This window comes from Salvelinus namaycush, chromosome 34 (genome assembly GCF_016432855.1).
Source record: "Salvelinus namaycush isolate Seneca chromosome 34, SaNama_1.0, whole genome shotgun sequence".
Classification (NCBI taxonomy): domain Eukaryota; kingdom Metazoa; phylum Chordata; class Actinopteri; order Salmoniformes; family Salmonidae; genus Salvelinus; species Salvelinus namaycush.
In genome coordinates, this window is record NC_052340.1 from 27,980,629 (window position 1) to 28,112,263 (window position 131,635).

Below are 131,635 nucleotides of genomic sequence, written 5' to 3' on the forward strand. Positions count from 1 at the left end.
GCAAGAATTGAGTACGAGGCAGTTTAATTTGGCAACACCCAGAAAAAATAAATGCTAACTGCTCCCCCTATTGACAAAAGGTTAATAACGGAGAGATACGATAGAGTTGTGCCCATCGAAATGTTATTATTCTTATGGATTGACTGACATACGTTATAAATTTAGCGAGGTACATGGTGTTTTAAAAGTAGGAGTAGAGAAAGTTGGAAAGCGTGCGATAGATTTTAAAGGGACAGTGCACGTTTATCACAGTTATGTGTGTCTAAATGGCAGGGTATTCCTATCAAGCAAAATGGGGAGACTGTTTGAAGAGAGACTGAATGGGTTTTAGATATAACCATGAAGGAAATTTAAAACTAATGATTTGAGGGGGTACAATATAATTATTTTAAAAGTTTTTAGGTTTTGTTTGTAGTAAACGTTTGGGTTTGAGGGGATTTCCATGTTTCCCAGCGATAAGGTATCTTAAAGGAATACACTCACAAATGGAATATTAGAAGTTTTATTAAATATAGGTTTTATTTTGATAAAGGAAGGTTCTGGGAACCTGGATACAACATGCAGAAAATATTTGACTTTAAAAAAAAAATTTTTTTTATAATAATACAAAATATATATGTTTAAAATAGTAAGGAACACTTCTTTGAAGTGGTGGTATGACTTATGACTTCTATCATAGCTTTCCATTGTGGTCTGATCAGCCTCATTGGAAAGCAATTTGGATGGAGAATCTAAGGTCATTGGTAATACTGAGTTTAAGGTAATTTAATACAACAAGGCGGTGAAATTGATATTATAGTGTATTATATTTTCTTAGATGAATACGGTGAGAAAATTAGTTAGGATACGTTTTTAGAAAAGGTAGACTCATGTTAAGTATTTAGGACATATTTTAAACCAACAGGGCAGGAAAAAAGATGAAGGTAGGAACATAGTAATTTTATAAGCATTAAATTTAATTATGAAAAGAAAAATGTTGCAGTTCTTAGGGATGGTAATTACTGTAGATAATGGATCCCATACTATGCAATATTGATAGGATCGAGATAACCTTAATTAACCTATGTAAGGACTTTAGAAATTGCCACCATAGACATGTTTTTTTTTAAATTCCATCAGTTCAGATAAAGGCAAACAGTGAGACACTGAGTTAATGTTTGGAAACAACACATAGTTGTTACTGACTGTTATGAGACAGAGCTACAGACAGATAGGGGAAAGGGCAGACAGAGGGGCCCTCCCCACACTGCTGAGACCTTGAAGGTTTGAGAGCAGAGAGGAGAAAGTTTAGCACAACAGGTTGAAATAGTAGCATTGACTAGGGCCTGTGAAATAAAAAAGGAGACCATACAAAGCAGTACAGAACTCTTAAAAGTAGATAAGACACTTGACAGAGAATTGTTAGATTTGCACCAGTATTGATACAAGGGCGGAGCCATGTATCAAAAGGGGGATGGAATAGGGCACTTTGTGGTGTGGCCTATTAGTTAATAATAAATAAATAAATTAAAAAATATATCGCGTTCCCAACTTACTTGGCGGACACGAGTATGGTAACTGAAATATTAGGTCAAGATATTATCCCTAGAATTGGTTTACTAGGATAATAATGGAGGACATTCTAGCTAATCAGATAGAACAAATAGAATGACAGAGTTAGGGACCAGAACAAGTAGGCAAAGAAGAAGATATAATCAGATAGAATAAATGAGAAATTGTTTGTTAACCAAACCTGTATGTCCAAGATGTTATGCACTACAGGTGAATTACAGGAGAAGGTGATTCATGCAATCCAGTCCCTGAGGAGAATAGGTGGAATGCAGCCCTGTTGGGAGGCCATACCAAGTACTCCTGGTGACAGCCTTTGCGGTGAGAATAGCTGAAAGAGCTACCTGGGAGCATATCACACATTGTATTAGGGTAAGACACACTGACACTGTCGAACAATCACAGGGGTAGGAGCAGAACCAGAACCAACAGGGTACTGGGGGCCAACTCTCTACTGAAGATTCCCTTATACCCGACCTTTCCCCGCTGTGAGCGTTCATAGAAGTGAAAGTGGTTTGGCCTCTGGCTGATGATGTGTTCTCTGGGAGAGGGTGGGGCTTTACAGAACTGGTTGTTCTGAGCTGTCTGATTGTTGGAGACATATTCCTGATACACCATGAGCCCCCGAGAAGGCTAAAGAGGGTAACCTGACCCATAGTTTAGACGATGAGGATTTTGTATTAACCAAGCATGAAGGATCACTTAATCTGGATAAGCAGGGAAGAAATTGAGATATTTGTGGAACCAGAAGAATTGAGCCATAAAGTTTGGTTTTAACACCTGTGTATAGAAGGGTGCCAGTGTACCTGTGTAATGGGCATGGGTGTGCTTATTGGGATTACATGATTACAAATACGGGTCCTTATTGGGAATGGAGGAGGGGTTACCCGTACAGCATAGGGGACCCGACAAAAGTAGACAGGTTTTCCCTTATCTGGGGAAGGAGTGAGGGGCAGTCTGATGTTTGTAAAGGTGATGAAATCCTACAAACAATTAAGTCTGTCAAGCTCTCGGATACAGGAACATATACGCTGGGGATAGGGGTGTCGGGACACGACCTTATGGGATCAATTGCCCTGAAGGTACTGCCGAAACCACCACCAGTTCCAACCGGACAGAGACAGATCCAGTCGAACGGCTCCACCACTCCAGGTCCAACTCTAAATCCACCAACTAAAGTATTGAACCCGGTGCAGGTAATAAATGTTAAGGATATCACAGACAGTGACCAATTAGGCACTGAAACTGGTTATGAGGGGAGGAAAAATATGTGGTTAGCCTACATGAGGTATACAGCTAAAACACTCAACAGAAAAGACTGTGTTATCTGTGGGCATGCTAGACCTGTTCTGGCAACACACCCTTTTGCTCTAGGCACGAATTCCAGGCACTAAACCGGAATGATGGTCTGTGGCATTTGTTGCCCATTATTGGCCCAGCTATTGTTGATGCTAAGCATTATATTTATATTTACTATAATCAACAATGAGTTAACTACACCACACCGCACTTAAGGGGATGGCTGAACAATGGGAGGCTACCTCTAGAACTGCCAGACAGAATAGGCTAGCTTTGGACATGCTCCTTGCCAGTCAGGGAGGGGTCTGTAAAATGTTTGGGGAACAATGCTGTACTTTCATCCCTAATAACACCAGCCCTGATGGGAGAATTTCAAAAGCTCTAAGTAGTCTAGATAAACTATCTGTGGAAATGAAGGGCTTGGCTGGAGTGGAGGAGGGGGGACTGTTCTCCTGGCTGGGTGGCTGGTTCGGTAAGTATACTGCATTGATGGTTACTGGATTTCTGACTCTCATTGTTGTATTCCTTATGCTGATGTGCTGTGCCGCTTGCATCATAGCCTGTTTGAAGAAATCTATTACAGATGTGGTGCGGGCTTCAGGTATGATGCCATTGCTTGAGACTCCGGAAGGGGACGCTGACACTGAGTCTAACTTCCGGAGAAAAATGGGGCTGACTGAGGATGATCCTTGGTTCGCTGTGGGTGAGGTTATGGAATGAAAAAGTTGATAATTAGTAGCTTAATGTAACTAACATACTTGTAAGAACTTGTCCTCCCTTATGTGAAGGTTTAAAGATTCTGGGTGGCAAGGAGCCCACCTGGTACAAGATAGGTGTAGTAGGGAGGACCAGATGGTTTTAATGTTTTCTACAAATATACTCTGTGTGTTTTCTAATATCAATAATGTTGTTTTTGCGCTTGCGGGTGTCAAAAGGGGGAATCAAAAAAGGGGGAATCATAAAAACACCAATAAAAAAGAGCTGTGTTCTGAATGGTCTTTAAATGTTAAGTTCCCGGGTTTAACTACAACCTAGTATGTGTGTCTCGATCATTGAACGTGATGGTATCTTTTTCTTAGTATTTACACCCGCGAGGGGTGTAAAAAGGGGGATTGTAAAGGATGGTTTTGTTCTCTTTTAACATAAATATATGCCTTATAGAAGTAGGACATGTTAATCACAAAACATAGTGTGACTGCAGAAAAGCTGTTGTTAATCTAGGGTGTCGACTGTGCAAACCACAAGGTTGAGACAAGATGGAAAAATGCTGAATAACAAGAAAACAGGAACTGAGGAATGTGTAGGGAAAATGCTGAATAACAAGAAAACAGGAACGGAGGAATGAGTAGAAACCAACAAATCAGCTCAATCTTCACAAGAACCATTCCGGACATTTCAATCCTGAGTGCTGTGACTGGACACCACCGATAGGCTAGCAAGTTTAAACCACGCTAAGCCTCTACTGTGACAGGCCAACTCTAAAGTTGGAACTAACTCTGGAACAGTATAAAAGAAGATGTCTGTACTATTTCAGTCAGTTCTCTGCTTTACCCTGCGTGGTGATACAGTGAACCCGTATATACGAAAATTGCATTTACCATTCTGAGCTTATGTTAAATAAAAATACTTAAAGTATATTCGGTGACTTTGAATCACATTTTATCCTGATACCAGATTTGATTGACGCAACCTTTCACAAAATTCAACCTTTATATCATCGCCAGTGGCATCTCCAAGAAATCTGAAAAAGTGAAATGTGCCACATTCCTGCACGTAGCCGGAGATGATGCAATCAAGGTATTCAATACTTTTGATTTTGATGATGATGTAGAGGACTTGGATGTATTAAAATAGCTTTTCCGAACGTATTGTGAGCCAAGAAAAACCACAAACGTACTATTAAGCTGGATACAGGAGCTGAGTGTAATGTCTCATCCATGAGAGACTTAAAAACGCTGACAGTGAATGTGAGTGGTGATTCCATGCAAAAATCCAACTGCTAGTGACGTATTCAGGCCACCAGATGGAGACAAAGGGCAAGAAAACACTCAAATGTCAATACAAAGAGAACGTGTTAGAACTGGAATTTCAAGTGATAGAATAAGATGCACCTGCAATACTTGGAAGATCAGCTTGTCTGCAAATGAGCTTAATACAGAGAATATTCAAGCTTGAACAAAGGACAGAGACTGACATTTTGAGTGAATATGAAGATTTATTCACAAGACCTGGATGTGTTCCATGAGTTCATCACATACAAATAGACCCAGAATTCACACCAGTGGTTCAGTCACCCAGAAAAGTGACTGGATGTCATGGATGTCGTCAGGCAAACTGAGTCTACTGAAAGGGTAAACAACTTGGTGACAATCGTGAAGCCAAACAAATTACAGGTATGCATGGACCCACAGGATCTAAACAAAGCCATCAAGAGAGAACATTATATTTTACGTACCATTTAAGAGGTAGTTGCTGAAATGCCAAGGATTCTGGCAAATCCAACTGGATGAAGAGAGCTCCCGACTCTGCACGTTCAATACGCCGTTTGGGAGGTATTCATTCAAGAGACTGCTGTTCGGTATCGCGTCCACTCCAGAGGTGTTCCAGAGGTGCCTCGCCCAGCATTTGGAAGGTGTCGTGAAAATCATGGATGACATTCTTGTCTGGGGTGATGACACCAAGCAGCACGACCGGAGACTGAGACAGCTACTAGACAGACTGAGAAGCATTAACTTGAACCTGAAAGTGCAAAATCAGAATGACAGAAATTCGCTAAATTGGACATGTGTTAAACAAAGGCCTGAAACCAGACTCCAAAAAGGTCAGAGAAAAACAAGAAATGCCAGAGCCAGAGGACAAAGCAGCACTTCAGCGGTTCATGGGAATGAAAAAAATCAAATCTCGAATCGGCTTCCTATTTCGCAACAAAGCATCCTTCACTCATGCTACCAAACATACATAACAAACTGACTATCCTACCGATCCTTGACTTCGGCGATGTCATATACAAAATAGCCTCCAACACTCTACTCAGCAAATTGGATGCAGTCTATCACAGTGCCATCCATTTTGTCACCAAAGCCCCATATACTACCCACCACTGCGACCTGTATGCTCTCAATGGCTGGACCTCGTTTCAAATTCGTCGCCAAATCCACTGGCTCCGGGTCATCTATAAGTCTTTGCTAGGTAAAGCCCCGCCTTATCTCAGCTCATTGGTCACCATAGCAGCACCCACCCGTAGCACGTCCTCCAGCAGGTATATTCCACTGGTCACCCCCAAAGCCTATTCCTCCTTTGGCCGCCTTTCCTTCCAGTTCTCTGCTGCCAATGACTGGAACTAATTTCTAAAATCACTGAAGCTGGAGACTCATATCTCCCTCATTAACTTTAAGCATTAGCTATCAGAGCAGCTCACAGATCATTGCACCTGTACATAGCCCATCTGTAAATAGCCCATCCAACTACCACATCCCCATATTGTTAATTTTTTGTTGTTGCTCCTTTCACCCCAGTATCTCTACTTGTACATTCATCTTCTGCACATCTATCACTCCAGTGTTTAATCACTAAATTGTAATTACTTCGCCACTACGGCCTATTTATTGCCTTACGTCCCTAATCTTACTTCATTTGCACACACTGTATATAGACTTTTCTATTGTGTTATTGACTGTACGTTTGTTTATTCCATGTTTAACTCTGTGTTGTTGTTTTTGTCACACTGCTTTGCTTTATCTTGGCCAGGTTGCAGTTGTAAATGAGAACTGTTCTCAACTGGCCTACCTGGTTAAATAAAGTTGAAATAAATTAAAAATTAGAAAGATAACAAGTTGATTTCAGTGTTTATATTGTTGCTTTCCGCTGTTTGTTTTGGTGTTGTTGGGGCTGGAGAACACACAGATGAGTAGTTTTCTTCCAGGCTGACACTTTTCACGTTCTCTTTCCACAGGATAAGGGAAGTCCATTTTGGTTTCGGAGTGTCTCTCTGGGTGTGTGGTTTCATGTGTTTTTAACAGGTGTCTCTGGTTCCTTCTGTAGATTCTCTCGTTTGGTGTTTGTACTATGTATGAGCTTGGCCGGTCATGTTTTCCAAGTACAATTGCTGGTTGCCATTTGTTGTCTTGTCTGATCCTGACTAATTTTCCTTACTTCATCACCAAAATCTTACGTGTGCCTTGGTCAAAATAGTGTTTTTATCTCTGTTGTCTGCTTGTGAGACAGCTCTTGACATGCTGATAGAGTCCTGGCTTTAATAATCTCTTTGATGTTGGAATCTTTGTCTTCGGCCTTCTTCCCATTAGTAGTTGTGCATGAGAGAGACCTACTCCATCCAGGGGTGTGTTTCTGTACTCAAGGAGAGCTATGTAAAGATCTCCGTTGCTGTCTTGTGCTTTTTTCAAAAGGTTCTTCACAGTCTGAACTGCTCTCTCAGCTTGGCCGTTTGACTGTGGAAATCTAGGGCTCGACGTGACATGTTTGAACTCCCAGCTGGTAGAGAACTTTGACATTTATTGACTCACCAACTGTCTTCCATTGTCGGATCACAAAACGTCAGGCACCCCATGCCTTGCTGAGATCAACTTTAGTGCTGTAATGATGTGTTTACTTGTTGTCCTACTGAGATTGGAGATTTCTGGGTATTTTGAATAGTAATCCACACATAGTAGATATTCTGTGTCATTGTAGTGGAAGAGGTCCACCCAACTTTGGCTCAAACTCGCTCTGGGACTGGATGAGACATGAGCGGCTCTCTTTGGTTGTTGTTTGTGTTTGTTGCAGACTGCACATTTTGTTACAACATCTTCAATCTATTTAGCCATGCCTGTCCAGAACTGAACGTCCCTTACATTTTACGATTCCCATTCCATTTTACGATTGTGCTTCATGGATTTTTTCCATAATTTCTTCTCTCATTTTCTGAGTAACGACAAGTTTTGAACTTTTGAACAGCAGTCCATCTGAGTATGTCAAATCCTCTTTGAAGGTCCATTAGTGCTGTATTTTCTTTGCAACTTTCCCTGTCGTGTCTGGCTAGGGTTGCACATTTTGGGGAATATTCAGAGGTGGAAACTTTCCGTGGGAATATATGGGAATTAACAGGAATATTGGTGAATTAACGGAAATATATGCAAATTAATATTAATACCATTAAATGTAGATGTTTTTTGCATTGGATATGTTTACCATATCATATGGAGACAGAAACATAAACATTTTACCTTGTCATAAGTACCTTGTCATTAATTAACCTTTAATTAAATGAGTTGACTATTCCCATGGGATGATTTCACTGAACAACAAAAGAAAGGGATTATTGAATGATCCCCAATGTTCCATCGCATCTCCCAAAAACGTTTTCAACATATCTGTAAAATGATAGTCTAGAAACTAAAGCTTAGGTTGACTTCCTCTCAGGCTTCCATGTATTGGCATTGGATGGCATTGTCTCCTTCAATCCGTGCAATGTCTACTCAGGAGTTTCAGGCTGCTTTACCACTCTCTCCCAAAATACATCATCCAGGAGGATCCTCTTGATGGGGCTGTCCATATCGGCAGACTGTGATATGGCCATTTCTTGGAGACTCCTTCCCCTCCAGGAGACTGTCAAACATGATGACAACACCACCCCAACGGGTGTTGCTGGGCAGCTTCAATGTGGTGCTCTTATTCTTCTCACTTTGCTTGGTGAGGTAGATTTCTGCTATAACTTGATGAGCCTGCCTACCTAACCATTTCCTTGGCTCTCTTGTAGAGTGTATCCATTGTTTTCAGTGCCATGATGTCCTTGAGGAGCAGATTCAATGCATGAGCAGCATAGCAATGGGTGTGATGTGAGGGTAGGACTCCTCCACTTTAGACCAAGCAGCCTTCATGTTCGCAGCATTGTCTGTCACAAGTACAAATATCTTCTGTGGTCCAAGGTCATTGATGACTGCCTTCAGCTCATTTGCAATGTAGTGACTGGTGTGTCTGTTGTCCCTTGTGTCTGTACTCTTGTAGAATACTGGTTGAGGGGTGGAGATGATGTAGTTAATTATTCCTTGCCCACGAACATTCTACCACCCATCAGAGATGATTGCAATACAGTCTGCTTTCTCTATGATTTTCTTGACCTTCACTTGAACTCTGTTGAACTCTGCATCCAGAAAATGAGTAGATAAAGCATGTCTGTCAATCAGCCCACACCACGGTGCACACACATTGTTACTATGACAACTAGCGTAGCCATGTCAGCAAATCACTGCTGTCTGAACACATACTGCAGTTCACTTTGTGAACAGGGTGTCACGTCTGCTCCCGCTCTTCCCTCCCCCTGGCGCTTGAGGGCGCCAGAATGCCTTGCATCGCTCACTCCTGCCATCCATCACGTACACCTGCCTTTCCTCGTCACGCGCATCAGCGTTATTGGACTCACCTGGACTCTCTTATTACGTGTTCATTTTCTCCCCTATATGTGTCAGTTCCCCAGCTCTGTTCCCCGCTTCTGCATTGATTGTTTTTTGTTTGCTAACGCTGTTTATGTCTCGTTCCATGTCCGTTATTTATTAAATGTTACTCCCCGTACCTGCTTCGTCTCTCCAGCGTCATCCTTGTGATAGATCGTGACAGAATGCAGAAGCCTTCACACGAAGCATCGGGGAGTACTGGCGTTCTGGTTGGTATAGTGGCATCGGCTCTGGGTCACCACCGATGGAACCGGGGGTGCCTAGCCTGCTCGTCGGGCTTCCACGCCCTAGCAGGCTCGAGAGGTTTCCTTGCCCCGGTTGGCTCGGATGGCGCCCATCCCACGTCGGGCCTCAGCTGGATCGTCAGTTCTTGTCTGCCCAGCCGGTCCAGGAGTTTTTTGTTTGTTTGTTTTTTGTTCTGTCGGTGACGTCGGGGGTGGATTCTGCCGCCGATGGAACCGGGGGTGCCTAAGCCAGCCCGTCGAGCTTTCATGCCCTGGCTGGCTCGAGAGGTTTCATTGCCTCGGTTGGCTCGGTGGCTTCCCATCCCACGTCACACTCCACCGGATCATCGGGTTTCCTCAGCCGGATCGTCAGGCTCCCATGCCTCAGCCGGCTCGCCAGGCTCTCACGCTCCTGCCGGTTCGTCGGGCTTCCACGCCTCAACCGGCTTGCCCAGCGCCCATGTCTCGGCCGGTTCGCCCAGGTGGGACGCCGGGTGGCGCCCCTAGAGGGGGGGTACTGTCACGTCTGCTCCCGCTCTTCCCTCCCCCTGGCGCTTGAGGGCGCCAGAATGCCTTGCATCGCTCACTCCTGCCATCCATCACGTACACCTGCCTTTCCTCGTCACGCGCATCAGCGTTATTGGACTCACCTGGACTCTCTTATTACGTGTTCATTTTCTCCCCTATATGTGTCAGTTCCCCAGCTCTGTTCCCCGCTTCTGCATTGATTGTTTTTTGTTTGCTAACGCTGTTTATGTCTCGTTCCATGTCCGTTATTTATTAAATGTTACTCCCCGTACCTGCTTCGTCTCTCCAGCGTCATCCTTGTGATAGATCGTGACACAGGGGCTTTGGCATAGCCAGTCTCACACTTAATACTGTAACTTAATGTTATAAAAAAAGAGTCTAGAGACCCCTGGTGATGAACTAGGCTACATATGGAATTACTAGGCATTGTCCTCAGGGTACTTCTCATGAGAGATAACGTCAGGTCTGGCATTCTATCACACAATGTGATATCTAATGGCTTTCTACCTCGATTTATAACAAACAGGAACATATTTCTCATCCTTGAATTCAATGGCAAGGCACTCACTAATAATACATGTGCAAATGGGGTAGTCTAATAGGCACTGCTAGCAGTAAGGAAACAAAGTGAATGTCATTTTTATTGCGGAAAGAACAGATCAAACAAATATGTGGTGGTTTGGGTCAGAGGTGACACAAAATTAAACAAGTGGCTGAGTCACAGTTGTGACCCACAGCCCTAAACCATCACAGAGGTCAAACTGAGGTCTCCATCCACCTCCAGGACGTTGACCTGCTGGAGGAGGGTGTGGCGGTGTTTGTAGGTGCTCGTCTGATTCCCGTTGACCACTATCTTGTAGCACTGAGCCTCACAGGAAATAGACAGCTGAAAATACAGCCTTATTAGTACTCAGTCTCTGATATAGAGAGAGAAACAGTCTGGAATCTTTAAAGTGGATCATCTCTCTAATCAGACTCATGCCAGTCTGAGTGACTAAACCATCAAGGAACTCTGTATAAGGAAAGGGCTTGAGTGGCATGCTTGGTGCTGAAACAATAAATAATTATTCATCCTTGAAACTAAGAAGGTGTACAAGCTGCTTCGTATTCATGGTGGGTAGTTACCGTGAAGGCTTGGCCCCTGTGGAAGGGCATTCCACCAGAGCGCTCCTCCTTTCCCCATTGGTCCCTCAGCTTGCTGTTGCGTACCACTAGGGTCTCGTCAAATCGGGGGTTGTAGTGCAGCACAATCTCAGAGTTGCAGAGTAGGTTAACATTAAACCTATTGTCAAGGAGAAAAGGATAAGATCAGTGTTGTGGAGAAACCATGACAGGAGAACTGCTATAGTTGCCCCCTCCAGGATGTTTTGTGAGCCTACCTCTTTCTAAGCCAAGGGGTCATTGACACACACTTTCAATAACATGCAAATGAGATGAACTAGAATTGCTAAAGTTCTTCTATACTTTTTTTTCTAAGGGGAACAACATTAAAAGATATCAAATCATAGTATAATTGTGCTTATAACTCCAGGGGAAGTGAATGTCTCACTGTGGTTCCCCTTTACTGTAAAGACAATAAGGCAGGATCAGACCTATTGGCATTGGGTTTAACCACTCCCTGGATGTTGATGGTGCGTCCAGGGTGGAGTCCACCATTGATCATGTTCTTGTATGGAACAGCCTGGATGAAAATTGAAGATTTGAATAAATCACTCATTATGACCAACAGACATTGATGTGATACAGTAAGTAGAAGGTCATTTGAATCCAAGATGGCGTAGCAGTGTAGGCGTGTTTTGTTTCGTCCTCTCGTGTACTTTTGTATTTTTCGTATTTTTATTTTTTTTAATTTCTATCTCTTTTCGATTTTTAATTCGATTATACCTTCCGGTAACCTACCTCACACAATGTGATACGGAATCGCTATTATTTTTTGTAACTTTTTTAACTTTGGAACACATTCAAGAACCCCCAGTAGCTAACCAGCTAATCAGCTACAAGCTATTTAGTCATTTTTAGCCACTGCTAGCAGCTTTTACCTTCTGCACAGACACCAGCCCTGTTATTAGCCTGGATATTACTCACCAATTTACCAGCATCGGACTGTCTCTCCACAACAACGCCGGATTCCTGCCGTAATCCCTGAGCCACTACTTCTGATCCTCACAGCTAGCTTGCAGCTAGCGCCACTGCCACGAAGCTAGCACCAGTTAGCAAACAAAATTCTACAATACCTCTTTCGCCATCTGGCTTGGATTCTCTGTCGACAAGGCGCCCCGCCGCACCACCACGTCTGGTCTGCCGACGAATACCCCATCCGCTGTGCCCTCAACCGGCCTCCGTCTGAGCAGACCCCCTCCGTCTGAGTAGACCACCCCCGGGCTACTAACTTTAAACGCCGCGTGCTAGCGTAGTGGCGGCTTCCCTGCTCCATCTACGGCTGCCCCCCGGTCACTATGATCACTTGGCTACACAGCTGATGCCTGCTGGACTGTCCATTAATTCACGGTACTCCATTCTGTTTATTCGGGCCGACTCTTTTCTCTGTATATATCAATGATGTTGCTCTTGCTGCGGGCGATTCCCTGATCCACCTCTACGCAGACGACACCATTCTGTATACTTCTGGCCCTTCCTTGGACACTGTGCTATCTAACCTCCAAATGAGCTTCAATGCCATACAACAATCCTTCCGTGGCCTCCAACTGCTCTTAAACGCTAGTAAAACCAAATGCATGCTTTTCAACCGTTCGCTGCCTGTACCCGCACGCCCGACTAGCATCACCACCCTGGACGGTTCCGACCTAGAATATGTGGACATCTATAAGTACCTAGGTGTCTGGCTAGACTGCAAACTCTCCTTCCAGACTCATATCAAACATCTCCAATCCAGCAGGTGTATCTCACTGATCATCCCTAAAGCCAAAACCTCATTTGGCCGCCTTTCCTTCCAGTTCTCTGCTGCCTGCGACTGGAACGAATTGCAAAAATCTCTGAAGTTGGAGACTTTTATCCCCCTCAACAACTTTAAACATCTGCTATCTGAGCAGCTAACCGATCGTTGCAGCTGTACATAGTCCATCGGTATATAGCCCACCCAATTTACCTACCTCACCCCCATACTGCTTTTATTTATTTACTTTTCTGCTCTTTTGCACACCAGTATCTCTACTTGCACATGATCATCTGATGATTTATCACTCCAGTGTTAATCTGCTAAATTGTAATTATTCGATTTATTGCCTACCTCCTCATGCCTTTTGCACACATTGTATATAGATTCTCTTTTTTTCTACCATGTTATTGACTTGTTTATTGTTTACTCCATGTGTAACTCTGTGTTGTTGTCTGTTCACACTGCTATGCTTTATCTTGGCCAGGTCGCAGTTGCAAATGAGAACTTGTTCTCAACTAGCCTACCTGGTTAAATAAAGGTGAAATAAAAATTATTATTTTTTTTTTTACAAAGAATGGTGGCTGGACATATGGAGGAGGAGCCTGTGAGGAGCAACAGGAGAGAGGGATCTTGACAGCATGTTGATTAATGTACTACACTTTCCTGTAAACAGGTTACTGTATATTTACTGTAGAAATCTGCCTAAAGACAATGACAGGGGTTATACTCACATAACGACACAGTCACTGTACTGAATGAGGAAGTAGATCACTCTAAACTAAATATGAACTTTAGTGATCTTAAAATTCCCCATCACAGGCAATATCAGTAGTACTGAACATAAAACCAACATATAGAGACTGAAAGACAATGAAAGGAATACAAATCACAGATCTGCCCCCAAAAAATTATTAATCCGATAACCAAGAAGTGGTTGGTCAATAAAGTATCATTATTGATACAGATGAACTTACTGGACATTCTGGTTGCGTGGGAAATCCCGGTTGAGCGGGAAATCCAGGGTGAGAAGGGAATCCCGGGTGAGAAGGGAATCCCGGTTGTGGCGGAAATCCTGGTTGCGGCGGAAATCCTGGTTGCGCCGGAAATCCTGGTTGCGGCGGAAATCCTGGTTGCGCCGGAAATCCCGGATAAGAAGGGAATCCAGGTTGTGCCGGAAATCCCAGTTGCGGCGGAAATCCCGGTTGCGCCGGAAATCCCGGATAAGAAGGGAGTCCAGGTTGTGCCGGAAATCCTGGCTGTGCAGGAAAGGTGGGCTAAAAGAGATGAAATCACTTTAAAATCAGTTGAACTACCTTCAAATTCTCTGTACATCTAATTAATGTGTTAGGTACTACTCACTGCAGGGTTCTGGAAGGCGATGGAGGTCACCTCCACTTTTCCCTCGACTGAGATGGTGTCCACTGCGTCAAACGGAATACGGTGCTTAAAGGTCATGAAATGGTTCCCATTCGCATTCAACTGAAGGCAGAGAACAGAGAACGACAATGAGCAGTCATTATGGACCTGAGGACAGTGAGTATTCCAAGTTAACCCATGAATTGAAATCCATTTTAACTCCTTAACAGATTAGCATAAATTGAGTCACACTGTAAAATAGATAAAAAGAGAATAAAGATAGAATAACATAACATACAATTTCAAGAAAACAAGAGTGAACCACCATGTTAGATCATGAGTCACTGACTTCATTAAAATCATGGGGGAGCTCTGTAAGCATAATCTTTTACAATCATTCACACAGACGGAAAAGGTTATTGTGTAGTCGGAATGTACAGATGTAGGATCTTAATCTGATCACTCCGTTGTTGCTGAAAATGTTCCTACACAGCAGGAAAAGCAAACTTTTAGTGTATTCAAGGTTTTAAAAGAATTTTAAAGTTTGTAATTTCCCTATTAAAAATGTCAGACTTGATTTGTCCTCACGAAAAATGTATTAACCCAATTAATTATAATCCACATAATAATTCACATTTCTTGTTGCTGCAGGATTATTTTGGTTTAAATTAAGATCCTACATCTCTATACTCCATATACTATAGTATGGGAGGGTTTGGGTGACCTGGAAGCCGTCCCTCTGGACGGTGATCACGAGGCTGAAGCCAGAGCCATGCTGAAAGGGGGAATGCTGCTTCCGCTCCTCTGTCCCCCATCTGGACTGCTGCAAGGTGTTGGCCACCACATATCCAGGGTGACTGTCATATCGTGGGTTCAAGTGAAGGGCAATGTCCGCCCCTGCCCTAGAACCACACTGCAAATTCACATGGAACCTGAGCGAGAGAGAGAGACCGAGAGAGAGAGACCGAGAGAGAGCGAGAGAGAGAGTGAGAGAGAGGGGGCGAGGGAGAGCATGTGGTTCCAGAGATGTTAATAACCTCTATGGGATTGGTGTCCCCCCGCGGGACGGTTGAGCTAACGTGTGCTAATGTGATTAGCATGACGTTGTAAGTAACAAGAACATTTCCCAGGACATAGACATGTCTTATATGGGTAGAAAGCTTAAATTCTTGTTCATCTAACTGCACTGTCCAATTTACAGTAGCTATTACAGTGAAAAAATACCATGCTATTGTTTGAGGAGAGTGCACAGTTATGTACTTGAAAATGTATCAATTGACCAATTAAGCACATGTGGGCAGACTTGATACAACATTTTGAACAGTAATGCAATGGTTCATTGGATCAGTCTAAAACTTTGCATATCCACTGCTGCCATCTAGTGGCCAAAATCTAAAATTGCACCTAGACTCCTAAGTTATTTATTGGCCTTTCTCTTCAAAGATGATGGAACAAAAAAAGAGAAAACGCATGTTTTTTTCATTGTATTATCTTTTACCAGATCTAATGTGTTATATTCTCCTATATTAAATGCACATTTCCACAATCTTTAAAGTGTTTCCTTTCAAATGGTATCAAGAATATGCATATGCTTGCTTCAGGTCCTGAGCTACAGGCAGTTAGATTTGGGTATGTCATTTTAGGTGAAAATTGAAAAAAAGTTTTAAATCGTTTTAAATCTGCACAAAAAATGTGCAGTATGCATTATCTGGACTAGAACGCAACCCCTGAATCTCTGGAAGACAAAGAATGAGGAAATGTGTTAACAAAGTTTATATCGGTGAGTGGTGACCCACCTGTCTGCCCCATGGTGAAGTTTCCCAGTAATAGTGATCGTCTTCCCCTCCTGCAGCCCACCTTGGATAGTGCCGGTGAAAGGGAGTCTCTGCGACAGATATTAAACAGAATCATTGATGATAAACTGAATAGAATAAATCAATTAAAAGAGCTATTACAGTGCATCCAGACCCCTTCCCTTTTTCCACATTTTGTTACGTTACAGCCTTATTCTAAAATGGATTCAATTAAATATTTTCCTCATCACTCTACACACAACACCCCATAATGAATAAGTGAAAACAGGTTTTAAGAAATGCTTGCAAATGTATTAAAAATACAACAGAAATATCTTATTTACATAAGTGTTCAGACCTTTTGCTATGAGACTCGAAATTAAGCTCAGGTTCATCCTGTTTCCATTGAGATGTGTTTCTACAAGTCCACCTGTGGCAAATTCAATTGATTGAACATGATTTGGAAAAGCACACAACTGTCTATATAAGTTCCGACAGTTGACAGTGCATGTCAGAGCAAAAACCAAGCCATGAGGTCGAAGGAATTGTCCGTAGAGCTCCGAGACAGGATTGTGCCGAGGCACAGATCTGGGGAAGGGTCCCAAAACATTACTGCAGCATTGAAGGTCCCCAAGAACACAGTGGCCTCCATCATTCTTAAAATGGAAGAAGTTTGGAACCACCAAGACTCCTAGAGCTGGCCGCCCAGCCAAACTGAGCAATCGAGGGAGAAGGGCCTTGGTCAGGGAGGTAACCAAAAACCCAATGGTCACTCTGACAGAGCTTGACAGTACCTCTGTGGAGATGGGAGAACCTACCAGAAGGACAACCATCTCTGCAGCACCACCAATCAGGCCTTTATGGTAGAGTGGCCAGACGGAAGCCACTCCTCAGTAAAAAAGGCACATGTCAGCCTGCTTGGAGTTTGCCAAAAGGCACCTAAAAAGGACTCTCAGACCATGAGAAACAAGATTCTCTGGTCTGATGAAGCCAAGATTGAACTCTTTGGCCTGAGCGTCATGCCAAGCGTCATGTCTGGAGGAAACCTGGCACCATCCCTACGGTGAAGCATGGTGGTGGCAGCCTCATGCTGTGGGGATGTTTTCAGTGGTAGGGACTGGGAGACTAGTCAAGATCGAAGGAAAGATGAACGGCGCAAAGTACAGAGAGATCGTGGCGGAGATCTTTGTAGGCTATACTCGGCCTTGTCTCAGGATGGTAGGTTGGTGGTTGAAGATATCCCTCTAGTGGTGTGGGGGCTGTGCTTTGGCAAAGTGGGTGGGGTTATATCCTTCCTGTTTGGCCCTGTCCGGGGGTATCATCGGATGGGGCCACAGTGTCTCCTGACCCCTCCTGTCTCAGCCTCCAGTATTTATGCTGCAGTAGTTTGTGTGGCAGGGGGCTAGGGTCAGTTTGTTATATCTGGAGTACTTCTCCTTCTTATCCGGTGTCCTGTGTGAATTTAAGTATGCTCTCTCTAATTCTCTCTTTCTCTCTTTCTTTCTCTCTCTCGGAGGATCTGAGCCCTAGGACCATGTCTCAGGACTACCTGGCATGATGACTCCTTGCTGTCCCCAGTCCCCCTGGCCATGCTGCTGCTCCAGTTTCAACTGTTCTGCCTGCGGCTATGGAACCCTGACCTGTTCACCGGACGTGCTACCTGTCCCAGACCTGCTGTTTTCAACTCTCTAGAGACCGCAGGAGCGGTAGAGATACTCTTAATGATCGGCTATGAAAAGCCAACTGACATTTACTCCTGAGGTGCTGACTTGCTGCACCCTCGACAACTACTGTGATTATTATTATTTGATCATGCTGGTCATTTATGAACATTTGAACATCTTGGTCATGTTCTGTTATAATCTCCACCCAGCACAGCCAGAAGAGAACTGGCCACCCCTCATAGCCTGGTTCCTCTCTAGGTTTCTTCCTAGGTTTTGGCCTTTCTAGGGAGTTTTTCCTAGCCACCGTGCTTCTACACTTGCATTGCTTGCTGTTTGGGGTTTTAGGCTGGGTTTCTGTACAGCACTTTGATATATCAGCTGATGTAAGAAGGGCTATATAAATACATTTTATTTGATTTGATCATTGATGAAAGCCTGCTCCAGAGCACTCAGGACCTCAGACTGGGGTGACGGTTCACCTTCTAACAGGACAATGAACCTAAGCACACAGCCAAGACAATGCAGGAGTGGCTTCGAGACAAGTCTCTGAATGTCCTTGAGTGGCCCAGCCAGAGCCCGGACTTGAACTCGATCTAACATCTCTAGAGAGACGTGAAAATAGCTGTGCAGCGACGCTCCCCATCCAACCTGACAGAGCTTGAGAGGCTTTGCAAAGAAGAATGGGGGAAACTCAAGGCTGTAATCGCCGCCGAAGGTGCTTCAACAAAGTACTGAGTAAAGGGTCTGGATACTTATCTAATTTTTTTGCAAAAATGTCTGAACCTGTTTTTGCTTCATCATGAGGTATTGTGTGTAGATTGCTGGCAAAAAACAACAATTTAATCAATCTTAGGATAAGGCTGTAATGTAACAAAATTAGGAAAAAGTAAAGGGGTATCAATACTGTATGTAGGCTAGAGGCCATTGACTCTTTCCTCTTTACTACATCTCTTACTACTACCTGTGTGATAATTATTAGTATTTTTGGGGGGGTGATTTAAATATTGACTGGGTGTCATCAAGCTGCCCACTCAGGAAAAAACATCAAACTGTAAACAGTGCCTGCAACCTGGATCCGGTTGTCAGTCAACTTACCAGGGTAGTTACAAACAGCACAGGAATTAAATGATCAACATGTATTGATCACATTTTTTACTAACGCTGCAGATATTTGCTTTAAAGCAGTATCCAAATCCATAGGATGTAGTGGTCACAATATAATAGCCATATCTAGGAAAACCAAAGTTCCAAAGGCTGGGCCTAATATAGTGTATAAGAGGTCATACAAGAGGTTTTGTAGTGATTCATATGTTGATGATGTAAAGAATATTTGCTGGTCTGTGGTGTGTAATGAGGAGCAACCAGACGCTGCACTTGATGCATTTATGAAACTACTTATTCCAGTTACTAATAAGGACGCACCCTTTAAGAAAATGACTGTAAAAACTGTTAAATCCCCTTGGATTGATGAGGAATTTAAAAATTGTAAGGTTGAGAGGGATGAGGCAAAAGGTATGGCAATTAAGTCTGACAGCCCAACTGATTTGCAAACATACTGCAAATGAAGAAATCACGTGACTAAACTAAATAAACTACACTATGAAACAAAGATAAATTATATAATGAATGATAGTAAAAAGCTTTGGGGAACCTTAAATGAAATTTTGGGGAAAATATCCAACTCCGCTCCTTCATTTATTGAATCAGATAGCTCATTCATCACAAAGCTCACTGATATTGCCAACTACTTTAATGACTTTTTCATTGGCAAGATCAGCAAACTTAGGGATGACATCCCAGCAACAAATGCTGACACTACACATTCAAGTATATCAGACCAAATTATGAAAGACAAGAATTGTACTTTTGAATTCCGTAAAGTCAGTGTGGAAGAGGTGAAAAAATTATTGTTTTCTATCAACAATGACAAGCCACCATGGTCTGACAATCTAGATGGAAAATTACTGAGGATAATAGCAGACGATACTGCCACTCGTATTTGCCACATCTTCAATTTAAGCCTACTAGAGAGTGTGTGCCCTCAAGCCTGGAGGGAAGGTAAAGTCATTCCGCTACCCAAGAATAGTAAAGTCCCCTTTACTGGCTCAAATAGCTGACCAATCAGCCTGTTAGCAACCCTTAGTCAACTTCTGGAAAAAATAGTGTTTGACCAGATACAATGCTATTTTACAGTAAAAAAATTGACAACAGAATTTCAGCGTGCTTATAGGGAAGGACACTCAAGCATAGCACTTACACAAATGACTGATGATTGGCTGAGAGAAATTGATAATAAAATGATGGTGGGGGCTGTCTTGTTAGACTTCAGTGCAGCTTTTAACATTATTGATCATAGTCTACTGCTGAAAAAACATATGTGTTATGGCTTTACACCCCCTGCTATAATGATATTATAATTATAATGTCTATTACTAAATCTTGTAATAAATAATGTGGAAAATGAGCAAGTTGAGATGACCAAACTGCTTGGAGTAACACTAGATTGTAAACTGCAATGGTCAAAACATATTGAGGCAGTAGTAGCTAAGATGGGGAGAAATCTGTCTATAATAAAGCGATGCTCTGCCTTCTTAACAACACTATCAACAAGGCAGGTCCCACAGGCCCTAGTTTTGTCGCGTCCTTGACTACTGTTCAGTCGTGTAGTCAGGTGCCACAAAAAAAGGACTTAGGAAAATTGTAATTGGCTCAGAACAGGGCAGCAGAGCTGGCCTTTGGATGTACACAGAGAGCTAATATTAATAATATGCGTGTCAATCTCTCCCGGCTGAAAGTGGAGGTATTGACATGTTGAATGCACCGAGCTGTCTGTCTAAACTACTGGCACACAGCTCGGACACCCATTCATACCCCACAAGACATGCCACAAGAGGTCTCTTCACAGTCCCCAAGTCCAGAACAGACTCAAACAAGGTCCAGAATGTCCACTGACTACCCTTCTATATTGCACACCCTTTAGTTTGTCAATTTTCATCTCACCCGTTTTTACATTAATTTTTCCAAATGTAAAATTTCAATAGCTCCTTGGTCATGTGACCTAGTGACCTCAAACAAGGTTCAGAATGTCCACTGACTATACCTTCATATCGCACACTCTGACTTTCATATCATGCTATTAGACTTAAATATGTAAGCTTTCCAGGCCTTCATTTCACATGGGTGTTAAAAAAAAAATTGGAACAAATGTTCCAGCCTTGCAATAACTATCTTTCACATGGACACTGAAAAGATCCGCAAATGGCTGTATGTGGAATGGATCAAGGACAGGAGAGGTGTTCAAACAGAGGTGCACTTCTTATGGCTGCAATCCCGGTAACGGGATGATATGACAACAGCCAGTGAAAGTGCAGGGCGCCAAATTCAAAACAACAGAAATCTCATAATTAAAATTCCTCAGACAGACTTATGTCTTATACCATTTTAAAGGTAATCTTGTTGTTAATCACACCAAGGTGTCCGATTTCAAATATGCTTTTCTGCGAAAGCACTACAAACGATTATGTTAGGTCACACCAAACCACAACCATTTTTCCAGCGAAAGATAGCAGTCACAAAAAGCACAAATAAAGATAAAATGAATCACTAACCTTTGATGATCTTCATCTGATGACACTCATAGGACTTCATGTTACACAATACATGTATGTTTTGTTTGATAAAGTTCATATTTATATAAAAAAATCTGAGTTTACATTGGCGCGTTACATTCACTAGTTCCAAAAACATCCAGTGATAGTGCATAGCCACATCGTTTCAACAGAAATACTCATCATAAATGTAGATGATAATACAAGTTATACACATGGAATTATAGATATACCTCTCCTTAATGCAACCGCTCTGTCAGATTTCAAAAAAACTTTACGGAAAAAGCAAACCATGCAATAATCTGAGACGGAGCTCAGAACAATTGTCAAATTAGCCGCCATGTTGGAGTCAACAGAAACCAGAAATTACATGATAAATATTCCCTTACCTTTGATGATCTTCATCAGAATAATAATTCGATAATGTCCGTTATTTATGTCCAATTAGCTACTTTGGTTAGTGCGTTTGGTAAACAATTCCAAAGTCACAAAGCGCGTTCACTAAAACGGGACAATGTCCAAAAGTTCCGTAACAGACAGCAGAAACATGTCAAACGATGTATTGAATCAATCTTTAGAATGTTGTTAAAATATATCTTGAATAACGTTCCAACCGGAGAATTACATTGACTTCAGATGAGCGATGGAACGGAGCTGCCTCTCATGTGAGCGCGCGTGGTCAAAGAATGTTCACCTCATGGCAGTGGTGACTCATTCCTGTCTCCTTCGGCCCCCCTTCCCAGTATAGTCATAAGACAAAGTTCTACAGACTGTTGACATCTAGTGGAAGCCGTAGGAAGTGAATACTCATTCATATCTCGCTGTGATTTCAATGGGATCTTGGTTGAAACTCGACCAGCCTCAGAATTTCCACTTCCTGTTTGGATTTTTTCTCTGGTTTTTGCCTGCCATATGAGTTCTGTTATACTCACAGACATAATTCAAACAGTTTTAGAAACTTCAGAGTGTTTTCTATCCAATACCAATAATAATATGCATATATTAGTAACTGGGACTGAGGAGCAGGCCGTTTACTTTGGGCACCTTTCATCCAAGCTACTCAATACTGCCCCTGCAGCCATAAGAAGTTAAAGGAAGGCACACAGGTCAGCCTCATGAAAAACACTGTTTCATATGCTCTTTTTAATCACAGTAATAGGCAGTGATTTGTCAGTCAGAGTGAACTTGATAAGGTGAAAGAATCCTTTTCATAGCATCACTTTCATTTACTGTACATTAAGACAAATCCTTCTACGTTGAGTATTAGAACGCAGTTTACATAACCTGATAATGACTTGATATTTGAGTGCATTCACAACAAGCCACCTGCAGACAACTTACAAACTGCAATACTGCATTTGAGGGTTAATTTTTCAGATGAAAATAGTTTTTTCATGCATGGCCTACTATTTCTAACTGGAAAAATACATTCCTACGTCTTTTGTAAGTAAAATCCTTTTTCCAAAATTGATTTAGGTACATTTTTGTGAAGAGGTATGAGGGCTGTGATATGGGTCATTTAATAGTAAAATCATTTAAGGGATCAATACATTTCTATATTGCTTCCCCAGTATCTGCATGAACCATCAGGCCAAGTGTTTTTGGTTGACCCTGCTGGACAGAAAGAGAAGAGGAATCGGAACACACTGCATTCAAATTCAGGTCTTAGTTATTCCATTGTACTGGATCTAATACATATTAGCATTTTACCTATATTCATAAGTGTAATAATTTTTTATGACATACTGTGAAAAACTCTTGGCTGCTGGCTCTGTCACTTTCAGACACGTGCAGAGCAGACAGAGGGGAAGGGTAGCTCTTGACTTGAACCACAGGGGTTCTCTGTAAAGAGAGTAATCCCAAAGGCACAGACACACCCCTTGACTTTCAGTTGGCACCGTTGACCTGTATGTATTCTCTCCTGATTGGCTCTGTGGTGCACAGAGGTATGAGGAGAGACATCCTCCTTTGTATTTATGGGAACAAATATTTCCTAACACTTTGGATCCTATTCTTGGACAGTTAGAAGACACAATGCATCAATGCAAAAAAACAAAAAAACAAATTACTGTTCATGAGTAACCTCAACCTTGTGGGTCTGTGGGTGTTTGGGCCAATAAAGTGCCAACTCAATTCTACCAGTGACGAGACTCTCATGCCCCTATGAACGGGGGCAATAGTTTTTCATCTAAACCAGCCCTTTTTTACTGGAGTATACTAACCAGCTCTTTTCTTGACACATAGTAGCAGTTTACAGAATAAGAAGTCAAGAAGATCAAACAGTAGATTGTTGTAAGGGTGTATTACATCCTGTGCTGGCCCCATTGTCATATCCATTCTGGATTCTGAGTGGTAAAATCACAGCTGAAAAATGCCTCTATGTATGTGTATACATTTTCCGCCAAGACAGAACTGCCAAAGGGGGTGGAGTTGCAATCTACTGCAGAGTTCTGCCATGCTATCCAGGTCTGTGCCCAAACAGTTCGAGCTTCGACTTTTAAAAATCCACCTTTCCAGAAATAAGTCTCTCACTGATGCCGCTTGTTACAGACCCCCCTCAGCCCCCTGGACACCATATGTGAATTGATTGCCTCTCATTTATCTTCAGAGTTTGTACTGTTAGGTGACCTAAACTGGGATATGCTTAACACCCCGGCCGTCCTACAATCTCAGCTAGATGCTCTCAATCTCACCCAAATTATCATGGAACCTACCAGGTACAACCCCAAATCCGTAAACTCAGGCACCCTCATAGATATCATCCTGACCAACCTGCCCTCTAAATACACCTCTGCTGTCTTCAACCAGGATCTCAGCGATCACTGCCTCATTCCCTGCGTCCGTAATGGGTCTGCGGTCAAACGACCACCCCTCATCACAGTCAAACGCTCCCTGAAACACTTCAGCGAGCAGGCCTTTCTAATTGACCTGGCCCAGGTATCCTGGAAAGATACTGACCTCATTCCGTCAGTTGAGGATGCCTGGTTATTCTTTAAAAGTGCTTTCCTCACCATCTTAAATAAGCATGCCCCATTCAAACAAATTAGAACCAGTAACAGATATAGCCCTTGGTTCACTCCAGACCTGACTGCCCTTGACCAGCACAAAAACATCCTGTGGCGTACTGCATTAGCATCGAATAGCCCCCGCGATATGCAACTTTTCAGGGAAGTTAGGAACTTATCGGCAGACTCAACAGCTTTGGTTTCTCAAATGACTGCCTCGCCTGGTTCACCAACTACTTCTCAGATAGAGTTCGGTGTGTCAAATCGGAGGGCCTGTTGTCCGGACCTCTGGCAGTCTCTATGGGGGTGCCACAGGGTTCAATTCTCGGGTCGACTCTTTTCTCTGTATACATCAATGATGTCTCTCTTGCGTCTGGTGATTCTCTGATCCACTTCTACGCAGACAACACCATTCGCAATACTTCTGGCCCTTCTTTGGACACTGTGTTAACTAACCATACAACTCTCCAACTGTGGCCTCCACCTGCTCTTAAATGCAAGTAAAAGTAAATGCATGCTCTTCAACCGATCGCTGCCCGCACCTGCCCGCCCGCCTAGCATCACTACTCTGGACGGTTCTGACTTAGAATATGTGGACAACTACAAATACCTAGGTGTCTGGCTAGACTGTAAACTCTCCTTCCAGACATATTAAGCATCTCCAATCCAAAATTAAATCTAGAATTGGCTTCCTATTTCGCAACAAAGCATCCTTCACTCATGCTGCCAAACATACCCTCGTAAAACTGACTATCCTACCGATCCCTGACTTCGGCAATGTCATTTACAAAATAGCCTCCAACACTCTACTCAGCAAATTGGATGCAGTCTATCACAGTGCCATTCGTTTCGTAACCAAAGCCCCATATACTACCCACCACTGCGACCTGTATGCTCTCGTTGGCTGGCCCTCGCTTCATGTTCGTCGCCAAACCCACTGGCTCCCGGTCATCTGTAAGTCCTTGCTAGGTAAAGCCCCGCTTTATCTCAGCTCACTGGTCACCATAGCAGCGCCCACCCTTAGCACGCGCTCCAGCAGATATATTTCACTGGTCACCCCCAAAGCCAATTCCTCATTTGGCCACCTTTCCTTCCAGTTCTCTGCTGCCAATGACTGGAACAAATTGCAAAAATCACTGAAGCTGGAGACTCATATCTCCCTCACTATCTTTAAGCATCAGCTATCAGAGCAGCTTACAGATCATTGCCCCTGTACATAGCCCATCTGTAAATAGCCCATCCAACTACCACATCCCCATATTATTTATTTATTTTTTGCTCCTTTGCACCCCAGTATCTCTACTTGCACATTCATCTTCTGCACATCTATCACTCCAGTGTTTATTTGCGAAATTGTAATTATTTCGCCACTACGGCCTGTTTATTACCATACCTCCCTAATCTTACTTCATTTGCACACACTGTATATAGACTTTTCTATTGTGTTATTGACTGTACGTTTGTTTATTCCATGTGTAATTCTGTGTTGTTGTTTGTGTCACACTGCTTTGCTTTATCTTGGCCAGGTCACAGTTGTAAAAGAGAACTAGTTCTCAACTGGCCTACCTGGTTAAATAAAATATATAAGAAATAAAAAAAATACTGAATGTCTTATGTCCGTTCTACATGTAGTGTTGGTACATGGAATATTCCTCAACTGCATATATCATAAATTGCTATTGCAAATAGAAGTATTATGTTCAACAACTTACATTTTCAGATATTATTTTGACAAACACACTTTGGTGCTTACAATTCATTCTCTATTGTCATAGATTTGGTGGGCACTGTCATCTGTGATCTTTGTGATATGACTTTCTTTAAGCACGTACTGATGAAACTGTCACTTAATATTTTTTTCTTAAAGTCTACAAACGCTCTACATTTATTTACTCTGTGATAGGGTTGGATCCTATATGCTACTTTTATTATTGTCCTGTAAATGGTTCAGTGCCTATAATTTAGACTGTGTGTGTAGAATGGGGCATAAAGGAAATTACCTCTACTACTAAATTACTACTAGATTATAGTGATAAGGAAAACAGCATACAAATTTGTCTTGTGCATTTGCCTATAACTAATCAGAATTCCATTGTTTACATAAAAAAAGAGAATACTTCAAAATGAGGAGATCCTGCCACGGAAAAGACGACTGGGTGGACATAAAGTGGAAAGAGGGTAAATAATTCACACCATGCAGCAGGACACCTTCAGCTGCTGGGTCTTTGTAATGCAGGTTTGATAGTTATATTTTCAATAATGAATGGTTAGCTGTTATGTGACAATTAGGTCAAAAGCTCTATTTTATTTTTTGGTGTAGATGGCCAAGGAAGTTGCACAGAACTTCCCCAACATCCCCTCCCAAATTCATATGGAACCTTCAAAAACACATGGAGCAACTGCGAAAAGAAATGGCTGAGGATATACTAAAAATGTCTGGTATGTAATGACATTTAATTCAAAGTAAATGTAAATTCTTTATTTTCATGTAGTTGTGTGGGACAGCCATATGTTCAGTTCATGCCTATGATTTCAGAGTTCAACAACTGCTTCATGTGTGCCACTGATAAAGAACCTGGATGTGACCCAAAAACTGACTGGGTTAGTAACTTTATTTAACATGTTTATATCTTTTGACAACAGTGACGGCATTTAAGACAATTTATGATATAACACAATGGATGGCTAATTTGTCATACTGCATTGATATTATTTATAACGTGTTACGCTTTGTTTTGTTTTAGATTGAATGTTTTGCATGCCAACGGTGGTTCCATGTGCTGTAACTAGGAATGAAGACAAAAGAGTTCAACAGAGTAAAGAACACAAACCGGAAGTGCAGTCTTTGTTGTTGAAAATGTATGCTATACCCCATCCACACTGAAGAGGCTCTGACATGTACATCAACCAGGGATAAGAGAAAGTTAACACTGAAATGTTTAGTACTTATTTGAAGTTGTGTCTGTTGACATGTTGGAAAAGATTAAAGGTCTACAATTTCTGTTTAATTTGTCAATATTCAATTTGTATTCATTGATTTACTGGCCACATGTTCAGTATATTGTTTGACCAGCAAACCCACTGCAGCCTACCTTACCATCTCACTCTCCATCCCTGCTTTGGACAATTAATAGCATGACTCTCGTACTTTGCCCTTTTTCTTTATGGTTGATATTAATGACGAAAGGAGATATTATCTGTCCCTCTCCTATTGTACCACTGTTAAATACTGTGGAAAAATAAAAAAAAACAGGGAAAATAAGTACTTAGAACTACCAATTATTATTAGATAAATATTAAAGAAAAGGGTAAACACAACACTGGACTGAACCCCCTAATGGTCAAACTAATACTAATGTACAACAATATTGACGAGACATACCTAGAGGTTATGCAATATTGGTGTATATCCACTGCACACTTCTTAGGCGTGTAATTGACATAAACGAGAAGCTATTGAAATGTAAAACTATGAAAAATGTACGTTACACCGCGTGATTTTACAGTACACAAACAAGAGTGTGCAATATAGAAGGGTACATTCTGCACCATGTTTGAAGTCAGGAGCTATTGAAATTTTACATTTAGAAAAATTCATGTAAAAACATGTGAGATGAAAATGGGCAAACTAAAGGGTGTGCAATGTGTAGGCCCACTCAGTGTACATTCGGAACCTTGTTTGAAGTCATTAGATCACATGACCAAGGAGCTATTGAAATTCAAAAATGTAAATAAATAATTTAAAATAGTGCGAGATGTAAATTGACAAAAAATAAATGTGTGCAATGTGTGTATGCCATCGGGTTAGCTAGAACCAGTTTTGAAAGTTTTAGGAGTAATGGTTAAATAGCTATTGAAATTTGAAAATGTTGATTTGTCACTATGTTGACGGTCCCTAACTGCTACTGGTGGACGTAAGTAAGACTACAGGCGTATATCCGTCGAATATCCAACCTGAAACTGTTTTTACCTCGGTGAGGGCACACAGTGTGTTGTGAACGTTTTAGTTTGTATAAACTGCCTTAAATTTGGCTGGACCCCCAGGAAGAGTAGCCTAATGGGGATCCATAATAAATACAAATAAATAGGAGTAAGTCTACATAACGGTATACGCGAGACATTCACTGTCGCCTCATAAGATACATATTACATTTGCACAATAGCATGAATTGATACTATGAATGTCTAGCTATGCATCTATTGATTTTAGCATTACATCTGAACGGAACAAGTCAGACTAAAACTGGCTAAATAACGTATATTACTGAGCGGAGGGAGCACATTATGATTACCAGATGTGACCGTACGCACACGCCCAACTCTCACAAAGTTAAACATTAAGCACATCTACATTTTAAATACACAACAAATCACATAGATGCTTATAATAAACATACCGGATTATGAAAAGGTTCTTGGTTATAAAATGACATTTCTCCAAATCTCACTGTCAGTCGAAGCGTCTTTCTTATCAGTTGCTCAACGCTCTCCTCTCAGTGATGATAGAATTTCAGAGATGTTCTGTTTCGTTTTTTCATGCGTTGAAGGGGGCGGAGGAGGAAGTAAGTAACAATGTGGCCTAGTTTACAATGCCCTCGTTACATTTAGGGGTTTTAACCTAAGGAGTACATCTGTCGAACACATGTATATATGCTGCAGTTGAGCGTTATCGGATTTACCTTACTTGGTAGGCCTACACAGACTAGTCAAGAGACGATGCGCGCCGATATATTCTTATGCTTTTTTTAATCATTAACCAGCAATCACTCACAGTCAGGTGATGAGCCAAAGATGGACAAAGTTTGCTGTGTGTAGAGGTCAGTTTGTCTCCATGCACATACACATGCATTCTAACATCACCATGGAAAATGTAATCCTAATGGAACCTTTTTAATTTAAAATAATTTCTTATTCCATATCCTAATTAATTGCCCTATTGACACCTCAAACCGAGAAAACGAACTGTAGGTTACAACTGTTCTTTAGCCTACTGAGGAAGGCAGGGGTACAGAACAATGGTGTTTGTTTTTATGCTGCTTTTGTAATCAATTGGGAAGTGGAATTTACCAGTTGTGCAGTCATAAATACTAGTCGGATGCGTTCAAGTGCTTTGAACTAGTTGAGAAACGCTGATTGGCTAATGGCCAACAAGCTGGGTAAACCAAAAACCAAAAATACAGCTATCATGCTTGCAAACAAATGATAGTGATCAAAACCCATATTCAAAGATTGCTTTTTATAAATAATGTTTTGTTGTTGCATTTAACTGTCGAAAATGCTGTTATCGAGGTAATTTCCTTAGTATGTGACATCAGAGGCCACCATGTGGGAGAAGTGGGAGCTGATAAATGAGTTTGCCACTAGTAATTAACAGTTGGAGGGAGAGTTGTTCAAGTGGATTTTTCCCAGTCGTATGTGGTCATTTCCCACTTCCCACTTGGATACGAATGCAGCATGAGTGCTTTCAATGACTGGAACCACATGATCAATTTCCAAACAGGATGATGACTAAGGGGCCCCACATCCAAGTTAGATGTTACAGTAAACCCTTACTCTGGCTGGGAGAGCCAGTGAGGGTGGAGGCTTTTGCTCTAGCCAAGCAGTAAGACACCTTTTAAAACATGGTCTTCTACCATATCATAGATTTTATGTCAGCTTTTTCCTTTGGGGAAAGGACAAAAACTGAACACCATTTGAAGCAAAAGTTGCTTGTTTACTGTCAGTGTGGCCACCTTAAGTGTGTACAAACACCAGTGTCCTGATAAAATGTTGCATACTGCACAGGTTAACAATGTCATAGGTCATGCCCTAAAATTGACGTTACAAATCATTATCACTGGTGTTGCAAAATCTTCAACAAACCAAGGGAATATGACTTGCAGATGATATCTCTAGCAGAACTTCCCCAAATTTATATTTACACTGAACAAAAATAAAAACGTTGGTCCCATGTTTCATGAGCTGAAATTAAAGATCCCATAAATGTTCCATATGCACAAAATGCTTATTTCTCTCAAACTTTGTGCACAAATTTGTTAGTGAGCATTTCTCCTTTGCCAAGATAATCCATCCACAGGACAGGTGTGGCATATCAAGAAGCTGATTAAACCGCATGATCGTTACACAGGTGCATCTTTTGCTGGGGACAATAAAAAAGGCCACTCTAAAATGTGTAGTTTTGTCACATAACACAGTGCAACAGATGTCTCAAGTTTTGAGGGAGTGTGCAATTGGCATGCTGACTGCAGGAAGGTCCACCAGAGCTGTTGCCAGATAATTGAATGTAATTTCTCTACCATAATTTGAATGTAATTTCTCTACCATAAGCCACTTCCAATGTCACTTCCAATGAGAATTTGGCAGTAAGTCCAACCGGCCTCACAACCGCAGATCACGTGTAACCACGCCAGCCCAGGACCTTCACATCCTGCTTCTTCACCTGCAGGGTCATCTGAGACCAGCCACCTGGACAGATTATGAAACGGAGGAGTATTTCTGTCAGTAATAAAGCCCTTTTGTGGGGGGAAATCCAATTCTGATTGGCTGGGCCAGCTCCCCGGTGGGTGGGTGGGCCTATGCCCTCCCAGGCCCACACATGGCTGCACCCATAGCTCCCAGTCATGTGAAATCCATAGATTATTTAATTGACTGATTTCCTTATATAAACTCTAACTCAGTAAAATCATTTACATTTTTGCATGTTGCGTTTATATTTTTGTTCAGTATATATGGACGTTTTGAGTGAGAAGAAATCTGAACTTTCTGATAAGGAGGCACTTCCATTTGTCTCTCCTGGATTCGGTGACAATCTTTATAATTTTGGTATTTTAGTAATAATGCCACAAATAGCCTCACATTTATTTTTATTTGTCTCAAAATGTTCTAGAAGAGAAATAACCATGTACTACTTTGTACTGACATTTTGCACATACTGTATATTTTACAACACACTTTTTGATGTAATCCTGCATATCAGTAGCAGAAGTGTATTGGGACCACCATTGTCTCGGTCATCATGAACATGTCTGTTCTCTGCACCCTCCTCTCTCTCCTGGGAACTGGTGAGTCAGTGACACCCATATTTAAGGTCAATCAAAGTTTTGAATCCCGGATTGCCCCTTTAAATCAAATCAAACACTTGGGAGATAAATCAACTGTATAAATGGTGTCTAGTGGAAAGTGTGCTTGTAATTTAGCTGCTTAAATCCTTAATGTAAAGTGATACCTTTTTTATCCAACTGATCATACATTCAAACTGTTGTCAGCATTCCACAAGACACAGAACCAAATGATGTGAGTTTAGTTTTATCGTCTTTCACTGAAGAAACCAGAAACACCTTGAGTGTAGCCACAATCTGTACAAAATATACATTCTTGTGACATAAAAAACAACAACCCATCTTTAAGTAATGTACAATTTGTTTACACAGTGTTTTGAGGGAAAAATGTTTTAAAGCTCTACATAATTAGATGTGAAGTACCTATAATGTAATGTAAAAACTTTGTACACATAAAATAAATGTTATCTGTACATTAAATAAAACAATTCTATCTATATTTATATATCGGATACATTTATCTTTGTGTTATCACTGCTAACATTCAATCACTGCAGTCTTTCACGGGGTTAATCTGTGGTTGTCCAGCACATTACATTCAGCAACCAACCAAACAAGCATGCTGACACAGGCACACAAAGAGTGCACAAGAGGCAAGTCAACATCTTACATTATTACTTCGTCTTGCATACTGAAGGCTACAACCTAAGTTGTAGGATGAGAGAGAGCGAGAAATAGAGAGGAAAAAAGAGGAGAGAGGAAAATTGAAAGAAAGCAAGTGGTTAGACTTGACTGTTTGCATTAGCCACTACTAGCACCAAAATGTCAATACACAAACTGAAGTTAGGCAAAGAACAACAAACTAACAAACAACTCAGGCAGTGCATTATGGTACATTTAGCAAGTTGACAAAGATACATGACTATATATTGGTGGCACTATTGGCTGTGATACCAGTCATTCTGTTGGGTTGTCCATTCCTCTGAATTCCTCTGAATCTAATACCAAACAGGCTATTCCTATGGATTGATCAGCACCGGTTGTCACTGAGATATATGTTATTTGTATATGTAGGGGCAGTGAGACTGCAGACCCTGACTGCAATGGTCCCGCAGGCAATGATGATGAACCCAGGGCCTTCACACAGAGAGCAAGGAGAGAAGAAGAAAGATAATGGGATAGATCAAGGAGAGGAGTGGAGGAGGGAAAAAATAATATGGGGAAACAAGAGTTGATGTTTGAGGGGGGTGGAAGTAAAGAGGAGGTGGAGGAGGAGGGGTCCAAGGGAGACAGGGAGGGTGAAGTGGAGCAGGAACAGGTGGAGTCAGTCAGTGGTCATCCAGGAGAGAGCAGCGGCGCCCAGAGAGGAAGAGCGAGAGGGAGGGAGTGAGACCCAAACAGAGATGACAAGAGAGGTATGACAGAAATATTCACAGAAGGGGGGACACAGGAGAGGTGGGACACTCAAGCCTCCAATCACTGCCCACAGAGATGGACAGCATGGAGACAGGGAGAGGGGTAGGGGGTGGTGCTATTATAAAGTATACTCTCTTTTAAAACATGGACAGATTTAGGCATTCAAAACTATCAGCTCTGAAATGAACAGTCACAAACCAAACAGTTTCAACAGGCTATTAAACCTTTTGTCCTGTTCAACTTTTACTTAAAAATAATTTTTTAGCAAGAATTCCCTATTAAAGACAACATTTCTTCTCACTGTATAAAGCTGGTAATTTGCATCACATTCATCCATTTTAGTTATTTAAATCAAAGGTCCTACAAAAAAAACATACAGTAGGCCCAGGTTTGTCGGATGGCTACACCCCTCCACCATAAACACATTCTTATTCACACAGTCATATCAACACCTGCTGTTCTCCCAGCTCCATCTAATGTGACATCACTGGAGGGACAGGGATCAACAGGTACATCCAGCCATGAGAGAGCCCAAAACCATCAGAGTGGCATCCCCATAGACGTAGGAGAAGTAGTATATATATATATATATATATATATATATATATATATATATATATATATATATATATATATATATATATATATATATATATAGTGAGTACATTCAGTATATCTCAAATGGAATCCTGGTCTTTAGGATACATACTCGGCTGACTTCCAGAAGTGTCCTGGGTGGGAAAGCCTGCGGTTGAGCTTCGGCAGCTTCTCCAGCATGTCAGTCAGCTGGGTGAAGGAGGGACGCTCTTCCAGCTTGAAGGACCAACAGGCAGACAGTATCTCCTACAGGACAGGAGGGGGGGGGGGGGGTATTTATCTAATCCCACATCCATCCTTATGGCTATAAACACAATGTACAGTAGATGATAATCCATCCAAACGTTTTGGCTCTGGTAGTACAATGTCAGTCTGTTTTATATCACTCGCACACTGAGAATAATATTGTTTGGTTTATTATCATGTCAATACAGTACACTAAGCTTCCCAGAGGACATCACACTGCTCTTTGACCTTACCGTAACCTCCTTGCCCAGGCTGACCTTTGCCAGGACCTTCTTGATGCCCTCTCCACTGCCCACCTGCCAGATGGTGGCCTCTGCCGGCTGGTTGGTGAGTGGCCAGCCACGGGCCTGCAGCTCATACCAAATGGTGCTGGGGATTAAAATATAATGTATGGTTAGCACCTGAGTCCTAGCCCTGTATACAAACAGCATACACCTACTCACACATTAATTTTATGGGGAGCCACATTTCAGCCTATTTATGTATGTATCGCCCACATTTTCTTTTTAAAACATTCAGATGTCCTATATTTAAGTATACTGTACAAAAATATAAATGCAACATGCAACAATTTCAATGATACAGACAGAAATACTCCTCAGCAGCCCCCCCCCCCCCCCCCCCCCCCCATCAGATGATCCCACAGGTGAAGGAGACGGATGTGGAGGTCCTGGGCTGGCGTGGTTACAGTTCCGCGGCTGTGAGGCCGGTTGGATGCACTGCCAAATTCTCTAAAATTACGTTGGAGGCGGCTTATGGTACAGAAAAGAACATTCCATTCTCTGGCAACAGCTCTGTTGGACATTCCTGCAGTCAGCATGCCAATGGCACGCTCACTCAAAACTTCAGGCATCTGTGGCATTGGGTTGTGTGACAAAACTGCACATTTTAGAGTGGCATTTTATTGTCCCCGGCACAAGGTGCACCTGTGTAATGATCATGCTGTTTAATCAGCTTCTCGATATGCCACACCTGTCAGGTGGATGGATTATCTTGGCAGAGAAAGGCTCACTAACAGAGATGTAAACACATTTGTGCACAAAATTTGAGAGAAATAAGCTTTTTGTGGGTATGAAAAATGTCTGGGATCTTTTATTTCAGCTCATGAAACATGGGACCAACATGTTGCATCTATATTTTTGTTCAGTATAAATGCAGTATTATTATTATGACAGGATGTAAGATGAGATGAAGTTGTGTGTACCCAAAGGCATAGACGTCTGCAGCATTGGAGAAAGGCAGGCGGTCCTCATGGTTCCCAGTGCCCATCCTGCGGACGATCTCAGGGGCCAGGTAGTAGATCCAGCCATGAGGGAGCCTCAGCTCATTCTCTTGCCTAGACACACACACAGACAACCACAGATGGACAAACATACATTTTTGATCCTTCATCTGGACTGAAAAGGTGTAGAAGTATACTCCTCAGTGTGTTTAACAATTTTTTTTATATTATTTTTTATATAGAGATTTTTTTTGTACCCCCTTTTCTCCCCAATTTTGTCATATCCAATTGGTAGTTACAGTCTTGTCACATCGCTGCAACTCCCGTATGGACTAAGGAGAGGCGAAGGTCGAGAGCCATGCGTCCTCCGAAACACAACCCAACCAAGCCGCACTACTTCTTGACACAAGGCCCGTTTAACCCGGAAGCCAGCCACACCAATGTGTCGGAGGAAACAAAGTACACCTGGTAACCGCATCAGCGTGCATGAGCCCGGCCCGCCACAGGAGTCGCTAGAGCGCGATGCCCTAACCCGGTTGTGGCTGGCTGCAACACAGCCCGGTATTGAACCAGGATCTGTAGTAACACAGCTAGCACTGCGATGCAGCGCCTTAGACAGCTGCGCCACTTGGGAGGCTAGTGTGTTTAACTTTTGACAACGTTTTTTTTTGCTTACCTCTTGTGGTACTCTTGTACCACTCCGGACATTCCAAAAAGGCCAAAGTCTGTGATTACCACTTTGTTTGTGTCATAGAACACATTCTTGGACTTCAGGTCCTTGTGAACGATTCCTTTAGCGTGAAGGTAGCCCATACCCTGAGGAAGAGGTCAGAGTTTAGTCACTTTCAGTGAAAGGAAGAGTAAGCTGCTTACAATGTACATACAATTCAAGAGAACTTGAGTAGTACCACACCTTAACAATTTCCTGAGCGATCTGCCTTGTCTTGTTGATGTCTAGCGTGTTCTTGGCATCTCTTACAACAGAGAATAGTGTCCGACCTTTGCAGAAACTGAGAGAAAACAAGAGGAAATGTCAAAACAAAGCCTTTCCTGATTTCCTCATTTGTTAAACCAAGACACATTTAATACCTCTCATAGATTGATTCAAGGGTTCCAGCTTTTCCCTGCTCAACTCCCCTAAACATCCCCACCTCCCTTTCCCGCTTCCCTCCCCCTAACCTGGTGATGATGGCGAGGTGTGGCGGGGCCATGCAGGCCCCCATGAAGAGGACCACGTTCTCGTGGCGGGTCTGTCTGTAGTTCATCACTTCCTTCTTAAACAGCTTCAGGTGGTCCTGGTTATTACCATCTATCTCCAGCAGCCGAATGGCCACCTCTCCATGCCAGCGCCCCTTATGAACCTTCCCCCAACGGCCCTGGAATAGGGAAGTATGTATGGGTACTTGTGTTATTAGCAATTTTTTTCAGTTCCTATTCAAGGAACTCTAATTTAGTCCATTGGCCTTTTTTTTAAAGGAGACATGCAGATACCAATTGACTTTGACTATGAGCCCTACTACCCCACCTCTGTGTAGATACAGCTGTTGTCATATACACATATACACAGTTTATTAGGTACATCCATCTAGCACCGGGTCAGACACCTCTGTAGCCATGAAGGGATGCCACAATGTTCAGACGCTGTGGTGTTCCAACATTGCAAAATTGGTAGCATAGGACCTAACGTGCGCCGGGAAAACATTCCCCACACCATTACACCACCGCCATCAGCCTGTACTGTTGACACCAGGCAGGATGGGGCCTTGGACTCAGCATGACACAACAGGAACCGGGATTCGTCGGACCAGGCAATGTTTTTCTACTCCTCAATTGTCCAGTGTTGGTGATCATGTGCACACTGTAACCTCTTCTTCTTTTTAGCTGATAGGACAGGAATCCGGTGTGGTCGTCTGCTGCAATAGCCCATCCATGACAAGGACCAATGAGTTGTGCTTTCCGAGATGCTGTTCTGCACACCACTGTTGTACAGCACCGTTATTTATTTGCCTGTTTGTGGCCTGCCTGTTAGCTTGCACGATTCTTGCCATTCTCCTTCGTCCTCTCTCATCAACAAGCTGTTTTCATCCACAGGACTGCCACTGACTGGATGTTTTTTGTTTGTCCCACCATTCTTGGTAAACCCTAGACACTGTTTTACGTGAAAACCCCAGGAGGCCGGCCATTTCTGAGATATTGGAACCAACGCGCCTGGCACCGATGGTCATACCACGCTCAAAGACACTTTAGTCACTCGGTTTGCCCATTCTAACTTTCAATCGAACAGTAACCTAATGCCTCAATGCCTGTCTGCCTGTATTATATAGCAAGCCATGGCAACATGACTCACTGTCTGTAGGAGCGAACCATTTTCGTGAACGGGTAGGTGTACCTAATAAACTGACCACCGAGTGCATAATTACCACTATGTAAAGCTGGAGTCATTCACCTTGCCAATGAGCTCCCCCAGCTCCAGCTGCTCATAGGGGATGTCCCACTCCTGCAGATATACGCTGGTCTGGCTGGCCTTACGGGAGATGGGCCCCCTCCATTGGCCACCGGCCAGTCGGCCCCGGTAGCTGGGCAGGTCCTCTATCTCGTCCCCACCACACTCTCCGTTTGAGTGGCCCTTCTCTCTGTCCTCCCTGCTACCGTTTCCCTCATCCTCCTCTCCTGGGTATTCCTCCTCTTCCTGAATACACAGAGACAAAGCAGGCACAAATTGTGTCATGTCAACTCAAACAAAACATACAATCAGGGGGATATTCAATCAATTGCAGATTGAGATTTCTGGAAATCACTTTCAGAAGTCTGTTAGATTTTTTTGCTGGTTTATTTGCTCACAATAGCACAGTTAGAGAGATTGGAATAAAAACTGAAATCCAACTAAAATAAAATAACATTTGTATTTGTCACAGTGAAATGCTCACTCACAAGCCCTTAACCAACAATGCAGTTCTAAGAAAAATACGTGTTAAATAAAAAATAAAAGTTACAAATAATTAAAGAGCAGCAGTAAAATAACAATAGCGAAGCTATATACAGTGGGTACCGGTACAGAGCGTAAAAGAGGGGAGTGGGGGGAGGGCAATGCAAGAAGTCTGGGTAGCCATTTGATTAGCTGTTCAGTAGTCTTATTGCTTGAGGTAGAAGCTGTTAAGTCTTTTGGATCTAGACTTGGTGCTCCGATACCGCTTGCCGTATGGTAGCAGAGAGAACAGTCTATGACTAGGGTGGCTGGAGTCTTTGACAATTTTTAGGGCCTTCCTCTGACACCGCCTGGTATAGAGGTCCTGGATGGCAGGAAGCTTGGCCCCAGTAATGTACTGGGCCTTACGCACTACCCTTTGTAGTGCCTTGCGGTCGGAGGTCGAGCAGTTGCCATAACAGGCAGTGATGCAACCAGTCAGAATGCTCTCGATGGTGCAGCTGTAGAAGCTTTTGAGGATCTGAGGACCCATGCCAAATCTTTTCAGAATCTTGAGGGGGAATAGGTTTTGTCGTGCCCTCTTCGTGACTGTCTTGGTGTGCTTGGACCATGATAGTTTGTTGGTGATGTGGACACCAAGGAACTTGAAGCGCTCAACCTGCTCCACTACAGCCCCGTCGATGAGAATGGGGGCGTGCTTGGTTCTCCTATTCCTGTAGTCCACAATCATCTCCTTTGTCTTGATCACGTTGAGGGAGAGGTTGTTGTCCAGGTCTCTGACCTCCTCCCTATAGGCTGTCTCATCCTTGCCGGTGATCAAACCTACCACTGTTGTGTCATCAGCAAACTTAATGATGGTGTTGGAGTCGTGCCTGGCCATGCATTCATGAGTGAACAGGGAGTACAGGAGGGGACTGAGCATGCACCCCTGAGGGGCCCTCGTGTTGAGGATCAGCGTGGCGGATGTATTGTTACCTACACTTACCACCTGGGGTTACCACCTGGGGGCGGCCCGTGAGGAAGTCCAGGATCCAGTTGCAGAGGGAGGTGTTTAGTCCCAGGGTCCTTAGCTTAGTGGAGCTTGAAGGGCACTATGGTGTTGAACGCTGAGATTTAGTCAATGAATAGCATTCTCATAGGTGTTCCTTTTGTTCAGGTGGGAAAGCCAGTGTGGAGTGCAATAGAGATTGCATTATCTGTGGATCTGTTGAGGTGGTATGCAAATTGGAGTGGGTCTAGGGTTTTGGGATAATAGTGTTGATGTGAGCCATGACCAGCCTTTTAAAGCACTTCATGGCCATAGACGTGAGTGCTACGGGTCGGTAGTCATTTAGGCAGGTTACCTTAGTGTTCTTGGGCACAGGGACTATAGTGGTCTGCTTGAAACATGTTAGTATTACAGACTCAGACAGGGAGAGGTTGAAAATGTCAGTGAAGACACTTGCCAGTTGGTCAGCGCATGCTCGGAGTACACGTCCTGGTAATCCGTCTGGCTCTGCGGCCTTGTGAATGTTGACCTGTTTAAAGGTCTTACTCACATCGGCTACGGGGAGCGTGATCACACAGTCGTCCGGAATAGCTGATGCTCTCATGAATGTTTCAGTGTTGCTTGCCTCGAAGCGATCATAGAAGTAGTTTAGCTCGTCTGGTAGGCTCGTGTCACTGGGCAGCTCGCGGCTGTGCGTCCCTTTGTAGTCTGTAATAGTTTGCAAGCCCTGCCACATCCGACGAGCATCGGAGCCGGTGTAGTACGATTCAATCTTAGTCCTGTATTGACGCTTTGATTGTTTGATGGTTTGTCGGAAGGCATAGCGGGATTTCTTATAAGCTTCCGGGTTAGAGTCCCACTCCTTGAAAATGGTAGCTGTACACTTTAGCTCAGTGAGGATGTTGCCTGTAATCCATGGCTTCTGGGTGGGGTATGTACGTACAGTCACTGTGGGGACGACATCATCGAAGCACTTATTGATAAAGCCTGTGACTGATGTGGTGTATTCCTCAATGCCATTGGAAGAATCCAGGAACATATTCCAGTCTGTGCTAGCAAAACAGTCCTGTAGCTTAGCATCTGCTTCATCTGACCACTTTTTTATTGACCGAGTCACTGGTGCTTCCTGCTTTAGTTTTTGCTTATCAGCAGGAATGTGGTGGATAGCGAGGCGAGTGAGAGCTTTGTATGCGTCTATGTGTGGAGTAAAGGTGGTCTAGAGTTTTTTTTCCCTCCGTTTTTTTCCCATTTACCATGCTAGTAGAAATGAGGGGAAACGGATTTAAGTTTCCCTGCATTAAAGTCTGCTTATGGCCGTATACAGCTCATTGGGTGCAGTCTTAGTGCCAGTATGTGGTGGTAAATAGACAGCTACGAAGAATATAGATGAAAACTCTCTTGGTAGGGGAGGTCTACAGCTTGTCATGAGATACTCTACCTCAGGTGTGCAAAACCTCGATTTCCTTAGATTTCGTGCACCAGCTGTTGTTTACAAATATACATAGACCGCACCCCGAAAAAACGTAAAAACCACCAGCTGTATGTTACTCATGTCGTCGTTCAGCCACCACTCGGTGAAAAATAAGATATTACAGTTTTTAATGTTCCGTTGGTAGGATATACGTGCTCATAGTTTGTCTATCATTTTATCTAATGATTGTACGTTGCCTAATAGGACCGATAGTAAAGGCAGATTACCCACTCGCTGTCGGATCCTTACAAGCACCCAGACCTACGTCCCCGATATCTCCGTCTCTTTCTCCTGCAAATGACGAGGATGAGGGCCTTGTCGGGTGTCTGGAGAAAATCCTTTGCGACCGACTCATTAAAGAAAAAATCTTCTTCCAGTACGAGGTGAGTAATCGCTGTCCTGATATCTAGATGCTCTTTTCGGGTTATAAGAGATGGTGGCAGAAACATTATGTACAAAACAAGTTACAAATAACGCGAAAAAACACACACAATAGCACAACTGGTTAGGGGACTGTAAAAAAACGGCAGCCATCTCCTCCAGCGCCATCTCCTTAGAGAAATAGAGAACCAGCCTTTTATTAAGTTTTCTATATGGTAAAATGATCGTATCAGTATCATTGCACCACATAATTAACTCGACTAGAGAACTCTCACTTGATCAGGTAAATGCTGCTGGGTGATTTCCCCATTGCAAAACATGGAACCGTCTTCTATTTCACTTCCTCAGCAACTACCGAACAATGCAACCAATTTGTTGAGTTCTTCAAGGCTAAAATCAACACCATTGGACACAACATTGTATCCTCCAACCTTAACCCCACTCTAGCTCCTACCCCACCACACATATCTAAAAAGTGAAGACTACCGGTGGCCCCCATGACCCTATTGTAACATCAATGTTCAAAACATGCTCAGCTGCTTTCAACCTGTTCAACAATTCTCTCCACACTGGGCAGGTGCCGTCACTGTTCAACATCGCTGCCATCACCCCCTTGCTCAAGAAACCAAGACCTCATCTCAAACTACAGGCCTATTTCCAACCTCCCATTTTTATCTAAAGTCCTGGAAAAGATAGTGGCAACTCAGCTTCACTCACACATCAGTGCTAACCAGCTTTATGAAGCTCACCAGTCTGGCTTTAGGTCCTTGCACAGTACTGAGACAGCCCTGGTGAAGGTTATAAATGACCTGCTCATGGCTGCAGATACAGGATCCCCCATCATCTTGATTCTTCTGGACCTCAGTGCTGCTTTTGACACAGTAGATCACACCATTCTACTGGAGCGCCGCAGAGAGCACACTTGGCCCCAGTGGGACTGCACTAAACTGGTTTAACTCCTACCTCTCTAACCGCAAGCAGAATGTCACCCTCAGTGAGGCAAGATCAGAGGAGTCCGCCATAGCCTGCGGTGTCCCACAAGGGTCGGTGTTAGCACCTACCCTCTTCCTGCTCTACATGCTCCCACTTGGCCAGATCTTCAGACAGCAGTGTCCAATTGCACTGCTATGCAGACGACACACAGATGTACATTAAAACAAAGCCTGACTCAACATCTGCTCTGTCAACTTTGTCCAACTGTCTGGAAGAGGTCAAATCTTAAAAGCAGAACAACTTCTTCCAACTCAACAGCAGCAAGACAAAGGCAATGCTGATAGACAGCCCCCAGCAGATCAACTCCTGCAGCATCCACCCTACAGCATTCGCCATGCAGCATCCGCCCTGCCATAGACAGCCACATCATCCCACTCTCATCAGTCATCACTCATTTGGGTGTGAAATTTGACCCTGCTCTCTCCTTCAATGCCCACATTAGTCTGTTAAACGCCATTCTTTCACCTGAAGAACATCTCCCGCCTAAGACCCTCTCTCACAACATCTGATGCAGAAAAGCTAATCCATGTATTCATTTTCTCCAGAATTGATAATGGGAACGCAGCTCTTGACAAACTAAAAAGTCTGCCCACACCCCCCCATCCTTGCTGAGCTTCATTGGCTACCTGTTCCTCAAATAATTGACTATAACATTCTCCACCTCGTCTGAAAAACCTTGAATGGCATCTGACCCACCTACCTGTCAGACCTTATTTTCCACCATAATTTGCAAATAAATTCATTAAAAATCCTACAATGTGATTTTCTGGATTTTTTTTCCTCATTTTGTCTGTCATAGTTGAAGTGTACCTATGATGAAAATTACAGGCCTCTCTCATCTTTTTAAGTGGGAGAACTTGCACAATTGGTGGCTGACTAAATACTTTTTTGCCCCACTGTATTTGTTTTTAAACTAGTTTATTTCTATTTAATCTTATGCACTTTGAGATTATTATTGTATAATGAAAAGTGCTTTTCAAATGTAATTAATAAATTGTTATTATTATTATTATTTTTCTGCCACCAGGGATTTTGGGTACTTACCGCTCCACATTCCTGTCCTTGACATGGAGGTTCTGATTGTGCCAGTTGCTGTGTGTCTCTGTGGGGACAAACATCACCATAAACAGCAGTTCCTAATTTTAACGTAACCCTGTCTAGTAGAAACTATGGTAAACTATGGTGGGACTTACAGTAGACAATGTGGGTGAAAAACCACAGCATTTTAAATGGTCTTTACTCGGACTCTAAGCTGTTGCCTCTTACCCAGTGTCATGGTGGCCTTCAGAGTGTAGTCCAACAGGATATGGTGAAGAGGAAACATCTGTGTGTGGGACAATGAGGATGTTGAGCAAAATAACACATATCTGACTCATAGTAAAACTATTATTTAACTAACCCTATCTGTCTTCACTTCACTTCAGAGCATGCATCCTCTAAATTGTGATGGCTGCCTCTAACTCTGTCAGACCATACACAGCGCCAAGCAGTATTCAGTCAGTTCACCTTTTTGTCCACTAGAGAGAAGCCATGCACTGTAAAAGCAAAAGCTATCAGCATGTAATATTATTGCTTTGCTAAAAGCTTGTCATAAAGGACAGTGGCAGATGACAACACATGAAAAGGGGATGGTATTTTACTAGTTGGGCGGGACTACAGGACGCACAGGGAGGGAGCGCTATTAACTCAGTGTTAACTCACCAGGGAAAATAAACTGTTGTCTAGGTTGTAAATAACAGCCAGCTAAAGGACAAGAGGAGAAACAACCACCAGAGGAAAATGGAGAGGAGAGAGCGATATGATTGGGTTAGACAAGGTTAGATAAGCCACAAGCAGTTAAGGAGATGTTATAATAGGATATGATTAGTGATAATAGAGCAGATGAAGTGTGATCAGGAATTGGAGTATGATTAGAGATGTGCTATTACTGCCTTAGGGTGGATTTGGAGTTCAGTGTTGTGAGTTAGAAGAACAGCGTATAAATCTAGAGTGTTTGGGGTGGGGGCCTGTGAGAGATACTGGAGTACTGTAGCTTTGGAGTTACATGTTTGTGGAACAGAGTAGGAATCTAGAGCGTGCTTGGGCCTGTCAATGTGAGGGCCCGACCTGGGAAGTGGAAGCGGCTGTCTCGGGGCCCTTGGGGGCCGGGCGAGGAGTTGGGGGGCGGCGTGGCGGTGACGCTGGGGGGGTTGCTCTGCTGGAAGGGGGTGGGCGAGGAGGGCGTAGAGGAAGTGGTGGAGGAGGGGTTACTGCTGGAATCCATCTGGCCCAGCATGGGAGGGTAGTCCTGAGAGAGAGGGGTTTCAACAGAAAGGTTTCATAAATTAAGGTTCAGGACAAATTAGAGATTCCATGTATGGTGACATTACTATTAATACACATACACACGTATGCTAAAAAAAAAAATCTACCTTTTTGGTTAGCACCTTAGGTAAAGTGCCAAACTGGATTGGTAACTCTGCCGTACGGTCAATTTGATTATTGATATCTGACGGTACGGATTCTGCCCGGCGGATTTGCGGGACTGAAATATAGGGAACAATGACTCAGCACTAAATTTACATTCTTGGGATGTACCGGGAAAAGGATCATTACAGTGTGCATTTTTTGCCGTTTTGTATGCAGGAATGGACCAGGTCTTACGTGGGAGAAAAGATATCCTGCAGGGAAGGGCTTCTTTGGTACATTTGTTATGGCACTTTAACCTGGAAGCAGAGGAGACAGTAGTTCGCAGAGGAGCAAAGAATGATTTGTGAACAAATGAAAGCGGCGATGTGTAGAAGGCTTCTTCTTACTTGCAGTGTTTGCATTTAACACCAAACATCATGTTCTTTTGACACACCTGGCATGTCTGTGAGAGCCAGGATTTGGTTGAAAACCTTAGAAGGAGAGAGAGCAAAGCATGAATATATTTCAGTTATATCACAGCTTCTAATGTTGGAGTTGCCTACTGGGTAGTGGACAAACTAGGATGTTCAAGAGAAGTGTGTTGGAATTCTGTCATATCCCAAATGGTTTTCATTGGAATCTGTTATTTATTTTCCCAAAACTTTCACGCAATATCAAAATGAATTAATACACACTTTCCAGTCAGATAAACACTGGTCTGGCTGAGTGTCTGCATAACTCAAATTCTACGATTCTTGAGACGCCATTCTCACCAGACCGATGCAAGAAATGTTCGTGGTCTGTGCCAAGGTGGAACGCTGAGCTCAAAACCGGGATGTATTTTTTTCACAGTCCCATCACAAACGCCACTAAGACCCTGAGGGCCTCTAGGGCTTAAACGATAGATACGTAAGTATGGTGTGACACAGGTCTTGATGATGTGTCCTACCTGTGTGTTACAGAGAGGCCGATATCCCTCCTCATCATCTGTGGAGACCCCCGATGCAATGCTAGGTTATCTGGAAGGGAATGAGAGAGAGAGGGAGTGTGAGAGGAACTAGACAGAAAGGGGAACAGAGGACAGGAGCTAGAAAGTGGGAGGCGGAGGAAGAGAGATAGAGAAACAAAGAGTGGGAGAAAGAAAAAGGAGAAAAGTGATGTAGTTCCAATCAAGTAGAGAGGGAAACAGAAAGGCAGAGTTCCCAGGTTCCACTGGGGCATCAGGACTCACGCTCCAGCAGCGTAGGGGTTCCTGGGAGGGTGTAGGGGGCGGTGGCTGGGCCAGGGGTCCGGGTGGAGTCTTCACACCCGTTCCCACTGCTACTGTTAATGTGCATATTCAGGAGCAGCTTGTTCTTCTTCCCACCCCTGCAGAACAAAGAGAGGGCTAGCTGTGTGGGTCACTCAGAGAACAGACACATCATTCACAGAGAAACCAACTCATTCCATAGGTTTTAACTCAAACACCTACACTTGCTATGAAAATTGCCACTCATATTCAATAGAGAAAACACAAAATAGCTAGGTCAATCAACAAAGGAAAACAAAAATGGCTGCCTCAATTTAATTAAAGACGACAGAATAGAGAAACACCCACTTGTTGTTGGGCACTGGCTCTTCTATGCGGTTGGCCAGCTGTGACTCGTGGCTCTTGCTGCGTGTGAGGGTGATATTGAAGGGGAGTTGCAGCAATTTTCGGGAGGGGGACATGCGTGGAGGGTGCTTGGCGCGTCTCTTGGAGGGAGGGGAATTGGAGAGGAGCAGCGGCGAGGAGGGGAAAGCGTCCGACATGCCTCCTGTGTAGACTTGATGCCCCTTATCGTCCACACAGGGTACGACAGTCACAGAGACAGAACGGGCGTGGGTATGTGGACTGAGGATGGAGCCACGGGGTAGGGTGGTGGGGGTGGAGGGGCGACGGTCCGGAGGAGGTAAGGTGTTACTGTCACGGCGGGGCGGCTCTGATATCCAGGTTCCTGGGTCTTCCCTGATGTCCCCACCTAAAGCAGAAGTCAGAGGTTAGAGTTACAAACAGTACTAAACTACAGAGCACACAGCATCAATAAGCAGAGGTCAGAGGCTAGAGTTACAAACAGTACTAAACTACAGAGCACACAGCATCAATAAGCAGAGGTCAGAGGTTAGAGTTACAAACAGTACTAAACTACAGAGCACACAGCATCAATAAGCAGAGGTCAGAGGTTAGAGTTACAAACAGTACTAAACTACAGAGCACAAAGCATCAATAAGCAGAGGTCAGAGGTTAGAGTTACAAACAGTACTAAACTACAGAGCACACAGCATCAATAAGCAGAGGTCAGAGGTTAGAGTTACAAACAGTACTAAACTACAGAGCACACAGCATCAATAAGCAGAGGTTAGAGTTACAAACAGTACTAAACTACAGAGCACACAGCATCAATATGCACTGTTATTAATGACAGAAAACATGTCTCACTTGCACTCTTTAGGCAGGAGAGGGCAGCAGTGAGTCGGGAGCACTCCTCTGGTTCAGAGCCCAGCTGTCTCATGGTGTCCTGCACCTGACAACTGGACATCTGCAGCAAAGCATCCAGGGACAGCTTCACTGGTACAGCCTGGACACAGAGAGAGAGAGAGATGGAGAGAGGATGAGAATGAGAAAGAGGATGGAAGGAGACCTGAAACAGATGGGTAGAAGACTGAGACAGGGAGGTGTGTGTGCCAGAGATAAAGTAAGGAGAGAAGGACGAGAGAGAGAGAAATGTAGGAAATGTGTGTGTGGTTGTCCCAAACAAGTTGCTATGACATTCTACACAGACGTGCTGTGACACACTATCAACCCAACCCTTAGACAGGACAGTGTCAACTCTGTGTCACTTCAGGGCAGGCAGGGAGTGGGGGGACATTGTGTAATATGTGACATTTGGTCACTCTGGAGGCTACTTGGTGGCTATTTCAAGTCCAATGAAAAACACTATCCTTAAAGAGATGGCTACACTGAACAAAAATATAAATGCAACATGTAAAGTGTTGGTCCCATGTTTCATGAGCTGAAATAAACTATCCTAGAAATGTTCCATATGCACAAAAAGCTTATTTCTCTCAAATGTTGTGCACAAATTTGTTTACGTCCCAGTTATTGAGCATTTCTCCTTTGCCAAGATAATCCACCTGAGATGTGTGGCATATCAATAAGCTGATTAAACAGCATGATCATTACACAGGTGCACCTTGTGCTGGGGACAATAAAAGGCATTTGTGGCCACAATGCCACAGATGTCTCAAGTTTTGAGGGAACTTGCAATTGGCATGCTGACTACAGGAATGTCCACCAGAGCTGTTGCCAGGGAACTGAATTAATTTCTCTACCATAAGCCACCTCCAACATCGTTTTAGAGAATTTGACAGTACATCCAACCGGCCTCATAACCGCAGACCACGTGTATGGCGTCATGTGGGGGAGCGATTTGCTAATCTCAATGTTGTGAACAGAGTTCCCCAGGGTGGCGTTGGGGTTATGATATGGGCAGGCATAAGCTACTGACATTTTATTGATGGCAATTTTAATGCACAGAAATACCGGCTGCGATCCTCAGGCCTATTTTGAGACCCATTTTTTAAAACTTCTTGTCAATAGGGGGGCGCTGTTTTCACTTTGGAAAAAATCGTGCCCAATTTAAATGGCGTCGTACTCTGTTCTAGATCATACAATATGCATATTATTATTACTATTGGATAGAAAACACTCTGAAGTTTCTAAAACTGTTTGAATTATATCTGTGAGTAAAACAGAACTCATTTGGCAGCAAACTTTCATACAGGAAGTGAAAAATCTGAAAACGAGGCTCTGTTTCAGGGCCTGCCTATTCAACTGGCTTTTATTTATCGATATGTATGCACTTCATACGCCTTCCACTAGATGTCAACAGGCAGTGGAAGGTGGAATGGGGTGTCTAGCTTGATCTTGATCTTGATCCGGTATTTTCTGTGTCTTCGACGGCGCGCGAGGGACCTCGACATTGTCTTCTGAAAAGCGTTCGCTATACACGGCGAATATCTCCGGCTCTGATTTTATTTGATACATATGATAATAACATCATAAAGTAGGTTTTTTCAACCGAGTTTTATCAGTTTATTCAACGTTTATTGGGACTTTTGGAGTTTTTCGTTCTTTGCGCCAAGAGAGGATGGGAATGTTAGCAACCTTGGCTAGCATTGTGGCGTGAATTCGACAGAAGAAATGGACATTCTAAAACCAAACAACGATTTATTCTGGAAATAGGACTCCTTGTACAACATTCTGATGGAAGTTCAGCAAAAGTAAGACAACATTTATGATGTTATTTCGTATTTCTGTGTAATATGTTGATGCCTATTCTCCGCCGTGTTGGTGAGCGCTGTCTCACAATAACCCAAGCTGTATGTTGTGGTAAAGTTATTTTTAAAAATCTAACACAGCGGTTGCATTAAGAACCAGTGTATCTTTCATTTGCCATACAACAAGTATTTTTATGTAAAGTTTATGATGAGTTCTTTGGTCAGATTAGGTGACTGTCCAAAATATCTCCGGACATTCTGGGGAAATGTTGCTACGTATTCACAATGTATAACCACGATTTGCAGCTCTAAATATGCACATTTTCGAACAAAACATAAATGTATTGTATAACATGATGTTATAAGACTGTCATCTGATGAAGTTGTCCAAAGGTTAGTGAATAATTTTATATCTATTGCTGGTTTTTGCGAAAGCTACCTTTGCGGTGAATAAATGCGTTTGTGTGTTTGGCTATTGTGGTAAGCTAATATAATTCTATATTGTGTTTTCGCTGTAAAACACTTAAAAAATCAGAAATATTGGCTGGATTCACAAGATGTTTATCTTTCATTTGCTGTACACCATGTATTTTTCATAAATGTTTTATGATGAGTATTTATGTATTTCACGTTGCTCTCTGTAATTATTCTGGCTGCTTTGGTGCTATTTTTGATGGTGGCTGCAATGTAAAACTATGATTTATACCTCAAATATGCACATTTTCGAACAAAACATAAATGTATTGTATAACATGTTATAAGACTGTCATCTGATGAAGTTGTTTCTTGGTTAGTGACTAATTTTATCTCTATTTTGTCGGTTTTGTGAAAGCTACCTATGAGGTGGAAACATGGTGAAAATATGCGGTTGTGTGTTTGGCTATTGTGGTTAGCTAATAGAAATACATATTGTGTTTTCGCTGTAAAACATTTTAAAAATCGGAAATGATGGCTGGATTCACAAGATGTTTATCTTTCATTTGCTGTATTGGACTTGTGATTTCATGAAAATTATATTATATGATATCCCTGTCCCGTTAGGCTAGGCTATGCTAGTCAGCTTTTTTGATGAGGAGGATCCCGGATCCGGGAGGGTGATGAAGTAGAGGTTTTAAGGTATCTTTGACCTACATATGCATATCTGTATTCCCAGTCATGTGAAATCCATATATTAGGGCCTAATGAATATATTTCAGTTGACTGATTTCCTCATATGAACTGTAACAGAGTAAAACATTAGAAATGGTTGTATGTGGCCTCCCGAGTGACGCAGTGGTCTAAGGCACTGCATCGCAGTCCTAGCTGTGCGACTAGAGATCCTGGTTTGAGTCCAGTCTCTGTCGCAGCCGGCCACGACCGTGAGACCCATGGGGTGGCGTACAATTGGCCCAGGGTCGTCCGGGTTAGGGGAGGGTTTGGCTGTCAGGCATGTTCCTGTCCCATCGTGCACTAGCGACTCCTGTGGTGGGCCGGGTGCAATGCACACTGACACGGTCGGCAGGTGTACGGTGTTTCCTCCGACACATTGGTGCGGCTGGCTTCAGGGTTAAGCGGGTGTTGTGTCAAGAAGCAGTGTGGCTTGGCGGAGTTTGTTTTGGAGGACGCACGGCTCTCGACCTTTGCCTCTCCCGAGTCCGTACAGGAGTTGCAGCGATGGGACAGGACTGTAACTACCAATTGGATATCACGAAATTGGGGAGAAAATGTTCAAATTGTTCACTCAGAGATTTCTGAGATGAGGTACCCCAGTGTTGGACTGGTGAATTCCGGAATCTACTGGCAAGCCATGAAAAGAAGGTTTAACCCATACACCACCATCAACCCCTGTTATTTTACCACAATGAATTTTCCCACCTCTGGTCTCCCTGGTGACAGTCCTCAGCCCAGTGGTCCATGCTAACCAGAGTAGCGGGGTAGCAGGGTTTCTGTGATGGAGTCTTAATTACCTGGCAACCATGTGGTTCCTGCATTGTCTCCATAGTAAACGGATAAAAGAGGTCGGATGAAATGGACAAAAGGGCGCATGAAGTGGTGTTTGGCCCAGTGTGTCACACCCTGATCAGTTTCACCTGTCCTCGTTATTGTCTCCACCCCCTCCAGATGTCGCTTGTTTTCCCAGTGTATTTATCCCTGTGTTTCCTGTCTCTCTGTGCCAGTTCATCTTGTATTTTAAGTTAAGTCAACCAGTGTTTTTCCAGTTCTCCTGCTTTTTGCATTCTCCTTTTTCTAGTCCTCCCGGTTTTGACCCTTGCCTGTTTCTGGACCTTGTACCCGACCATTCTGCCTGCCTTGACCACGAGCCTGTCTGCCATTCTGTACCTCCTGGACTCTGATCTGGTTTTGACCTTTTTGCCTGTCCACGACCGTTCTCTTGCCAAACCCTTTGGATTAATAAACATTGTTAGACTCCAACCATCTGCCTCCTGTGTCTGCATCTGGGTCTTGCCTTGTGGCATGATACAGTGAGGGAGGCAGGAGTTGGATATTATCTAGGTCTATTAGTTATTGTCACGATCTAGAGAGCCACTGAGTATACGTTTCTACAGTTGGGAAAACTGGGGCTTGAATCAACTTCAAAGTCCCTTTGCCTAGTTTCTTACATTTACATTTTAGTCATTTAGCAGACGCTCTTATCCAGAGCGACTTACAGTAGAGTGCATACATTTTATTACATACTGAGACAAGGATATCCCTACCGGCCAAACCCTCCCTAACCCGGACGACGCTATGCCAATTGTGCGTCGCCCCACGGACCTCCCGGTTGCGGCCGGCTGCGACAGAGCCTGGGCGTGAACCCAGAGACTCTGGTGGCGCAGCTAGCACTGCGATGCAGTGCCCTAGACCACTGCGCCACCCGGGAGGCTCTTACTGTGGCATGTTCATTTTACTGTAGTACCTCACAATACTCATGGAAATAAAAAGGTATTTCTTTCCCTGCTTCACTGAAATGATGAGACCTGGTTATCAGAATTCTACTTCATAAAGCCTATTCCCAATAACCTAGCTGACCATAACGTTACTATGTCCACAAAACAATGGACCTCAATGCATTTAACATTGAGTCAGCAGCTGAGAAAAGCACTGAGACTAATGAGTCGGAAGAGAGGGATTTTCTCCAGACCCCCGACGAGGCCCTCATCCCCGTCAGACGGCGATATCGCAGGAGATCAGGGTGCCTTGTAAGGATCCGGCGACGAGTGGCTAATCTGCCTTTGCCATCAGTACTATTGGCCAACATACAATCGCTGGATAATAAAGTGGACGAACTACAACCACGTATATCCTACCAACGGGACATTAAAAACTGTAATATCTTATGTTTCACCGAGTCGTGGCTGTACCACGACATTAATAACATACAGCTGGCGGGTTACACACTGTATCGGAAGGATAGAACAGCAGCCTCTGGTAAGACAAGGGGTGACGATCTATGTATATTTGTAAATAACAGCTGGTGCACGATATCTAAGGAAGTCTTGAGGTTTTGCTCGCCTGAGGTAGAGTATCTCATGACAAGCTGTGGACAACACTATCTACCAAGAGAGTTTTCATCTATATTCTTTGTACCACCACAAACCGATTCTGGCACTTAGACAGCACTCAATGAGCTGTATAAGGCCATAAGCAAAAACCCTCATCCAGAGGCGGCACTCCTAGTGGCCGGGAACTTTAATGCAGGGAAACTTAAATCCGTTTTACCTCATTTCTACCAGGATGTTAAATGTGCAACCAAAGGGAAAAAAACTCTCGAACATATTTACTCCACACACAGAGACACATACAAAGCTCTCCCTCGCCCTCCATTTGGCATATTTTACCAAAATTATATACTCCTGATTCCTGCTTGCAAGCAAAAATTAAAGCAGGAAGTACTAATGACTCAGTCAATAAAAAAGGGGTCAGATGAAGCAGATGCTAAGCTACAGGACTGTTTTGCTAGCATAGACTGGAATATGTTCCGGGATTCATCCAATGGCATTGAGGAGTACACCACATCAGTCACTGGCTTCATCAATAAGTGCATCGATGACGTCGTCCCCACAGTGACTGTACGTACATACCCCAACCAGAAGCCATGGATTACAGGCAACATCCACACTGAGCTAGAGGGAGCTTTCAAGGAGCGGGACTCTAACCTGGAAGTTTATAAGAAATCCTGCTATGCCCTCCGACGAACCATCAAACAGGCAAAGTGTTAATACAGGACTAAGATCGAATCATACTACACAGGCTCCGACGCTCATCGGATGTGGCAGAGCATGCAAACTATTACAGACTACAAAGGGAAACACAGCCGCGAGCTGCCCAGTGACACAAGCCTACCAGATGAGCTAAATTACTTCTATGCTGGCTTTGAGGCAGGTAAAACTGAAACATGCATGAGAGCATCAGCTGTTCCAGACGACTGTGTGATCACACTCTCTGTAGCATTCTGTGTGATCACAGTCTCTGTAACATTCACAAGGCCGCAGGGCCAGACGGATTACCAGGACGTGTACTCCGAGCATGCGCTGACCAACTGGCAAGTGTCTTCTGACATTATCAACCTCTCCCTGTCTGAGTCTGTAATACTAACATGTTTCAAGCAGGCCACTATAGTCCCTGTGCCCAATAACACTATGATAAACTGCCTAAATGACTACCGACCCGTAGCACTCACGTCTGTAGCCATGAAGTGCTTTGAAAGGCTGGTCATGGCTCACATCAACACTATTATCCCAAAACCCTAGACCCACTCCAATTTGCATACCGCCCCAACAGATCCACATATGATGCGATCTCTATTGCACTCCACACTGCCCTTTCACACCTGGACAAAAGGAACACCTATGTGAGAATGCTATTCATTGACTACAGCTCAGCGTTCAACACCATAGTGCCCTCAAAGCTCATCACTAAGCTAAGGACCCTGGGACCAAACACCTCTCTCTGCAACTGGATCCCGCCCCCAGGTGGTAAGGGTAGGTAACAACCCATCCGCCATGCTGATCCTCAACAGGGGGGCCCCTCAGGGGTGCGTGCTCAGTCCCCTTCTGTACTCTCTGTTCACTCATGACTGCATGGCCAGGCATGACTCCAACACCATCATTAAGTTTGCTGATGACACAACAGTGGTAGGTCTGATCACCAACAACACAGAGACAGGACCACAACCTCTCCCTCAACGTGATCAAGACAAAGGAGATGATTGTGGACTACAGGAAAAGGAGAACCGAGCACGCCCCCATTCTCATCGATGGGGCTGTAGTGGAGCAGGTTGAGAGTTTCAAGTTCCTTGGTATCCACATCACCAACAAACTAACATGGTCCAAGCACACCAAGACAGTCATGAAGAGGGCACGACAAAACCTATTCCCCCTCAAGATTCTGAAAAGATTTGGTGTGGGTCCTCAGATCCTCAAAAGCTTCTACAGCTGCACCATCGAGAGCATTCTGACTGGTTGCATCACTGCCTGTTATGGCAACTGCTCGACCTCCGACCGCAAGGCACTACAAAGGGTAGTGCGTATGGCCCAGTACATTACTGGGGCCAAGCTTCCTGCCATCCAGGACCTCTATACCAGGCGGTGTCAAAGGAAGGCCCTAAAAATTGTCAAAGACTCCAGCCACCCTAGTCATAGACTGTTCTCTCTGCTACCACAGGGTAAGCGGTACTGGAGTGCCATGTCTAGGTCCGAGAGGCTTCTAAACAGCTTCTACCCCCAAGCCATAAGACTACTGAACATCTCATCAAATGGCTAACCAGACTATTTGCATTACCCCTCCTTTTACACTGCTGCTACTCTCTGTTTATTATCTACCTACATGTACATATTACCTCAATTACCTCAACTAACCGGTGCCCCCGCACATTGACTCTGTACTGGTACCCCCTGTATATAGCCTCGCTATTGTTATTTTACTGCTGCTCTTTAATTATTTCACTTTTTCTTTTTTTTCTTAAAACTGCATTATAGTTTATTTACATTTTAGGATACCTGAGGATTAAATAGAAATGTAGTTTGAACAAAGTTTGCGGTAGCTTTTTGGACTCCTTTGTCTGCATGTTGAACGAGTGGATTACTGAAATCAATGGCGCCAACTAAACAGACATTTTGGGATATAAAGAAGGATTTTATCTAACAAAACAACCATTCATGTTGTAGCTGGGACCCTTGGGATTGCAAAGAGAGGAAGATTTTCAAAAGTAAGTGATTTATTTAATCGCTATGTGTGATTTTATGACGCCTGTGCTGGTTGAAAAATATGTTGATGTGGGGTGCTGTCCTCAAACAATCGCATGGTATGCTTTCGCTGTAAAGCCTATTTTAAATTGGACAATGCAGTTAGATTAACAAGAATTTAAGCTTTTAAACAATATAAGATACTTGTATGTTCATATATGTTTAATATTACGATTATTTATTTGAATTGCGCGCCCTCCAATTTCACTGGATGTTGTCGACAGGTGTCCCACTAGCGGGACGCCTAGCCTTAAGAAGGGCTTGTAAGTACCGCATTAGCATCGAATAGCCCCCGCGATATGCAACTTTTCAGGGAAGACAGGAACCAATATACACAGTCAGTTAGGAAAGCTAAGGCTAGCCCACTAATTCGTGGGCTACAATACCTCTTTTGCCAATTGGCCTGGACCCTTTATTGCCAACACGGAGCCCCGCCAATCCATCATGACTGGTCTGCCGACGTAATCATCCAATGTGGTTTCAGCAGGCTTTTCTGTTGTGATGTCACCGAAGACCCATCTGCTAGCTCCGGCTCGCTAGCTTTCTGAACGCCGTGCCTCCTGCTCGCCTAGCATAGTAGCGACTACCGAACAGCTCCCTGACTCACCTATTGCTGCTCTTTGGACCCTATGATCACTCGGCTACATATACCTCTCTCTAATGTCAATATGGCTTGTCTTCTGCTGTTTCGGGTAGTTATTGTTTTATTTCACTGTAGATCCTTTAGTCCAGCTCAACATGCCTTAGATAGCTCTTTTGTCACACACCCCACACATGGGGAGACCTCACCTGGCTTAACTGGTGTCTCCAGAGATGCAAGCTCTCTCATCGTCACTCAATGCCTAGGTTTACCTCCACTGTACTCACATCTGTACATTATGCCCTGAATCTATTCTACCACCACTAGAAATCTGCTAATTTTATTCTCTGTTCCCAACGCATTAGACGACCAGTTCTTATAGCCTTCAGGCGTACCCTTATCCTACTCCTCCTCTGTTGATGTAGAGGTTAACCCAGGCCCTGTAGCCCCCAGCTATTTTACACCTATTCCCCAGGCACTCTCATTTGTTAACTTCTGTAAACGTAAAAGCCTTGGTTTCATGCATGTTAACGTCAGAAGCCTCCTCCCTAAAAAAAAAAAATCACTGCTTTAGCACATTTCGCCAACCCTGATGTCCTAGCCGTGTCTGAATCCTGGCTTAGGAAGGCCACCAAAAAATCTGAAATTTCCATCCCCAACAACAAAATTTTCCATCAAGATAGAACTGCCCAAGGTGGCGGAGTTGCAATCTACTGCAGAGATGGCCTGCAGAATTCTGTCATACTATCCAGGTCTGTGCCAAAACAGTTCGAACTTCGACTTTTAAAAATCCACCTTTCCATAAATAAGTCTCTCACTGGTACCATTTGTTATAGACCCCCGCAGCCCCCAGCTGTGCCCTGGACACCATATGTGAATTGATTGCCCCCCATCTATCTTCAGAGTTCGTACTGTTAGATGACCTAAACTGCGATATGCTTAGCACCCTGGCCGTCCTACAATCTAAGTTAGATGCTCTCAATCTCACACAAATTATCAAGGAACCTACCTGGTACAACCCTAAATCCGTAAACATGGGCACCCTCATAGATATCATCCTGACCAACTTGGCCTCTAAATACACCTCTGCTGTCTTCAACCAAGATCTCAGCGATCACTGCCTCATTGCCTGCATCCGTAATGGGCCCGCGGTCAAACGACCACCCCTCATCACTGTTAAACATTCCCTAAAACACTTCAGCAAGCAGGCCTTTCTAATCAACCTGGCCCGGGTATCCTGGAAGGATATTAACCTCATCCCGTCAGTAGAGGATGCCTGGTTGTTCTTTAAAAGTGCTTTCCTCAACATCTTAAATAAGCATGCCCTATTCAAAAAATGTAGAACTAAGAACAGATATAGCCCTTGGTTCACTCCAGACTTGACTGCCAACAGCTCTGAACCTCCCACAGCAACTTGGCAACTTTAGTTCGTAGATAGAAAGTGAGATTAAAATGTATACGAGAAAAAAACGAAAAAAACGGCTATTTACATGGGATAAGACACAGGATGAGACAAAGACGAACACAACACAACTGCTACGCCATCTTGGAACTACACTTTACCTCCCTAATCTTACTACATTTGCACACACTGTACATAGATTTTTCTATTGTGTTATTGACTGTACGTTTGCTTATTCCATGTGTAACTCTGTGTTGTTGTTTTTATCGCACTGCTTTGCTTTATCTTGGCCTACCTGGTTAAATAAAGGTGAAATAAAAATAAATAAATAAAAGTAAGTCAGCATTTCATAGTAAGCCTGTTGTATTCGGCACATGTGACAAATGCAATTTGATTTGACTACACAGATGTAGAACAGCAGGCCACCTTCCCCAAGCCCTCATACTGACTCCCTCATCCTCTAAGAACCACTGGCCTTCACAGCAGGGACCAGGAGGTTCGGCAACTGGTGACAACAGACACGCCAGGTTCTATTTTTAGTCTTTGTTGTTATTTTGGAAACTGTTGTTTTGCTTGACAGAAATAAACTAGCTGGACTGCACAGGTTGTGTGTGGGCCCTGTAGGAACCCACCCACCCAGTCAATCAACCTTTTGCTTTTATATTTACAGATAGTGTAGCGTTGTGTGTGTGTGTGTGTGTGTGTGTGTGTGTGTGTGTGTGTGTCTGTGTGTGCATGCACACGTGGCAGAAATAAGTATTCAATTCAACAGCTTGTATCTTAAGTGCTATAGAACTTAATCCCTTTTATGTACAGATTATTAACGACAAGGTAATTGTGTAAGGGACATGGTTGGGACCAGAGGCCCACTTATTCCAGTAGTAACAAAGTAAGGGTGGAGTGGGTGGAAGCGGACCAGACCAGGGTTACTGTTCTGTATCTGGGCAGATGGATAGAGTCCCAAGATACAGAGCCCCTGGCTGGAACCTCCCCATTAAAACCTGATTACTTCTTTGCCTGTCATACATATTTCCTATAGTAGCAGGTATCACTATTGCCTAAGGTATTGCTTCTTCGGTAAGCACTGTGGCACTTCACATGTATTGCGGTGGCAATGGTCTACATTGGAACTCAACCCCTCCATAGAATGATTTGTTTCTCCAGGGAGTCACTTTCTTCTAATCAGCAGACAGACTTGTTACCCACAACAAAAGACAAGCTGAGCTGGAAATTCACCAGGAAGCAAGGTGTCTAATGGGGATATGGTTTTGTTTGAAAGTACCTTTAGACTCTTTATCTTGGGACTATATGACACAATCTCAACCAACTGCACTGTCATGCCAGCCAGAGACAAGAGGCAGTACAACCTGTCCAACTATTCACTCATCTGTTGAATGTACACACACACACACACACACACACACACACACACACACACACACACACACACACACACACACACACACACACACACACACACACACACACACACACACACACACACACACACAGGCCAGCAGAACACACAGAGCAGGTGTGTGTGAGAGAGAGAGAGACACACACACTGTGTGCTGTGGGTTATTATACTGTGTGTGGGGCAGGCCAGAACTTCAAACTGAAAGTGTATGAAAAGGCTGGGTGTCAGCCTGTCTGGGCATGTCATGACTGGCTGTGTTTGGTTTTGACGTAACCTAATAATGACAGAACGAATGACTGACTGACTACACAGAACCAGAGAGAGATTTCCAAAAACAGCTCAACTAAACAGTCCCTTAACCACAAACAGACGCATGACCACGCACACCATGAACACACACAAACCACTTATCTCATCCCTGTCCCACCTGCACCCATTAAACCTCTAAAAGTCTAAGCCTTTACTACTATAGCCCATAGAAATGCATTGAATAACACATTCATAAATGGCAAAAAATAAATCATAAGGAATAAGGTTTTGAAGTGTCTGTCATATATCTAGGAGATATACGAAAGCTCAGGAAATACTTTTGTTCTTTTGGATACATATTTAACCCCTTATTTTTGATGGCACAAAACTACCTACTACCATTACTACTACTACCATTAATTAGTATGTGTTACCTTCAGACGAGTCCTGTTACACTTGGGGGGGTCTTAGAGCAAAACGGAGAACACCTTCGTGTTTGTCATGCCCTGATCTGTTTCACCTGTCTTTGTGATTGTCTCCACCCCCCTCCAGGTGTCTCCCATCTTCGCCATTATCCCCTGTGTACTTATACCTGTGTTCTCTGTTGGTCTGTTGCCAGTTCGTCTTGTTTGTCAAGCTTACCAGCATTTGTCCTTTCAGCTCCAGTTTTTTCCCAGCCTCTCCTTTTCTCACCCTCCTGGTTTTGACCGTTGCCTGTCCCGTGTCTGTACCCGCCTGCCTGACGACTCTGCCTGCCCCTGACCCTGAGCCTGCCTGCCGACCGGTACCCTTGTCCCATCTCTGGATTATTGACCTCTGCCTGCCTTGACCTGTCTCTTGCCTGCCCCTTGGACTATTAAACCATTGTTTATTCAACGTGTCTGCATCTGGGTCTTACCTTGATTCCTGATAGTGTTCGTAAGAGTCTCATATTTCCATACAGTGTAAGCCAAACCGTTCGGACGCTACAGACGTTTTGTTAGAAGACCGATTTTAGAGATGTCTCATGGTCTGACAAACACAGCTGTAGCTCGGCCACCTTCCACCGCAGATGCGAAAGACCAACATAGGTGGATGAGGCGGATTGAGACGTAGCCCATTAAAAAAAACAATATCGCTAGTTTAAACTGACGGATTTTGATGGGAATTTTTTATTATGTTACTTAGATTGACGCACGGGAGGGTCAATCAATAGACTCTTAAGGATTTAATAACACCCAGGACAAGCCCCCTTCTATAAATCATCAAAAAACACACTCATCCAGACACCCAGAACATACACGTGAGCCAGGAGGTGAACACATTAATCAGCCAAGCTACTGGAATACATATAGAAACTTATGGAGGTGTAGTGAGATACCCAATGAGCTGGACGATTCTCTTCTCATCACTCATCTTGAAAAAACGTACACTAAAAACTTGGAAATCAATCCGCCAATCATTACCACAAGGGAAAAATCTAAGGATTTATTATTGAAATAGCATGGGTGACTGAGAAAAAAAATTGAATCAATTTAAGACCAAGTGGCAAACAATAGCGCAGGCACTAGTGATAGGGGTGTGAGAATGTGGGTCTGGGCAGAGGAGATGAAGTCATCGCTTGTGTGCGTCTGTAAGTTGTTGTTCGTATGTATAAGTTTCTATCTGGAGTGAAATGAAATACTATAAACAAAGAAAAAGAAACTTAGTAAGGGACACACATGAACACACACACACACAGACACGCACAAACACACACAGACGGAAGCATACTAAAACCTGTTAACATCAACAAACTAAACTAAACAACCGCCTCTTAAATCCCCACATTAAAAGAGGCCAGACTAAACAACATTAATCTTCACTGTGCAACTAAATCCCATATATTGTGTACTAACACAGTATTATCAGTTAATAATTTAGCGTACACAGAGCTTAAGCTCTATCAGCACTGCGGAAACAAGTCACTCTCTAGTAAGAAACTTGCAGCTAACAGGAAACAAGGAAACACCTGGTAAAATCAGCCATGTTGCTGTACAAAAGGCTTTCCTTCAGTAGATTGTTCTAAAGCTTTCCTATAGTACGTACCATGTGCTCCTTATGGACCCTGTTGTGTTGAAGCCCCTTCTCTAATGTCCCAGTGATATCCCTAGTGCTCCAAACCGCTGTCAAAAACACTGTGAGAACTCAACTCCTCTCTCCAGCGCAGTCTCTCACACTCCCTGTTTTTTCTATCTCCCTCCCTCAGTCCCTCCACTCCCTTCCCTCCCACCTTCTCTGTCTCTCTCTATTTTACTTCCAAGCAGGCTCTGCCAGATAGCCAGAATGTCTGTCTTCCTGCTTCTGGCATGCCAAAGCGGTGCATCAGCAACTGGTGATGGTAAACTCAGTTGATCTCCCCTGACCTCTCTTCTCCCCCCCCCCCCCCCCCCCTCAGAGGCATTGGCCCTAAGAGAACATATCCATGCTGCCCTGGGCATACATACACAACAATGTCACAGGGAAGCCATACAGAGTAGCCCAACACAACAGCAACCCGCCAAACACAGGGGCCCAAGTAACCCCACAAAGCAGCCGCAGTAGAATAGGAGACTGCTAGAAACAGTAGTAGAGAGAAGTAGAGAATCCCAACAGATAGGCAGTCTGTGCAGAATACAGGCAGTGACCTCAAGTCTAACAGCCATAGAGACTACTTTATGGGGTTGATTCATATATCTCTTTCTCAGTCTCTGATGGCTCAGGAAGTCCTTCCTGAAGACAGGACTGTGAAGACGAGGAGAGACCCATAACTAATCAGTGCTTTGCCACCCAATCTCAGAAGACTGCCTCCACTTCCTCTGAACACTAGCATTTTTCCACAGGCCATCGTCCTGGACGCTCCAGATAAGACAAAGGCTGGCCATAAGACTAGATAACAGAGGTTAGTGAGAAGGGAGGATGGAGGAGAGAGAGGGGGAGGGTGGGAGGGGGATATATCTTCCACAAGGGCACAGGAAACAGAGGATTTGTTGAGGTACTTTGTACTTTTTCTGCTGTAACCGACCTCCTTCCTCTCCTCCTTGGGGAGTGACCTGAGATTACACTAACTAACCCCTGGTTCTTCATACATGTGTTGATTCAGTCTGGTCCCATGCTGACACCAAATCATCCTTAACACATATTGACATCTCCCATTAGTTGAAGGTGTACACAAGAATGTAGCTATATACAAGTAAATGAGTAAATATTTATAAAAATGGTTGATTATTTGATAGGAACGAAAAGTAAAGATATGCTAACTAAACACAGCTCTCTTCCCCTGGTTATCACTGCCTCTTCACAAAACTGTCCAGTCATGCAAATGTGGTAGATAGGCACGTCTGATCTGGGCTCTGCCCTGAGGGCCATTCCTCACCTCTTCCTGTGGAAACAGTGGCCCTCTCTCTAATATCTCCCAGAGTTTACAATGGCTGAGGGCTGGGAGAAGAGCGTTCATTATTTGGGATCTTTTATAGCCTAGTCTGAGATCTGTTTCTGCTGTCTTCCTAACTCCTATGGTCATTGTTACCGCCAGGACTTGGCAAGACAGCACAAACAGATATCGGGACCAGGCTAGCTCTTTTAGCACATCGGATCCCAAATGTACCCAACAACAGAGACTGTCAGCCGACTGGTGACATTTTTTGTGTGAGGCATACATTCCTGCACTGTGAGTCATATAGTGAATGGAGAGGAGCCCTGGCTAAATGAATGGCCATTTTTGTCAGGACACTTTCATAGGGAGGGAAAACTTTATGGAGTGAATTGACAATCCCATCCTATGAGCTGTGGTAGCATGGTCCACACAGATGCTAAAGTAGAGAATGGCTTGTAGTCTAACCTATTCATTTAAAACAGCTCAACAGATTTACAGGAAAAGTCTAAACATTCTTGTTCTGCAAGAATGTACATTTTATTTTATTTTTTATTTCACCTTTATTTCACCAGGAATCTCTTTTTCAATATCGTCCTGGCCAAGATAGGCAGCACCATGTCATTACACAATTACAAACAGACAACATGAAAAACTACAAGTAATCTAGTAAAAACCATAGAATTCACAAGAGTATAACAAAATCATAAAACAGCAAATTAAAAACATTGACCGGTCAGGGAATCAGCCTCAAAATCCTTCATCAGTGATTTAAAAACACCAATCGGGACAAGTTCTTCCAGTTTAAAAGTATTTTGTAAGGCGTTCCAAGCCGATGGCGCAGTGTACATAAAAGCCCTTTTACCAAATTCAGTTTGGACATTTGGAACAGTTAGCAGGATAAAGTCCTGTGAACGAAGAGAGTACTCACCACATTTCGGAACAATACAAATGGCCAAATAAAATGGTAGTAAACCCAAAATGGCTTTGTAAATAAAAGTATGCCAGTGAGACTACAAATGCAGTGGTGCATTTGCATTCATGGAGTCAACAGAACAATGTTGATAAAAACAATGTTGTCAATCCATTGCAATGCATTACAGTTTACATGCACCTGCTTTCTTGCTGTGAGTGGAGAATAATGTTATTTTCAATTAGACGCAACGTTAGCCTACCTCAGTGATTTGACCATACTATCTCCTGATTTGACCCTACTATCTCCTGGTTTGACCCTACTATCTCCTGGTTTGTACTCTACTATCTCCTGGTTTGTACTCTACTATCTCCTGGTTTGACCCTACTATCTCCTGGTTTGACCCTACCATCTCCTTGTTTGGCCCTACTACAGTGCATTTGGAAAGTATTCAGACCCCTTCAATTCTAAAATTGATTTTAATGATGATAATGATAATGACAAAGCGAAAAATAAAAAAATAAAACTGAAATGCCTAATTTACATAATATATTCTGACCTTTTGCTATGAGATTCAAAATTGAGCTCAGGTGGATCCTGTTTCCATTGATCATCCTTGAGATGTTTCTACAACTTGATTGGAGTCCTCCTGTGGTAAATTAAATTAATTGGACATGATTTGGAAAGGCACACACTTGTCTATATAGGGTCCCACAGAATTGTCTGTAGATCTCCGAGACAGGATAGTGTCGAGGCACAGATCTGGGGAAGGGTACCTAAATATTTCTGCAGTATTGAAGGTCCCCAAGAACACAGTGGTCTCCATCATTCTTAAATGTAAGATGTTTGGAACCACCAAGACTCTTCCTAGAGCTGGCTGCCCGGCCAAACTGAGCAATCGGGAGAGAAGGGCCTTGGTCGGGGAGGTGAACAGGAACCCGATGGTCACTCTAACAGAGCTCGAGAGTTCCTATGTGGAGATGGGAGAATCTTCCAGAAGGACAACCACCTCAGCAGCACTCCACCAATCAGGCCTTTATTGTAGAGTGACCAGACGGAAGCCACTCCCCAGTAAAAGGCACATGACAGCCCGTTTGGCGTTTGCAAAAGGCACCTAAAGGCATCTCTGGTCTGATGAAACCAAGATTGAACTAAGGCATCTCTGGTCTGATGAAACCAAGATTGAACTATTTGGCCTGAATGCCAAGCGTCACGTATGGAGGAAACCTGGCACCATCCCTACGGTGAAGCATGGTGGTGGCGGCATCATGCTGTGGGGATGTTTTTCAGCGGCAGGGACTGGGAGACTAGTCAGGATTGAGGGAAAGATGGACGGAGAAAAGTACAGAGAGATCATTGATGAAAACCTGCTCCAGCGTGCTCAGGGCCTCAGACTGGGTGAAGGTTCACCTTCCAACAAGACAATGACCCTAAGCACACAGCCAAGACAACGCAGGAGTGGCTTCGGGACAAGTCTCTGAATATCCTTGAGTGGCCCAGCCAAAGCCCGGACTTGAACCCGATCAAACATCTCTGGAGAGACCTGAAAATATCTGTGCAGCGACGCTCCCCATCATCTGGGAGAATGGGCGAAACTCCCTAAATACAGGTGTGTCAAGCTTGCAGCAAGGCTGTAATCGCTGCCAAAGGTGCTTCAACAAAGTACTGCGTAAAGGGTCTGAATACTTGTGTAAATGTCATATTTCAGTTTTTTCTTTTTATAAATTTGCAACAATTTCTAAAACCTATTTTTGCTTTGTCATTATGGGGTATTGTGTGTAGATTGGTGAGGTAAAAAACTATTTAATACATTTTGGAATAAGGCTGTAATGTATCAATATGGGGAAAAAGTCAAGGGGTCTGAATACTTTTCAAATGCACTGTATCGCCGGTTTGACCCTACTATCTCCTGGTTTGACGCTACTATCTCCTGGTTTGACCCTATATGGGGCGGCAGGGTAGCCTAGTGGTTAGAGCGTTGGGCTAGTAACCGCAAGGTTGCAAGTTCAAATCCCCGAGCTGACAAGGTACAAATCTGTCGTTCTGCCTCTGAACAAGGCAGTTAACCCACTGTTCCTAGGCCGTCATTGAAAATAAGAATTAGTTCTTAACTGACTTGCCTAGTTAAATAAAGGTAAAATAAATAAATAGAAAATATCTCCTGGTTTGACCCTACTATCTCCTGATTTGACACTACTATCTCCTGGTTTGACACGACTATCTCCTGGTTTGCCACTATTATATCCAGGTTTGACACTACTCTATCTTAGTTTGACACTACTATCTCCTGGTTTGACACTGTCATACCCTGGTTTGACATTACTATCTCCTGGTTTGACTCTACTGTCTCCTGGTTTGACACTATTGTCTCCTTGTTTGACTCTACTATCTCCTGGTTTGACACTATTATCTCCTGGTTTGACTCTACTATCTCCTGATGTGACACTATTATCTCCTGGTTTGACACTGTTATCTCCTGGGTTGACACTATTATCTCCTGGTTTGACACTATTATCTCCTGGGTTGACCCTACTATCTCCTGGTTTGACCCTACTATCTCCTGGTTTGACACTATTATCTCCTGGTTTGACACTGTTATTTCCTGGTTTGACGCTACTATCTCCTGGTTTGACACTACTATCTCCTGGTTTGACACTACTATCTCCTGGTTTGACACTACTATTTCTTGGTTTGACACTACTATATCTTGGTTTGACACTATTATCTCCTGGTTTGACACTATTATCTCCTGGTTTGAAAATACCTCCTCTGTCTCTCTTTCCCTGTCAGTCCACCTGTTGAATCCACTGCTAAGGGCCTGAAGTTCAGCCACGTAAATTCATGTGTTGTAGTCTGTAGCGGCAATCCTACACTGTCCAGTGTTACGTGTCTGTGTGAGTGAGAGTGCTCAGGTCCATGCGTGTGGGAGAGAGTGCCTACATCCATGCGTGTGTGTGAGAGAGTGCTTACGTCCATGCATGTGAGTGTGTGTGTGTGTGTGCTATGTGGGGAGGCAGGACCGTGTGTATAAATAGCGTGGCAGGCAGGGACAGAGGGGGGAGCAGCTGACTGTGCACATTGTGGGCCCTCCATGCAGAGCTAGAGCCAGGCAGAGCCAGATTTGGTGAGTGTTGATCGTCAGCGAGAGAGAGGGGAATGTACTGTAGCTGGTGTGGGGCCCTGAAAACACTACAACCTATCCACTAACTCTATACCACACTATGTCTTTAATTCTATCTCTTTCCTGGGGCTCACTCTTTCTTTCTGTGTCAGTATTTACATATTATTTTTTTTGCTAGCCTTAATCTTAAACGTAATCTTAGCCTTTATGTAGGATTCTGCAGAATCTCTCATATTGCAGTCTTAAAAACTTCTTAGGACTAGGCGTCCCGGCAGCGGGACACCTGTCGACAACTTCCGGTGAAATTGGAGGGCGCGCAATTCATATAAATAATCATCAAAATTTGGGATATTAAACATTTAGGTATATACAAGTGTCTTATATCGGTTAAAAGCTTAACGTCTTGTTCATCTAACTCTATTGTCCGATTTACAATAGGCTTTACAGCGAAAGCATGCCATGCGATTGTTTGAGGACGGCGCCCCACATCAACATATTTTTCCACCGGCACAAGCTTCATATAATCACAAATAGCGATTAAATATTCACTTACTTTTTGAAAACCTTCCTCTGATTTGCAATCCAAAGGGTGAAAAAAATACGAAATTCCCAACGTCATCACATTAAATGTTTTGTTGAAATGACGTGGAAATAACGCTGATTCAACCACTTTTTTCCCAGTGGGCTAAATTTGCAAAGAGGGCTTGGTAGAGAGGAGCAGGTTAAACTGGTCTGTGATAGACACAGATTAGTGACAACACGTGGGGCCAGGACACGTATATAACAAAACAGAATCCTCCTATTCTGTTTTTGACAGTTGCCAACTCCTGAATAGCATCATCTGCATAAACCTGCTGGGTGTGCATTATACATGCATACATGTTCTGCCATTTTGGTACAAAGTAAAAACACAACACACCTAAACATAAGCCTGGGTATAGTGAGGGGGGTATGGCTGGAGGCCAGGGACAGTAGCAGGAACATGGATTGGATCACGTGAAGAGTTGACTACAGACCAATAGGGTTTGGGGGTGGGTCGTTTTCAGAACCCATAGTGTACAACGACAGTCCTAAATGCAGGTACTGGAGAGAAGAAATTGACGGTAAAAAGTGATCGCTCATTTTCCATTGGCAGAACAAATAGTCTCTATAAAAACACCAGATTAAATGTTTTTGAGTCTGTACTAGTCCTGACAAAATAGTGGCAGAAACTCTCCCCGTGAAGCTGCTACTGCCAACTGGAAGGGTGGATACAGAGCAGAACTACAAAAGCCTGTTTTCAGCTTCCAGCAAAGGCCTTAATTGCTATGAAATATGCCCTATCATAAGCATGTTACCGTCCAAAAGAAATAAAGACCCAAATCCAATCTGACTCAGATAAAGGGAGATGGTACTGCGAGTTCACTAAGGATGCTTAAATTGCATTGGAGGAGTTAACCATGTTCTGTATCATAAGAGTTAACGATGTTCTGCATTGGAGGAGTTAACCATGTTCTGTATCGTAAGAGTTAACGATGTTCTGCATTGGAGGAGTTAACCATGTTCTGTATCGTAAGAGTTAACGATGTTCTGCATTGGAGGAGTTAACCATGTTCTGTATCGTAAGAGTTAACGATGTTCTGCATTGGAGGAGTTAACCATGTTCTGTATCGTAAGAGTTAACGATGTTCTGCATTGGAGGAGTTAACCATGTTCTGTATCGTAAGAGTTAACGATGTTCTGCATTGGAGGAGTTAACCATGTTCTTTATTGGAGTTAACCATGTTCTTCAACAATGTTTAAAGTAAAAAGGCTCACAAGCTACTCCTATTGTGGAGATTTTCATTGGATATTGATGGGAAACTACACCTGTCCTGAAATTATAGTAAGCAATGTGCAGGAACGTCTTCTCTTGAATAACAAACTGTTATGCCATGTTTATTTAGTTTGATTTATTTAACCTTTATTTAACTAGGCAAGTCATTTAAGAACAAATTCTTATTTACAATGACGGCCTTGTTCAGGGGCAGTACGACAGATGTTTACCTTGTCAGCTCGGGGATTCGAGCTAGCAACCATTTGGTTACTGGCCCAACGCTCTAACCACTAGGCTACCTGCCGCCCCAAAATGATGTCTCCATCAGCTTAGGGCAAAATGGACCTGGTCCAGAGTACATGGAATCTGAGGAGTCCAACATGATTGCCCTCTCTAAGTCAGATGCAAACTAACCAAACTAACCTGGGTACTTGAACCTTTCAGAGGGGATTGAACAGGGATCTCATTACATAGTCGCTCAGTTGCTTTCTCTTTCTTCACAAACCCACAGACACACACAAACACACAAACACACAGTCACACACACACACACACACACACACACACACACACACACACACACACACACACACACACACACACACACACACACACACACACACACACACACACACACACACGGTGTGAACAAATAGTACCTGTATGAGTTCAGGTCTGAGGTTGATGGTGCAGAGCCAGTCTCCCAGTCGAGGGTAGCTGGCCAGGGCCTGGGTCCTCTGTCTCTCAGGCACTCTCTGCTTACACTGCAGCTGCTTACAGATGTACTTAGTCAGTTTCACCTGGAGGGGGTGACAACACAAATACAAGAGCGTTAAGATGCCGCTTGGTCTGAGCTCCAAATATATTTTTGGGGAAAATTTCATTAAAGATATACTTCTCCTTAATGCAACCACTGTGTCAGATTTCAAAAAAGCTTTACGGAAAAAGCACACCATGCAATAATCTGAGTACAGCGCTCAGGCATCAAAACAAGCCATACAGATACCCGCCATGTTGTGGAGTCAACAGAAGTCAGAAATAGCATTGTAAATATTCACTTACCTTTGATGATCTTCATCGGAATGCACTCCCAGGAATCCCAGCTCCACAATAAATGTTTGTTTTGTTCGATAAAGTCCATAATTTATGTCCAAATACCTCTTTTTGTTCGCGTGTTTAGTTCACAAATCCAAATTCAAGAGGCGCAGGCACTTAGTCCAGACGAAAAGTCAAAAAAGTTATATTACAGTTCGTAGAAACATGTCAAACGATGTATAGAATCAATCCTTAGGATGTTTTTAACATAAATCTTCAATAATGTTTCAACCGGACAATTCCTTTGTCTTTAGAAATGAAAAGGAACAGAGCCTGACTTAGCTCATGGCATTCTGCCAGACCCCTTAGTCAAACAGCTCTTATTCGCTCCCCCTTCACAGTAGAAGCCTGAAACAAGGTTCTAAAGACTGTTGACATCTAGTGGACGCCTTGGGAAATGCAATCGGACCAAATTTTACACTGTATATTGGATAGGCAAAGACTTGAAAACCTACAAACCTCAGATTTCCCACTTCCTGGTTGGATTTTTTCTCAGGTTTTTTCCTGCCATATGAGTTCTGTTATACTCACAGACATCATTCAAACAGTTTTAGAAACTTCAGAGTGTTTTTTATCCAAATGTACTAATAATATGCATATCTTAGCTTCTGGGCCTGAGTAGCAGGCAGTTTACTCTGGGCACCTTATTCATCCAAGCTACTCAATACTGCCCCCCAGCCATAAGAAGTTTTAAGAAAGTTCCGAAAATAACTGAAACACAGATGATGCTAAGCAAAAGCATTATCTGATTGTTGTTATAACCAAGTAGAACAAAATGAGTGGATAATGAAACTTGCAGCACAACAAACAGTTGATCCTTTGCAAGCACAGTGTGTGGGAGTTTCATTTCATTTTAACAAAGGAGACTGATGACAAACTGACAACTGCGGGTGTGAAACCCACTGATGTTTGAGAACAAACTGCATGGTGTTTCTTTCTTGTTATTTTCAGCATGAGGTCTGGTGTTCTATGCAAAATACCGGTGAGAAGCGAGACTAGAGCTCAGGCTGAGGAAATCCCCCTGTCGACTAAGAGTTAGAGTGGGCCGCAGTGAAGTGAGAGAAGAGAGAGAGAGAGAGAGAGAGAGAGAGAGAGAGAGGAGAGAGAGGACAGATAAATATATATACTGAGTGCACAACATATTTAAGAACACCTGCTCTTTCCATGACAGACTGACCAGGTGAATCCAGGTGAAAGCTCTGATCCTTTATTGATTTCACTTGTTTAAATCCACTTTAATCAGTGTAGATGATGGGGAGGGGACAGGTTAAACAAGGACTTTTAAGCCTTGATACATTTGAGACATGGATTGTGTATGTGTGCCATTCAGTGGGTGAATGGGCAAGGCAAAATATTTAAGTACCTTTGAACGGGGTATGGTAGTAGGTGCCAGGTGTAGGGCTGTTACCGTGACCGTATTACCACCACACCGGCAGTCACGAGTCATGATGGCAGTCAAATTCCACGTGACCGTTTAGTCACGGTAAAATCAAACAAACACTTCATGAGAGCCCATGAGCTCATGTTGAGCAACATTTCTATAGGCTATGCAATTGTGTGAGAAAACAGAGTGATGGCCTTTATTAAAAAGAGGAGTATCCCATCAGTATCCCACTATATTTATTTATCAACTTTTAACTTTTAGCACATTGCTTCACTTTAAAACAGGAGTATAGCCTACCTGGCTGGCATGAAAAGGAACCACGGGAAAAGCCTCCTCCATTCGCTATTTAAGTGCATTTTTTCCCCTCCTGACTAAATCAATACTAATTTCACACATATATTATTTAGTATATGTAAAGACAAGATTACATCAAGAATAGTTGTTATTAGCCTATCACTTGTGAATGATATATTATCACTTGTCATGATGCCCAGCTTGTGTGCAGTAAGGCAAGAAATGCATGCCTTTTTCCCCCCGACTTTTTCAAATCATAGTCACACACCTCATGTAGCCTAGCCCACAGGCCTATATGTTTTGATAATGTTTGTATCTCAACTAAAGTGGCCAAATAACTTAAAAGTAAGCACATTAATCAGCTTTACAATAGGTTTAAAACCTAACTGGCATACATACGCAGCATGTGAGTTTCAAGTTTGGGGAAGATCATTTTCACCATAAAAATGCACCTTTTTAATAAAAGCATTACTTGCATAATCGCTTTTGCGGTCACTTTTGAGAATGGTGTTTTCCCGCTAATGGAACATTCGCGCTTATATCATACTGCCATGTGTGCATTGCTGTGCTTATAATGTTAAGAAATAGCCTAATAGTTTATCAACATTTTAAGCTAAACGTTCTGATCTGTTGTGTCAGCCTCATTGCTTAAAAAAGTTTTTTGATGCTAGTTGTATTCATTTGGGATCTTTCCTAAACCACAACTGTCCCAGACTATGTTTGGAATATTTCTTTCTCTCACAGAATAGGTCAACTTTTGTACTATGGGGATAGTAGATTGACATAGGCTAGTGGTTTTGCTGTTCGTTAGGCTTACTCATCTTGTTGACTGACAAAAAGTAAATGTGGACAGTTCTTCTAATATCTTCAATATTCACTTCAGAATTGGATAAGGACTCGCACAGTTGCATCCCGATGTGTCTGTCTTCAATTGTAGTTTGTGAGAAAGACCCAATCACGTGACAGAGAGCCATTTGAGCGAGATGTGCTTTGGAGCATGCAGCCTGGAAAAGGGAATTATAATTATTATATTCAGCCCAAGGGCAAAACGGCCACTGGCCGCAAAAAGCATGGATTTTTTTAGGGGGCATTACGGCCACACAAAGGGGATGCCGCTGGGAAATTTGAGGCATTATCAAGTGCTTGTCAAATTGTGAAGGAGAGACTGATGAAGTGTGTGCAGCCTGCACAAAAAAAACAAAGCAGAGCTCATGCCTTTCATGCAACTTTTTTCAAATTATCATTAGAGTCGCAGACTTAGAATATATTAAAAATCAAAACATATATGTTTGTATCACAACTAAAGTTACATAAATAACTCTAAATTAAGCATTTAGGAGTACCTGTTTCTTTGTTAACTGCTCAACACAGAATAGCAACATGTGCGCACAAATCATTTGGAGAAAATATCCTTTCTATTTCATTCAGCTATGTTCAATTGTATTCTTTATACTATAAAATAATATAATATAATGCCACAGAATTGTCTGCTAAATGAACTAGTGTAAATGTGTTTATGTTAATTAACAGTCAATTACCAGTTATTTGCTTGACAATCACCGGCTGACGAAATTTCATGATCGCCACAGCCCTAGCCAGGCGCATCAGGTTTGCGTCAAGAACTGCAACGCTGCTGGATTTTTCACGGGGGGGGGGGGTGCAACTCAATATTAGGAAGGTGTTCTTAATGTTTTGTACACTCAGGCCTAAAAAATAACAACTTTGTCTCAGAAGCACCTCAGTGTTATAAGCTCTCAAGAACATGAATGTAGAATGTTGATGAAGGAGAGGAAACAAGGAGAACATTTCTCTGTAGAATATTGATATGCACTCCTACCTCCTAAACAGAGAAGGTGGAGATGGAGTGGCCAGTTTCAGTTCATCCTTGACTGACTGGGTATTTAACAGTTCTCCCCTCAGAACAGCAAACAGCAAATAGTCCTCATTACATACAAACTCAGAGGAACACCGAGCAGCCTTTCTCATGGGGGCGTCGGCTTGTGCCACTGCCATGACAACCTAGCACCATGGAAACCCTGCAGCCACAGACAGCGGAACCCGTTTATGTAAAAAATTTGATTATGGGAGATGCTTGGCTGGGGTCACAGAGAGGACTAGAGAGATCAGTTAGAGCAGGGATGGACAACTTTGATGGGGTTAGGGGCCACAGAAAATCTGAATTTATTATGAGGGATGCAGTGGTGGGATTAATACGGGGCCTTCAAAAGGGGGGGGCCGGTTGCCCATCCTTGAGTTAGATATAGTCAAGTTGTCCACCTTACCTTCGGACACCAGATCCCAGAAAGCAAGCTTTTACCTGGCAACCAGTGGACTGAACTGGACTCACATATACCTCTTATCCCTCTGTCCAGCCACAAGCATTACTTCTAGTCTTATCCCTCTGTCCAGCCACAAGCATTACTTCCAGTCTTATCCCTCTGTCCAGCCACAAGCATTACTTCCAGTCTTATCCCTCTGTCCAGCCACAAGCATTACTTCTAGTCTTATCCCTCTGTCCAGCCACAGGAATTACTTCTAGTCTTATCCCTCTGTCCAGCCACAAGCATTACTTCCAGTCTTATCCCTCTGTCCAGCCAGAAGTATTACTTCTAGAACTTTTTCCAGCTGAAAGTAATACGTCTGCAGAATTTCAGTCAGTGTTTTAAGTATTTTGTTTTTTCAAAGCTGGATTTTTAGCTTATTTCAACCAAAAAGCTGGGGCTGAAGGTGAGTGAGTTAAGAGGGTGGGCAACTGTAAATAGGTTTAAGTTCATGTTTAGGCTCCCATCATTAGTCACTGATGGTCCTGGTAGGTTTTAGAGAGCCTGGCCTAGTGGAACAGCATTAAAGTTTCATTAGCACTAGACCAGTCTGACGGAGACTGTCTCTGAATGACCTCCTGTCTCTCTCCCTATCAGAGAATGGCCATGGCTGATTTGATGTACTTCACTGAGCGACTTGAGGAAACCAGGCAGTGTTGGTTTGCACCAGACAACGCCTGGCCTCGTTCCGCTGTGGCGCTCGTCGTTATTCACTGTCTATCTTTCTCTCCATCTCCCAGCTCTGTTACATGGCAGGCACATGCAGCGAGGGGTAGGGCAGGCTGAGTGGGGACCACGGGGCAGACAGGCAGCACGTATCTGTGCCCACATGTTTTACCACAGTGTGTGTAACTAAATTGTGTGTATTGTGTGTGACAATGACCCAAGGAAAGGGCCTTTTCACAGAAAGAATAAAGGAGGTGGCCTTGGCTGCCAGTACTCAACCTTTGAATGTTAGTCTCTAAGTACCAGACAACGCCTGTGTGGGGGAGGGACGATACTGGTTCTCAAGATATCATTCTCAACCACTACCACAGTTCATTCCTTGAAGCTACGCTTGTATATTGCGGTTATGAAAAATACCACAGTACGCAAATGGTAAGCATCACTTCTCCATGTAAGTTTCCATCTATGGAAAAAACATGTGTGTGTCTTAGTTAAGGCAAAGGAAACAGTGATAGATGTGACAAAGAGAGCGAGCAAAAAGGTCAAGAAAGGAAGGAGAAATCGAACAAGACAAAGAGAAAGAGGGGTGGGGAGGGGAATGAGAGACAGATCGTTTGCAAAACCACATGGGAGTTTCCTGACACTACACGACCCATCATTTTGTAGTTCTGTTTCTTCCACTGACTGCACCGTAGCTGCTGCTTAGGATAATCGTCAAAATGATCAAACTAGCACTTCGATGATCTTGCCAAAAAAGTGTGACAAGAGCCTCAAAAGTCAAAATCTCTGCAAAATGATAGTCATTTAATGACTGAGTGTTTATTTAATGACAGGTTTCCCAGAAACAGACAATATGGGCAGATAATATGGGCCATGTCCATCCCTGGGTTGCCAGATCTGATTACAGAGTAGAAGCCGACCACCGTGGCATTGTTAGTTAGTGTATGGAAATCAGATGACGGCTGTTAGTTAGGTGTGGTCAGTCTGTAGATTTAACTTTAAACTGAAGGAGTCATAGGGCCCTGTAATAAGGTGCCAGTAGCACTAGGGATGTGACGGTCATGACATTTTGTCAGCCGGTGATTGTCATGCTAAACGTGTTTATGTTAATTAACGGTCAATTACTTTGAGGCTGGCAGTTATTTGCGTCTCCTTGCTTCCACGCATAGCCTAGAAGCCACTGATACAGACGTTTGGAACATCTATATTTTAAAAAGTCAAATTAAGAGTAATAAATTCATTTAATTTAGCCTACACCATCACAAAAAAATCCATTATTTATTTTAGGCAGGTCTAAAGAAACATGATATGAAGAAAATGTAGTCTATTTCAGAAGAACAGAATAGCATACTGTAAATTGTGTTCATGTTAGGCCCTGATCTGGCTATGCCATACGTCTGTGGGCTACACTAGTTATTTTAGCAGACTAGATTTGCTTATAATTCCTGTGGCATTATTTTATATTATTTTGTAGTAAGAAGAATATAATTGAACAAAGCTGAATAAAATAGAAAGGATATTTTCTCCAAAAGATTTCCAAGGGAGTGTGCACATGCAGCTATTCTGTGTTGAGCGGTTAACAAAGAAACAGGTCCTCCTAATCTGAACAAAAATATAAACGCAACATGCAAACATGCTCAATGGGTGACATGTCTGATAACTATGCAGGCCATGGACGAACTGACCATTTAGGAGCTCCCGAGTGGCGCAGCGGTCTAATGCACTGCATCTCAGTGCTGGAAGTGTCGCCCTGGTTCGATTCCAAGCTGTATCACAACCGGCCGTGATTGGGAGTCCCATGAGAGAGAGTTTCATTAAAGCCCTTGATGTTTTTTGCGACTGCACTTGAAGAAACTTTCAAAGTTTCCTTTCTAAGTGTCCTGATTCTTCGAGCTTGGAGTTGTATTTTTATGATAACATAGCTACAGTATTTCACTTTTTAATGTGTATATTATTGCTTACTAGGTGTGTCCAATACATTTTGTAATCACTCCCTCTTCTAATTAGGGCTAATTGGAAAAGCTGTTCAAAAGAGGACATTATGTCACGCCCTGACCTTAGTTATCTTTGTTTTCTTTATTATTTTGGTTAGGTCAGGGTGTGACGAGGGTGGTATGTGCGTTTTTGTCTTGTCTAGGGTTTTGGGTATGTCTAGGTGTGTGTGTGTAGTCTAGGCATTATGTAGGTCTATGGTGGCCTAGATTGGTTCCCAATCAGGTTGCCATTTGCCAGTTTGGTTTGTGGGTGATTGTCTATGTGATGTTGCATGTTTGCACTCAGTGTTATAGCGGTCACGTTCGTTTTGTTATTTTGTATTGTTTGTTAAGTGTTCTTCATTATTAAAAGGAAGAATGTATTCTAATCACGCTGTGCCTTGGTCTCCTCACTACGACGAACGTGACACATTGTATTATTTTTTTGTACTCCCTGACGAAGGCCATGCAGCCGAAATGCATCGGATTTTTAAAACTTTGTTTCTATTGAACATGCCATACTAATAAAGGCATTTTAATTAATTATATGAAGAGTGCCTTGGTCCTCTTTTCTTTTTGATGACCAATTTAGCCCTTTTACCAAATAGGGCTATCTTCTGTATACCACCCATATCTTGTCACAACACAACTGATTGGCTCAAACGCATTAAGAAGGAAAGAAATTCCACAAATTAACTTTTTACAAGGCACACCTGTTAATTGAAATGTATTCCAGGTGACTAGCTCATGAAGGTGGTTGAGAGAATGCCAAGAGTGTGCAAAGCTGTCATCAAGGCAAAGAGAGGCTACTTTGAAGAATCTCAAATATAAAACATATTTTGGTTTGTTTAACACTTTTTTGGTTACTACATGATTCTATATGTGTTATTTCATAGTTTTGATGTCTTCACTATTATTCTACAATGTAGGAAATAGTCAAAGTAAAGAAAAACCCTTGAATGAGTAGGTGTGTCCAAACATTTGACTGGTACTGTATACTAAATAATATACAGTGCAATCAGAAAGTATTCAGACCCCTTTTCCCACATTTTGTTACGTTACAGCCTGATTCTAAAATTGATTAAATTGTATTTTTCCCTCATCAATCTACACACAATACCCCACAATGACAAAGCAAAAAACGTTTTTTACAAATTTGAGCAAATTGATTAAAAACAATTCAAAACGTAAATATCACATTTACTTTAGTATTCAGACCCCTTACTCTGTACTTTGTTGAAGCACCTTTGGCAGCGATTACAGCCTCGACTGTTCTTGGGTATGATGCTACAAGCTTGGCACACCTGTATTTGGGGAGTTTCTCCCATTCTTCTCTGCAGATCCTCTCAAGCTCTGTCAGGTTAGATGGGGAGCATCACTGCACAGCTATTTTCAGGTCTCTCCAGAGATGTTCGATCGGGTTGAAGTCCGGGCTCTGGTTGGGCAACTCAAGGACATTCAGAAACTTGTCCTAAAGCCACTCCTGCATTGTCTTGGCTATGTGCTTAGGGTCATTGTCCTCTTGAAAGGTGAACCTTCACCCCAGTCTGAAGTCCTGAGCACTCTGGAGCAGGTTTTCATCAATGATCTCACTGTACTTTGCTCCGTTCATCTTTCCCTCGATCCTGACTAGTCTCCCAGTACCTGCCGCTGAAAAACATCCCCACAGCATGATGCTGCCACCACTATGCTTCACCGTAGGGATGGTGCTAGGTTTCCTCCAGATGTGAGGCTTGGCATTCAGGCCAAAGAGTTACATCTTGGTTTCATCAGACCAGAGAATCTTGTTTCTCATGTTCTGAGATTCCTTTAGGTGCCTTTTGGCAAACTCCAAGCGGGTTGGGGTGGTAGCGGTTAGAGCGTTGGGCCAGTAACCAAAAGGTTGCTGGATCGAATCCCCGAGCTGACATGATAAAAATCTGTCGTTCTGCCCCTGAGCAAGCAGTTAACCCACTGTTCCCCGGGTGCCGAAGACGTGGATGTCGATTATGGCACCCGACCAAGGCCCTTCTCCGCCGATTGCTCAGTTTGGCCAGGCGACCAGTTCTAAGAAGAGTCTTGGTGGTTCCAAACTTCTTACATTTAAGAATGATGGAGGCCACTGTGTTCTTGGGGACCTTCAATGCTGCAGACATTTTTTGGTACCCTTCCCCAGATCTGTGCCTCGACACAATCCTGTCTCGGAGCTATACAGGCAATTCCTTCGACCACATGGCTTGGTTTTTGCTCTGACATGCACTGTCAACTGTGGGACCTTATATAGACAGGTGTGTGCCATTCCAAATCATGTCCAATCAATTGAATTTACCACAAGTGGACAACAATCAAGTTGTAGAAACATCTCAAGGATGATCAATGGAAAACTGATGCACCTGAGCTCAATTTCGAGTCTCATAGCAAAGGATCTGAACACCTATGTAAATTAGGTATTTCTGTTTTTACAATTTCTAAAAAACAGTTTTTGCTTTGTCATTATGGGGTATTGTGTGTAGATTGAGGAGGTAAATTTTTTTATTTGATCAATTTTAGAATATGGCTGTAACGTAACAAAATGTGGAAAAAGTTAAGGGGTCTGAATACTTTCCGAACGCACTGTATATGTCAGATTGAGAATAGGCCATTAACATGTACCTGTCGGAACAGAAGCAGGGGAAAAAAATACATGTCATACGTATGCACTTAAACAGCACATGGAGGACACTTTTCCCGGGGTTCATTTTCATGCTAGCCAGTTAGGCTACTCCGGTTGTAAAGCGAAGCAATGTGCTTATTAATATTAGAAAAGTTGAGAAATAAATATAGTAGTCCTAGCCTATAGAAAGCTGATGGGATCCTCCCTTTTTTAACAGAGGCCATCCAATCTCTGTTTTCCCACCCTATTGCATAGCTTATAGAAATGTTGCGCAACATGTGCTCTCATGAAGTGTTTGATTTGATTATTAGCGACTGGCAGTTAGTTTGGTAGGCTACTAATGACCATCAGCCAGTGCACAGTTTTGGAGAAGACTAGTTACCATGACTAAACGGTCACGTGGAATTTGACTGCGGTCATGACTAGTGACTGCTGGTGTGGTGGTAATATGGTCACCATAACAGCCCTAAGTAGCACCCAGGATTAACCTCGCTATACATTCAACATCACAGGCCTGTGAAGCTTACAAGGACAGCGACTTCAGTTTAGAGACCAATGACATGATTTTAAAAAAGTTACTTCCCTGGTTTACGAGCTGCACAGCTCAATCCTCTAAGACAGTGTTTTGGTTCAAACTATTCAAAGAGAATCTTGTACACAAGAATGATCCTCTTCACACAAGAATGACCTTATTATTGTGCAATTGCAGTACAGCTAATATGAGGAAGTTGAACACCAGTCGGAAAGACAACACCACTTCTGCAATTACATAAGATCCATGTTTCAGGCAGCACCAAACATCTCTCCAATTCTTCCTCATCTGGTGTCCAGCAACGCTCAAGTCTAGCCTATCCCAACCCCCCACACACCTGTCCTGATGGACATAATATCTGCCCCTTGTGGTCAGAGTCCTTTATCCATCTCTTTATGACAATAACAGTGTAGAACAGTGCTGCTCATCTCCAATATCCAATGTAAACACAATACAGGCCGTTTACATGGACAGACCTGAGTAACCCAACTCCCCATGCAGCCACTTAGCTCAGGCCTGACCACCCTATACAGACAGACTGGCCTATTGTGGGTTAGAGATGAAAGGGGGGGTAGAGAATAAAAAGAGAGAAAGGGAGTGAAAGAGAGAGAGGGGGGAGAAGGGAGAGAGAGGAAAGAGACAGACAAATACAGAGAAAGAGAGAAAAGGAGTGAAAGAGAGAGAGGGGGGGGGAGAAGGGAGAGAGGGGGGAGGGAGAGGAAAGAGACAGACAAATACAGAGAAAGAGAGAAAGGCCTGGCAGTGGCTTGGCTGCCTCTTTTGTTCGTAACCATGTTGTTGTCTGCTGGTTCCCTGGTTCCCCCAGTCCAGTCTCAAAGAAAGCCCCTTGATATTCAGCTGTCACAAGAGACAGCCATGTTGGATATCTCCTTCTTCATATATTCCTCCCTTCTTTCCTCATTCCCCTTTTTCTCCCCTTCCTTCCTCTCCTCCCACTGTTTCTCACTCTATCTTTAGCTTTCAAAAGCCCGCACTGAGAATGTGTGGGAGGGAGAGAAGTCCAAATTTAGATGCTGCTACATTAATAGCGATGAGAAATCCAGATCAGACGGCCTTCTCCAGCGCTTTGAATTTAACAATCCCATGGGAGATTGAGAACACTGGGAGAGAGGCTAGTAGGCCAGTTTAGTGGTACTGTACCTGATATGACCTGTACAGAATAGGTGATGTTATCAAATCAAAATGTATTTGTCACATGCACCGAATATAACAGGTTACAGTGAAATGCTTACTTACAAGCCCTTAACCAACAATACAGTTTTAAGAAAAAAAATACCCCAAATAAATAAAAGTAACAAATAATTAAAGAGCAGCAGTAAAATAACAATAGCGAGGCTAAATACAGGGGGTACCAGTACAGAGTCAATGTGCAGGGGCACCGGTTAGTCAAGGTAATTGAGGTAAGAAACTCAGCAAAGAAAGAAGCGTCCCTTTTTCAGGACCCTGTCTTTCAAAGATAATTCGTAAAAATCCAAATAACTTCACAAATCTTCATTGTAAAGGGTTTAAACACTGTTCCCATGCTTGTTCAATGAACCATAAACAATTCATGAACAAGCACCTGTGGAAAGGTTGTTAAGACACTTACAGACGGTAGGCAATTAAGGTCACAGTTATGAAATCTTAGGACACGAAAGAGGCCTTTCTACTGACTCTGAAAAACGCCAAAAGAAAGATGCCCAGGGTCCCTGCTCATCTGCGTGAATGTGCCTTAGGCATGCTGCAAGGAGGCATGAGGACTGCAGAAGTGGCCAGGGAAATAAATTGCAATGTCCGTACTGTGAAACGCCTAAGACAGCTAGTTAAACGCCTAACCATGTTAGTTTGTTGGTGATGTGGACACCAAGGAACTTGAAGCTCTCAACCTGCTCCACTACAGGCCCGTCGATGAGAATGGGGGTGTGCTCGGTCCTCCTTTTCCTGGTAACCATCTGGCCCTGCGGCCTTGTGAATGTTGGCCTGTTTAAAGGTCTTACTCACATCGACTACGGAAAGCGTGATCACACAGTCATCCAGAACAGCTGATGCTATCATGCATACTTCAGTGTTGCTTGCCTCGAAGCGAGCATAGAAGTAATTTAGCTCATCTGGTAGGCTCATGTAACTGAGCAGCTCGCGGCTGTGCTTCCCTTTGTAGTCTGTAATAGTTTGTAAACACTGCCACATCCGACGAGCGTCGGTGCCGGTGAAGTACGATTCAATCTTAGTCCTGTATTGCCACTTTGCCTGTTTGATGGTTCGTCAGAAGGCATGAGATTTCTTATAAGCTTCCGGGTTAGAGTCCCGCTCCTTGAAAGCAGCAGCTCTACCCTTTAGCTCAGTGCGGATGTCGCTTGTAATTCATGGCTTCTGGTTGGGTTATGTACGTATGGTCACTGTGGGGACGACGTCATCAATGCACTTATTGATGAAGCCAGTGACTGATGTGGTGTACTCCTCAATGCCATTGGAAGAATCCCGGAACATATTCCAGTCTGTGCTAGCAAAACAGTCCTGTAGCTTAGCATCTGCTTCATCTCACCACTTTCTTGTTGACTGAGTCACTGGTACTTCCTGCTTTAGTTTTTGCTTGTAAGCAGGAATCAGGAGGATAGAATTATGGTCAGATTTGCCAAATGGAGGGCGAGGGAGAGCTTTGTACAGATCTCTGTGTGTGGCGTAAAGGTGGTCTAGAGTTTTTTCCCCTCTGGTTTCACATTTAACATGCTGGTAGAAATGAGGTAAAACAGATTTGAATTTTCCTGCATTAAAGTCCCTGGTCACTAGAAGTGCCGCCTCTGGATGAGCGTTTTCCTGTTTACTTATGGTCTTATACAGCTCATTGAGTGAGGACTTAGTGCCAGCATCTGTTTGTGGTGGTATGTAGACAGCTACGAAAAATACAGATGAAAACTCTCTTAGTAAATAGTGTGGTCTACAGCTTATCATCATGAGATACTCTACCTCAAGCAAGCAAAACCTTGAGACTTCCTTAGATTTCGTGCACCAGCTGTTGTTTACAAATATACATAGACCGCCACCCCTTATCTTACCAGAGGCCGCTGTTCTATCCTGCCGAAAAAGCTTAAAACCCGCCAGCTGTATGCTATTAATGTCGTCGTTCACCCACAACTTGGTGAAACATAAGATATTACAGTTTTTAATGTCCCGTTGGTGGGATATACATGATCGTAGTTTGTCTATTTTATCATCAATTGATTGTTCGTTGGCTAATAGGACCGATGGTAAAGGTAGATTACCCTCTCGGGTAATCTGAGGGCCTTGTCGGGCGTCTGAAGTAAAATCTTCCTGTCCGACTCGTTGAAGAAAAAGTATTCCTCCAGTATGGGGTGAGTAATCGCTGTCCTGATATCTAGAAGCTCTTTTCGGTCATAAGATACGGTGGCAGAAACATTATGTACAAAATAACTTACAATGATAATGATAGTTGGCATCTCCATGTACAGTATGTATGATCCTAAAGGGCTTTACATTATAAGGACGTTGCTCCGTTTGTAATACCCAGTTGATTAACAATGTGAATGGACCGCAGTGGAAGTAGCTCAACGTTCCTTTAGTGAGGAGTAGAGATGTGCATTGTTGGTTGCTTGAGAGACAGACTGACTTGAGGGAGAAGTGAAACTGACAGGATTCATTGAGGGGGACAGATGTGTGAGAATATCACACAGACTTTGTCTGATGACAGCCAGGCATATCCTTCATTGTACCCCATTTCCTTTCATCAATGTGTTTCTGTCTTACAGTTCTATAAATTCATAAACTGTTAATTACAAGTTTATAATCTGTAATAAACTGCTTTAACACATTGGTTGAAACTTTGATTGTTAGGCTGTTTTGATGTGTGACATGTTGAGTGTTGCCTTAGGCTACGAAGTAATCTTCCGGCGCCGACCAAGATGGCCGCCTCGCTTCGCGTTCCTTGGAAAATATGCAGTATTTTGTTTTTTTATGTGTTATTCCTTACATTGGTACCCCAGGTAATCTTAGGTTTCATTACATACAGTCGGGAGGAACTACTGAATATAAGAGCAACGCCAACTCACCATCGTTCCAACCAGGAATATGACTTTCCCGAAACGGATCCAGTGTTTTGCCTTCCACCCAATACAACGGATCTGATCCCAGCCGGCGACCCTATGCGACGCCGTAAAAGGGGCAAACGTAGCGGTCTCCTGGTCAGGCTTCGGAGACGGGCACATCGCGCTCCACTCCCTAGCATACTACTCGCCAATGTCCAGTCTCTTGACAATAAGGTTGATGAAATCCGAGCACGGGTAACATTCCAGAGGGACATCAGAGATTGTAACGTTCTCTGCTTCACGGAAACATGGCTAACTCAAGAGACGCTAACGGAGTCGGTGCAGCCAGCTGGTTTCTTCACGCATCGCGCCGACAGAAACATACATCTTTCTGGTAAGAAGAGGGGCGGGGGGGTATGCCTTATGATTAATGAGACGTGGTGTGATCATAACAACATACAGGAACTCAAGTCATTCTGTTCACCTGATCTAGAACTCCTCACAATCAAATGTCGACCGCATTATCTACCAAGGGAATTCTCTTCGATTATAATCACAGCCGTATATATCCCCCCCCAAGCAGACACAACGATGGCCCTGAACGAACTTTATCTGACTCTTTGTAAACTGGAAACCACACACCCTGAGGCTGCATTCATCGTAGCTGGGGATTTTAACAAGGCCAATCTGAAAACAAAACTCCCTAAATTCTATCAGCATATCGATTGTGCTACCAGGGCTGGTAAAACCTTGGACCATTGTTACACTAACTTCCGCGACGCATATAAGGCCCTCCCCCGCCCTCCTTTCGGAAAAGCTGACCACGACTCAATTTTGTTGCTTCCAGCCTACAAACAGAAACTAAAACAACAAGCTCCCTCGCTCAGGTCTGTTCAACGCTGGTCCGACCAATCTGATTCCACGCTTCAAGACTGCTTCGATCACGCGGATTGGAATATGTTCCGCATTGCGTCCAACAACAACATTGACGAATATGCTGATTCGGTGAGCGAGTTCATTAGAAAGTGCATTGACGATGTCGTACCCACAGCAACGATTAAAAGATTCCCAAACCAGAAACCGTGGATTGACGGCAGCATTCGCGTGAAACTGAAAGCGCGAACCACTGCTTTTAACCAGAGCAAGGTGACCGGAAACATGACCGAATACAAACAGTGTAGCTATTCTCTCCGCAAGGCAATCAAACTAGCTAAGTCCCAGTACAGAGACAAAATTGAGTCGCAATTCAACAGCTCAGACACAAGAGGTATGTGGCAGGGTCTACAGTCAATCACGGATTACAAAAAGAAAACCAGCCCCGTCGCGGACCAGGATGTCTTGCTCCCAGACAGGCTTAATAACTTTTTTGCTCGCTTTGAGGACAATACAGTGCCACTGACACGGCCCGCTACCAAAACCTGCGGGCTCTCCTTCACTGCAGCCGAGGTGAGTAAAACATTTAAACGTGTTAACCCTCGCAAGGCTGCAGGCCCAGACGGCATTCCCAGCCGCGTCCTCAGAGCATGCGCAGACCAGCTGGCTGGTGTGTTTACGGACATATTCAATCAATCCTTATCCCAGTCTGCTGTTCCCACATGCTTCAAGAGGGCAACCATTGTTCCTGTTCCCAAGAAAGCTAAGGTAACTGAGCTAAACGACTACCGCCCCGTAGCACTCACTTCCGTCATCATGAAGTGCTTTGAGAGACTAGTCAAGGACCATATCACCTCCACCCTACCGGACACCCTAGACCCACTCCAATTTGCTTACCGACCCAATAGGTCCACAGACGACGCAATCGCAACCACACTGCACACTGCCCTAACCCATCTGGACAAGAGGAATACCTATGTGAGAATGCTGTTCATCGACTACAGCTCAGCATTTAACACCATAGTACCCTCCAAACTCGTCATCAAGCTTGAGACCCTGGGTCTCGACCCCGCCCTGTGCAACTGGGTCCTGGACTTCCTGACGGGCCGCCCCCAGGTGGTGAGGGTAGGTAACAACATCTCCACCCCGCTGATCCTCAACACTGGGGCCCCACAAGGGTGCGTTCTGAGCCCTCTCCTGTACTCCCTGTTCACCCACGACTGCGTGGCCATGCACGCCTCAACTCAATCATCAAGTTTGCGGATGACACTACAGTGGTAGGCTTGATTACCAACAACGACGAGACGGCCTACAGGGAGGAGGTGAGGGCCCTCGGAGTGTGGTGTCAGGAAAATAACCTCACACTCAACGTCAACAAAACAAAGGAGATGATTGTGGACTTCAGGAAACAGCAGAGGGAGCACCCCCCTATCCACATCGACGGGTCAGTAGTGGAGAAGGTGGAAAGTTTTAAGTTCCTCGGTGTACACATCACGGACAAACTGAATTGGTCCACCCACACAGACAGCGTTGTGAAGAAGGCGCAGCAGCGCCTCTTCAACCTCAGGAGGCTGAAGAAATTCGGCTTGTCACCAAAAGCACTCACAAACTTCTACAGATGCACAATTGAGAGCATCCTGTCGGGCTGTATCACCGCCTGGTAGGCAACTGCTCCGCCCACAACCGTAAGGCTCTCCAGAGGGTAGTGAGGTCTGCACAACGCATCACCGGGGGCAAACTACCTGCCCTCCAGGACACCTACACCACCCGATGTTACAGGAAGGCCATAAAGATCATCAAGGACAACAACCACCCAAGCCACTGCCTGTTCACCCCGCTATCATCCAGAAGGCGAGGTCAGTACAGGTGCATCAAAGCAGGGACCGAGAGACTGAAAAACAGCTTCTATCTCAAGGCCATCAGACTGTTAAACAGCCACCACTAACATTTAGCGGCCGCTGCCAACATACTGACTCAACTCCAGCCACTTTAATAATGGGAATTGATGGAAATTATGTGAAAATGTACCACTAGCCACTTTAAACAATGCCACTTAATATAATGTTTACATACCCTACATTACTCATCTCATATGTATATGTATATACTGTACTCTATATCATCTACTGCATCTTGCCATCTTTATGTAATACATGTATCACTAGCCACTTTAAACTATGCCACTTTATGTTTACATACCCTACATTACTAATCTCATATGTATATACTGTACTCTATACCATCTACTGCATCTTGCCTATGCCGTTCTGTACCATCACTCATTCATATATCTTTATGTACATATTCTTTATCCCTTTACACTTGTGTGTATAAGGTAGTAGTTGTGGAATTGTTAGGTTAGATTACTTGTTGGTTATTACTGCATTGTCGGAACTAGAAGCACAAGCATTTCGCTACACTCGCATTAACATCTGCTAACCATGTGTATGTGACAAATAAAATTTGATTTGATTTGAAACTGTTATTGATTATGGGCATGGAAGGAACAAGGAAGTTGAACCTAAATACAATATACCTACTATAGGCCTACAGCACATCAAGGACAGTTAATCTGTAGGCCAGGCCTACATGCACGAGATTACTGTATTATTTGTATTTATTTTAAGAATGTGGAGCTTGCAATGTCTATTCTATTGTTTTCTATATAAAAAAACAATCTAGTAGCCTATATCATGAGAACAACACACATCAAACATTTACATGTTCCACCATCACTCACTCTCCCTCGCACGCACACACACACTCACCAACAAGCTGAACTTTATTATGATAGCAGTCAAAGTGTATGTTATGCCTATGCTACCCATACTGTACCTCCAAAGTGCGTATTTCTTGCTGAGTGAGGTCGCTCAATGCAGCGCATTTGGTTCGGAGTCCTTGTAAACTAGATATGGAGATCTCGATCATATTCTGGATGAGTTCGCACTGGTGGAGTGCATCCTTGTCCATCGCTGCGCCACCTTCACTATCCCCGTCCGAAAGTTAATTACTTTGAACCATCTTTCCACCTTTGACTGGCACAATATCCATTCCTCGTCGTTGGCACGGCTTGATAGGTTTAGTCGAGTTTGAACAGCGAACTAATAGAACAGTTGATCTACGACCTTTACTTTCTTAGCTCTGTCGCTTCAATGAGCACACAGTGGGTTCCGTGTATTCTCAAGAGCGACGTAAATTACTTCTTTCTGCATGGTGTTTGACAGAGTGGCCGCGTTCCAGGTCGTCTTTTAACTTCTGTGGGGCAACGGCACACATTTCAGCAAATAAACCCCTGTTTCAAATAAACGGCGAGCCTAAATGAATTGTTTTTGAGGTTACCATGAATTACCATTACCACTATTGAACGTGACACTCAACGTGTTCATTATCTCGATATGTGGATTGAGAAATCAAATGGAACCCTGTTTACAACTCTGTATAGAAAAGAAACGGACAGAAATCCTCTATTACAGGGTGACAGCTTCCACCCTGAGCCATTAAAAAGAGGACTTCCAAGAAGCCAATTTTTTAGACTGCGCCGTATATGCCACTCCACAGAGGATTATCTAGAAAAAGCATCGGAGATGCGCATTAGGTTTCTAAAAAGAGGCTGTTCGTCACAATGTGTGGATGAAGCTCTTAATAATTTGGCATTGGAAAAACATGAGATGGACTGTTACAAAAAAAGACCCGCTAAAGCTAAAGAACACTCCGTAATGTTCACAACTACATATACTTTGAACTCGCGAAAAGTGGGAGGTGTGGTCAAGAAACACTGACATATTTTATAAGGTGAATGCACCAATTTGTAAGTCGCTCTGGATAAGAGCGTCTGCTAAATGACTTAAATGTAAATGTAAATCATCGGACCCAGTTTTGCCGGCTGAATTTAAATATCCACCACGTATTGAGGAGAGGTCGCAATTTACGCGATAAATTGGTTCATGCCAACTGCCAGCCACAAAATAATAATAATAATAATAAAATTTGCCAAGCTCTTTTACGCCCTCTACCAAATGGTAGCTATAAATGCAGAGGATGCGCATAGTGCAACAATATGATGAAGTGTGAATATTTCTGCCACCCACACACAGGAAAACGGTTCCAAATAAATGACATTATTACGTGTTCCACCACCCATGTTATTTACATTATTACATGTCCATGTGGGCTCTGTGATGTCGGTAAAACCACCCGCTCTCTCAAACAGAGAATTAGTGAACATAAAAGTTCAATCAGGAGAAACGACAGGGATTATCCAGTCGCTGTACATTTCAATGACATTTCCACCTTTAGATTTTGTGGCATAGAGAAAGTTAAGATATCAGACAGGGGAGGAGATATTAATAATACTCTGAGTAAAAGAGAATGTTTTTGGATTTTCACCCTCCAGACATTATTTCCTAAAGGACTTAATGATGAAATGCCTATGTATGTTATGTTGTGAATTTGAACATTAAATATGTGTCTATTGTAAATTATTCTGACGTTTTTCGTACGATGTACCCAATGACTAATGAAAACTTGCTATGTCCTCATTGAGATTTTACAGACGTGTTCAATACGCCTTATTTATACACTTTTGTAATATTTATGAAATGCATATTGTTATATTTGGTAGCACTTATTTGTTTTTCCTCTGCCTCCAACCCCCTTCGATGTGTAGAACGGATGTGGGTGGGGGCAGGTCTACATAAGGGTGCACATTTTAAAAAATCACAAAAGCTCTGACGAAGGCCGTGTGGCCGATACGTAAGCTTATTAAATATCGGTGATACTATCAAGAGCAGTGTGCGGTTTCCTTTTTCCTTCATCTTGTTCAATTGTTGCCATGCACCTGCAAATAAGATTGCTCAGATGTGCAAGTGCCTTTTGAATTTTGTACCATGAATTACCACAAATTGTTCACAAGGTTCAATTTGTTACATTAAATAATTCAGTATTGTCTCGAAAAAATTATGTCAATCATCTGTTTTTATCACCAGTAAGAAACTGCTAGCCGTTGGCTGCTAACAGCTAGCTAACCATAGACTGCTAACTAACTATAGACATGTAACTAGAGCTAACTGGCAAGCACAAAAAAACTCATTACCCTCTGTAGTGCCCTGTAGTCGGATGCCGAGCAGTTGCCATACCAAGCGGTGATGCAACCAGTCAGGATGCTCTCAATAGTGCAGCTGTATAACTTTTTGAGGATCTGAGGTCCCATGCCAAACATTTTCAGCCTCCTGAGGGAGAATAGGCATTGTCTTGCCCTCTTCACGACTGTGTTGGTGTGTTTGGACCATTTTAAGACCTTAGGGATTTGGACACCGAGGAACTGGAAGCTCTCGACCAACTCCACTATAGCTCCATCAATGTGAATGGGGGTGTGCTCAGCCCTCCTTTTCCTGTGGTCCACGATCAGCTCTTTTGTCTTGCTCACGTTGAGGGAGACATTGTTGTCCTGGTACCACACTGTCAGGTCTCTGACCTCTTCCCTATAGGCTGTCTCACCGTCGTCAGTGATCAGGCCTACCACCATTGTTTCGTTGGCATACTTAATGATGGTGTTTGAGTCATGCGTAGCCACACAGTAGTGGGTGAACAGGAAGTACAAAAGTGGACTAAGCACACACCCTTGTGGAGCCCCGGTGTTGAGGGTCAGGGTGGCGGAGGTGATGTCTTCTACCCTCACCACCTGGTGTCGGCCCGTCAGGAAGTCCAGGATCCAGTTGCAGAGGGAAGTGTTCAGTCCCAGGGTCCTAAGCTTGGTTACTAGATTGGAGGCGACAACGCTGTTGAACGCTGAGCTGTAGTCAATGAACAGCATTCTCAGATAGGTATTCCTCTTGTCTAGGTGGGTGAGGGCAGTGTGGAGAGCATTTGAGATTGTGTCGTCTATGGACCTGTTGAGGCGGTATGCAAATTGGGGTGGGTCCTTGGTGTCTGGGATGATGGAGTTGATGTGTGCCATAACCAGCCTTTCAAAACACTTAATGATTGCTGATGTGAGTGCTACAGGGCGGTAGTCATTCTGGCATGTTGCCTTAGAGTTCTTGGGAACAGAAAATATGGTAGTCATTTTAAAATGTGGGGATTACAGACTGGGACAAGGAGAGGTTGAAAATGACCTGCCAGCTGTCTGAGCATGCTCTGAGATCTTGCCCTGGAATATCATTCGGTTCCACGGCATTGCAAGTGTTGACCTGATTAATGGACTGTAACCCCCGCCGTATGCGGCGGGCGTTGAAGCCTGTGTAATATGATTCCACCTTATTCCTATATTGTCGTTTTGATCGTTTGATGACTGCGGAGGTCGTAGCGGGATTTCTTGTACTTGTTCCTGTCCTCAGCCGTAGCCTCAGGGTTGTCTACAATAGCCCTGTGTGTGGCAGCCCTGTACTTTAGTGCCAACCTCTGTTAATCCAGGGCTGTCTATTGGGGAAGCAGCGTATCTTTATTGTGGGGACAACATTGCAGATGCATTTCCTAATGAAGCCGGTGACGGAGGTGGTTAGCTCATCAATGCTATCGGTGGAGTCTCGGAACATATTCCATTCAACGCTAGCAAAGCAGTCCTGTAGCATAATCTCTGATTCTGATGACCATTTCTCAACGCAACGAGTACTTCCTGTTTGAGCTTCTGCTTGTAACAGGAAGCAGGAGTACAGAGTCATGATCTGATTTGCCGAATGGGGGACAAGGAGGGCCTTGTATGCTTGCTTGTGGGTAGAGTAACAGTGGTCTAGGACTTTTTTGCCCCTGGTAGCAAAGGAGACATGTTGATGGAAGTTGGGCATCACGTGTCAACAAGGAAAGCAGCCTCCGGGTGCAAGTTTTACTGCTTGTTTATAGCCTCATACAGTTTGTTAAGTGCCAGCTTGTTATTTTTCTTGTCCTGAGATAGAATGTATACAACAGTCACAATAATATCTGAAAACTCCCTCAGGAGGTAGATGGGTCGGCATTTGACCATCAGGTAGTCCAAGACGGGTGAATGATGGGTCAAGACTTCCACTGCGCTCGAGTCGGCACACCATTTGTTGTTGATGAAGAGGCAAACCCCTCCCACTCTCGATTTTCCAGACTTCACTGTCCTGTCCACTCAGTGAATGAAGAATCCATCAAGTTGGATAGCCATGGGGGGTATCTTGGCCGAAAGCCATGTTTCAGAAAAGCAGAGAATATTGCAGTTACGAGAGCCCTGTTGGTGGCAAATCCATGATAGGAAGGTCATCAATTTTATTATCAAGTGATTCTATTGGCCAAGATTGTTCACTCGTCTTGGGCAATAAAATGGAGGGAAGAGGTGGCTGGTTGGGGGTCCTGGGTCCTGTTGGTTCCAGACTTGGTGCATCGGTACCGCTTCCTGTACTGTAGCAGAGAGAACAGTCTATGACTTGGGTGGCTGGATACAATTTTTAGGGCCTTCCTCTGACACCACCTGGTATAGAGGTCCTGGATGTCAGGGAGCTCGGCCCCAGTGTGTGTACTGGGCTGTACGTATTACCCTCTGTAGTATTTGCCATACCAAGCGTTGATGCAGCCAGTCAAGACGCTCTCAATGGTGCAGGGTTAAGGTTTAGGGTTAAGTGCCCTGCTCAAGGGCACACCGATTATCACAATAACCCTGGCTTAACTATCACCAAATACAAAGATCACAGCACATGTTCATTAAATGTTCTCTGTGTATGTGATTTGCCAGTATACAGGTTGGGGGAGAGAACTATGGTGGGAACCCAAGTAGTTGGCAGAGCGCAGAGAATAACCAGGTTTTTGTTAAATTTCTGTGTTGAGATGAAGCTCTGACTGGCATGCTGTGATCTGCCCTCCCTGTGTTTCCCATAGGAAAGCTCCCCTCTCCAAAACAGCTGGGAAAAAATCTCCCTACATGGGCAGGAGAGGAGGAGGAGGAGCCTTAACTCTGGGAATACTTTAATGCTCTGTAAGGGAGGCACATGCAGACAGAATTCAAATATGTTTTCATCCACTCTCAAAGCCCAATGCAACTCACCCAGAGGGTTCTGGCATCAAGCAACTTGCTGTGTTTAATGAAATTCTAATCACATTCACACCGATTGGCTCTATAGAACAGAGCCCTCGGGCCAAGTTGCCTAGATTTCAGGTGATTAGAAAGAAACTGGTCCTTCGTGGCACTCGTGCCCGCTACCCTCAACTAAGTTGATCAAAACGCATTGTTGTTTCATTATATTTACATATCTCGTCATGCAAAGATGTATGAAAACATGATTTGTATTGACATAGACAGTCTCTCCCTGTCCTATTTTGGAGACTCTGCTCCCAATGTTTGGGGACGATTGTTGAAACATATGTTTGTATTACTGTTATTCTGTCCTCTTGTTCCAACTGTTTTGTGAGAATGTACTGCCATCTACTGGTACAATAAGGTCGAGAGAGAGAGAGAGCGAGAGAGAGAGATTGATTCTTTAGGTCTGTTAAAAGATTGACGTAGTTGGCAATGAAGACACTCAACAAGGACAGGAAGTGACGCTGTTAGGAGATTGAGAGACAGGAAGTGGACACAATTGGAGGAAGGGAAAGAATGTTAATTCATCCCTTGATATTTACAGCCCTCTATAATGTATCCACATACACGGTAACGTCATTGAATCAACATTTATTTCTGCATATCCCCTTTGTTCTTTTTATACTAATATGTGTATCAATCCTCAAATGTCAAGCCACGTTTAAGAAACAAGATCTTTGTCACATTAGTACACAAATAAAATGGTTGATCCAGCACAGATCTTATGTTAAGGCCCAATTTGTGTCTTTGTTCACGTACACGTCACTATGGAACAACGTGATATTTCACAGGCGACAAGGAGAGGGCCTCCTGTGGTGCCAGATTCTCTTCATCGGCCATTCCAAAACATAGTATAAAAGTAGGGATTGTGCACCTGAAATGGCATCCTGTTCCCTATATAACGCCCTACTTTTGGCCAGAGCCCATGAGGGATAGGGTGCCTGAGTCTATTTTAGGCTGCTGAGCTCCTCCATCTGCTGACCTGTGACTCACAGAGGCAGCTTTACGGTCAGATATCAGGGGCCAACTAGGCCAGTTACCTCTGTAGCCACATACTCTAAAAAACACTACCACTGATGCACAATAGTACTAAATTGACAGTAATCACTCAGAAAGCACTGAGTAGCACTCAGCCTAAAGTCCTCTGAGTGAGACTGAGAACAATAAAATCAGCACACTACAGATGGCGAAAGAAAGAAAAAGAGAGAAAAAGCAAAATAAACAGACCAGTTTCCAAATGAAGTGATAGTTGTTTCTACCCGCCCACTCTCCCTACTCCCCTCCCTCTTTCTCCATTTCCATTTATCTCTCTCTCTGTATCATTTTCCCCCTCTTTCCCACTTTTTCCCATGAGGTGTCAATATTATTATGTTTCAGGAGGCGTGGCCGTTGAGCATATGACTTGCACTGCCCAACACATAATTTACAATAGTTTTTCAAGGCTGTAAGGAAAAAAGCCCTCCACTTTGCCCTCAAATACACACAAGCAGACAGAGGCAATCTTTATCCTATCAGTCAAGGACAGGAAATGATAACGGCTTTATGGAAGAGTTCCTGTCCCAAATAAATAATCTCGACTCGTTTGGAAATAAGACTAAATTAGATTTAGATCTCCACAGTAACCATTTCTGTTTGTAAAATGTTCCATATTTTATGGATAGAAAAACAAGGATGTTCCTCCTTTACCATTCTAAGATTGATCTACTCATGAGAGAGAATTTGTCAACATTTGTAATGTCAGAATTTGTCAACATTTGTAATGTCATCATGACCTAACGGCATTAAAATACAGACGTTGAGTCACCTGTTAACAATTCAAAGCAGTGATTCCAAAATTGCTAGGCCCTTTAGGTTGCATGGCCTCTGACAAGAAACAATGTCTTTGTTTACTTGGTGAATAACAAGACACTTCAAAACGCTTTAGGTGGGTCACAGTGAAAAAATGTGTGGGAAGTGAATCACTGAGTGAGAACAAAGGTCATGTATGTATAGTTACAGCACAGTGCAACAAAGAAGAACTTGGAAGATTTACAGTCAGGTAGTCAGTCAGCTTACAGCACATGTTTTGATGGCTAGTGGGTCGGGGGACCTGCTCTTGCCCTCCTTTGTAATCATAGGTTACTTACTACCTCAATCTCTCATTGCTGATCTCCATCTCTGTGGAGCCAACAGCCTCCTGGTATGCTCTCTGCCTGCTCATGTCCTAATCAGTCAGGGCCCTTAATGTTTAACTTGAGTATTAAGGGTTCAAGTCAATGATAAACCAGCAAGTTTGTGATCACAGACAGCTACAACGTATTTTTCCAGTACTGTGCTGTTATTGGGGCGGCAGGTAGGCTAGTGGTTAGAGCGTTGGGCCAGTAACTGAAAGGTTGCTATATCAAATCCCTGAGCTGACAAGGTAAAAATCTGTCGTTCTGCACCTGAACAAGGCTGTCATTGTAAATAAGAATTTGTTCTTAACTGTTAAATAAAAATTGAGGAGTTTTCCCATGTGAAATTTTTGCTATATGTGTATTTTTATTTAACTAGGCAAGTCAGTTGAGAACAAATTCTTATTTACAATGACGGCCAAACCTGGACGATGGTAGGCCAATTGTGCGCCGCCCTATGGGACTCCCAATCATGGCCGGTTGTGATACAGCCTGGATTCGAACCAGGGTGTCTGTAGTGACACCTCTAGCACTGAGATGCAGTGCCTTAGACTGCTGCGCCACTCGGGAGTGTGTGATGATTAAGAATTTCCCATGACATGTTTTAAAGAGATTGAACGGAATCTTACACACTTACAAATTCGTAACATATTTCTTAGGGTATTTTTGCACCTTTTTAATTTTTTTTGCAGGACGTAACATATCATACGAAATGGATGACGTTGTACACAATTGTGCACAATTTTGGGGACCAGATTTGGATTGTGAGCACTACTTTTCAAACTACCGGATGAAATTATACAAAACCTTTGTAGCATCACTTTAAGTATATGATCTACTATGTTTTATGTTTTCTTCTATGACATTACCGCTGACTGATCCAGATGTTGATTATGTCTTATTTATGAATGGTTCCTAAGAAATTAATTATTATAAAAAAAGTCAGGTTTGTGCTTAAATTAGGTAGCTAAGTGTGCTTGTGTCAGTAAACGTGATATTGTATAATCAGAACACACAGTCCAGCATATTTCTAATACCATGTATTGTAAAGATAATAAATCAATTATATGAATCATTCATGAATGTGTCAATGCAGTTTGGATGAACTAGAATTAGTCATGTGGCTTTGGGTTCAACACATTTCACAAACAATTTTGCACCAAGTTTCAAAGTTCATCATAATATTATGCCACATTATGATGGATCTGCAGTAACAGTAACACTTAATCTATATAACATTTTTCTACCTGTGTAGAAACAGGAACACTACCTAGGACTGATGATTGTGGTCTGTTTTAAACTGGATCTTCAGTACTGTGTGGCATGGATCTGGTGTAAAATAAAACTGGGCTTCAGTAATTCACAGCTGATATTGGTCTGTTCTAAACCAAAATGGCGTTTCAGGAGTGTTCTGGTCACTTGTGTCACAGCTGACAAAGCAGGACAGCTGGAGATCTACAGTAACTCCTCACTCTCTCCTTCTCCCAGACTACTAGAATCTTCTGGAAGTCCTGGAGTCCCGTGGAGGCAGTTACCACAGCTGAGAAAGCTAAGACGGGGGTTTAGTCTTACAGCTCTAAAGGATTGGGTCAATATCCCCTTGACTGGGGAGTGCTACTGACATCACAAACAACCTCAAACTCCCCATGCAACAATCAATGTCATATTTCAAGAAAACTTACTTGACACACTGTTTTGGGCTGTCTTCTCTAGCTCGTACCACCCCATGCCAGTTTTGCTTTTATTTGCCTCATGCTCCTGTTTCTAAAACCTGGTTCACATTGGCAGGTTGAAGTCACTCAAGTCCTATTTTTTTGCATATCAGATTCAAATCTGTTATTTTTCCTGCAATCTGAACAGCCAAAAAGCAAATGGAATCGGATATTTCAAGCCACATTTCAAATCCCATTCGTAGGTGGTTTGAAGTCAGATACAAATCTGAACGATGAACGATGAAATCAGATTTGTTTTTAGAATGCTATTTGGCATATCTAGCTACTCTGTTGACAGTTCGACAAGAATGCTAAGCATCTACCTACCTAGCTAGTTGACTGCTGTGGCTAGCAAGAAACAGCTACCTACCTAGCTAGTTGACTGCTGTGGCTAGCCAGAAACAGCTACCTACCTAGTTAGTTGACTGCTGTGGCTAGCCAGAAACAGCTACCTACCTAGCTAGTTGACTGCTGTGGCTAGCCAGAAACAGCTACCTACCTAGCTAGTTGACTGCTGTGGCTAGCCAGAAACAGCTACCTACCTAGCTAGTAGCCAGGAAGGACTCATTTTGAAAGTTGGATCACCTTGCGGAGGAGAATTTAAAAGTGTTCGTATGCTATGATTTTGAACATTCAAAGTAACTGGGAAACGTCCTTGGCAGGTATTATCACCTTAGCTTGATACATAACTTGAGTGATAGAAAGCACGAGCACCACCAATCAGCCTCCACCACTGCGCACACCATCGTTACTATGACAACAGTGTCACCAAATGACTGTCGTCTGAACACACACATTTGGTGACTTGAAACTTGCTGTTCGGATAGTCATTTTTACAAAATGGATTTGAAGAAAAAACTGATTTCAGCATTAAGGCCTGCAGTGTGAACAAGACTTCAGTGTTTCTCAAGTGACCTCTTTCCCTTGTGGGTTCCAGGACCTCTTTCCCTTGTGGGCTTGCCTGGTGACTTCAAGAAAAGGACAAAAAAAAAAAAACGTATGACTTATTTTTGGTTTTCAAAAAAAGGCTTTATCCAAAATATAAATGCAAATAAACAATGCATGCATGAAGCAGACCTGAAAGAAAAAAAAAGATTTAATTTCAATTTGATATATTCAACATTTTACATTACACTTGTCGAATAGTGAGAGAACCCGTTTTGGGGAAGCTATTCTGTAATGATATTGGTAAACTTACTTCACACTGAAAGAAGTTAAGCTAACCCTGCAAAAAAAAATAGTTTACCTAACTAAAGTTACTTTGAAAAAGTAGTTCACTACAACCAATGTCAGACTATAAATTGCATACAGTATGTTAAACAAAATGTGTAATTTAGCCTAAACACAAAAACTAATGTTCCAATTGAGAATTAGGCAGGTTTGATGCCCAAACATTTACAAAATTATTGCTTACTTCACCCATAGTTTTAGTTAGCTACACCACTACATGGCAATAACCTGTATTAACTACAGAAAAAAAACGACCGAGATTTAATTAAGTTACCACCAAGCTAATGCAAAATGTAGTTAAATTACTAGTTGAACTACATGTAGTTTACTACTCCCCAACACTGGTGAGAACCCATCGCTTGGATTCATTCACTGGCTCTAGATCTAATCAGCAAAGGCTTAACTAAACACACCAACCCAACCGATTACTGAAGACAGCCTTATGGCTTTACTAACAGGATAAATCAAATTCACAGATGCACAATAGTTAAAGTTTTAGCCATGAGAGAGAAAAGTCACTGACTGACAAGAACAGGCTATAAACCGAGAGAGAGAGACCTTTGGCATCAGCATGACAGACAGAAAACGTATTTCCAAGATTGATTAACAGCAGGCCTGTATCCACTACCTAGGTCAACATAAGACAAAATACAAAAAGTAGACCATTAATACTATTCCATTAGGCTCTTCTCAACATTCTGTGTCTGAAAATAATTAATTTCCCCCCCAATTAAATATTTACTATCAAATGTCTGCATATAACAGTAAGCCTTCAAAGGATTGCCAGTCATGTATGACACAATCAATAAAGAGCCCATGCTACAGATGGCAACTGTAAAGACTTATTCTCAGAAGATGTTGTATAGCTCTCCCCTATAGGTTATTTCTTACACTTAGAAACACTTTAGAGTTGTGCAGCATAGCACAGGATAGAAAAGGGGTTTCAGACCGTCATTAATACGGATGGCAACCGCCTTTTAGGCTTTTTCTGTGTTATTGAATAAGTCCTAGAGCACACTATAATCCACACTTTCACAGTCTCACCGACTCTGAAGGAGCACAGACTACACCCTGATCTCTACAATAAGAGATCGTCTCATTCATTCATTCATTCATTTACAGGTCTTCACATTAAAACAAGCGAAAACTATGTACAGAGGGAAAAAAACAGTTTTCAACATTCTATTATTCAAAAAGAAAACAGCAGTAAAAAACATACTACGCCCTCTGATACATTCATATACTGGTGTATTAATAGGTATTTATAATATATTGTGTATATACACACACACAGACTTGCACACAATAATTGTCTATACAGATATTTTTTTTTACAGGTAAAATATATACATATTATGAGAAGCAAAACAGGTCAGGCCATGGGTCGCTATTATTTTGGAGAGTGAGATGTGAGACAGTGAAGGCTACAGGCCGTCTTTTCCCTCCTGGACATGAGTGAGACTGGAAGTGTGGAAAGAAAAGCCCATTGAGGAGCTGGGGCAGCGAGTGAGTGAGGGTTAAGACCTGGGGAGATCTAGTGTAGCAGAAAACATTGGGAGGGCACTACACTAAATCTTATCAGCAGTCATTCACTTACCCCAGTGATGTTAAACACCGGATCCAGCCGCGAGCGCATTCAAGCCAACCCGCAGATGGTTAGATTTTTTTTATTATAAATAAATAAAGGTATTTAGGGAAAGGGAAAACGATCTCAACTGATATTGAAATGACCAAAACCAAATGGAAACTGTAGAAAGAATAATGGACCTCTACTTTTATAGTCTCCTCGATTTGTCCAGCTTTCTATCAGGCATTCGAAATCTAAGCTAGACAGTTAGGGAGCATCGAAAATCTAAAAGCGGCCAATTATCTACAGAGAACAAGTCTCTACTGCAGGAAGAATGTAGAACTATCCAGAGGTGACTGATATGGTAAGGCCATCTTAAGCAGAGAGACAGGCCACTGAAATAACTTAACCATTCAAGCACACTCCCTGAGGGAGACCGTGGCTTGCACAAACGAAAGTAAACCAACAAAAATAAATACATAGAAAAAGAAGCTGCCTTGCCACAGAATAGCATGGTGGTGTTAGTCTGTAAATCAAGTTTTCCTCTTTTGTTGTCTTTATCCTGGGTGTTTTTTCTAGGAAGGTAATATTCATTGGTTTCCAGCGTGCGGTGTTGGGCGGTGAGGGTGAAGGCCTAGAGATCTTGGTAAGACAGGTAGGAGCGTATGCTGGGCGGGATGGGCAGCGTCTGCACCTGCTGGGTGGACATGACCCGTCGTAGTGCCATGCGACACAGGTGCTGCAGGCTGGCAATGCTCTTTGGGCACGCCCAAAAATGCACGCTGCCGTCTCGAGACCTGAGAGAGAAACGGTGCGAGAGAAAGTTATTTCCATGTCAATCTATCCCTCACAACAGCACTGAAAGGTAGGTACTAGGTAGGTACTAGGATTCTGACAGCATGCAAATAAAAAGCTGGAAAACCAGTTTCTGGCAGTAAATAAAGTCTTGATTGATCACCTGCCACTTGCCTATAGAATAGGGTGTGTGCAATTCAAACAGGATTAATCCCCCCGAGCACCTAAATGGACTGTATGGGTGTGTGTGGAGAGGTGTAGTTAGGTGTGTAGGAGTGTGTGTGCGCACGCAGAGGTGTAGGTACAGTTGAAGTCGGAAGTTTACATACACCTTAGCCAAATATATTTAAACTCAGTTTTTCACAATTCCTGACATTTAAATCAGAGTAAAAATGCCCCGTCTTAGGTCAGTTAGGATCACCACTATATCTTAAGAATGTGAAATGTCAGAATAATAGTAGAGAGAATGATTTATTTCAAATTGTATTTCTTTCATCACAATCCCAGTGGGTTATAAGTTAACATGCACTCAACTAGTATTTGGTAGCATTGCCTTTAAATTGTTTAACTTGGTCAAACATTTCGGGTAGCCTTCCACAAGCTTCCCACAATAAGTTGGGTGAATTCTGTCCCATTCCTCCTGACAGAGCTGGTGTAATTGAGTCAGGTTTGTGGGCCTCCTTGCTCGCACACGCTTTTTCAGTTCTGCCCACACATTTTCTGTAGGATTAAAGGTCAGGGCTTTGTGATGGCCACTCCAATACCTTGACTTTGTTGTCCTTAAGCCATTTTGCCACAACTTTGGAAGTATGCTTGGGGTCATTGTCCATTTCGAAGACCCATTTGCGACCAAGCTTTAACCTCCTGACTGATGTCTTGAGATGTTGCTTCAATATATCTACCTAATTTTCCTACCTCATGATGCCATCTATTTTGTGAAGTGCACCAGTCCCTCCTGCAGCAAAGCACCCCCACAACATGACACTGCCACCCCCATGCTTCACGGTTGGGATGGTGTTATTCGGCTTGCATGCCTCCCCCTTTTTCCTCAAAACATAACAATGGTCATTATGGCAAACAGTTCTATTTTTATTTCATCAGACCAGAGGACATTTCTCCAAAAAGTACAACCTTTGTCCCCATGTGCAGTTGCAAACCATAGTCTGGCTTTTTTTATGCCAGTTTGGAGCATTGGCTTCTTTCTCGCTGAGTGGCCTTTCAGGTTATGTCGATATAGGACTCGTTTTACTGTGGATATAGATACTTTTGTACCGGTTTCCTCCAGCATCTTCACAAGGTCCTTTGCTGTTGTTCTGGGATTGATTTGCACTTTTCGCACCAAAGTACATTCATCTCTTGGAGACAGAATGCGTCTCCTTCCTGAGCGGTATGACGGCTGCGTGGTCCCATGGTGTTTATACTTGCGTACTATTGTTTGTACAGATGAACGTGGTATCTTCAGGCATTTGGAAATTTCTCCCAAGGATGAACCAGACTTGTGGAGGTCTAGAATTTTTTTTCTGAGGTCTTGGCTGATTTCTTTGGATTTTCCCATGATGTCAAGCAAAGAGGCACTGAGTTTGAAGGAAGGCCTTGAAATCCATCCACAGGTACACCTCCAATTGACTCAAATTATGTAAATTAGCCTATCAGAAGCTTCTAAAGCCATGACACAATTTTCTGGAATTTTCCAAGCTGTTTAAAGGCACAGTCAACTTAGTGTATGTAAACTTCTGATCCACTGGAATTGTGATACAGTAAATTATAAGTGAAATAATCTGTGTGTAAACAATTGTTGGAGAAATTACTTGTGTCATGCACAAAGTAGATGTCCTAACTGACTTGCCAAAACTATAGTTTGTTAACAAGAAATTTGTGGAGTGGTTGAAAAACGAGTTTTAATGACTCCAACCTAAGTGTATGTAAACTTCCGACTTCAACTGTAGGTGTGTAGTGTGTGGGGAGAGGTGTCGGTAGGTGTGTAGGAGTGTGTGTGTGTGTGTGTGTGTGTAGGGGCGTGTGTGTGGAGAGGTGTAGGTAGGAGTGTGGAGAATGTGTGTGTGAGTGTGTGTGGAGAGTTGTCGGTAGGTGTGTAGGAGTGTGTGTGTGTGGAGAGGTGTCGGTAGGTGTGTAGGTAGGAGTGTGTGGAGAGGTGTAGGTAGGTGTGTAGGAGTGTGTGTGTAGAGAGGTGTAGTTAGGTGTGTGTGTGTGTGTGGTGAGATGTCGGTAGGTGTAGGTGTGTGTGGAGAGGTGTAGTTAGGTGTGTGTGTGGTGAGGTGTTGGTAGGTGTGTAGGAGAATGTGTGTGTGAGTGTGTGTGGAGAGTTGTCGGTAGGTGTGTAGGAGTGTGTGTGTGTGGAGAGGTGTCGGTAGGTGTGTAGGAGCATGTGTGTGTGAGACTGTGTGTGGAGAGGTGTCGGTAGGTGTGTAGGAGTGTGTGTGTGTGGAGAGGTGTAGGAAGGTGTGTAGGTAGGAGTGTGGAGAGGTGTAGGAAGGTGTGTAGGTAGGAGTGTGTGGAGAGGTGTAGGTAGATGTGTAGGATAGAGGTCGACCGATTAATCGGAATGGCCGATTTCAAGTTTTCATAACAATCGGTATTTTTGGACACCGATTTGCCGAATAAAACGCCCAAAAATGCACGCTGTCGTCTCGAGACCTGAGAGAGAAACGGGGCGAGAGAAAGTTATTTCCATGTCAATCTATCCCTCACAACAGCACTGAAAGGTAGGTACTAGGTAGCCATGGTCTACCTAACAGAACTGGTTGAAGCATCGTTGTAAGATACACCCAGGCTCCTGGTTAACCATTAACATATAGGAGCCGCTGCGCTTCCGACAGCATGCAAATAAAAAGCTGGAAAACCAGTTTCTGGCAGTACATAAAGTCTTGATTGATCACCTGCCACTTGCCTATAGACTAGGGTGTGTGCAATTCAAACAGGTGTGTGTAGAGAGGTGTAGGTAGGAGTATGTGTGTGTGGAGAAGTGTAGGAGTATGTGTGTGTGTGTGGAGAAGTGTAGGAGTATGTGTGTGGAGAAGTGTAGGAGTATGTGTGTGTGGAGAAGTGTAGGAGTGTGTGTGTGTGGAGAGGTGTCGGTAGGTGTGTAGGAGTGTGTGTGTGTGGGGAGCGGTGTAGGTAGGTGTGTTGGAGTGTGTGTGTGGGGAGAGGTGTAGGTAGGTGTGTGTGGAGAGGTGCAGGTAAGGTGTGTAGGAGTGTGTGTGTGTGTGGAGAGGTGTCGGTAGGTGTGTAGGAGTGTGTTTGTGTGTGGAGAGGTGTGGAGAGGTGTAGGGAGGTGTGTATGAGTGTGTTTGTGTGTGGAGAGGTGTAGGTAGGTGTGTGCGGAGAGGTGTAGGGAGGTGTGTAGGAGTGTGTTTGTGTGTGGAGAGGTGTAGGGAGGTGTGTAGGAGTGTGTGTGGAGAGCTGTAGGTAGATGTGTAGGATAGAGGTCGACCGATTAATCGGAATGGCCGGTTTCAAGTTATAACAATCGGTAATCGGTATTTTTGGACACCGATTTGCCGAATAAAAAAATAAAATAAAAAATGTACACCTTTATTTAACTAGGCAAGTCAATTAAGAACACATTCTTATTATCAATGACGGCCTAGGAACGGTGGGTTAACTGCCTTGTTCAGGGGCAGAACGACAGATTTTTACCTTGTCAGCTCGGGGATTCGTTTTTGCAATTCTCCGGTTACTAGTCCAACGCTCTAACCACCTGCCTCATATTGCACTCCACGAGGAGCCTGCGTGGCAGGCTGACTACCTGTTACACGAGGGCAGCAAGAAGCCAAGGTAAGTTGTTAGCTAGCATTAAACTTATCTTTTAAAAAACAATCAATCTTAACATAATCGCTAGTTAACTACACATGGTTGATGATATTACTAGGTTAACTAGCTTGTCCTGCGTTGCATATAATCGATGCGGTGCCTGTTCATTTCTCATCGAATCACAGCCTACTTCGACAAACAGGTGATGATTTAACAAGGGCATTTGCGAAAAAAGCACTGTCGTTGCACCAATGTACCTAACCATAAACATCAATGCCTTTCTTTAAAATCAATACACAAGTATATATTTTTAAAACCTGCATATTTAGTTAATATTGCCTGCTAACATGAATTTCTTATAATTAGGGAAATTGTGTCACTTCTCTTGCGTTCCGTGCAAGCAGTCAGGGTATATGCAGCAGTTTGGGCCACCTGGCTCATTGCGAACTGTGTGAAGTCCATTTATTCCTAACAAAGGCCGTAATTAATTTGCCAGAATTGTACATAATTATGACATAACATTGAAGGTTGTACAATGTAACAGCAATATTTATACTTAGGGATGCCATCCGTTAGATAAAATACGGAACGGTTCCGAGATTAGGCTGGTGTAACCGATGTGAAATGGCTAGCTAGTTAGCGGGGTGCGCGCTAATAGCGTTTCAAACATCACTCGCTCTGAGACTTGGAGTAGTTGTTCCCCTTGCTCTGCAAGGGCCGCGGCTTTTGAGGAGCGATGGGTAACGCTGCCCTCGAGGGTGGCTGTTGTCGATGTGTTCCTGGTTCGAGCCCAGGTAGCGGCGAGGAGAGGGATGGAAACTATACTGTTACACTGGCAATACTAAAGTGCCTATAAGAACATCCAATAGTCAAAGGTATATGAAATACAAATGGTATAGAGAGAAATAGTCCTATAATAACTACAACCTAAAACTTCTTACCTGGGAATATTGAAGACTCATGTTAAAAGGAACCACCAGCTTTCATATGTTCTCATGTTCTGAGCAAGGAACTTAAACAATAGCTTTTTTACATGGCACATATTGCACTTTTACTTTCTTCTCCAACACTTTGTTTTTGCATTATTTAAACCAAATTGAACATGTTTCATTATTTATTTGAGGCTAAATTGATTTTATTGATGTATTATATTAAGTTAAAATAAGTGTTCATTCAGTATTGTTGTAATTGTCATTATTACAAACAAAAAAATATATAAAAAATAAAGAATCAGCCGATTAATCGGTACCGGCTTTTTTTGGCCCTCCAATAATCGGTATCGGCGTTGAAAAATCATAATCGGTCGACCTCTAGTGTAGGAGTGTGTGTGTGTGTGTGTGTGTGTGTGTGTGTGTGTGTGTGTGTGTGTGGAGAGGTGTAGGTAGGTGTGTAGGAGTGTGTGTGTGTGTGTGGAGAGGTGTAGTTAGGTGTGTGTGTGGGGAGAGGTGTCGGTAGGAGTGTGTGTGTGTGGGGAGAGGTGTAGTTAGGTGTGTAGGAGTGTGTGTGCGTGGGGAGAGGTGTAGTTAGGTGTGTGTGGAGTGGTGTAGGTAGGTGTGTTGGAGTGTGTGTGCGCCTCACCCAGCTGCTAAGACACTCCCGTCAGTAGAGAAGGCACAGCAGAGACCATTAATGAGGGGAGCGATGGCCTTGGGAGACTTCTCATCAATGGTCCAGAAACGCACCACTCTGGGGAGAGAGGGATGGACAGAATGAGTTAGTGGGTGTGTAGAAGAGAGAAGGACAAAATAAAGAGGGAGAGGTAGACCGCAAAAAGGGCGCTGGTCAGACACAGATCACATGGGAACTGCATTAGAGCCAAAACAAGCTGGCTGAAAGACTGTAGGATTCATATTGTTCCGCTTCATTTAAAAAAAAAAAAGGGTTTATTTTCACTATTAAATAAAATGTAACTGTTCAAATTCAAAATGTTTTATCCTCATCCTATCAGAAAAACTAATCTTGGCAGATGTGGCTGAGACAAGAAATTGTCCCCGCCATTTTGTGAGACTTGTTCCTCCTCTCCCTCTAGCACTGCCTTCGCACTGGTAAACACTTAGCAGCCTAACCAAGGAAGGGAAGGGCTAAGGAGAGAAGGAAGCAAGGCGTCAGCGGTTGATTAATGGCCGTCATGTGACCCATTCCCAAAGGGGGCCCTGCCTGGCTGCAACAGCTCTGTTCTCACTCAGACCCCATTAAGACTCGTGACTCCCTCTCTCTCTCTCTCTCTCTCTCCCTCCCTCTGCTTCACAGCGCTCTGCTACTGCAGCAAACTAACACTTTTTCATCAGCAGAGAGGGCACGCAGTTTACCATGTACACTGTGAAGTGTGACAGCGCAAGTGAGCTTGGTGAAGCAGCTATGGCCAACACAAACTTACAAATCTACACCAGCCATGCTCTCCACGTGTGGTAGAAGAGAACGCCTTCGAGAGAAGATCAAGTGGACATTAGCCATAAGAATCTCAAACATTTTTAAAGCTGAGCTTTTCCTTATTAGACCCTTCTGATGCACCAGACACAGGTATCAGCCTTTGTTCCTTACCTGTCGTCAGTGATGCTGGCGATGTGACGCCCGTCGTGACAGAATGCTACGGAACGTACCCAGCGATCGTTGGCCCCTCCTGCAAAGATGGGCGAGGGGGGAGGGAAGAGGTGCCTGAAGGAGAGAAAAACACAGAGATAAGAAAACTTCAAGGTCTTAACAACATCATTGTGTCATTGCTTTGCCCTAGTTCCTGGTGTCTGTGACTTACGCTAGCTCCAGCAGCACAGTGCCCACATGGGGGTCCCAGATGATGACGCGGGTGTCGTAGGAGGCAGTGGCGAGCAAGGCGCCATCAGGAGAGAACTCACAGGACACCACGTCATTATGGTGACCCTCAAGCTTCCGGATCAGGGAATATTTATCCATATCCCAAAGGAACACCTACAGAAGAAAGAGGTCCACGGAATAACGCCATGCAGGGGACAAGCATTTTAAACTACTTAAAACACTTAACCTAAAAACTACTGACATAAAATGTCAAAACAGATACAATGTAAATTACAAGTAGTTAAATTAAGCAACAAAAATAAAACAAGAAATAAACAGAAAAATCTTTGTATGTTCAGTGTCATTTTATGGCTTATGTGTTGAACTACAGACCAAACAATGCACAAAATAAATCACATGCTACTCAAGCAGCAATTCTATGTTATGTAACAAAATGCATGTCACTGCACATCTGGTTTCTTAACATAGCTGCTAAAATAGTGCTCAATATAAATTCTTGACGTAGGCTATCATTTAAACATTAATATCTACTTACAACGTTCTCAATACAAACATTTTTAAGTCTACAGAAAAAGAAAATAAAACAAGTAGTAACTTAAGGTAACATAATGTTACTCCACTGGTTTCCCCTTTCAGAGTTCTAGTTCACTGTGATTACAAAAGGCTCGCACCTCCGGCGGAAGCCTACGAAGAGACATACTGCAAGAGAAAAAAAACATTTGATGGCCAAAAGGTTGACGCCTTTGGACACACATTTGCAACATGTGCACACTGTTTTCAACAGCCAGCCATAAAGCCTTGAACGTTCCTTTGCTCCAGAGCAATGTAATGCATGCGCAAGAGGAACATGCCTTGTTGTTTGTTAAAACTTTAAACTGACCAGAACAGAGCAAATCTAATTAAAACCCAATTCTAGAGAGGCTTTAACAGTGATGTTGTACTTCCTTGTAACTTTTACAACCAAAAGAAGATTGTATAGGCCTATTGAAAACATCACAAGGAGTTCTGCAAACATTGCACTTGAGCAAAAGTGCAACATTGCAGCTAAAGTAGATAAATGCCATTCCACAATCAAGTCAATGGTTTCTGGGGGCTACTTCAGTTCAAAATGTTCTCCTACTCCCTCCTCTAGCGTTAGTGTGAAATGAAAGGAATCCAACGCATGAGGCTACTGCCTGCATTTTAGGCAAGCTACACCACTCCACATTTTATAAGACAGCCAGCTGCCAGTGACTGGAAAATCTGCTCCAAAATGGCAGACAGTTACAGTTGCCTCCTTTGTTTTCTGTGGCTTTTTTAATGAGGCTCAGTTCTCTATAAAAATTCTGTTCAGTTTGAATGTATTAGCAGTTTTGTTTTTTGTACTATGACGAGTATGTGTTTTGATTTTCAGTCATTCTATATGAGAGACTGTTCTTCCTCTCCCACTATGGTCACAGAAAATCATTGACCGTTGCGTTTGTTTTCTCGATCTGTTTTAACAAAAAAATATGCAAATGCTAATCAAAGTGGGACATTTCCGTGAGGAAAATACTGCCCTTTGGCCAATTATGAGGCAACAGGGAATTCACTAACTTACATCATGTTTTTTTCAACTCCAACATTGTCCATGTTCATTTTGGTAGAGTGTTTGGGACAAAGGCAGACATTTATTGGGATGATGGCAGTCTGCGGAGCCACAAAGAGTCCTTTCAATTCTCATTTACGCCAACAATGACCTGACCCCTGCACACTAACTCCATTACAAAAGGGGCTGAGCAGGGCGGCCACAACAGAGATGGGCGTGCTGACTGGCCCTTAAACATGGGCCCCGGGAGAGAAGTCAGGAGGATGAGGGAGAACTAAGGATATCAAACTAAAGTAACTGATGTTAACAGCCTCATTATGGAGAGACATAAATAATCATAAATGTCATTCATACAAGTTAGAGACTGTGGGAGGGCGAGACTGACATTGAACTGACAAAAACTACTAACCTAACAAAATGTCAGTTAAGGTGTGCTATAATAGTTAGGGTTTCTAATTAAGTACATTTGGGAGTGGGGGTCGAGGTGAGATGGGGAAGGACAGTAGAGGGTGAAGGAGAGGGGTAAGGGACCATGTGGGTGGGAAGTATTTACTTTACTGCCGTTTTAAAATCACTGTTTTATAACTGATATAAAAGGAGGAACTGCGACAGCGGAGGTAGACAAACATGGAGACAGCAGCACCTACGTACGGGAGACCTTGCGGTCAGGTAGGTGCAAGGCTGCCCCCTGGGCAGGGGCACAGTGCGTCCCAGCCCGGCAGTAGTAGTGGCACTGGTGCCACCAGCCAGCCGTCTGCACCGGCTGCTTTATGTCAGCGCGGCGCTCCCTCCCTTCAAAAACACTCACACACCTGCCACCTGTGACAGGGAAAGCAAGACACTTATGGACACACACAGCCTAACAACAATCTAGCTGCACCCTGCACAAGAAGGGTGGAACTGGCTACAGTAACTAACTACTAGCATGTTAATGAGGTTCTTGCAAAGTGTGCATCTGTGACTGAAGTCATTGGGGTCCAATCCCGCACTGGCTGGGCAGCCATTTTGAGGACTACGCCACTTAGCTAACCATCTAATTTTCTCCTTGCATACTATTTACTAAATACCAGGTAGATTTTATCAAAAAGGGAAATCCAAAAATATTTAGAACATTTCTTTGAATGATTTTGGTCTACATTGAGGTTCAAAGGTCATTAAATAAAGCATAACAATCTGCATCCCACATTCTAAAGCATCAAATGAACAGTTTAGATTGTGAGCTGGACTGTAGATGGAGGATAAATCCCAAAACTATTACAAAGAAGTGTGTGATCATTTGTTCAGTCTACATGCATATTACAATACCAAAGCTACTTCAAACCAAGCCAAACCGAACTACAGGCAGGGCTGTTGAACTAGTCATGACACCAAGCATAACGGTCAAGATTCAGTTGAGGGGAAGGTGGGAGTGTTTCATTGGTAGGTCATTGAGCATAACTAGACAAGCAATAGCACACAGAAGCAGTTCATCTCAAAAAGGAGAGAAAGGGGAACAGGTGTACGTACCGATTTACTGGCTCCGACAGAGCAGAGGACTGAGGAGTCTGGTGAGAATGCGCTGCAATAGACCCAGTTCTGATGACCCCGCAACACTTTAACCATGTTGCCTACAACACAGCATCACAGGTTGTTATGACATGTACATGTGACGGAGAATTGCACAAACTATTTGCTTTTTAAGAAATTATTGTGATGAAGTAACAGTACCAATGTCTGCTGATTATGTTTCCAAGGTTTATAGGATTGTCTGCAAGATTTCAATAGGGATAACTGGGCTATTTTAATTACTGGGCTTAGATGGTAAAATGTAGGTTTTTCCAATTAGGCTCTGGAGTCTAGGCTCGTGGAGTTTCATTTTTCAAGTTACAAAAACTGTAGGAAATCCTACTGCTTGTGTATGTTGATTGTGTCATTTGAAAACACGGATTCACAGATAAAATAGATGTGTTAGTGGTGATCTGACTTATCAATGACTGTACCCAGGACTGCTCTGGTCAATAGAGGAGAAACTAGGTCAGACCATGCCATGGCTATGCCTTCCTCTAGGCTTTTGTTCAGGAGACCTTGGACTTGGGTCCAATTTTAACATTCTCTGCTCATGTGAGCTTAGAACGCATGCAGGGGGTGAGGGGCCTTTCAAGGTGGAACCGTCAGCAGCAGTAGCTCATTGCACTGGAACAAAGGCAACTTATCACATGCTCCCTACTTCTTCAGCTTTGTGTGTGGATGTGTATAAGCCCAACACACAAAAACGACATCTGCATGCATCATAATAATCTTGACCTCAACAGATCAGTGTGACTTGCTGGCACAGCTGTACAAATCTCTAACAAAAACAATAACTATGTTAACAAGCATGGAAAATGATTTCAGGTCCAAGATAATAAAAAGGTGTTCCTCAGGGCTCAGTGTTCTTACCGTCATCTTTCAGGTCCCAGACCCTCAGGGTTTTGTCTCTGGATGCCGAGACTAGCATGAGGCTGCCATCAGGGGCAAAAGTGAGGTCTCGCACTATATCTGTATGGTCCATGAGATTCAGCAACAGCTTTCCTGTAAAGGCAAACAACCACCGAGTTAATAATAAAGCTAATGAGATACACAGCACAGACGAGTTACTGTAGGTCAACTCCACCACCTCTAATTACACAGCCTTGGGGAATTTGTCATGATTTGTGTATTAAAATGCCACAGAGCTGCAATTTGCTTTATTCCCTCTGTGGGGTGTAGAATAGTGTGGGTTCCACACCCATGTGAAAAGTAACCAGAGCACTGTCAGTTTGTACAGAGGCACATAAAAAGAGAGTGAGATGGAGTATAGAAAATAAACATTTAAGAGGGGAAAGAAAGAGGGCGGTCACAAATGAATTCTTCATGTAACAACTAGTCCCACTGACTGTGCTCTTTTCTTTACATGATGAGTTGGAGCCCAGGAGAGCTCTATTTTAAAGGCTGGTCCTGGTGTTGACAGTCAGAGTGACACAGAATACCCTCTGGGTAGACACACACAATAGTTGAAAGCAGAGTAATCCTGAGTTAAACCCTTCAATTTGTTACTTCCTGATACTCAGTCCAAACACTGGTTCCATTGAGGGGAGGATGGGACTCAATTACAGTAGCTATTCTCAAATAGTCTGCTAACAGTTGACAACTCTAAATTGGGGAATAATAATCGATTATAATAGTTATTACAATAACACCCTAATTGCGCCTGAAGCCAAATCCTAACAAAAGTAATGCCACCGGCAATATTCAGCCATGAAATAAAGAAAGCAAGTTTACATACAATAAGTTGACTGTGTCCTTAAACAGCTTGGAAAATTCCAGAAAATTGTCATGGCTTTAGAAGCTTATGATAGGCTAATTGACATCATTTGAGTCAATTGGAGGTGTACCTGTAGATGTATTTCAAGGCCTATCTTCAAACTCGGTGCCTCTTTGCTTGCCATCATGGGGAAATCAAAAGAAATCAGCCAAGACCTCAGAAAAACAATTGTAGGCCTCCACAAGTCTGGTTCATCCTTGGGAGCAATTTCCAAACACCTGAAGGTACCATGTTCATCTGTACAAACAATAGTACGCAAGTATAAACGCCATGGGACCACGCAGCCATCATACCGCTCATGAAGGAGACACATTCTGTCTCCTAGAGAAGAACGTACTTTGGTGCGAATAGCGCAAATCAATCCCAGAACAACAGCAAAGGACATGTGAAGATCCTGGAGGAAACAGGTAGAAAAGTATCTATATCTACATAACCTGAAAGGCCACTCAGCAAGGAAGAAACCACTGCTCCAAAACCACCATAAAAAAAGCCAGACAACAGTTTGCAACTGCACATGGGGACAAAGATCGTACTTTTTGGAGAAATGTCCTCTGGTCTGACGAAACAAAAATAGAACTGTTTGGTCATAATGACCATCGTTATGTTTGGAGGAAAAAGGGGGATGCTTGCAAGCCGAAGAACACCATCCCAACCGTAAAGCACAGGGGTGGGCAGCATCATGTTGTGGGGGTGCTTTGCTGCAGGAGGGACTGGTGCACTTCACAAAATAGAAGGCATCATGAGGTAGGAAAATTAGGTGGATATATTGAAGCAACATCTCAAGACATCAGTCAGGAGGTTAAAGCTTGGTCGCAAATGGGTCTTCGAAATGGACAATGACCCCAAGCATACTTCCAAAGTTGTGGCAAAATGGCTTAAGGACAACAAAGTCAAGGTATTGGAGTGGCCATCACAAAGCCCTGACCTCAATCCTATAGAAAATTTGTGGGCAGAACTGAAAAAGTGTGTGCGAGCAAGGAGGCCTACAAACCTGACTCAATTACACCAGCTCTGTCAGGGGGAATGGGCCAAAATTCACCCAACTTATTGTGGGAAGCTTGTGGAAGGCTACCTGAAACGTTTGACCCAAGTTAAACAATTTAAAGGCAATGCTACCAAATACTAATTGAGTGTATGTAAACGTCTGACCCACTGGGAATGTGATGAAAGAAATCACTCTACACTATTATTCTGACATTTCACATTCTTAAAATAAAGTGGTGATTCTAACTGACCTAAGACAGGGAATTTTTACTCTGATTAAATGTCAGGAATTGTGAAAAACTGAGTTTAAATGCATTTGGCTAAGGTGTATGTAAACTTCCGAGTTCAACTGTAGGTGTGTGAGAGAAAAAGTGAGAGAGAAAACCAATGAGTCTAGGAAAGAGGGGGGCCTAGCGGGTTTGTGACATCAGCACTGTGTTGGCAGCAGGGAGAGAGGGGCCGTGGGCAAACATCATCATTCAGGTGTGTCAGTAAAAAACATGGGAGCAGGAGTGGAGGCGCAAGCAGACAGCCAGCTGGGCTAAAATGAACGTCAACACATTATATCACCCACTGACTGTCTCCAACACAGACTGATGGGTAGGATTTCTAAACTTTAAATATTGTTAAACATCAGTTACACTAGAGGCATGAGGAGTGCCATAGTCTAGTTTATACACCAGAAGTTAATGGGTATCTGTAGGAGGAATGTATATGGTGGGGTCAGGGAAGGTTGGATAGGAGCCAGGGGGCTTTGGGAGGTGCCGAGTAGAGGAATCACATGATTGCAGTCACTGATAATGGTGGAGAGCTGTGGAGTAGTGAGGAAGGGGGTAGAGGTCAGGTCAGCTTAAGGGAGAAGGAACAGTTTGTGGCCCGTATCACTTAACTTCCTGCCTAGTAATAAATATGTAATGTTTAGAGAGGAGGAGACTCCACCCAAATTGGGGTATATAAACTCAGCAAAAAAATGTATGTCCTCTCAAACTTAACGTGTAAATATTTGTATGAACATAAGATTCAACAACTGAGACATTACCTGAACAAGTTCCACAGACATGTGTCTAACAGAAATGGAATAATGCGTCCCTGAACAAAGGGGGGGGGGGTCAAAAATAACAGTCAGTATCTGGTGTGGCCACCAGTTGCATTTAGTACTGCAGTGCATCTCCTCCTCATGGACTGCAACAGATTTGCCGGTTCTTGCTGTGAGATGTTACCCCACTCTTCCACCAAAGCACCTGCAAGTTCCCGGACATTTCTGGGGGGAATGTCCCTAGCCATCACCCTCCGATCCAACAGGTCCCAGATGTGCTCAATGGGATTGAGATCTGGGCTCTTCGCTGGCCATGGCACAACACTGACATTGCTGTCTTGCAGGAAATCACGCACAGAATGTTGCATTGTCATGTTTGTCACGTTGTTGCCGGTGATGTCTGGTGAAGACCTGCCTACAACAGGCCTACAAGCCCTCAGTCCAGCCTCAGTCCTCCATCAGTCTGAGCACTGATGGAGGGATTGTGCGTTCCTGGTGTAACTCGGGCAGTTGTTGCCATCCTGTACCTGTCCCGCAGGTGTGATGTTAAGATGTACCGATCCTGTGCAGGTGTTGTTACATGTGGTCTGCCACTGTGAGGATGATCAGCTGTCCATCCTGTCTCCCTGTAGCGCTGTCTTAGGAGTCTCACAGTACGAACATTGCAATTTATTGCCCTGGCCACATCTGCAGTCCTCATGCCTCCTTGCAGCATGCCTAAGGCACGTTCACACAGATGAGCAGGGACCCTGGGCATCTTTCTTTTGGTGTTTTTCAGAGTCAGTAGAAAGGCCTCTTTCGTGTCCTAAGTTATCACAACTGTGACCTTAATTGCCTACCATCTGTAAGCTGTTAGTGTCTTAACAACCGTTCCACAGCACTAAGAATCATCAAAATAAATATCATGGCATGCGGCACCCATTGATTTTGTTATGATTGAGTCACTCAGATAGCATAAGAACAAGTCATAAACCATTGCAAAATGTAGAGAATTGCAGGAAAGTAGCTTTAAAACTTGAATGTTCTCTCTCTGCACCATGACACATTGTGTATAATTGCAGGAAATTCCCTTTAAAAACAGAAAAAAAAATATATGCGGCCAAGAAGAGGACCTCTAAATACTAAGCCCAATTTTGATCCAGAAAAACCCCGGAGTTCCAAGTTACAACGTACATTTGTAGAATTGAATATACATCTTTTTTTCTTTTTTTTATCGTGTAATGTCCTTTTAAAAGTCACCAGAAGCGACCTTCTCATAATCATGGAAAAAAATATATATCACAGGTGTGCCTGACCCCACCCAGCAAAAAGGAACCTGCCTGACCCCCCCCAAAAGCTAGATTTGGTGTAAACAGCCCCACCCAATTTCTGCCGTGCTGCTTTCAACTATAAGATCTGTGAGAGAGTGAAAAAAGGTAGAAGGGCGAAGTGGATTTTCTGGAATGAAAACACAGCCCAGGATGTGTGTGGAGAAAGTTGATCCAAGAAACCCCCCTACGAGGCTTCAACTTCCTCCCTGCTGAGAAGAGGCATGCTGATTCAATAACTTGCATTGGTACATGGAACTAGGAATAATGCACTGTGAAAACAGAGCCGCCCAGCTGGTTGTGATGTTCATGTTTAATCAGGTGCTCACCAGTATAGACGTCCCAGATCTTGACACGTCCATTGTTGAGGCCCGTGGCAAGCAGCAGCTGGTCCTGACCGAACTTGAAACGGTGCCACTCGATGTTGACGCAGCGACTCTGCTTCTCTGGCACAGACGAGCCAAAGGCCAGACCCCACACGATGTCACCGCAGTCGATGGTATGCTCCCTGGGCTCGCCCACTGGCACCACTGTTCCCCCCTCGCTGTTCTGCCGCGACAAACGCTGAGGGCCCGCTCCGTTGGAGCCTTCCCCAACACTGGAGAGTGGGATAGAAAGAGAGGAAGGAGAGGGGCCATGTGGAAAGACAGGGAGTGAGATGGAGAGAGGGCAGAAAAAGAGAAGGGACAGAAATGGATAACAGGGAAATGAGGGTAATGGAGGGAAAGGAGAGGGAGAAACGTGAGTTACATGTAGTCCTACAGTGCGATGATCACATAACTTTTTAATGTAACGCATCTGAATTCAATAGATCCAGGTGCCAAACAGCTAAAAGAATTATGCACATAAAGGAGGAGAGCACTGAGTGATACATGCAGTCTAAAGTGGTGAGAGAGGGTTGGCTAACTTGGTCCATGAGTTTCATATTGTTAAGAAAGATATTGTGATGATTATTCCCTATTGGAATTTGGCCTCCAGGTAACCTCTAAGGACAGAAATCATCATAAACAGGTCTTAGTAACTGATATCTGGGCCCATGAGCCACAAAAATCAGCCATGGGTGTCCTTTTAAAATGTATAGTCTATTGAACCTCTAGGTCTCAGCCTTGATTCAATGTTTTGACCAAGGGCAGGGAAGGATGAGACAACAAACACAAGGAGTATTTAGGTCTACACTCCCTGCTGGAAGGAGAAAGATTTGCTGCGAACCTCTTAAGAGCAGCCTTTCTCAAACCTCGGTCTGTGGAGGAGTGCTTGCCGGTCCGCGGCAAATTTGTCTTGAATATGATTGGGGCTTTCTTTGGTCTGCGGCATATTTGAATCGAATAAATACTTGCCATAGGCCTGCTTGGGCAATGCGCTCAACTACGCATGCTGCAGTCTAGGTTGCAGTAAAAAATTGTGTTGCCATGATGAAGTATAGTTACACCGAAGCATAGTTTTTTTACAAAAAAGAGATGACCGACCAACCCCCCCAAAAATGTGCACAATCATTTCAGACAACACTTTACTGAGGGCATCGTACTCTCTCAAAACATTTCCAAGTGCCAGGCTCCTTTCGCTATAGTTGAAAAGCTGGTGATGCCATCAGACGTGGATGCTTGCCGAGAAGTTTTAGGCCCAACTGCTGCTACAACGGTCAGTGAAATCCCACTTCCAATAACACTGTCACACCTAGAATCCACAATATGGCAGATGATATTGAATCACAGGTTTTAGACAGAGCCTGTGCATCAAATTGGTTTGCAATCCAATTAGATGACTGACATTTCAAATGCCCGCTTCTTGTGTGTGTGTATGCTACATTTATGAAGAATGTATTTGTTTTCAAGAGATGCCTCAGAATACAGCTGCAGGTGAAATATTCTGTGTTCTGAACAAGTAGGCCTACATAACGGGACATGGATTACGATGGGACGTTATATCGGACTCTGTACCAACGGGACTGCTGCTCAAATGTGGCAAGAATAAAAAGAATGCTGGACACTGGTTTTAATGAGATGTGCCTTTCCACATTCTGGCTGTTCAGCAGCAGAGAATACCCACAACTCAGCGAGATGGCAGTGAAGACATTCATCCCCTTTCATTCTACATACTTATGTGAGAAAGGCTTCTCCTCTCTTGCTGCAACAAAATCTAAATATTGCAGCAGACTAGCTGTTAAAAACCCCTCAGTGTCCCTCTCCTCCTTCCCTCTGAGGTTTGACCTGTTGATGTCCAAGAGGCAGGCACACCAGTCTCAATGATTGAGTGAGTCAAATATCTTGTAATATTCTATTTATTTAACATTGTATATATTGATAGATTGTTATTTGTTTATAAAGATTCAGTTGCTATTAGTGATGCACCGATGTGACATTTTTGCCCGATACCGATATCCGATATTTTCCTTGCCAAAAAAACCTGATACCAATATATTTTTTTTGTGGCTTTAAGCATTCTAGTACAGTTAACACACACACACACTGACACGTCGGTCTAAGGCACTGCATCGCAGTGCAAGAGGCGTCACTACAGTCCCTGGTTCGAATCCAGGCTGTATCACATCCGGTCGTGATTGGGAGTCCCATAGGGCAGTGCACAATTGGCCCAGCATTGTCCGGGTTTGGCCGGGGTAGGCCGTCATTGGAAATAAGAACTTGTTCTTAACTGACTTGCCTAGTTAAATAAAGGTTACACACACACACACCAAAAAGTTATTTTGTTAGCATTTACATATGTCCCCATTACCAGTAAAACATAATCAAAACCTATTTCTTTCACTTACTTGCTGTGCTGTTTCATTGTTCATTTGTTCCATTCTCAACCAGGATTTCATCATACATGTCAAGCAGTGAAGTTTCAGCTCTGTCCGTGGCCTCTTCCTCGGAGCGCACTGTCACTGTGTCCGTTTCCGTCTTGTCCAGCTGTGTATGTACATTTCATGTAAACCTTGTTTCTTGTCTACATCACAGTAGCAGTCCTTGTACATGACATCGAGCATGGTGGCGACACAGTAAAGAGAGAATGCCACCGAATCGCTTGTTCACAGCCCGTGTGGGCCGTTTTGTTGCTGGGGCAAACTGTTGTCAATGGCAACTGTTTCATACGCCAATGTGGGCCAGTAAAAACATCCAACTCGTCAGGAAAAGGGGCCATCTTCACTCCATAGAAAATAGTCAGCACTAATGCCGCACGCTAGCTAACTGGTTAGCTTAGCATTGACGAAGTCAGAATGGGCATGCGCACTCCACTTATGTGACAGAATCGGTGGCGTTAGAAAATATATAAATGCAACATGTAAAGTGTTGGTCCCATGTTTCATGAGCTGAAAAAAAAGATGCCAGAAATTTTCCATATGCACATAAAGCTTCTCAGATTTTGTGCACATTTGTTTACATCCTTGTCAGTTGTGTTGAGCAGGCGTTTCAATGCCATGACTGAGGGTATCACGTCTACTGCAGGCGCAGTTGGTGAGCTTATTTCAAGTCAGTTGTTCGAATGGAGCTAGCTAGTGTGTTCATGTTTCAAACATGTTCTCAAATGCCAGCAGTGGTATGACAACCAGCATATTCCTGAGCATGCAATACAACTTTCCTCAGTACGAAATCCTCGATGACCCACTCTTCTGTCAGACTTGGCATGCTCATAGGGCTGATATCGCTGGTCCAAATGTCAGTCGTGAAGCTAATAGCAGTGACGGTATTACTGTGCAACTCCGGGACGGCAACATCTGAAAAATAGCACACTTGGTAGTGTGTACCCGGGTGCTTGACCAGTCGGCAAAAGCCAACATCACCCACGACAGAGAACGGTTGATTGTCAAGGGCAATGAATTCTATTTTCTTGCCGTTAATGGATTTCGCCTTTGAGTTGTCTCGCTGAAATTTCCTTACTCCTTCAAATGACTGCTCGACTTGTTGACTGCTCGATCCACACAGCAGACATTGTGGGCTAGGTTAGGAATGCTGTGTTGCACGTGTAGCGCAACATTTTACGTGGCGTCATTACATCATGTACCTACGTTATATAGGTATGCACGGTAACTTTGACATAGGTTTTGCACATCAGCGTTAAACTAGACATCGGGCCAATACCGATGTTGCCATTTTTAGCTAATATCGGCCAATTCCGATATGTTCACCGATATATCGTGCATCCCTAGTTGCTATATTGTTTTTATTGACAACAGGTAATGTGATTGTGTATAATGACTAAATTATATTATTTTTGTTTTGTCATTTATAGACAGACAGAGCGACACTGCCCATGAGTACAACACAGACAGACAAACCATGAAGGAAGCCAATTAAATACATAATTCATTAATTTAGTGTAAAGTAAAAAATAAATGAATGTTCATAAAGAAAAAGCGATTATGATTTATATATAAAAAAAAAAAAGTAAAGTCCCCAGAGAAAAAAGCCCATGCCTTGCTGGTCCCTGGCACAAAAAAGTTTGAGAAAGGCTGTCTTAGAGGAACGCATCTATCTTCGCATATTAATATCTCTGTCTTTGTCTGTCTATTAAACATTTAAATATTGAAATTGTTCCCTTATATTTTGCATCTAGTATAGCTCTACACCTTGACCGGTTTTAAATTTTTAACAATCTCTCTCCACTAGACAGGACTTGCCTAAACCATTCTGGCCTAGCTAACCACAACTACACCCAATAGGTAATACCAAACAGTGTACTACAACATGTCTACTATGCAATAAGCTCTTTTTGCTCAGACAAGTTGACAAGGTTCTGGGGAGGTCACAAGGCTTTTTTGTGTGGAAAAAGAGCCAGCTCTGCAGAAAGGCAACTGATAATACATGCCACGTGTCCGTGGCAGCTTGCTCCACAGCACACTGCGCTCTGTTTCCTCCTCACAGGGAAGGATAGCACAAGTAATGAACTACTAGAATATTCTAGAACGAGACCAAGAACTCAACTAGAACTGTAAACAACAATTTGGAATGTCAGAATCTAGAATTAATTTTCAGTTCTGTGGTGTTATAGAATGTTGTGGATATTAGAAAATCAGATTGGATGCACCTTGGCCTTAGTCTGACTGACACCTAACTCGAAATCCTCCTGACTTTAGAGTGGATAGGCTCTTTTGATGTCAGCACGATGCCTCGATAATGAAGGGTGGCTGTGTTATTTTATTTTTATGATTAGTTATCTTGTGTCTCTCACTCAAACACCCACATGGTGAGCCACATACAGCCCCTGAGCACCGCCCCCTTCCAATACAACTGTTGGATTTTCAAACCCAAACAATGTGAAGTCTCAACCCCCCATGAAAAAAAACCTGTCAGAGAACCAATCAAAGCTCAGCAAGATTGAAGCACAAATAGTGCATTTACAACAGCATCCTGTCCAGACCAGGGTCGGAGCTCCCTCTGACCACGTGAGCCGTGTCAGCCAGGCTACCCTGGCCTGTTACTCGACTTAAAAAGGAAGTAGGCTGTAGCCCTGAAATAATGTAAAAGTGCATTTATAGCCCTCAGCCTTCCTTTAATATTGATTTGACGTGTCATTGTTTACAGAAAGGTTTACAGCCTGACACCAAGTAGTTGACTTCATGGCAGTAAACCTTAAATTATTTTACAACATAAGGATACAATAATAAAACCCTAAGCTGCTGTGTGTTGCTTTCTCTTGCCAAAGACAAGACCGTTTCTGTAAAAGTTTGACTGTACTTTACAGAAGCTTTTCTAACGTTCTAAAATTATAGGCTAAGATAACACAAGGCCCTTGAGTATATATCCACTTCTGAATAACAAGAAGCAGTGTCTCCTTTCCTCTAACTTGGTTTACCAAGAACTCCTCATTAATGAAAGTCCACTCTACATTATCAACCATCAGCTGCTGCTTTAAAAATAGCAGAATCTAGTACAGAACACCATCAAGATATTCAAGCAAAACAAAATAGCATATTGTAAGAAACATTAGGAGAAAGGAATGAAGCAACAATAAATAAAATACAGTACCAGTCAAAAGCTTAGACAAATGTACTCATTGAATTATTTTTATTTATTTTACTGTGGGGGATTTTTATTTATTTATATACAGTGCCAGTGGGGGGCTACAGCCTACTTCCTTTTTAAGTCAAGTAACAGGCCAGGGTAGCCTGGCTGACGCAGCTCACGTGGTCAGAGGGAGCTCCGACCCTGGTCTGGACAGGATGCTGTTGTAAATGCACTATTTGTGCTTAATTCTTGTTGAAGCCTTTGGAAGTGTGCCGTGCGACCTGTTAAAGTAAGAGTGGAGGAGCGCTGAAAGGGCCTTAAAACACCAGACAATGAAACAGGCACGGCAGCCGCCAAATGAATACCCAGTGGGCACCAGCAACACACCAGCACACGCCACATTCACTGTCTCTCTTCCTCCCCTGCTCTCTACTGCCAAATACGACTCCACACCAGTCAGTGCATTCATTGCACAGACAAATTAGTTAGGCTATTCAGACATTTTAAACTGTTGAATTTCAAAACTCAAAAGGAATAGTTGCTTCTGTAGGCCTCCCTCAAAATGTACAGACCTTTGAAGTAGGGCCTAACCTGTTACTTTCTGATCACAATTGTACTGACCAAGAATGTGGTTAGGCCTAGTACAGGTACTTACAAATTCTTCAGGCATTTTGACCAGGGAACAAGCGTCACAATGCGATGCCCTTGAGACCAAGCGAAGTAGGAACCATCAGGTGCAAAGGCTACAGTCCAGGTCTCTCGCCCGGACTTCTGGTCAAAGGGAGCAACAGGCACTAAGAGTTCACCAATGAACTTAGCCTTACCTGAAAACAGAAACAAGAGGTCAGTCAGGGATCAATAGCACAAATACCATGATGATATGGTGCTTGTGAGCAACTTCTGAATGACAGTGTAGAAAAGATGCTTCGGGGCCAACTGACCTTAGCCTGGTGGAACCAGCCTGATCACTGCTTTCGTCATTCTATTTCACCAGCCTGGTCGCTGCATTCATCAATCTATTTCGAAAGGCGAACACAGACCAGGCTGGTTCCACCACCCTAAACTAACCTCTGGTGTAGCTGGACATGAATGTTCAATGTCAGAATTGATGCTCAAAAGTAATTTTATTGAGAGATTCTGAGAGTCAATACTGTTTTGTTACTTGACATGCCATTACAAATGTAAATCAATGATAATGAAGTTGGCTATAATACACAACATATTATTAGCCCAAATAAACTTATTTTAACTGGGTACCATAAAGATATGGTTAACCAAGTAGCTAAAGGAGACATCATATATCACTTTGATTTATTACGCAGAGTTGCAACCAAACACACTATTGTATTTATTTATTATTAGCCCAACTTATTTTAACTGGGTAACATAAACATTCGGTTGGAATATAAATGAGACATCATATATCACTTTAATGTATTACGCAATAGAGGTGTTGCAACAAAACACCCATTTTATACAATAGCTACCTGATAAATCAGTGCGCTTCCCCGACTAATGAGGAATGAGTCAAACTTCAGAAACGTAATTACCGCCGTCGCCTCCACCACCGAATGACATGGGAAACAAGTGCCGACTGCTCGCGCGATGTGTGGTTAGAGTTTCTACCATATTGTCTTTGGTGTGGGGCCACCGAGTATAAACCGCGGGTGCATGGTGAATATGTGACAGGCGGTTACTGTAGTGTGTGAGTCTCTAGTCTAGTAAATAGGTTATAGGCTATGGAAGAAACGACTTGACCTACAATAGAAAATAAAGTAAGACTACATATGACGTCACCGATAGATGAAAGGTGTAACATAGTAGCTAGCTAGGTTAATGCATCTTAGATAGCGAAATAAACATTGACGTTTGCAACCCCTCCACCCCAAACACAGAGCAGGATAGTGAAAAGGATCTCAACTTACCTATTTCATTTTCGTTTACAGAATTAGGGAAGCTTGCCATCTAAATAGAAACCGGATCCGTAGAGAAAAGCCTATTGGTTTAATAACAAAAGTTCTGGAAAATAAACAATGTAGCTAGCTTTATAATTAGCCAGAAAGCTGGATTCTATTCCGACGTCTGGAATGCTGTGCACGTCGCGCACGTAGCCTGCTGCAAATTTTAATATCGCGTGAGCCCTAAAAAAACAAAAACAATTATTTTAGTAATTATCTTCCTTAAAATCCGTGTGCAGACTAGGTTTTGTTCAATTCAACTGGATGGCTAAAATCTGCGTTTATTGAAATGACTGTGTTACAGCACACCGTTGAAGATAGCTGACTACGTTGAAATACAATAGCTGAAGAGTAGACTTGATGGCATCTTTTATTTCACTGGGGAGGTCTATCTGAGTGGCAGAGTTTTTTGTCATACGTCATCACAGTTACCAAGGTGATAAAATGGCACCTCCCCTTCATTTGTAACCGTTTTCCACTCTCATTTACAACCATTTATATATTTCTCTCTTACTGTGCGCTGTTCCATTGCAACGGCAAATGGGTATATATAACAAATATATTTCAAACCAGAACTATTTTTCTGCTGAAGCTTAAAGCTGTGGGGAGGGGGACAACAAAATTAAATGTGCATCATTTACGATGGGGGATTTGTGTGTATTTATGTAACCTTTATTTACAGTTGAAGTCGGAAGTTTACATACACCTTAACCAAATACATTTAAACTCAGTTTCACAATTCCTGAGATTTAATCATAGTAAAAATTCCCTGTCTTAGGTCAGTTAGGATCAACACTTTATTTTAAGAATGTGAAATGTCAGAATAATAGTAGAGAGAATTATTTATTTCAGCTTTAATTTCTTTCACCACATTCCCAGTGGGAACAACACACCACATTCCCAGTGTGTGTGTTGTTGTGTGTATGTGTGTCACACGGATAGGTGTTAATGATTACAGATATGAGGTATCTAGTATTTGGTAGCATTGCCTTTAAAAATTGTTTAACTTGGGTCAAACATTTCGGGTAGCCTTCCACAAGCTTCCCACAATAAGTTGGGTGAATTTTGGCCCATTCCACCTGACAGAGCTGGTGTAACTGAGTCAGGTTTGTAGGCCTCCTTGCTCGCACATGCTTTTTCAGTTCTGCCCACAAATTTTCAATAGGATTGAAGTCAGGGCTTTGTGATGGCCACTCCAATACCTTGACTTTGTTGCCCTTAAGCCATTTTGCCACAACTTTGGAAGTATGCTTGGGGTCATTGTCCATTTGGAAGACCCATTTGCGACCAAGCTTTAACCTCCTGACTGATGTCTTGAGGTGTTGCTTCAATATATCCACCTAATTTTCCTACCTCATGATGCCATCTATTTTGTGAAGTGCACCAGTCCGTCCTGCAGCAAAGCAAACCCACAACATGATGCTGCCACCCCCGTGCTTTACGGTTGGGATGGTGTTCTTCGGCTTGCAAGCCTCTCCCTTTTTCCTCAAAACATAATGGTCATTATGGCCAACAGTTCTATTTTTATTTCATCAGACCAGAGGACATTTCTCCAAAAAGTACAATCTTTGTCCCCATATTCAGTTGCAAACCAGTCTGGCTTTTTTATGGCGGTTTGGAGCAGTGGCTTCTTTCTTGCTGAGCGGCCTTTCAGGTTATGTCGATATTGGACTCGTTTTACTGTTGATATAGATACTTTTGTACGTTTCCTCCAGCATCTTCACAAGGTCCTTTGCTGTTGTTCTGGGATTGATTTGCATTTTTCGCACCAAAGAACTCGTCTCCTTCCTAAGCGGTATGACGGCTGCGTGGGCCTATGGTGTTTATACTTGCGTACTATTGTTTTTACAGATGAACGTGGTACCTTCTGGCATTTGGAAATTGCTCCCAAGGATGAATCAGACTTGTGGAGGTCTACAAATTTTTTTCTGAGGTCTTGGCTGATTTCTTTGGATTTTCCCATGATGTCAAGCAAAGAGGCACTGAGTTTGAAGGTAGGCCTTGAAATACATCCACAGGTACACCTCCAATTGACTCAAATGATGTCAATTAGGCTATCAGAAGCTTCTAAAGCCATGACACAATTTTCTGGAATTTTCCAAGCTGTTTAAAGGCGCAGTCAACTTAGTGTATGTAAACTTCTGACCCACTGGAATTGTGATACAGTGAATTATAAGTGAAATAATCTGTCTGTAAACTATTTTTGGAGAAATTACTTGTGTCATGCACAAAGTAGATGTCCTAACTGACTTGCCAAAACTATAGTTTGTTAACAAGAAATTTGTGGAGTGGTTGAAAACGAGTTTTAATGACTCCAACCTAAGTGTATGTAAACTTCCGACTTCAACTGTAACTAGGCAAATCAGTTAAGAACAAATTCTTATTTACAATGACTGCCTACCAAAAGGCAAAAGGCATCCTGCGGGGACGTGGGCTGGGATTAAATATAAATAAAAAATATATAAATATAGGACAAAACACAAATCACGACAACACTACATAAAGACAGACCTAAGACAACAACATAGCAAGGCAGCAATACATAACAACACACCATGGTAGCAACGCAACATGACAACAGCAGCACAAAACATGGTACAAACATTACTGGGCACAAACAAAGCACGAAGGGCAAGAAGGTAGAGACAACAATACATCACGCAAAGCAGCCATAAGTGTCAGGAAGAGTGTCCATGATTGAGTCTTTGAATGAAGACATGGAGATAAAACAGTCCAGTTTGAGTGTTTGTTGCAGCTCGTTCCAGTTGCTAGCTGCACCAAACTAAAAATATGAGCGACCCAGGGATGTGTGTGCTTTGTGGACCTTTACACAGAATGTGACTGGCAAAACGGGTGTTGTATGTGGAGAATGAGGGCTGCAGTAGATATCTCAGATAGGGGGGAGTGAGGCCTAAGAGGGTTTTATAAATAAGCATCAACCAGTGGGTCTTGTGACCGGTATACAGAGATGACCAGTTTACAGAGGAGTATAGAGTGCAGTGATGTGTCCTATAAGGAGCATTGGTGGCAAATCTGATGGCCGAATGGTAAAGAACATCTAGTCGCTTGAGAGCACCCTTACCTGCCGATCTATAAATTATGTCTCCGTAATCTAGCATGGGTAGGATGGTCATCTGAATCAGGGTTAGTTTGGCAGCTTTGGTGAAAAAGGAGCGATTACGATAGAGAAAACCAAGTCAAGATTTAACTTTAGCCTGCAGCTTTGATATGTGCTGCGAGAAGGACAGTGTACCGTCTAGCCATACTCCCAAGTACTTCTATGAGGTAATCACACCTGTGGGGAGAGGGGCATTATTCTTACCAAACCACAAAAACCTTGTTCTGATCACCTCCAAAACAAAGGTATGGGTAGAGAAAGCTTGTTGGACACTAAGATATCTTTGTTGCAGAGCATTTAACACAACATCTGGGGAGGGGCCAGCTGAGTATAAGACTGTATCATCTGCATATACATGGATGAGAGCTTCCTACTGCCTGAGCTATGTTGTTGATGTAAATTGAGAAGAGCGTGGGGCCTAGGATTGAGCCTTGGGGTACTCCCTTGGTGACAGGCAGTGGCTGAGACAGCAGATTTATTGACTTTATGCACTGCACTCTTTGAGAGGTAGTTAGCAAACCAGGCCAAAGACCCCTCAGAGACACCAATGTTCCTTAGCTGGCCCACAAGAATGGAATGGTCTATCGTATCAAAAGCTTTGGCCAAGTCAATAAAAATAGCAGCACAACATTGCTTAGAATCAAGGGAAATGGTGACATCATTCAGGACCTTTAAGGTTGCAGTGACACATCCATAACCTGAGCAGAAACCAGATTGCATACCAGAGAGAATACTAGACATCAAGAAAGCCATTCAATAGATTAGACATGTTTTTCCAACACTTTTGATAAACAGGGCAAAATAGAAATAGGTCTATAACAGTTAGGATCAGCTTGATCGCCCCCTTTAAATAAAGGACGATCCGTGGCTGCCTTCCAAGCAATGGGAACCTCCCCAGAAAGGAGAGACAGGTTAAAAAGGTTGGAGATATGCTTGGCGACGATAGGGGCAGCAACCTTAAAGAAGAAATGGTCTAAACCATCTGACCCAGATGTTTTTTTGGGGTCAAGTTTAAGGAGCTCCTTTAGCACCTCGGACTCAGTGACTGCCTGCAGGGATAAACTTTGTAGTGGGGCAGGAGAAAGAGGGAGAAGCATCGGGGATAGTCGCATTAGAAGGGGTGGGAGATGAGGAAATGTTGGACGGGCAAGGAGGCATGGCTGAGTCAAATAGGAATCCTGACTTAATGAAGTGGTGATTAAAGAGCTCAGCCATGTGCTTCTTGTCAGTAACACCTTTGAAGAGGGGGATGACCGCGGCAACTTTCCAATCTTTAGGGATCTCAGACGATTTGAAAGAGAGGTTGAACAGGCTAGTAATAGGGGTTGCAACAATTGCGGTGGATCATTTTAGAAAGAGAGGGTCCAGATTGTCTAGCCCAGCTGATATGTAGGGGTCCAGATTTTGCAGCTCTTTCAGAACATCAGCTATCTGGATTTGGGTGAAGGAGAAGCGGGGGGGGGGGTGTTTTTGTTCTGGTCAAGGGCAGTCAAGTCTGGAGTGAACCAAGGGCTATATTGGTTCTTAGTTCTACCTTTTTGAATGGGGCATTCCTATTGAAGATGGTGAGGAAAGCACTTTTAAAGAACAACCAGGCATCCTCTACTAATGGGATGAGGTCAATATCCTTCCAGGATACCCGAGCCAGGTCGATTAGAAAGGCCTGCTCACTGAAGTGTTTTAGGGAGGGTTTGACAGTGATGAGGGGTGGTCGTTTGACCGCGGGCCCATTACGGATGCAGGCAATGAGGCAGTGATCGCTGAGATCCTGGTTGAAGACAGCAGAGGTGAATTTAGAGGGCAAGTTGGTCAGGATGATATCTATGAGGGTGCCCGTGTTTACGGATTTACGGTTGTACCTGGTAGGTTCCTTGATGATTTGTGTGGTATTGAGGGCATCTAGCTTAGATTGTAGGGAGGCCGGGGTGTTAAGCATATCCCAGTTTAGGTCACCTAACAGTACGAACTCTGAAGATAGATGGGGGGCAATCAATTCACATATGGAGTCCAGGGCACAGCTGGGGGCTGAGGAGGGTCTATAACAAGCGGCAACAGTGAGAGACTTATCTCTGGAAAGGTGGGTTTTTAAAAGTAGAAGCTCGAACTGTTTGGGCACAGACCTGGATAGTATGACAGAACTCTGCAGGCCATCTCTGCAGTAGATTGCAACTCCGCCCCCTTTGGCAGTTCTATCTTGACGCAAAATGTTGTAGTTGGGGATGGACATTTCTGAATTTTCCGTGGCCTTCCTAAGCCAGGATTCAGACACGGCTAGGACATCAGGGTTGGCAGAGTGTGCTAAAGCAGTGAATAAAACAAACAAACAAACTTAGGGAGGAGGTTTCTGATGTTAACATGCATTAAACCAAGGCTTTTACAGTTACAGAAGTCAACAAATGAGAGCGCCTGGGGAATAGGTGTGGTACTGGGGGCTACAGGGCCTGGGTTAACCTCTACATCACCAGGGGAACAGAGAAGGAGTAGGATAAGGGTACGGCTAAAGGCTATAAGAACTGGTTGTCTAGTGCACTGGGAACAGAGAATAAAAGGAGCAGATTTCTGGGCATGGTAGAATAGATTCAGGGCATAATGTACAGACAAGGGTATGGTAGGATGTGTGTACAGTGGAGGTAAACCTAGGCGTTGAGTGACGATGAGAGAGATTGCATCTCTGGAGGAACCATTTAAGCCAGGTGAGGTCTCCGCATGTGTGGGGGGTGGGACAAAAGAGCTATCTAAGGCATATTGAGCGGGACTGATGGCTCTACAGTGAAATAAAACAATAAGTACTAACCGAGACAGCAGTAGACAAGACATATTGACATTAGAGAGAGGCATAAAGCAATCACGGGTGTTGATCGGGAGAGCTTAGACAACAACGGGTAAATGGCGATGAATGGGCAGAGAGGGTCAGTTAGGTACGCACAGGACCTGAGTTCGAGGCTGGGGCCGACAGATAAACAAAAAGAGGTACCGCGTTAGTGAATAGTCCAGCAGGCATCAGCTGTGTAGTCGAGTGATCGTAGGTTCCAATGAGCAGCAATAGCTAAGTCAGGGAGCCGTTCAGTAGTCCCTACTACGCTAGGCGAGCGGGAGACAACGGCGTTCAGAAAGCTAGAGGGCCGGGGCTTACGGATGGGTCTTAAGCGACATCGCAACAAAAAGCCTGATGAAACCACATCGGACGTTTACGTCGGCAGACCAGTCGCGATGGATTGGCGGGGCTCCGTGTCGACAATAAAGGGTCCAGGCCAATTGGCAAAAGAGCTATTGTAGCACAAGAAGTTAGGCCCATATACCAGCTATCTCAAGGCTAGCTCAAGGCTAACTGGTGCTTGCTTCGGGACAGAGGCATTAGCTAACAGTAGCCACTCTATTCTAGCTAGCTAGCTGCGATGATCCGGTGTAATGGTCCAGAGCTTGCAGGAGGAATCCGGTGGTGTGGTAGAGAGAAGCAGTCCGATATGCTCTGGGTTGATATTGCGCTGTGAAGACTGGCAGGTATTGTCCGATCTAAAGCTGGCTGGTGTCCGAGCTAAAGATGAAGACCGCTAGTAGTGGCTAACAAAGACTGATAGCTAGTAGCTAATTAGCTGGCTAGCTCCTGATGGAAGTTCCAGTTATAAGGAATAAAAATAGCAGATCCGTACCACATTGGGTGAGGCGGGTTGCAGGAAAGTATATTTAGTTCGTAGATAGAAAGTGAGATTAAAATATATACCAAAAAAAACTATTTACACGGGATAAGACAAAGACAAATACACGTCCGACTGCTACGACATCTTGGAATGAGATGCTACGCCATCTTGAAACATTCAGTCCCCATAAAGTAAAATATATCATTGTGATGTACTTTATTATTAAAAAATTTAAATAAACATTTTCTTCTTGGCTTTCAAAATAGCATCAGACCAAACACTACTCCCTTAGTTCCAGGTTGGATGGTGTTCTCAGGTCTCTGCTGTTTGTTTGCTAGAGCACCCTCCGTAGAGCTTGGAATGGGACACATCATGACATGACACACATTTGTGTCAATGGTCACGTGACCTTTACCATTCATAAAACAAGAATGTCACTATACCAACGATTGTTTATACTGAATCTAAAATTCCTTTCTGAATATAACAAGGAGTGTGCAAACGGTGCACTATAGTATGATCGTGGACTACAGGAAAAGGAGGGCTGAACACCCTCCTTTTTACATCGAGGGGGCTGTAGTGGAGCGGTTTGAGAGCTTCACGCTCCTTGGTGTCCACATCACCAACAAACAATCATGGTCCAACCACACCAAGACAGTCGTGAAGAGGGCACGACAACTCTATTCCCCCTCAGGAGACTGAAAAGATTTGGCATGGGTTATACAACTGCACCATTGAGAGCATCCTGACCGGTTGTATCACCGCATGGTATGGCAACTACTCGGCATTCGACTGTAAGGCGCTACAGAGGGTAGTGCGTATGGCCCAGTACATCACTGGGGCCAAGCTTCCTGCCATCCAGGACTTCCATACTAGGCGGTGTCAGAGAAAGGCCCAAAAAATTGTCAGACTCCAGCCACCCAAGTCATAGACTGTTGTCTCTGCTACCACACAGCAAGCAGTACCGGAGTCTAGGTCCAAAAGGCTCCTTAACAGCTTCTACCCCCAAGCCGTTAGAATGCAGAACAATTGATCAAATGGCAACCTGGAGTATTTGCATTATTTATTATCTATGCATAGTCACTTTATCCCTACCTACAAAATAAGAACTTGTTCTTAACTGACTTGCCTAGTTAAATAAAAAATAAAAGGAGTGGCTTCGGGACAAGTCTCTGAAAGTCCTTGAGTGGCCCAGCCAGAGCCCGAACTTGAAACCAATCAAACATCTCTGGAGACCTGAAAACAGTTGTGCAGCAACGCTCCACATCCAATCTGACAGAGTTTAAGAGGAGCGTCATACCCAAGAAGACTCAAGGCTGTAATCGCTGCCAAAGGTGCTTCAACAAAGTACTGAGTAAAGGGTCTGAATACTTATGTAAATGTGAGATCATTTTTTTTTATTTTTTTTTAGACATTTGCAACAACAACAAACAAAAAAATTCTTTGTCATTATGGAGTATTTTTTTAAACTTCAGTTTACTTTGTAAATATTTTCTTAACTCTAATTTTATTAAAACTGCAGTGTTGGTTAAGGGCTTGTAAGTATTTCTCGGTAAGGTCTACACCGATTGTATTCTGCGCATGTGACAAATAAAATTTGATTGAGTATCCATTCCCAAAATGTTTGGTCTTAGCTAGAAACATTTCACTTCAAATCTCGCTCACGAAAGTCCTAGGTCTTTCTCTCTCTTCAAAGAGATGGCCTTATCAGGAACCTGATGTTGAGCGATAAGTCATTTTCACTGGTCAGTTGTGACAATCTTGTCTAATGGATCGATAAACAACTTTAATGAGCAGAATCGGTTAATAAATCTTTACAAATGTCACACAATCACATCAGACAGGGTACAACACAATTTGATTATTTCAATAGCTATAAGAAACTTTCTTAAAGTGTAAGAAAAATCTGATCCAGAAATCAATCTTGAGTACAACAATCACGTAAAGAACCTTAAACATATGTTGTGGGTAGAAACTGGCTTCTGACCTTGGCCTTCCAAAATATGACAAACAAACATGTTGAATCATACAAATTCTGAAGTTCTTGAAATGTACATCAGTTTTGATAATGAGCAACGCTTTTCGTATGTTTGACCTACATTGACTGGTGGGATTAGCTACAGTCCTGTCCAGAAACAGATCTACAAAAATGCCTGGAGGTTAGAGGCTATAGGGGTTGTTTATGGACAGGCCACACAGATCGCACCGAGTTCCATACGAAACTAAAAACCATCAGGCCTGTGGTGGTAGTTCTTCAAAGTAAATATGGCATACATTCTTATGATAGGGTTATGAGCCATAGAAGATTGCAGGCTCATGAGTGCATTGTAAACAAGCATGTTGTCTGCTATTACTGGCCTCATCTCTATTCATGTACATTCATAATGAAGCATATCACCCTTTCTGGCACACATACAGTACAATAAAATAATCTGTACTTAGAAACATCTCAACAAAAAAATAATTAACCAAGCATTTGTGGTGCTGCATGTCTATTGGTCAGAAAAGGTTAAAACGTTAAAGTTTGAAATTATTTTGAGTATGCTCTTTTCCGTACAACAACTAGGCCTATATGCAGCTTTTTGGTCTATCGCACAGACCGGTCCAGTATGCATTTGAAATCATGTCTGGCCACCAACATGATATTTGAAGCTTCTAAAGAAATAAACTACCAGCCTAAATATACCTTTTCATATTCTTAACTGTGCTTTTACCAAGTCGCACAAATTGGAAATGGAAGAACAGTAAAAAGAAGAGGGGAGCTTCCCTGAGAGGATAACGTATCTACAAGTTTCTATGAGCAGTCATCAAACATCAAGCCATTTTGAAATCACGTCACAAAACCATGCAGACGAGTGTTGCCCTCGACAGTGCAATAACAAAACTGCACTCATGTTCAGATGTCAGTCAAAAGCCTGGAACTGAAGATACAAAAAACATTTTCACTTCTCTCTTTTCCGAAAAGAACAAAACTAAGCAATAGACCAATGGAGTGCAAGCACTTGGTGACTTACTGATATCATGTAATGCTGTAATAGACAGACATAAACCTGCTGACTGGTCAGTGGGTGAACTGTCACAGGCATTTGTAAACAAACGTAACCTGCATCTTATCAATGATGCTCTCTCAGCTACTGCAGATATGAGTTAGAATGTCTAATACAGAAATAAATGAAAGCACTCCAGTATCATGGGGTGACATTTGAAACAGTCAGGTACAGTAAGAGCTATATATCTCACTACCGTTCAAAAGTTTGGTGTCACTTATAAATGTCCTTGCTTTTGAAAGAAAAGCTATTTTTTTTAGTACAGCTGAAAACTGTTGTTCTGATTAAAGAAGCAATAAAACTGGCCTTCTTTAGACTAGTTGAGTATCTGGACCATCAGCATTTGTGGGTTCGATTACAGGCTCAAAATGGCCAGAAACAAAGCACTTTCTTCTGAAACTTGTAGGTCTATTCTTGTTCTGAGAAATGAAGGCTATTCCATGTGAGAAAT

The 131,635-nt window shown here is 43.1% G+C and overlaps 3 protein-coding genes across 3 annotated transcripts; all 3 read right to left on the reverse strand.

Annotated features, from left to right (window-relative positions):
- Positions 1-10,663: 10,663 nt before the first annotated feature.
- On the reverse strand, positions 10,664-29,092 carry LOC120028837 (galectin-9B-like). The gene is made up of 8 exons (XM_038974083.1): positions 28,768-29,092; positions 16,097-16,185; positions 15,025-15,232; positions 14,304-14,423; positions 13,919-14,218; positions 11,641-11,729; positions 11,174-11,330; positions 10,664-10,934 (listed from the first exon to the last, which is right to left on the reverse strand). The coding sequence occupies exons 1-8, from the start codon at positions 28,801-28,803 to the stop codon at positions 10,788-10,790; spliced, it is 1,146 nt and encodes a 381-aa protein (XP_038830011.1). The 5' UTR covers positions 28,804-29,092; the 3' UTR covers positions 10,664-10,787.
- Positions 29,093-33,426: 4,334 nt separating this feature from the next.
- LOC120028987 (kinase suppressor of Ras 1-like) lies at positions 33,427-86,470 on the reverse strand. Its single transcript, XM_038974271.1, has 19 exons — positions 86,072-86,470; positions 68,086-68,226; positions 46,515-46,653; positions 45,654-46,056; positions 45,288-45,424; positions 45,006-45,075; positions 44,464-44,547; positions 44,312-44,373; positions 44,080-44,192; positions 43,775-43,955; positions 42,935-42,992; positions 42,713-42,770; positions 37,356-37,598; positions 36,089-36,285; positions 35,823-35,919; positions 35,586-35,725; positions 34,892-35,023; positions 33,921-34,056; positions 33,427-33,687 (listed from the first exon to the last, which is right to left on the reverse strand). Exons 1-19 carry the CDS (start codon positions 86,204-86,206, stop codon positions 33,541-33,543), a joined length of 2,673 nt encoding a protein of 890 aa, XP_038830199.1. The 5' UTR covers positions 86,207-86,470; the 3' UTR covers positions 33,427-33,540.
- Positions 86,471-96,208: 9,738 nt separating this feature from the next.
- LOC120028983 (WD repeat and SOCS box-containing protein 1-like) lies at positions 96,209-121,757 on the reverse strand. The gene is made up of 9 exons (XM_038974267.1): positions 121,349-121,757; positions 120,079-120,247; positions 113,811-114,079; positions 109,251-109,382; positions 108,339-108,439; positions 105,246-105,418; positions 105,035-105,148; positions 104,072-104,179; positions 96,209-98,724 (listed from the first exon to the last, which is right to left on the reverse strand). The coding sequence occupies exons 1-9, from the start codon at positions 121,386-121,388 to the stop codon at positions 98,562-98,564; spliced, it is 1,269 nt and encodes a 422-aa protein (XP_038830195.1). The 5' UTR covers positions 121,389-121,757; the 3' UTR covers positions 96,209-98,561.
- Between the last annotated feature and the right edge of the window lie 9,878 nt (positions 121,758-131,635).

Coding starts and splice junctions, on each gene's coding strand:
- LOC120028987 (XM_038974271.1), bottom strand. CDS start 86,206: ATGGACAAGGATGCACTCCACCAGTGCGAACTCATCCAGAATATGATC. Junction 68,227..86,071: donor AAGAAATACGCACTTTGGAG/GTACAGTATGGG, acceptor CACCCCCTCCAG/GTGAAACTGACTAAGTACAT. Junction 45,076..45,287: donor AACCCCTACGCTGCTGGAGC/GTGAGTCCTGAT, acceptor ATTCCCTTCCAG/ATAACCTAGCATTGCATCGG.
- LOC120028837 (XM_038974083.1), bottom strand. CDS start 28,803: ATGTCATTTTATAACCAAGAACCTTTTCATAATCCG. Junction 15,233..16,096: donor CTTCACCATGGGGCAGACAG/GTGGGTCACCAC, acceptor TCTCTCGCTCAG/GTTCCATGTGAATTTGCAGT. Junction 11,331..11,640: donor GTTAAACCCAATGCCAATAG/GTCTGATCCTGC, acceptor CCTTGACAATAG/GTTTAATGTTAACCTACTCT.
- LOC120028983 (XM_038974267.1), bottom strand. CDS start 121,388: ATGGCAAGCTTCCCTAATTCTGTAAACGAAAATGAAATAG. Junction 109,383..113,810: donor GATCTGGGACGTCTATACTG/GTGAGCACCTGA, acceptor TTGCCTTTACAG/GAAAGCTGTTGCTGAATCTC. Junction 105,149..105,245: donor ACTGTGCTGCTGGAGCTAGC/GTAAGTCACAGA, acceptor TCTCTCCTTCAG/GCACCTCTTCCCTCCCCCCT.